Source organism: Dendrobates tinctorius, unplaced genomic scaffold (genome assembly GCF_039654945.1).
Source record: "Dendrobates tinctorius isolate UK_male_01 unplaced genomic scaffold, ASM3965494v1 ptg000151l, whole genome shotgun sequence".
Lineage (NCBI taxonomy): Eukaryota > Metazoa > Chordata > Amphibia > Anura > Dendrobatidae > Dendrobates > Dendrobates tinctorius.
In genome coordinates, this window is record NW_027361818.1 from 8,584,481 (window position 1) to 8,706,376 (window position 121,896).

Sequence of the window (121,896 nt, forward strand, 5' to 3'; positions counted from 1 at the left end):
GTTCAGGATAACAGTCCATATATTCGTCTTTGTCTCCGAGGTGCTGTGTTCACATCATCGTTCCACACAGGATCTGAGATTGTGTCTCACCTCACTGATATTTTAAAAGTCCCCTTCCTCATTCACAGGTCAGGGGGAGGTTGCAAGGGTTCATTGTTTCAACAAGCTAGGTCAATATGTCATTAGTATATTAGCAAACAATACAGTACTGTGGGGGCTGATTTCAGATGGTAACAGCCATTCATCAATTAGCAAAAATACGAAAGGTCCATATATAATCCACCACACAAAGGATAAAGATAGTCCAGAACCCAAATGCAGTTCGAGATATTGAGATATTGTTATCCCTTGCGCAACCTCTTCTGCTTCCAACTCTTTCTATGGGATATCACCTCCTCATGCAGATCATTCGGAGTGTGCTCCAGCATGTAGATGATTAGAATGGTGATACTGACGATGTCAGTAGCTATTTTAAAACTGTGCAGCAGGGTACAGAGGTCCGTCACCTGTGCCCATTCTGCAAGCATGATTTGCACTATGTCTGGACTGCGTTGGCTCTGGCTATGCAAAAGGACATACTGCACTAGGGCTCATCGCTGCTGCCACAGCCGCTGCAACATGTGCAGACTGGAATTCCACCATTTCCACCATGTCGGAACATCACTAATCAAATGTTAACCGGCAGGCCGAATGACCTCTGTAGCGATGTAAGTCGGTGACCTGCCAGGTGAGATAATCGGAAGTGAGCACACAGCGACCAGGCTTTAGGCAGCAGCACATCCAGGCCTGGATTGTGGTGGAGAAATTAGTGTACCACCACGTTGGGACGTGAGCCATGCAAGGCATGTGTGTGAGGTTGCCACCACCAGATTTGCACCATTATTGCACATGGCCTTCCCTGGCTCCAGGTTTAGTGGATACAGCAATTGCTCTAACTCAACCTTGATAGCTGTCCACAGGTCTTGAGCTGTGTGACTGAGATCTCCAAGGCATATTAATTTAAACACTGAATGATTGCAGTGAGCCCTGGCTACGCAGTACAAAGGTGTGTGGGGGGGCAGATTCTATCTACACTGTTGGAATGCGTGTCTGATTAAAGGAAAGCTTAAGAACACATGTTGAGGCCTTAAGGGGGTTTTACACTAAGCGATATCGCTAGCAATATCGCTAAAATGTCACTGGTTTTGTGACGTTATAGCGATATTGCTAGCGATATCGCTATGTGTGATACTTACCAGCGACCGGCTCCCCTGCTGTCCATCGCTGATCGCGTGAGAATGTCCGGCTCCATTTCTCGTCGGGCGCTTCCTGCTGAGACTTCCTGCTGTGACGACGAGCGACGCTGGAGGCGGGCGGGAGGACGCAGGATCGCTGTGTGTGAAAGGTAAGTATCGTCCGCTGCGTCGCTGCTGCATCGCTGAGAGATCTTTCTGTATGAAAGCTCACTAGCGATCATTTAGCGATGCACCAGCGATCCTGACCGGGTCGGATTGCTGGTGCATCGCTAAATGTAAAAGGGCCTTTAGAGGAGGTGCAAAAGCAGTGGAGAAAGTGTTATATTCAGAGGTTTGTCTCACAAGCCTTGGGGATTCCAAGACTTGTGGAGCAGCCCCTTGCCCGACTGCCCCTACAGCCACCAGTCACCCAGTGCATAGTTAGCGAGATTTAACGCCCCAGCATATGTTTGCTCATCAAGGTGTCAGTGGTGAAATTCACACTGGCAGTTATAGATTGTTTTCAGGGAATGGGTGATGTTGTCAGTGACATACTAGTGTAGCACAGGCACAGCTTTCTGGAGAAGTAATGGCGACTAGGCAAGTGGTACTGGGTGACTGCGATGGCGATGAACTTTTTGAAACCATCTGTATCCACCAGGCAGATAGACAGCATTTGCGTAGCCAAGAGATTGGAAATGGTTCAGTTAAAGATCTTAGCTTTGCCATATGAAAGAGGAAACTTTCTTTTACGTGACCACAGCTACAGGATTGAGAGCTGGCTGCTGTGCTGAGAGAGGGTGGAGTAGGGTGTACACGACAAACTGCTGGACCGTTAGGGAGGTGCAGGTGGAGATGTTTTGATGGATTGAGAAAGATGTGTTGTGCTAGGTGACACAAAAGCAGCAGTCATGTCCACTTCCATAACAGCTGACCGGCTCTCACCCACCCCAACTGCAGATGTTAAGCGTCGGGTTCCTGCCGCTGGACAGAAGGAATCCCAAGCTTTGCCTTTGGTGGTCTCCCATTCCTTTCCGGCCGCAGAGGAGGCTGCTCAGCAGGGTCGTCGGTCCCATCACCCTGCTCAGACTAGCACTGTGGGTTTGGTTGCTGCTGCCACCTCTGGTCCAGCTATAGCAACACATGCTGGTCAGCAGCGAGCTACTCCAGGGACTAAGTCCTCCATTCGGTCCACTGAGCATGCCCATGGGATGATTTCCCATTGGAGATCGGAGGTCACATGCTCAGGTCCTACTTCTGCTCTGGTTGGATCATCAGGAAGGTCCCAGAAGGTCGTGGCTATAAAAGCCTCGCATGGCTGCCCCGCCATGCGCTATGATAGAGATTAATTCTTACTGCTATAGTGGTGTGTGTGATGATGGACGAATGAGACAAGTGAATGACTCATTATGACTCCCCTTCCTCGGTTGTGTATGAGTTAGGGTCACAGAGTTAGAGTCAGCACCTAGTTCTAGCACTACAGTGCAGCTCTCTCATCCGTTAGCGCCAGTCAGCTCAGGCATCACAGTACCGCACGTGTAGCAGTGTTCGTCTGTACGGCGCCGTGCACAGATAGTGTACTTTCCAGCGTCAAGTTCAGGCTGGTTAGTGGCGACCGCAAGTACAGACGCAGTACACGCTCAGAGCGGTAGACTAATGTTTGCTGCACCCTGTGATGGATAACAGGGCACAGCGTTCCAAGGGGAAATTTCTCTGGCTCCGCAGTAGCGGTTCCGGACGCTATTGGGTCTAGAGGGGCACTGTTCTCATGTCTCGGAAGCAGTGTCCTGTGACCTCACGCTAGTGGGTCGCCCCTCACATCGGGGAGATGTGTCACAGCAGCAGTGACCCGGTCCGTGGCCCTGGGTGCCCAATATCAATGGCAGTGATGTTAATGGTGTTAAAGTTTAATTGAATAGTTTGTGACGCCACCCGTGGTGTTTGGCAAGGGAGATGGTAAGCCAACGCTGCATGCAGATCCACTGGGACTGATGGTGTGGTGCAGCAAAGATGGTGTAGCTCCCCACAGGTGGAGCTGTAGTCCCAGGGCAGTGTGGGTGCAATGGATGAGGAGTGGTGCAGAATGGTATGGATGCTGGTACCCAGATGTAGCGGTGCTGAAGGTGTTATCAGCGAATGAATGGAGGACACCAGGGCTTGCAGTTTCAAAGCTTTACTCACAGTTCGTGGTACCCACTGGTGCCTGCCTCCGTGCCGTGTCCTCCGGGGTAGAGACTCAATCAACCTCCCGGGCAAGTCATGGTTCTCCTCTCCAACACTCCGCCAACATGTGTCTTTCCTGAACGACTCCTCTATTGCGCCTTTAGTGTGAAGAACTCCAGTACCGTGGTTACTCTGAAGTTCCTCCTGTCAGATGTTCCTAGAACTATACTTGTATGACAGACAGCTGTAGCTTCTATCGGCGACTCCTCTCAGAGTCCTGGCTCACTAATCAGTTGCTGTTGTGTCCCAAGTCTTGGATGGGAGTAGTGCATTTACAGCTAACTACTCCACCGGTGTCTGTTGCAGAACCATATGTATCCACACAACCTCGGGGACCGGGCCCCGGCCTTGCACTGAGAACCTACAGGCAGGGTTCCTCTTCCGACCCACAACTCCTCTCTGTTCTCCTACTGCTTCGTTCCGCGCTGTTCCTTCTCTCTCTTATGGAAGCTTAGGTTGCAGGTCTACGTCTTTCTCCTTCTCTTCTCTTTCCCGTGCAAGCTGGCTCAGATGACTGAGGCAGCTGCAGCACCCTTTCTAAACTGAACTCAAAACTAACTTCAGAACTGAACTTCTCTGGGACTCACCCCAGACTGACCTTCTGTCAGACTGACCTACAATTCTAAGCTTTCCCTCTCTTTTATACTAACTCCACCCACCTCCCAGCACATCTCGTGATACGAAGCAGGGTTCCACGAAGGGTGCTTTGCTACCCCCAGCCTGAAGCTGCTAGGCGGACCTACTGAGCTATCCTGTGCGTGGGATGCAGGTGTTGGAGTGTGGAAAGGAGTTCCCAACTTACCTAGTTGGTGGGGCACCACACCTTAGGAGAAGGTGCAGTACCTCTGTGGTGACTGGGCCTCAGGGGCGCCACACTAGCGCTCCTCTAGCCGTGGCCTGTGAGGTTTAACAGGCCCCGACATCGCATTCTGCCGACTCTGTGCAGTAACAGAGCCCGCTTCCTATCACACCGGGTCAGTGGTTTCCAGCCGGTGTCCAGCGAGCAGTTTACTACACATGTCCTTTGTTGTATAGCAGCAGTATTCCATCTCTGCACGGTGAACCCCGAGTTGCGATCGCTCTTGCCTATATTTTATATTCAGTGCGATTCGCAACCCTAACACCGGATCCCTGTGTGAGAAAACTTGGCACGGTGACGGATGAGGAATAAGCAGCAGATGGTATTGATGGGACAGCTGGTGGTTGGCGAGACCCACTAATCGGCATTTTAGCACAGTGAGATTATCACACTAAGGCATGTTGATCGCGCATGTGCTGGTTCATTCATGTAGTTGTCAAATAATTGCAATTTTTACCTCTACTGATGTTTTTTTTGCAAATTTGACAGATAATTCTTGGGTCTCCCTTTGCGGTCTAAAAAAAAGCCACAGGCTAGGCAACCCTTGCCGCCCCTGAGAATTGCACACTAGCAACCAATGCTAGCCACAGCCCGAATTGGGGCTGAGGATGCATTGCCTTTCATGGTTGCATCACTTTGTGTCTGTGTGAGAAGCTGCAATCTAACCTCCTCATCTTCTTCCTCTTCCACCTCCTCTGCTGACCTACTCAGCTGCATACATCTGGGTTCACACCAAGTGGAATCTACAACCTCATCATCATCCTCTCTGTTCTCACACTCCTCACCCTGAGAGTTAGCCTTCTCCTCATCTTTCCCTGACACCACAGTACAGTCCGCATGTGCCTCTGGTATCTGAGTCTCATGAGGATCACCTCAACCCTTGGTGGTTAACGTCTGGTGAAGAGGGTTTGGATTCTGCTCCGACCCTATTTCATTCGGCCCCGGATCCAACATGAAAAAATTTTGGGCATCGATGCAGAGGCTTTCCTCCTCTGGAATCTGTGAATCTTCAGAGCAGACCTCTGATGCTCATGTAATAGAATGTGCAAACAGCTCTGCAGAATGGTTCATCTGTGGTTCCCCATGGTCAGTTTGGAAATTTTTGAGGTGGAGGGAAACAAGGGTGATTGGGGTGCCACCTCTTAGGGTTGTACTGTGTGTGATGTTAAGGTGGAGGAAGAGGAGGAAAGGCCACTTGATGCAGCGCTTGCCATTTAGTGAAGCAGATGCTCTTTCTGAGCCTCATCTTCAAGGCGTACTGCTGAGCAGATGCCAAAGGAAGGAAGTTGAGTAGGCCGGCCAGTAACAGATGTTGTTAGGTGTCTTTGGATAGGACAAGAGGGTGTTTGATCAGTTGAGCTTTCATTAACACATACACATTGAACACCAAGCCTATTCCCTCTTCCACAACGACCTTGTTTTTTTCCCACTCATGTTGTATGTACCCTTCCCCTTTTGTACCCTGCTGTTTCACAACCTTAGGCCGACAGCTGTCAGTCATCTGTCACTAAATGAACAATCACTCTTGATTTCCTTAGATAGTGTGCCTGAACAACACTGTTATACCTAACGATTTTAAGTGGAAATCTGGCCTTCTGATTTGTCTCTGAAACACAGTTTTAGCACAGACGATTCGGAGTAGCTAATGGGGCTTCCGGTGACTGCCACACAATTTCTGCACAATCTACTTTGATGCTGGAAGATTAATTTCACACAGGACAAGATTCTATCTATCTCACTGACAAGTTCACTTTCAGCACCAGCTCTAGCGCAGGAGCGACCTCTGTGCACTGTGACACTGAGAAAATGGCGCCAGCAAAGCAAAATGTCAGCTCTTTATATAGCCAGGGACACGTGACTTCAGCAACCAATCACAGAAGATCTTGTGTCATTAAGGTTTGGATGGTTTCTGCGCCCTGATTGGCTGCCGGAATCAACACACAAAGTTAAGGGAAAAAAGAAAAAAAAAGAGCGCGCCGCTCCTGTAAGCTTTCCGCACCTGCAAAAGTTTGTGCACCCTTACAATTCACTCACTATCATCTATTTGTTTTGTCTGCAAAATCACTCAATTGGTTCACGGAGACTCCTTTAAGTTGCAATAAAACAAAGGAGGCAGCCTGTACAAAAGTTTGTACATCCTCCTGCTGACTATTTTTCTTTTTTTTAAATCTTGACGGCTAGGACAAAATTCAGTTGATCATAAAAAATGTGTTAAGAAACGTTTATACACCCTTCTACCCACTTTTTGGGGAGAAGGGCCTTAAGCTAAAAAAAAAAATTTAAAAAACCCTCCAAAATATAAAAAGTGTTCTGTGCATAAGATTTGGCACATGTCCAGTTGCCACGTAAGGGTAGTGGACACTTTTTGTTGCTGCCGTACCCCTGAAGACACCAATCACGTGTTGTATTGGAAGGTGATAAATATCGAGGGTCTTTTGTAAATTTCGTGTACATGTGATGTTTGCCTGTGTAATGTAGAGTGTAAGATGTATAGTTGATTATAAGGAACGTTTAGAGTTAATTTTTGTGACTAGCCCATAGTGGGAGGGCATAGCGAAAAGAGAAAGAGACTGATTCCTGCCATGAAGATAGATAGGGTCTAGAGTAGAGATGGGTGGACACCTGGATGTTCGGGTCCAGCAAGTTCGGTCGAACAGTGACAAAAAGTTTGGGTTCGGGTATCAGAACAGTACCTGGACCCCATTCACTTGAATGGGGGTCCCGAACATCCAGTGTTTGCAGTGCTGTAATGTGCATGACAGTGCATGTCAAAAGACAGCCTGAGCACTCTGCTGTGATCGAGGTATCAAGTTTACCTCCGGTCACTGGTGTCAGCTGATGGGACTACTGATCCCATCATCCAACACCTGCTGCCGCTAACTTCATTGAGAGCAGGAGCTGCGAATGGGAGGATTCATCAGCGACTCCTAGTAGTATTACAGTAGATATATTCTTGTACATAGGGGGCAGTATTATAGTAGTTATATTCTTGTACATAGGGGGCAGTATTATAGTAGTTATATTCTTGTACATAGGGGGCAGTATTATAGTGGTTATATTCTTGTACATTGGGGCAGTATTATAGTAGTTATATTCTTGTACATAGGGAGCAGTATTATAGTAGTTATATTCTTGTACATAGGGGGCAGTATTATAGCAGTTATATTCTTGTACATAGGGGGCAGTATTATAGTAGTTATATTCTTGTACATTGGGGCAGTATTATAGTAGTTATATTCTTGTACATAGGGAGCAGTATTATAGTAGTTATATTCTTGTACATAGGGGGCAGTGTTATAGTAGTTATATTCTTGTACATAGGGGGCAGTATTATAGTAGTTATATTCTTGTACACTGGGGCAGTATTATAGTAGTTATATTCTTGTACATAGGGAGCAGTATTATAGTAGTTATATTCTTGTACATAGGGGGCAGCATTATAGTAGTTATATTCTTGTACATAGGGGCAGTATTATAGTAGTTATATTCTTGTACATAGGGAGCAGTATTATAGTAGTTATATTCTTGTACATAGGGGGCAGTATTATAGTAGTTATATTCTTGTACATAGGGGGCAGTATTATAGTAGCTATATTCTTGTACATAGGGGCAGTATTATAGTAGTTATATTCTTGTACATAGGGAGCAGTATTATAGTAGTTATATTCTTGTACATAGGGGACAGTATTATAGTAGTAATATTCTTGTACATAGAGGCAGTATTATAGTAGTTATATTCTTGTACATAGGGAGCAGTATTATAGTAGTTATATTCTTGTACATAGGGGGCAGTATTATAGTAGTTATTTTCTTGTACATAGGGGCAGTATTATAGTAGTTATATTCTTGTACATAGGGGCAGTGTTATAGTAGTTATATTCTTGTACATAGGAGGCAGTATTATAGTAGTTATATTCTTGTACATAGGGGGCAGTATTATAGTAGTTATATTCTTGTACATGGGGGCAGTATTATAGTAGTTATATTCTTGTACATAGGGAGCAGTATTCTAGTAGTTATATTCTTGTACATAGGGGGCAGTATTATAGTAGTTATATTCTTGTACATAGGAGGCAGTATTGTAGTAGTTATATTCTTGTACATAGGAGCAGTATTATAGTAGTTACATTCTTGTATATGGAGCAGTATTATAGTAGTTATATTCTTGTAAATAGGGGGCAGTATTATTGTAGTTATATTCTTGTACATAGGGGACAGTATTATAGTAGTTATATTCTTGTACATAGGAGCAGGATTATAGTAGTTATATTCTTGTACATAGGGGACAGTATTATAGTAGTTATATTCTTGTACATAGAGGCAGTATTATAGTAGTTATATTCTTGTACATAGGGGACAGTATTATAGTAGTTATATTCTTGTACATAGGAGCAGGATTATAGTAGTTATATTCTTGTACTTAGGAGGCAGTATTATAGTAGTTATATTCTTGTACATAGGGGGCAGTATTATAGTAGTTATATTCTTGTACATAGGGGGCAGTATTATAGTAGTTATATTCTTGTACATAGAGGCAGTATTATAGCAGTTATATTCTTGTACATAGGGGCAGTATTATAGTAGTTATATTCTTGTACATAGGGGGCAGTATTATAGTAGTTATATTCTTGTACATAGGAGGCAGTATTATAGTAGTTATATTCTTGTACATAGGGGGCAGTATTATAGTAGTTATATTCTTGTACATAGGGGACAGTATTATAGTAGTTATATTCTTGTACATAGGAGCAGTATTATAGTAGTTATATTCTTGTACTTAGGAGCAGAATTATAGTAGTTATATTCTTGTATATGGAGCAGTATTATAGTAGTTATATTCTTGTACATAGAGGCAGTATTATAGTAGTTATATTCTTGTACATAGGGGACAGTATTATAGTAGTTATATTCTTGTACATAGGAGCAGGATTATAGTAGTTATATTCTTGTACTTAGGAGCAGTATTATAGTAGTTATATTCTTGTATATGGAGCAGTATTATAGTAGTTATATTCTTGTAAATAGGGGGCAGTATTACAGTATTATAGTAGTTATATTCTTGTACATAGGGGCAGTATTATAGTAGTTATATTCCTGTACATAGGGGGCTGTATTATAGTAGTTATATTCTTGTACATAGGGGGCAGTATTATAGTAGTTATATTCTTGTACATAGGGGACAGTATTATAGTAGTTATATTCTTGTACATAGGAGCAGTATTATAGTAGTTATATTCTTGTACTTAGGAGCAGAATTATAGTAGTTATATTCTTGTATATGGAGCAGTATTATAGTAGTTATATTCTTGTACATAGAGGCAGTATTATAGTAGTTATATTCTTGTACATAGGGGACAGTATTATAGTAGTTATATTCTTGTACATAGGAGCAGGATTATAGTAGTTATATTCTTGTACTTAGGAGCAGTATTATAGTAGTTATATTCTTGTATATGGAGCAGTATTATAGTAGTTATATTCTTGTAAATAGGGGGCAGTATTACAGTATTATAGTAGTTATATTCTTGTACATAGGGGCAGTATTATAGTAGTTATATTCCTGTACATAGGGGGCTGTATTATAGTAGTTATATTCTTGTACATAGGGGGCAGTATTATAGTAGTTATATTCTTGTACATAGGAGCAGTATTATAGTAGTTATATTCTTGTACACTGGGGCAGCATTATAGTAGTTATATTCTTGTACATAGGGGGCAGTATTATAGTAGTTATATTCTTGTACATTGGGAGCAGTATTATAGTAGTTATATTCTTGTACATAGGGGACAGTATTATAGTAGTTATAGTCTTGTACATAGGGGGCAGTATTATAGTAGTTATATTCTTGTACATAGGGGGCAGTATTATAGTAGTTATATTCTTGTACATTGGGGCAGTATTATAGTAGTGATATTCTTGTACATAGGGAGCAGTATTATAGTAGTTATATTCTTGTACATAGGGGCAGTATTATAGTAGTTATATTCTTGTACACTGGGGCAGTATTATAGTAGTTATATTCTTGTACATAGGGAGCAGTATTATAGTAGTTATATTCTTGTACATAGGGGGCAGTATTATAGTAGTTATATTCTTGTACATAGGGGGCAGTATTATAGTAGCTATATTCTTGTACATAGGGGCAGTATTATAGTAGTTATATTCTTGTACATAGGGAGCAGTATTATAGTAGCTATATTCTTGTACATTTGGGCAGTATTATAGTAGTTATTTTCTTGTACATAGGGGCAGTGTTATAGTAGTTATATTCTTGTACATAGGGGCAGTGTTATAGTAGTTATATTCTTGTACACAGGGGCAGTATTATAGTAGTTATATTCTTGTACATTGGGGCAGTATTATAGTAGTTATTTTCTTGTACATAGGGGCAGTATTATAGTAGTTATATTCTTGTACATAGGGGCAGTGTTATAGTAGTTATATTCTTGTACATAGGAGGCAGTATTATAGTAGTTATATTCTTGTACAAAGGGGGTAGTATTATAGTAGTTATATTCTTTTATATAGGGGCAGTATTATAGTAGTTATATTCTTGTACATAGGGGCAGTATTATAGTAGTTATATTCTTGTACATAGGGGGCAGTATTATAGTAGTTATATTCTTGTACATAGGAGGCAGTATTGTAGTAGTTATATTCTTGTACATAGGAGCAGTATTATAGTAGTTACATTCTTGTATATGGAGCAGTATTACAGTAGTTATATTCTTGTAAATAGGGGGCAGTATTATTGTAGTTATATTCTTGTACATAGGGGCAGTATTATAGTAGTTATATTCTTGTACATAGGAGCAGGATTATAGTAGTTATATTCTTGTACATAGGGGACAGTATTATAGTAGTTATATTGTTGTACATAGAGGCAGTATTATAGTAGTTATATTCTTGTACTTAGGAGGCAGTATTATAGTAGTTATATTCTTGTACTTAGGAGGCAGTATTATAGTAGTTATATTCTTATACATAGGGGGCAGTATTATAGTAGTTATATTCTTGTACATAGGGGACAGTATTATAGTAGTTATATTCTTGTACATAGAGGCAGTATTATAGCAGTTATATTCTTGTACATAGGGGCAGTATTATAGTAGTTATATTCTTGTACATAGGGGGCAGTATTATAGTAGTTATATTCTTGTACATAGGAGGCAGTATTATAGTAGTTATATTCTTGTACATAGGGGACAGTATTATAGTAGTTATATTCTTGTACATAGAGGCAGTATTATAGTAGTTATATTCTTGTACATAGGGGACAGTATTATAGTAGTTATATTCTTGCACATAGAGGCAGTATTATAGTAGTTATATTCTTGTACATAGGGGACAGTATTATAGTAGTTATATTCTTGTACATAGGAGCAGGATTATAGTAGTTATATTCTTGTACTTAGGAGCAGTATTATAGTAGTTATATTCTTGTATATGGAGCAGTATTATAGTAGTTATATTCTTGTAAATAGGGGGCAGTATTACAGTATTATAGTAGTTATATTCTTGTACATAGGGGCAGTATTATAGTAGTTATATTCTTGTACATAGGGGGCAGTATTATAGTAGTTATATTCTTGTACATAGGGGACAGTATTATAGTAGTTATATTCTTGTACATAGGGGGCAGTATTATAGTAGTTATATTCTTGTACATAGGAGCAGTATTATAGTAGTTATATTCTTGTACACTGGGGCAGTATTATAGTAGTTATAGTCTTGTATTTAGGGGCAGTATTATAGTAGTTATATTCTTGTACATAGGGGGCAGTATTATAGTAGTTATATTCTTGTACATTGGGAGCAGTATTATAGTAGTTATATTCTTGTACATAGGGGCAGTATTATAGTAGTTATATTCTTGTACATAGGGAGCAGTATTATTGTAGTTATATTCTTGTACATAGGGGCAGTATTATAGTAGTTATATTCTTGTACATTGGGAGCAGTATTATAGTAGTTATATTCTTGTACACTGGGGCAGTATTATAGTAGTTATATTCTTGTACATAGGGAGCAGTATTATTGTAGTTATATTCTTGTACATAGGGGCAGTATTATAGTAGTTATATTCTTGCACATAGGAGCAGTATTATAGTAGTTATATTCTTGTACACTGGGGCAGTATTATAGTAGTTATATTCTTGTACATAGGGGCAGTATTATAGTAGTTATATTCTTTTACATAGGGGCAGTATTATAGTAGTTATATTCTTGTACATAGGGGCAGTATTATAGCAGTTATATTCTTGTACATAATAGCAGTATTATAGTAGTTATATTCCTGTACATAGGGGCAGTATTATAGTAGTTATATTCTTGTACATAGGGGCAGTATTATAGTAGTTATATTGTACATGGGGGCAGTATTATAGTAGTTATATTCTTGTACATAGGAGCAGTATTATAGTAGTTATATTCTTGTACAAAGGAGCAGTATTATAGTAGTTATATTCTTGTACATCGGGGCAGTATTATAGTAGTTATATTCTTGTACATAGGGGCAGAGGCGTATCAAGGCTTCCTGACACCCGGGGCAAGAATTTGGTTCGGCTCCCCCCCCACACCAAGTACATATGCGACTTGCACACTTAGCCATGTACCCACGAGCTGCTCTCCCTAATGCTCTCAATGTTCAGTAAACAACTGAAAGCAGGAAGAGAAGCTCGTTGTCAAGTATGAAAATCACACATGAGTGAGGTGTCCATGTGATGACTACTGGAACCTGCAGAGCTAAATCCTGACATTGCAGCTTCTGAATTCTCACAACGAATGCACTGCACACTTTTAGGATTCTCCCTTGCCGATGTACAGTCATGTCAGCACAAGTATGTGATTTATATACTTCTGGCCACATTCCGACTAGACGTGCCCGGCCTCGCTCCGTTCATTTTCATTGAGTGAGGCCACACATGTCTAGTCAGCATGTGACCGCATGTATGTAAATTACCGGCACGAGAGAATCCTGACAGCGTTCAGCGCGCACTATGATAATTCAGAAGTCTGCAGTCACATAGAATGACTGCAGACTCAGCACAAACCTGGACAACCCCTTTAATGTTGCTAACAAATAAAAACATGAGAATTAGTCAGTATCACAAATAATATTTACATCCAGGTACCTTATAGATGACGTCATCTCTGGAGTCGTTCTCCTTTTCTTCTTCTTGTCCAGACCCCATGATGAGTTTTCTCATCCACATCTCGTCTCTGTAGACTTCCAACTTCTCCGGTCTTCTGCAACAAATCTCCACACGATGCCCTTAAAGATAGAAGTGTCATTATAATGCTCCTAAATAAAAATATCTGCAATATACTGTCGCCTCACATTACCCCCCTCCCTCCTCTAACATCCCTCTGTTCACCATACTGTCTCATCATATATTTAACCCCTCACTCTCTATACTGTCTGCTCACACATACCCCTGACTCCCCATACTGTGTCCACATACATTAACCCATTCGCTCCCCATACTGTCTGCACCCAACCCCCATACTGTTTCCTGATACATACTATGTCCTCAAATCTCCCCACACACATTAAATCCCCCCATCCCCACTCCAAATCCCTCACACACATTAAATAACCCCCCATCCACACTCCAAATCCCTCACACACTTTAAGTAACCCCCCCATCCACACTCCAAATCCCCCACACATATTATGTACCCCCACTCCAAATCCCCCACACATTAACCCCATCCCCACTCATTAACCCCCCACACATTAACCCCCATCCCCACTCATTAACCCCCCACACATTAACCCCCCACACATTAACCCCATCCCCACTCATTAACCCCCCACACATTAACTCCCATCCCCACTCTTTAACCCCCCCACACAGTAACCCCCATCCCCACTCATTAACCCCCCAATCATTAACCCCCATCCCCACACATTAACCCCCCACACATTAACCCCCATCCCCACTCTTTAACCCCCACACATTAACCCCATCCCCTCTCTTTAACCCCCCCACATTAACCCCCATCCCCACTCATTAACCCCACTACACATTAACCCCATCCCCACTCTTTAACCCCCCACGCTTTAACCCCATCCCCATTCATTAACCCCACTACACATTAACCCCATCCCCACTCATTAACCCCCATCGCCACACATTAACACCACCCCATCTTTGGTGGTTTCTTCAGCTCCACATTGGAGCACACTTACCACCAGCGCTGAGCGTTCACTCTGGGCACCGGGGAGTGACGTCAGCAGCGTGATCACATGACATGTCACGCTGCTGACGTCGCTCTGGCCCGGCGGTCAGAGCTGCAATTGTACTGGCGTCTATACAGATGCCAGTACAATTGTTCCCTGGGAGCCGGAACACGCACCATCCCTGCGCCAGCTGTCAGCTTAACAGCTGACACAGAGAACCGTCGACTCTCAGGCCAGGGGGGCGGCAGAACGCAGCCTCCAGGGAGGACACTGCGGACCGCTGCATTAGGCGACCCGGACTGCGCCCCCTGCCGGCTGCGCCCTGGGCATCTGCCCCGGCTGCACCCCCTAGATACGCCCCTGCATAGGGGAAGTATTATAGTAGTTATATTCTTTTACATAGGGGCAGTATTATAGTAGTTATATTCTTGCACATAGGAGCAGTATTATAGTAGTTATATTCTTGTACATAGGGGAAGTATTATAGTAGTTATATTATTGTACATAGGGGCAGTATTATAGTAGTTATTTTCTTTTACATAGGGGCAGTATTATAGTAGTTATATTCTTGTACATAGGGGCAGTATTGTAGTTATATTCTTGTACATAGGGGCAGTATTATAGTGGTTATATTCTTGTACATAGGAGCAGTATTATAGTAGTTATATTCCTGTACATAGGGGGCAGTATTATAGTAGTTATATTCTTGTACATAGGGGGCAGTATTATAGTAGTTATATTCTTGTACATAGGAGCAGTATTATAGTAGTTATATTCTTGTACATAGGGAGCAGTATTATAGTAGTTATATTCTTGTACATAGGGAGCAGTATTATAGTAGTTATATTATTGTACATAGGGGCAGTATTATAGTAGTTATATTCTTGTACATAGGGGCAGTATTATAGTAGTTATATTCTTGTACATAGGGGCAGTATTATAGTAGTTATATTCTTGTACATAGGGACAGAATTATAGTAGTTATATTCTTGTATATAGGAGCAGTATTATAGTAGTTATATTCTTGTACATAGGAGCAGTATTATAGTAGTCATATTCTTGTACATAGGGACAGTATTATAGTAGTTATATTCTTGTACATAGGGGCAGTATTATAGTAGTTATATTCTTTTACATAGGGACAGTATTATAGTAGTTATATTCTTGTACATAGGAGCAGTATTATAGTAGTTATATTCTTGTACATAGGGAGCAGTATTAGAGTAGTTATATTATTGTACATAGGAGCAGTATTATAGTAGTTATATTATTGTACATAGGGGCAGTATTATAGTAGTTATATTATTGTACATAGGGGCAGTATTATAGTAGTTATATTCTTTTACATAGGGGCAGTATTATAGTAGTTATATTCTTGTACATAGGGAGCAGTATTAGAGTAGTTATATTATTGTACATAGGAGCAGTATTATAGTAGTTATATTCCTGTACATAGGGGGCAGTATTATAGTAGTTATATTCTTGTACATAGGGGCAGTATTATAGTAGTTATGTTCTTGTACATAGGAGCAGTATTATACTAGTTATATTCTTGTACATAGGAGCAGTATTATAGTAGTTATATTCTTGTACATAGGGAGCAGTATTAGAGTAGTTATATTATTGTACATAGGGGCAATATTATAGTAGTTATATTCTTGTACATAGGGGCAGTATTATAGTAGTTATATTCTTGTGCATAGGGACAGTATTATAGTAGTTATATTCTTGTATATAGGAGCAGTATTATAGTAGTTATATTCTTGTACATAGGAGCAGTATTATAGTAGTCATATTCTTGTGCATAGGGACAGTATTATAGTAGCTATATTCTTGCACATAGGGGGCAGTATTATAGTAGTTATATTCTTGTACATAGGGGGCAGTATTATAGTAGTTATATTCTTGTACATAGGGGGCAGTATTATAGTATTTATATTCTTTTACATAGGGGCAGTATTATAGTAGTTATATTCTTGTACATAGGGAGCAGTATTATAGTAGTTATATTATTGTACATAGGGGCAGTATTATAGTAGTTATATTCTTGTACACAGGAGCAGTATTATAGTAGTTATATTCTTGTACATAGGGGGCAGTATTATAGTAGTTATATTCTTGTATATAGGGGGCAGTGTTATAGTAGTTATATTCTTGTACATAGGGGGCAGTATTATAGTAGTTATATTCTTGTACATAGGAGCAGTATTATACTAGTTATATTCTTGTACATAGGAGCAGTATTATAGTAGTTATATTCTTGTACATAGGGAGCAGTATTAGAGTAGTTATATTATTGTACATAGGGGCAATATTATAGTAGTTATATTCTTGTACATAGGGGCAGTATTATAGTAGTTATATTCTTGTGCATAGGGACAGTATTATAGTAGTTATATTCTTGTATATAGGAGCAGTATTATAGTAGTTATATTCTTGTACATAGGAGCAGTATTATAGTAGTCATATTCTTGTGCATAGGGACAGTATTATAGTAGCTATATTCTTGCACATAGGGGGCAGTATTATAGTAGTTATATTCTTGTACATAGGGGGCAGTATTATAGTAGTTATATTCTTGTACATAGGGGGCAGTATTATAGTATTTATATTCTTTTACATAGGGGCAGTATTATAGTAGTTATATTCTTGTACATAGGGAGCAGTATTATAGTAGTTATATTATTGTACATAGGGGCAGTATTATAGTAGTTATATTCTTGTACACAGGAGCAGTATTATAGTAGTTATATTCTTGTACATAGGGGGCAGTATTATAGTAGTTATATTGTATATAGGGGGCAGTGTTATAGTAGTTATATTCTTGTACATAGGGGGCAGTATTATAGTAGTTATATTCTTGTACATAGGAGCAGTATTATAGTAGTTATATTCTTGTACATAGGGGCAGTATTATAGTAGTTATATCCTTGTACATAGAGGCAGTATTATAGTAGTTATATTCTTGTACGTAGGGGGCAGTATTATAGTAGTTATATTCATGTAATAGGGGGCAGTATTATAGTAGTTAAATTCTTGTACATAGGGGACAGTATTATAGTAGTTATATTCTTGTACATAGGGGCAGTATTATAGTGTGAAGGGTTAATACTAAAATCAGAGCTGAAGTTTCATTTTGTCCATTCTCTGAAGGTTTCGTTTCTTCATTTTTGTTGCTGTAAGATAAATTTTTGTAATTGGCAAGGGCTGTCATGAAACCAGACTGTTCTCATCAGGTGCAAAGATAAGGGAGGCGGGAGTTTAAAACTCTGAAGAATATGCCATTATACTACTTTCTATTTGGATACGGACATATATGTAGTTTCCGGTTTTCTTGCAATATTATTGGCTTACAAAGTGAAATGATGCTATTGGTACTTGAGAACCTTGCATAATTAAGCAAAAGATTATAAAAGATGTGACTAAAATAAAGGGGCTTAGTGATCTGCCTCGATCCTCCCGTACAGAGACCCCAGTCTCTGTGTGGTCATTTGAGTTGCTAGCAACACTGTGGAATAATTTGGAAATCACTGGATCAACCGTGAAGGGTTAATTTAGCCCTCCCAAAATAGCTACCTCGACAGTGGTGCCCAATGTGGGGCCCCCGAATAGGGTCGCCTCTTCCCCCGGAGGACAACAACACAAAGGACCCTCAGAGCGAACACAGGTGCTGGAAATTTGGGACTGATCACCCCCTCACGACAACCACGGTAAGTTGGCAGTTATACTGTTCAGACTGACCGTTGGTGTGGTTTTCCTGTGCTTGTTGCTGCAAAGAGGTTCTGAGGTTTGTCCCCTGGTGGGGTGATTCATGGGTGGAATCATATAGAGGTGTAGTCCCATTGGGGGCCCAGTGCTCGAACCGTGCCTCATAAGGGACGGACACCCCGGATTGACCAGTGATTGTGACTCTCTTTATAGTCATAACATCCTGAAATTCCCTATCATTATTAGTATTAGTATTGGGCGTGGTGATGTGATCGAAGATGGATAGGATACGCAACTCAGGTATATATACAGTAGATAGATATATATAACCAGAGGTGTCCGGAGGGATAGTCTGAGACGCCCTCCTCCTTTCACTGAGTACCGCGAATTTTGGGCAATCCCAAATTTTAAGTCAGGACGTTTGGCTCTAAAGGAGAGAATTATGTTTCTGTGGAAGAAAAAGAAAAGTTTGGAATTGTGTGAAGGATCATATACTGTTAGTCTTATGATTCAAAGACGAGGAAAGAAATTTATCAGGAATGCAGGAAAAATATTTTCGATTCTGGGATTTCCTAAGGGCGGGAGGTTGCAGCCTAAGCTATGGGATGAAGGAGTTAAAAAGAATAAAGGAAGGTTGACTGATGATGGATTACTTGAAGGCGCTGAGGAATTCCGTGGCTTGGCACATAAATTCTATAATGAAGGTTATGTGGACATTGAACAGCAAGTGAATTCTGATTGTTTCTGTTACTGCTATGTTGAAGAAGGAAAATTGTCTATTATTATGACAGGGACGGGATGTTTTGTGGTTCAAGAAAGTGACTGTGGTGTGAGAATGTGATTGGTTAAGAAGGAACTAAGATTGATCCTAATGTGTCAGGCAGTCGAATAGTTAAAAGTGATGATTTGAAAGAAGAGGTCTCCCTGCTAGATGACAATTGTACAAAGAGACCGAGAGTCGCAGCCCCCACCTCTGCTGACGGCACCTATTATCATCCTCCGCCAGCCTGAGTCCCCGTTATTGCTAGTGGTTGAGTATCCACCCCTTCCATTTACCAGCTCCAGAGGAAAAGCAAAAAAAAGTTTTCAGAAGACTTTAACCCGCTCTGTTCAGGAGAGAAAAAAAAAAAGAGCAAACAGCAGCCTCTAGCCCCCACCGCAGCTGCGAGTACAGTGTGCCCTTCAGCCCACACAGCAAACTCTCGCCCCCCCTCAGACTTCAGCTACTGGGAACCCTGCTCCTCAGCCCCTCCCTGCTAATTCTCGTTACTGCTCAGTTCGTGATCTCTCCCACATGTTCAGTAAAATTACTAGGGGCAGATTCATTATCACGGTTCCGCTCCGGAATACAATTCCAAGATGATGGTCAGATGGCTCTTACGTTATATAATCCCTATGTAGATGAAGACAGTGAGGAAATCTGTATTTTGCATGCCCTTCCCACAGTTATGATGGCCCTGATAGGCTCAGATCCACCCCCAATATTGCCTGAGGATCAATGACTCACCCCATACCTCTCAGAGATACTATCTAAACTCTGGTCAAAAGGGCCAAATGATATAGGGAAAATGCCTATAGAGCCAATAAAAGTGTTTCTCAAACCTGGTGCCTAATCCTCATACTCTTTTGTCCCAAATACCCCAGGATGCTGCTTGGTTTACAGTTATTTGATCTTAACAATGCCTTCTTTAGCATTCCGTTACACCCAGGCTGCCAGTTTCTATTTGCATTCACTTAGCAGGGAACAGTTAATATGGACTGTTATGCCACAAGGGGCCCAAAACAGTCCCAGCCAGGTTGCAAAAAAATATGAGCAGGTGTCTTTTGCCATTGCTGTCACTGTTAGCCTCCTTAAGCATCTGGCAGCACTGAACTGTCGAGTTTCGGCCTCGGGACTTCAGTTCTGCCTTGGTCAAGTGAAATTCTTGGGTCACTGTCTCCTTCAGGGTGCCAGACACCTCACAGAAAAAAGAAAAATAGCTGTCGGCTCCCTTCCTTTCCCAAAAGATGAAACTGAACCCCAGCGTTTTCTTGGACTATGCACTTATTTTTGTCAGTGGATACCGGATGCATCCCGCATAATGCAATCCCTTTACAATGCTTTGAAAGACGGTATAATGAACTAGAAGGAAAGATGGTAGTGATGAGGATTACCTCCAATATGATTGTTCCCAACTTCTGACTGAAGAAACAGCTACTCCACCAAATATCAGTGAGAATCCACTCCCAAATCCTGATCTGGTGTTATACACGGATGGTTCAAGATATGCTGACGAGTTTGGTAGATTCCACACCGGATACGCTGTTACCACAGAGGACACTGTAGTGCACGCAGCTGCGCTCCCGCCCTCACAGTCAGCACAAGAAGCAGAACTCCAGGCTCTGTCTACTGCATGTACTTTGGCCAAGAACAGACGGGCTAATATATACACGGACTCACGGTATGCATTTGGTATTGCTCACGATTTTGGGGCTCTATGGGCCAATCGAGGGTTTATTACTACTGCCGGAACCCCAGTGAAAAATACTGAAGCTGTTAAAACCCTCATGAACTCGATCAAATTACCTACTCAGGTGGCTATTATCAAAGTTAAGGCGCACGGTCCTAGGACCAGTCCATAGACTGTTGGAAACACATTTGCGGATACGCAAGCAAAAGCCGCCGCTCTCTTACCTGTTGAACCAACCATACCAGCTATGGTGACCACACGCTCTCAGCGTAAACAGTTACAAGAAGCATTGACCCTACAAGAACCTGATGATCTACAACAGACTGAAGTTTTCTGTCGAACCCTGCGAGACCGCTTAATGACAACACAGAGAATGTCTGCAAAGGAAGAGGTGAAGCAATGGAAGACTGATGGGGCACGTATGGATAATGGTCTCTAGAAAAAGGACCGACTCGTGTGTCTCCCTAAGCGGATGTACCCTGCTATTGCCACATAGGCACATGGACCTATATATCGAGGAAATAATTAGGCCCTCGCACTGGTGCAAAAATTCTACTGAGCCCCGGTTCTTCAGTTGGCCGGAAGCACTCCCTGTTACCAACATGACTGCAAAGACCACAGCGAAGAAACTGGTGATGGAAGCTATAAGCAGATATAGGGTTCCAGAAGTTGTTGAAAGTGATCAAGGTCCGGCCTTTTCTTCTTATGTGTACCAAAAAGTTCTGACAATGCTTGGATCCACTGTAGCCCTCCATACTCCGTACCACCCACAATCCAGTGGGGAGGTTGAGAGGCTGAACGGCACACTGAAGGGACAATTGACCAAAATGATGCAGGAGACTACGGCTCCATGGCCAGAGCTCCTACCCATTGTACTCTACCACATCCGTACTACCCCTATTGCAAAACATGGCCTGTCCCCATATGAGATATTGTTTGGTGCTAGATCCCCAGTTGTAAATTTCCAGCCTCAGCAGTTATCAGAAGAAACTGGCCGTGCTGTTCAATATGTTATTCAGCTTAGTAAAAATCTTGCTAACACCTATGTTCTAGTTTTCTTTTCTTTTCCAGATTCAGCAGAAACCACACCTGTTATAACCTGAAGCCTGGTGAATTGGTAGTCGTGAAGAGGCATGTCAGGAAGCATGGACTAGAACCCTTGCATGACGGTCCCTATGAAGTCCTCCTCATCACCCAACAAGTCAATAGCAAATAAAGGGGACATAATGTTTTGGTTTTTCGCATTTTCCATATTATTATTGGTAGAAGTTAAAGTTAAAGTTAGAAGATATTCAAAGACTCAGAGATCAATACGATAAAGACAATGATCGTAATAAGGACAGTTGATGGTCAGACACTTTCTCCTTTCTCAATCCAGCCAATTGATTTAAGGGAATTGGGGGCTGGATAGCTGGGGTCTTACAAAGCTTGTTGCACATTGCTGCCTGTATCCTTGTTGTATATGTGATACTAAAACTTGTTCTTTGGTGTATTTCTGTATGTATTAGGAAAGTCTGCCCTAAGACAGCTAATGATGATACCAAAGGTGTCGTTGCCCCTGCTCTTCTCTGCACCGATCTCAAAAGGCTACTTGATGAAGATGTTGAAGCCAAGCACATGGCTACCTACAAAAGTTCCCCATCACCGTCATCAAAAATTGTTATTCATGAACTGCAGTATACAGGGGGGATGGGTGCGCCGCGACAGCCATGACTGATAACACGGCATCAGCCATGTGAAGACCAGTACCCCTCAAGCTGTTAGCTTGGGATAGCACCTCTGATGTTGCATATGTGTTAAAAAAAATGTATCTAGGGGGGAATGTGAAGGGTTAATACTAAAATCAGAGCTGAAGTTTCGTTTTGTCCATTCTCTGAAGGTTTCATTTCTTCATTTTTGTTGCTGTAAGATAAATTTTTGTAATTGGCAAGGGCTGTCATGAAACCAGACTGTTCTCATCAGGTGCAAAGATAAGGGAGGCGGGAGTGTAAAACTCTGAAGAATATGCCATTATACTACTTTCTATTTGGATACGGACATATATGTAGTTTCCGGTTTTCTTGCAATATTATTGGCTTACAACGTGAAATGATGCTATTGGTACTTGAGAACCTTGCATAATTAAGCTAAAGATTATAAAAGATATGACTAAAATAAAGGGGCTTAGTGATCTGCCTCGATCCTCCCGTACAGAGACCCCAGTCTCCGTGTGGTCATTTGAGTTGCTAGCAACACTGTGGAATACTTTGGAAATCACTGGATCAACCATGAAGGGTTAATTTAACCCTCCCAAAATAGCTACCTCGACAATAGTAGTTATATTCTTGTACATAGGAGCAGTATTATAGTACTTATATTCTTATACATAGGGGCAGTTTTATAGTAGTTATATTCTTGTACATAGGAGCAGTATTATAGTAGTTACTAGCTATGAACCCGTTCTATGCCCAGCTGGCGAGCATTTTTATTGGTATTTGGTCTCCCATCCTGGTATGTGCTGCCCCCCTCCTATCCTGGTATGCATGGTCCCCACACACCCCAATCCTGGTATGCATGGTACCCCCTCATCCCTATCCTGGTATGCATGGCCCACTCACCCCTCAATCCTGGTATGCATGGTCCTCTCACCCTCCAGTCCTGGTATGCATGGTCCTCTCACCCTCCAGTCCTGGTATGCATGGTCCCCTCACCCCCTCTATCCTGGTATGCATGGTCCTCTCACTCCCGTATTCTGGTATGCAAGGTTCCCCTCACCCCCCAATCCTGGTATACATAGTTCTCTCACCTCCCTATCCTGGTATGCATGGTCCCCTCACCCCCATTCCTGGTATGCATGGTCCTCTCACCCCCCTTTTCCTGGTAAGCATGGTCCTCTCACCCCCCCAATCCTGGTATGCATGGTCCCCTCACCCCCATTCCTGGTATGCATGGTCCTCACCCCCCCTTTCGTGGTATGCATGGTCCCCTCACTCCCCTTTTGTGGTATGCATGGTCCCCTCACGCCCCTTTCGTGGTATGCATGGTCCTCTCACCCCCCTATCCTGGTATGCATGGTCCCCTCACCTCCATTCCTGGTATGCATGGTCCTCTCACCCCCCCCAATTCTGGTATGCATGGTCCCCCTCACCCCCTTTCCTGGTATGCATGGTCCCCTCACTCCCCTTTTGTGGTATGCATGGTCCCCTCACGCCCCTTTCGTGGTATGCATGGTCCTCTCACCCCCTATCCTGGTATGCATGGTCCCCTCACCCCCCTTTCATGGTATGCATGGTCCCCTCACTGACGAATCCTGGTATGCATGGTCCCCTCTCCCCCTATCCTTGTATGCATGGTCCCCTCACCCCTCAATCCTGGTATGCATGGTCCTTTCACCCCCCTATCCTGATATGTATGGTCCCCCTCACCCCTATTAAATTACACACATACAAAAAAACATTTATACTCACCTTTCTTTCCTGTGCTCCAGCGCTGTCACGTTCTGCTGGAGGCCAGGGATGGAGTGTGGCGCCGTAGTACGCGCATGCCCATAGCGCTATCCAGCTCCATATTGCTGAAGACACACTGCAAATGTGTCTTCAGTAAAATGGTGCCAGATTGCGCTATGCGTATGCGTGATTCCAGCCGAGCTCCTTCCCCAGTCTCCGACCGAAGAGAAGCGCCGCGGCAACGCTCCTTCCGGTCAGGTAAGTATGTAAGTATGGCGCCGGAAATCGCTGTATGCAGTGTGTACGCGTCCCGCCATTTCCGGCGGCATACACACTCCTCACCGCTGGATGCCTCATTCTGTCTGGAGCCACACTGCGCAGGCGTGTCACGCTTGCGCATTCTATAAAGGCTTCGGATAGAATGACGCTTAGAGCGTTATATTATAGATATTCTTGCACATAGAGGCAGTATTATAGTAGTTATATTCTTGTACATAGGGGCAGTATTATAGTAGTTATATACTTGTACATAGGGGCAGTATTATAGTAGTTATATTCTTGTACATAGGGGGCAGTATTATAGTAGTTATATTCTTGTAGATAGGGGGCAGTATTATAGTAGTTATATTCTTGTACATAGGAGCAGTATTATAGTAGTTATATTCTTGTACATAGGAGCAGTATTATAGTAGTTATATTCTTGTACATAGGGGGCAGTATTATAGTAGTTATATTCTTGTACATAGGAGCAGTATTATAGTAGTTATATTCTTGTACATAGGGGGAAGTATTATAGTAGTTATATTCTTGTACATAGGGAGCAGTATTATAGTAGTTATATTCTTGTACATAGGGGGCAGTATTATAGTAGTTATATTCTTGTACATAGGGGCAATTTTTATTGTATAAAACCCACAAATACAATTAAAATAAACAGAATTCTTCCTTAAAAGAAAACATAAATTCTCATGAATGCGTCAGAGAATAATTATAGAACTAAATTAATACATTAGGAATAAAGGTAACTTAGACTTCACTCCTGTGGAAGGAGGAATATGAAATAAACACTTTTAGTAACATGATCATGTTATTATCCCACAGACACATTCCTCCATAGTCTCTCATTACTCTGACTTTTCCTTAGCTCTATCGCTCTTATCTATCTGAGCTCGGACAGTATCTTTGTGACTGCGGTGACGGGATGGAAGGGCTCGCTGTGGAGGGACACTCGGGTTCTCATGTGCCAGTGGTAATATTTAATGGTGGTAATGTGGCACCCCCAGGGGTAAGGTCGCCACAATGGCATTGCCTTCCTCCTGGGAGGGCGATGTCATGCTTGGAAGCAAGGAAGGGTCTCTCCAGCAGTTTATCTATACATGCAACACAGTTCCCACTCCAGGCCAATAGAGGGAGCTCTGAACCAGGATTGGGGGAGGAGTGCTCTCTGAGGGCCAGGAAGGGAACAGTTAGTTAGTGTGAGGAGGGTGAAGTGTGGAGATGTGGAAAAGGAGCTGGGAGATCGAGCAGAGAGGAAAGGCTCATCTCCAGTGACAGCGTATGAACTGGAGCCTGGTCTCCATGGTTGTATGGATACTAATGGTCCTGCAGCAGACGCTAGAGGAGTAGGAAGTTGTAAATACTCGACTCCCACCTAAGACTCGGAGGCACAACAGCACGGTGTGAGCCAAGAGAGAAATAGCGGCTACAGCTGTCTGCCATACGAGGTATTCAGAAAAACGATAATAAGGAGGAACGCCAGTGTAACTCAGTACTGGATGTCCCTCAAATGAGCGCTAGGAAGGAGACTACACAACCCATCTGCTGAGAGAGAGATCCCTGAATTTCTTCCAGGCTAGCCTGCCCTTGTACCATCTGTAATCAGGACCCTGGACTACATTTGCCAAGTAAAGGTAACGAAACTGCACCCTGTTGTGTCCTTGCCTCCTTCCTGCTACATTTCCGGCACCGTTACATCCCTGTGCCTACCACTGCACCCTTCCCGCAATATTCATCCACACTGCCCTGGGACTACAGCTCCGTCTGTGGGGAGCTATAACGTCTTTGCTGCGCCATACCATCAGTCCCAGAGGATCTGCATGCAGCGTCGGCTTAATATCTCCCTTGCCGAACACCACAGGTGGCGTCACGAACTATTCATTTAATCAACTACATTCCACCATTCAATCTCCCTTTTACTTGGGCGCCCAGGGCCATGGACTGGTTCACCGCTGCTGTGACATTCCCATCTGAGAGACCGGCCCGGTACCAAGTACCCCACAGCCCTGGGAGTGCGACCCAACTTGGCATCACGAACAGGATTTCGGAGCCCAGTATCCCCAGGTCCTGTGTGCCAGAGACTGTTGTGTGTTATAGACTGTGTGCGAAATTGGCGCCATTGCCGCAATTATCCCGCTGATCGGCGCAGGTGGGAAACAAAAGAGGCGGGCCTTCATGGGTGGAGCCTGCTGGAGAGTGTGAAACAGTGAAGTCCCGCGCGGGAAGAGCAAAAGCGCGCTAGAAGTGGGAGGAGCTGAGGCCTACAGCCCGGAGCATCGGGCCTGCAAAGCGGCCGCCGGTAAGCTCACTCAACCCCCGGTCCTGGCTAATGTTAACTAAGGGGGGAAGAGGATGCCTGCGCCACGCAGCAATGCAGCAGCAGACGCCGCCGCCAACTGCTCAGCGCCGCAAGATGATGGATCCAATGTGGCTGCGGTTCCGATAGCGCCCACTGCAGCGGTTCCCATAATGCCGCTGTCCATGCCCTACATACCGGCAGTGGCCTGGCTACGGCAGTACTCTGGTGAGTCACATACCCTGAGTGAATTCAAAGAGAGACTGAGCAGTTTGTTTGAAGTAGGCAGAACACTGACAAAGAGACTGTTAAAAAGATTCTGGCCAAGCTGAGAAGCACCTTTGACACCCGCCTGCAGCTGAAATCAAGATGAGATTCTTTGGATGCAAACAAAGTGCAGGACAGTATACGGGACTATACTCTTTACCTGCAGGAGGCGCTGCGAGCAGTTAAGCAAATTGATCCTGACAGTGTGAAGGAGGAAGACAAACTGTTAAAGGAGCAGTTCATTGAAGGATTCCTATCCAGTACCCATAGAGCACACTGCGCATTATAACCCTGCAAAACTCTGATTTGGACTTTGCTGATTTCAAGGACAGGGCTATTTGGGTACTGCAGGAACCAACTGTCAACCGTCCAGTGACCCCTAGGCGCCCAGCGATCACCTACCACCAGGAAGCAACATCTTTCCTTTCCATCCGTGTGGAGGCTGATGCCCAGACTCTGGATAAAGACCCAGCTGCAGATCTACATCTTCAGGTCCAGGAGTTGACCAAAGGAATGGCTGCACTTACTAAAACTGTGCAGTCCCTGCAAATGTCCTCCAAGGAGAAGATCCAGCTCTCCTCCAGTCCAGAGGATGTCCCGTAGCTCCGGAAGAAGAGGATTCCGCCACTCCGAGGAAGGAACAACGACCGCTATGACCAGGATGGACATCCCATCTGTCGTAACTGTCACAGGACAGGCCACATCGCCAGGTTCTGTCATTTAAACGAGCAACCCCTGGGGCAGAGGGCCAACCCCCAGGAATAGGGTCCCCAGGCCCAAAGAACTGGAGAGTCAAGTATGTTGGAGGGAGACCAATCCTTCCAGTGGTGATTGACGGCATTCCCCTGAAAGCTTTGCTGGACACTGGCTCCCAGGTGACCACCACGCCGTACATTCTTTACAAGAGGCATTGAGCTGACTCTGAACTTACCCATGGCCCAACTGATGAACTGACAGTAGTTGCCAGTAATGGTCAGTCTTTACCCCAAGTAGGATGTAAAGAAATTACTGTTAAAGTGGGTAGAGTAGAGCTAAAATCTCAAGGTCTGATAGTTGTGGATATTGATCGACGTGAATGTAATCCCATGATGACTCTTGGTACAAATGTAATTGAAAATTGTCTTTCCGAGGTTATTGTCTTGTTGCAACAGGTGGCTGAGACTGCTGGTTCCGGTGAACAACGAGTCCTGCAGAAGGAGATCAGAGCCCTGATGCAAAGACAGCAGGTAGAACTGTCTGGCGGAGAAATTGGCAGCGTCAGAGTGAGTGATGCTTTCCCCATTGCAATATGCCCCAGATGTGAAATGTTGATTTGGTGTCGGGCAGCTATAGGTCTCAGAGGAAAAGACTACCAGGCATTGGTAGAACCAGTGTACTCTGATAGCCAGCCCACGGTCCTGACAGCCAGAGGGGTAGTTAATGTACGTAAAGGGAGAGTACCTGTACGCCTTTTGAATTGTGGGGAGGAGGAGGCCACAATACCTCGGTACACCACAGTTGCTAAGCTACTCACTGTTAGTAACAACGCATTGCAGGCAGCAGAGCCCTTGGTCTCATCCGATCAGAAGGAGGACAATGGCTCTGTGAAGCAGCTGGAGAAGTGGTGCCAGCAACTGCAGGTGGGGACTGACACTACACCTTCATACCAGAAAAATGGGGTTTACAGGGTGACCCAGGAGTATGAGCGGGTTGTCATGATCCAGGACGGGGTTTCGCTTTGGCCCGTCCTGGTCTGACTGGGGGTTAATTGCTCCGCCTCTCTCTGGCAGAGGGCGGCTATTTAATGCTCACTGGACCTAGGTCCGGTGTCAGTTATACTCCTGCCCTCGGCTGAGTTAGTTGACCTTGTGCGTACGTGTGCCTTGTGCCTGATATCTTGCTTGCTTGTTTGGTTTTCATACGGTTCTGTCCCTGTTACAAGTTCTGCCTGCCCCTCTTGTACTGTGCTACCTCTCGTGTATGACTCTCTGCTTGTGACCCGACTTCTCTCTGCTCGTCCCCTTGGTACCACGTCGCCCTCTTGTGTATGACCTTTGATTTTGTCTGACTACCCGTCTGTTTGTCCCTCCTGTGCCTCGTTTGCCCGTACTGTTGTGACCTCCGTTTTGCCTGACTCTGAGTTGTTGTATGGTGTCCTGTCATCGCTGAAAGCAGGACGCTAAGCCCCCTTGCAGTCACTTGACTATAGGTCCTGTGCCAGCTTGCTAACTTCAGTGTCCGCAGGTCCTGTGCATCTTTACTTTCCGGCGCTGACTGGACCCTGACACTAATAATTTGAAGCACGCATTGTCACCTCTGCTGCCCTGCTCCATAGGTATCTTTTAGCACTGTTTCTGTACTCAGGAAACGCGCACTGGCTCTGTGAGCGAGTGTAGTGCGGTGTCTCTGACATTATAACTGACCCATACCATTTTTTTCTCTGCTCCCATTCTCCTGTGTATGTGATGGATCCTATGCAAGCTCTTTCTGAGCAGGTGAGGCACCTGACTCAGATGTCTCAGAAACTCCTTGGAGAACAACGAGTCCTGGCTCAGTCTCAGCAGCTGATCGCTGACACTGTGCAGGGGGTATTCTTATCGGGGGCTCGGGATGTTACATTAGTTTCCCCTGAGTCTCCGGTTAAGATACCAGATACCTTTTCTGGAGATAAAAGGAAATTCAGAGGTTTCAAGGAGGGCTGTAAGCTTTTTTTTTCATTGAGACCACACTCTTTTGGGGATGAAGGTCAGAGAGTGTGGGTCATTATGTCTCTGTTAAGGGGAGCCCCCCAAGCTTGGGCTTTCTCCCTTCCGACCACGGCCCCTGAGCGTATGAATGTGGATGCATTTTTTGAAGCCCTGGGGCATATTTATGATGAGCCTGATCGAATGCGTATGGCTGAGGACATGGTGATGAGTGTGTGCCAGGGTAAGCACTCAGCCGAGTGGTTTTGCTCAGAGTTCAGATGCTGGGCTGCTGAGGTCTGCTGGAATGACGCCGCCCTCCGGGGTTTGTTCCATAGAGGCCTGTCTGAACATCTGAAAGATGCCTTGGCTCTCCACCTTCCGCCTGATTCCCTGGAAGAGGCTATGACACAGGCTGTCCGAATGGATCGCAGGCTACGGGCGAGGGGAGTGATGAAAATTGAGAGACCGTTATTCTCCCAAGGAAGGGGAGCCAGTCATACATTGGGAGTCACGGAGATAGGAACCATCAATGTTGTGAGTTCATTTTTCCCTTCACCATTGAGGTCTGATGAACTCCCTCCTCTGGTGAAGGAAGGTAGTGAGGCTGATTACCAAACACATGGGCAGCTAGATGATGACTGGGTGGCTGGAATTGAGGACTGGATATAAGGCTGCCGACGCCCTTCTTCCTGGCTGGTGATTTTCCTGCTGGATTCTTGGAGACCAGTCTGATTCCTGCATTTCAAAGCTAAGTTTTTCTGCTCTGCGTTGTACTCTTCAGTTTGGTTTTTGTTTTGCCTTGTTTTTTTTAGGAGTTCTGCCATCCCCGGCCGGGGGTGAGCTGAACTCCATTTTTGTCTCTGATCTGTTGATATTTTGCTCTGTCTTCAGAATATACCTGAGTGCTGATATAGTCTTTTGAAGCCTAGCGACTTCAGGGCCTGTTTTTCCTATCAGTCGGTTGGCTCATTTTGTTAGGGTTTTTGCGGATGGCAGACAGCAGCTTTCCTATCCTGTCCTATGTAGTTAGCTTGGGCCCCATCATTTGCTCAACCTATCTTTCTATCTGTGTTAGTGTTTTCATCTTGCTTCACCGTCATTATATGTTGGGGGCTGCCTATTGCTTTGGGGTCTGCTCTGGGGCAGTTTAGTTTTTCCCCTTTCTGTCTTTAGGCTATATAGTTCTCCGGCTGTGATCGAGGGGTCTAGGGCACCGTAGGAACCCCCCACGGCTACTGCTAGTTGTTGTGGATAGGTTCAGGGGTCTGCAATCTGATAGCTGCCAACCTCTCTGGTTTTTCTGGACTTAGCTGGTATTTTGTTTTTTCCTCCTTCGGTGACTCATCATAACACATCAACTTCAAAGAAAATGAAAGGAGACAACGGCGCATGGGAAAATTCTGTTTTCACTGTGGTGATTCTGGACATTGGAAAAAGGATTGCCCCTCCGTTCCACTGACCAACAAGCGACTGAGCCCGGGTGATTGTCATGGAAGTCACCCAGGCTCTCAGGTACCCTTTTCTGCCTTCTCTAAAATGTTGTTAAAAGTGGAACTTTGTTGTGGGAGTGTCTCTACATCCACTTCTGCCTTCGTGGATTGCGGTTCATCATTGAACTTTATTGACTCGGACTTGGTGGCCAGGTGTAAGTTAGGGACAGTTAGGTTGGAGACTCCTATTCAAATTGTTGCCATTGACAAAACACCACTGGTTAAGAATAACGTTATATTTCGCACTGAAGAGTTTCTCCTTAAAGTGAGTTCCTTACACCAGGAACATATTTCATGTTTTGTTATGGACAACCTGCCTGCGGGACTGGTGTTAGGGTTCCCCTGGTTACAATTGCATAATCCTGTAATTAATTGGGAATATCGGGACATTGTTAAATGGGGTCCCTATTGTTCTGAAAAATGTCTTGTTACGGTGTCTGTCGCCCGTGGGTCTGGAAGGTATTCCGGAGTGCCTGAAAGACTATACGGACGTTTTCTCTGAAAAAGAGGCTGAGGTTTTAGCACCACACTGCCCATTTGATTGTGCCGTTGACCTGGTTCCAGGTGCTAAATTGCCCAAAGCCCACTTGTATAACCTTTCGGGTCCAGAACGGGCCGCGATGAAAGAATATATTTCCGAGAGTCTCTGTAAGAGACACATTCGTCCTTCTGTTTCTCCCGTAGTGGCGGGGTTCTTTTTTGTAAAGAAAAAAGACGGTGGTTTATGCCCATGCCTCGATTTTCGTGAGTTAAATAAGATAACTGTGAGGAATACATATCCCCTTCCACTTATTCCTGATTTGTACAATCAGTTGTCCAGAGCTAAGTGGTTTTCAAAGTTAGATCTACGGGGAGCGTATAACCTTATCCAAGTCCGGGACGGAGATGAGTGGAAAACCGCTTTTCTCACTACTGAAAGGTTGTTTGAAAATTTGGTCATGCCTTTCGGTCTGAGCAATGCTCCAGCGGTTTTCCAAAATTTCATTAATCATGTGTTCTCTGATTTCATTGGACGTTTTATGGTGGTATATTTGGATGACATATTGATCTACCTCCTGATAAACAGACTCACATTGGTCATGTTCGGGCAGTTCTCCAAAGGCTTCGGGAGAACTGTCTCTTTGCTAAATTAGAAGAATGCTTATTTTTTGTCCAGGAACTGTCTTTTCTGGGGTTCATTGTGTCGGCTGAGGGGTATCGCATGGATCCTAATAAGGTGCAGGCCATTGTCGAGTGGGTTCAGCCTTGTGATTTGAAGGCTCTGCAGCGTTTCCTAGGATTCGCCAATTACTACCGTAAATTTATAAGGGGGTTCTCACAGGTGGTTAAACCCCTCACAGACATGACTCAAAAGGGGGGCCGATATCAAGAATTGGTCAAATGCAGCGGTAGCGGCGTTTCAGGTTTTTAAAAAATGTTTCATGTCTGCCCCGGTTCTTATTCAACCGGACCCGTCGGAACCATTTATTGTTGAGGTAGACGCCTCAGAGGTGGGGGTGGGGGCGGTATTGTCCCAGGGACCCGCCACTTTGACCAATTTGAGACCCTGCGCCTTTTTCTCAAAGAAGTTCTCCCCTGCGGAGAGAAACTATGATGTGGGGAATCGAGAACTTCTGGCCGTAAAGTTGGCCTTTGAAGAATGGAGGCATTTTTTGTAGGGGGCTGTCCATCCTATAACAGTAATTACGGAACACAAAAACCTAGCTTACATTGAGTCAGCAAAAAGGTTGACTCCCAGACAGGCTAGATGGTCACTTTTTTTTCCCGGTTCAATTTCTCGATCACTTTTCAGCCAGGATCTAAAAATGTCAGAGCGGATGCCTTGTCACGCAGTCTAGATCCGGTGTCCCCCCCCCGGAACCTCCGTCCTCCATTCTTCAGCCTGGGGTGGTGGTGGCAGATATTTCTAATATTTTGGAACGGGAGATTCAGGAGGCTCAGTCTCTGGCACCTCCGACTAAGCCGGTGGATAAGCTTTTTGTGCCAGCTCAGTTTCGTCTCAAGGTCCTCTGGGAGTTCCATGACTCAGTTCTGGGTGGACATCCAGGGATCTCAGCTACCCGGCAGGCCATTGCTAGAGTATTCTGGTGGTCTGCTTTAGCCTCTGATGTTGGGGAATATGTGTCTGCTTGTGATGTTTGTGCCAGTGCAAAAACCCCCCATAACCGGCCGGCCGGGGAATTGGTACCACTGCCAATTCCTGAGAGACCATGGACTCATTTGTCCATGGATTTCATCACCAACCTTCCCCCCTCCAAGGGTAATACCGTTGTTTGGGTTGTGGTGGACAGGTTTAGTAAGCAGGCACATTTTGTACTTTTGGTAGCTCTACCTAATGCGGAAACGTTGTCCAGATTGTTCGTTGAGCATGTGGTACGGTTGCATGGGGTACACTTGAATGTGGTGTCTGATAGAGGAGTGCAATTTGTTTCCAGATTTTGGAGGGCTTTTTGCAAGAGATTGGTATTGGTCTGTCCTTTTCATCCACTTATCATCCTGAGTCTAATGGGCAGACCGAGCGGACCAATCAATCTCTGGAGCAAATTTTGCATTGTTTGACCTCAGCCCGACAGGATGATTGGTGTTCTGTGTTACCGTTGGCCGAGTTTGCATTTAACAACCGCATTAACCAGTCTACGGATACATCTCCCTTTTTCTGTAATTATGGGTTTCATCCTCATTTTGGAGAATTTTCCCGTTTGAATTCTGGGTGTCCTGGGGCGGATGAGACGATCCAGCGGTTGGGGGAGGTATGGCGGGAGGTCCAGAGTAACATTACGAAGGCCCAGGACAAATTTAATTTTTTTGCGGACAAAAAATGATCCGCGGGACCGGTGTTTCAGATTGGGGATAAGGTATGGTTGTCCACCAAGAATATAAGGCTCAAGGTCCCCTCTGCGAAGCTTGGACCCAAGTTTATAGGTCCCTATGTAATTACCAAAGCAGTTAACCCGGTGGCTTTTCGGTTGCGGCTCCCGCCATCTCTGCGGATCCCAAATGTTTTCCATAAGGCCCTTTTGAAACCTGTGAGGTCCGGTAGGGAGGGATCATCAGCTTCCCCACCACCGGTTTTGGTAGACGGGCAGTCGGAGTGCGAGGTGGAACGAATCGTCGACTCTAGGTTGGTCCGTCGTGCCCTTCATTATCTGGTACATTGGAAAGACTACGGTCCTGAAGAACTGGTGTGGGTTCCTGCTCGATCGGTCCATGCGAATCGGTTGGTCCGGGCCTTTCACGCCATGTACCCTGAGAGACCTGGGGGTTCTGGTGGCTCCCCATTGAGAGGAGGGTACTGTCATGATCCAGGACGGGGTTTCGCTTTGGCCCATCCTGATCAGACTGGGGGTTAATTGTTCCGCCTCTCTCTGGCAGAGGGCGGCTATTTAATGCTCACTGGACCTAGGTCCGGTGTCAGTTATACTCCTGCCCTCGGCTGAGTTAGTTGACCTCGTGCGTACGTGTGCCTTGTGCCTGATATCTTGCTTGTTTGTTTGGTTTTGATCCGGTTCTGTCCCTGTTACGAGTTCTGCCTGCCCCTCTTGTACTGCGCTACCTCTCGTGTATGACTCTCTGCTTGTGACCCGACTTCTCTCTGCTCGTCCCCTTGGTACCACGTCGCCCTCTTGTGTATGACCTTTGACTTTGTCTGACTACCCGTCTGTTTGTCCCTCCTGTGCCTCGTTTGCCCGTACTGTTGTGACCTCCTTTTTGCCTGACTCTGAGTTGTTGTATGGTGTCCTGTCATCTCTGAAAGCAGGACGCTAAGCCCCCCTTGCAGTCACCTGACCATAGGTCCTGTCCCAGCTTGCTAACTTCAGTGTCCGCAGGTCCTGTGCATCTTTACTTTCCGGCGCTGACTGGACCCTGACACTAATAGTTTGAAGCACGCATTGTCACCTCTGCTGCCCTGCTCCACAGGTATCTTTTAGAACTGTTTCTGTACTCAGGACACGCGCACTGGCTCTGTGAGCGAGTGTAGTGCGGTGTCTCTGACATTGGTATTCAGTAAACATCCTCTAGATTTTGGGAAGGCAAAAGGAGTTCAACATCATATCCCCCCTGGAGATCATCCACCCATTAAAGAAAGGTACCGGCCTATACCCCCAACACAATACCATTGTGCTAAGGGTATGTTGAGAGAGATGAAGGAAGCTGGGGTTATCAGAGACAGTGGTAGCCCATGGGCAGCTCCCATAGTTTTTGTAAAGAAAAAGGATGGTACCATGAGAATGTGTGTTGATTACAGGAAAATTAACAGCATTACACATAAAGACGCCTACCCATTACCTAGAATTGAGGAATCATTAGCTGCACTTAAAACTGCTAACTACTTTTTCACCTTGGATCTCACTAGTGGGTATTGGCAGGTTCCCGTGGCAGAGGCAGACAAGGAGAAAACAGCATTTACCACCCCAATGGGTCTCTGTGAGTTCAACTATATGCCATTCGGGCTCTGCACCGCCCCAGGAGCATTCCAAAGGCTGATGGAGAGTTGCCTGGGACACAAGAACTTTGAGACGGTCCTGTTATACCTTGATGATGTCATTGTTTTCTCCAAGACTTATGAAGACCATCTGGAACACCTGGCTGAGGTGTTTGAAGCCTTGTCCAACTTTGGCCTGAAGGTGAAGCCTTCCAAATGCCACCTCCTGAAGCCCAAGGTACAGTACCTCGGTCATGTGGTGAGCGCAGAAGGTGTGGCACCTGATCCGGACAAAGTCACAGTCATCCGGGACTGACCGAAACCCAGCAACCTCCATGAAGTACGCCAATTCCTCGGACTGGTGGGCTACTACCGAAGATTCATCAAAGGCTTTACTGAAATAGCCACCCCTATGTAAAATCTTCTAGTGGGGCAGTCCAAGAAGACCAAACAGAAAAATTCCACTTTTGAATGGACTGAGGAGTTGGAGAGATCCTTCACTCGACTGAAGATGGCTCTCACAGGTGATGAAGTTCTGGCCTACCCAGATTATGACAAACCCTTTGTGTTGTACACTTATGCCAGTAACGTGGGACTTGGAGCAGTACTGTCACAGGTACAGAATGGCAAAGAGTGATCTCTTACGCCAGCAGGAAGCTTCGTCCTACGGAAAGGAACCCTGGCAACTACAGTTCCTTCAAGCTGGAGTTCCTTGCCATAGTCTGGGCTGTCACTGAAAGATTCAAGCATTACCTAGCTTCAGCCAAGTTTACCATCGTCACGAACTGTTGGGGTAGCTATTTAGGGAGGGCTAAATTAACCCTTCACGGTTGATCCAGTGATTTCCATATTAGTTCATAGGGCGTTGCTACCAACTGGGAATGACCACACGGAGACGGGGGTCTCTGTACGGGAGGATCCAGGCAGATCACTAGTCCCCTTTATTTTAGTCACTTCTTTTATAATCTTTTGCTTAATTATGCAAAGTTCTCAACTACCAATAACATCATTGTAATACATTCACTTTATAAGCCAATAGTATTGCAAGAAAATCGGAATATGTCCCTAGTTACGTGACGTAGAGAATAGAACAATAGCACATTCTTTTAGGGTCTCATATCTCATATCTTGTACAAGCTAGAACAGTCTAGTTTCATAACAGCTGCGACCTTTCACCTAATTACAAAATTTATCTTATAAACAACAAAATGGCGTCTCAAGCACAAAAATGGATCCTGGAGAACAAGATGTCCTGTACACCTGAATACTGTACTTCACAGGACAACAACCGTTGACTCACTTGGAAACTGCAAAACTAGGTGCACTGGAGCAGCGATGGATGGCTCGACTGTCTAACTATGAATTTACCATCAAGTACCGAGCAGGGCACAAGAATGCCAATGCTGATGTGTGGCGCCCCTGAGGCTCAGTCGCCACAGAGGTACTGCACCTTCTCCTAAGGTGTAGTGCCCCACCAACTAGGTAAGTTGGGAACTCCTTTCCACACTCCAACACCTGCATCCCACACACAGGATAGTTCAGTAGGTCCGCCTAGCAGCTTCAGGCTGGGGGTAGCAGAGCACCCTTCGTGGAACCCTGCTTCGTAACATGAGATGTGCTGGGAGGTGGGTGGAGTTAGTATAAAAGAGGGGGAAAGTGAAGAATTGTAGGTCAGTCTGACGGGAGGTCAGGCGAGAGAAGTTCAGTTCTGAAGTTAGTTTGAGTTCAGTTTGAGTTCAGTTTAGAAAGAGTGCTGCAGCTGCCTCAGTGATCTGAGCCAGCTGGCACGGGAGAGAGAAGAGAAAGAGAAAGACATAGACCTGCAACCTAAGCTTCCATAAGAGAGAGAAGGAACAGCGCGGAACAAAGGAGTAGAGAGAACAGAGAGGAGTTGTGGGTTGGAGGAGGAACCCTGCCTATAGGTTCTCGGCGCAGGGCCGGGGCCCGGTCCCCGAGGTTGTGTGGACGCTTGTGGTTCTGCAGCGGACACCGGTGGAGTAGTTGGCTGTAAATGCACTATTCCAATCAAAGACTTAGGACACAGCAGCAACCTATTCGCGAGCTGGGACTCTGAGAGGAGTCCCCGATAGAGGCTGCAGCTGTCTGTCATGCAGGTGAGGTTCTGGGAGCATCTGACGGGAGGAATTCCAGAGAGCTACGGTGCTGGAGTTCTTCACACTAAAGGGCGCGATAGGGGAGTCGGTTGGGAAGGGCACGTGTAGGCGGAGTGTTGGAGAGAAGAACCCTGACTTGCCGGGAGGTTGATTGAGTCTCTACCCCGGAGGACACGGCACGGAGGCAGGCAGCTTTGAAACTGCAGGCCCTGGTGTCCTTCATTCATTCGCCATTAGCACCTTCAGCACCGCTGCGTCTGGGTGCCAGCATTTATACCACTCTGCGCCTCTCCTCATCCATTGCACCTACACTGCCCTGGGACTACAGCTCCGCCTGAGGGGAGCTACACCATCTTTGCTGCACCACACCATCAGTTCCAGCGGATCTGCACGCAGCATTGGCTCAACATCTTACTTGCCAAACACCACGGGTGGTGTCACGAAATATTCAAATAAACTTTAACACCATTAACATCACCGCCATTGATATTGGGTGCCCAGGGCCACGGACCGGGTCACTGCTGCTGTGACACCTTCCCCCTGACACCGGCCCGGTACTGGGTACCCCACTGCCCTGGGTGTGAGGGTGACCCAGATGCGCTGTCCAGAATGCCTAATTTGCCAGATGCAGGAGAAGACCCTGTGGCTCTTGAAGAAATAGAGCTACCTCCCTTCGATCGGCCAATTGCATCCCAATGTGCTCAAGGAGTGAAAAACAGATGGTCTGGCTTGAAAGAGGTCACCCTAAATCCATTGCCTCATCATGACTGGGCAGAAACGCAGGATAGCGACCCCACAGTCCGCCTGATGAAGGAGCTACTGTCACATGCTGACTCACGCCCAGAGTCGGATGCTCCTGAAGAAACCCAGCAGTTGTGGAAGGAAAGAGGCCGGTTGTTCATCTATGAAGGAAAGCTGTGTCGGAGGAGTATCAATGCCCGCACTCATGAGCTGGTCTGGCAGGTGGTGATCCCAAAGAGAGAGGCATCAATGGTCATGGAAGCATACCACAATGGAGCTGGACACTTCGGATGGAAGAAGATGGAAGAAGTTGGAAGCATTGCTCCGGGAGAGGTTCTACTGGGCTGGTATGAGGAAAGCCATTGAAAAGTGGTGCTGGGAGTGTGGACAATTTAACCTGCGCAGAAAGGATCGAAACAGCCAGAGAGCTCCTCTGCAGCCAATAATAACCAAACAGCCACTCGAGTTGGTCGCCCTGGAACATGTTAAGCTGGTCCCAAGCCGGTCAGGCTACATCTATGATTTTACCATCGTGGACCACTACTCAAGATTCCTGGTAGTTGTGCCTGTCAAAGATCAAACAGCCAGGACAGCAGCCAGAGCATTCCAACAGCACTTCTGTAGACCACATGGATATCCTGAAAGAGTACTTACAGACCAAGATCACGCTTTTGAGGCAGAAGTGTTCCAGGAATTCTGTAACTTGTATGGTTGCAAGAAGATCCGGACAACACCCTACCATTCACAGACCAATGGCATGTGTGAGAAGATGAACCAGGCAGTGATTGACCTACTGAAGACATTGCCTTTGGAGGAGAGAAATCTGTGGCCAGAAAAGTTGCCAGATATGGTGGACCTCTACAACCATATTCCGGTGAATTCCACCAACTGTACCCCAGCCTACCTAATGAGAGCAAGACCTGGTAAGCTGCCTATTGATTTGGACATGGGAGTCCTGACACCTGAAGTAACGTCACCAGATGCTGACTGGGATACAGAAAGACAACAACAGTACTGTAGAGTACAAGAGTGTGTGGAATTGAGTCTAGCTCAGGCAAGACAAAAACAAGGAAGGCACTACAACCAACAAGCACCTGCAGTTCCCTTGTCACCAGGAGAACAAGTCTTAAAAAGGAAAAGAAGATTGCATAAATTGGATGACCAATGGGAAGCTTAACCCTATACCATTCTACCCTCAAACTTTGACAACATCAAAGTATGCCTTATTAGCAAAGATGGAGGAGAAACTTCGGCAGCAATATCAAGAGACCATCTGAAATTGTGCCCTGACCTATTGAAGGAAAGAATGGAAGAACAGAACAACATCCAACCCTTAGAGGAAGAAGAGAAGGTCAGCACTATACTTGGAGAATTCCCTGCAAATTGGACTAAAATAAATGATGCCATAGTGGTGCCAGTGTTAGCATTTCCCCAACTGGTAGTACCAGAAGAAGTGATTCCAGAGAACTCTGAAAATCAGGAAGTTCAAGCAGCAGATACCGCACCAGCAGTGGAGCCAGAGAACCCTCGCCCTGCCAGTGGTGAAACTGTGATGCCCACAGTGACTCTAAGAGCTAGCAGATGCTTACTACCCAGTTTACACGCAACACCAGTAGTTAGACCCAGACAAACAGTTCAGTCCATAACAACACCAGTATTACGCAGATCTACCCGTACCACACAAGGTGTACGACCCATCAGATTCCGTATCTAAAATAAGTTAAAGTAATGTAACTGTTAACATGTAAATACTTAACTGTTCACGTTTTGTGCCTACAGAGAGTCTGTAAGAACTTTCCTTTTTTGAACTTTTACCTTGTTTTCATGGACACTGAACCACAGGACTGTGTGTGGTCATCAATCTTGTAAATAGTTCACCATTTGCCCAGGAATGGACCATGGACGTTGATGCATGAACTTATCATTACAAGCCTATTTTTGGAGCTTTTGGTTTTTGTAAATTTTTCCCTTTTTCAAATCTTGTAACATTTATAACTGTTCATATTGTTTACATAGTTTATATGTTTTTTATCAGCCCAGGAGTGCTGACTTTCACTAGGGGGGAATGTGGTGCCCCCAGGGGTAAGGGCGCCACAATTGCATTGATTCCTCCTGGAAGGGTGATGTCATGCTTGGAAGCAGGGAAGGGTCTCTCCAGCAGTTTATCTATACATGCAACACAGTTCCCACTCCAGGCCAACAGAGGGAGCTCTGAACCAGGATTGGGGGAGGAGTGCTCTCTGAGGGCCAGGAAGGGAACAGTTAGTTAGTGGGAGGAGGATGAAGTGTGCAGATGTGGAGAAGGAGCTGGGAGTTCGAGCAGAGCGTAAAGGCTCATCTCCAGCGACAGCGCATGAACTGGAGCCTGGTCTCCATGGTTGTATGGATACTAATGGTCCTGCAGCAGACGCTAGTGGAGTAGGAAGTTGTAAATACTCGACTCCCACCTAAGACTCGGAGGCACAACAGCACGGTGTGAGCCAAGAGAGAAATAGCGGCTACAGCTGTCTGCCATACGAGGTATTCAGAGAAACGATAATAAGGAGGAACGCCAATGTAACTCAGTACTGGATGTCCCTCAAATGAGCGCTAGGAAGGAGACTACACAACCCATCTGCTGAGAGAGAGATCCCTGAATTGCTTCCAGGCTAGCCTGCCCTTGTACCATCTGTAATCAGGACCCTGGACTACATTTGCCAAGTAAAGGTAACGAAACTGCACCCTGTTGTGTCCTTGCCTCCTTCCTGCTACCTTTCCGGCACCGCTACATCCCTGTGCCTACCACTGCATCCTTCCCGCAATATTCATCCACACTGCCCTGGGACTACAGCTCTTTGCTGTGCCATACCATCAGTCCCAGAGGATTTGCATGCAGCGTCGGCTTAACATCTCCCTTGCCGAACACCACAGGTGGCGTCACGAACTATTCATTTAATCAACTACATTCCACCATTCAATCTCCCTTTTACTTGGGCGCCCAGGGCCACAGACCGGGTCACCGCTGCTGTGATATTCCCATCTGAGAGACCGCCCCGGTACCGAGTACCCCACAGCCCTGGGAGGGCGACCCAATAATGATCAGGTACATTGTCCCCCTGTCGATATTACCGTCAGTGGATGGGACACTATAGATAATGTCAGGGTAATTCAGGGACAGCAGTCTGGGGATTTTCAGCTTGGTCGATACTTCCATCCATATTTCCCTACCTCCCCAGCAATCACAAATAAAATGCTCCATAGATCCTCCTGCTGACAACCAAGGGGACAGTTCTGATCCGAAACACTTAAATAATTTAAGTTCCCCTTCACAAACAGCTTCCCATGTAGCGACAGCCAAGCAATGTCAAAAAACTTTGCTGGAAGTCGCCTCCCGTTGAACCAGAGACTGTCCTGAAGAGTCCTGGTGGCACAACCTCTTAGGGCCAGTGGAGAGTAGAAGAAAGTCCTACATATATGAGCACACAGATCTTTCCTCATATTACTCTCAATGTAGGACTTCTCCAGTCCCCACTTCCTGACACACTTCCGACCATATTCCAGATACTGAGGAAGGTGGTCACCTGTCCATCTCCTTCTCTTGAGACTGCCACCTCGCACCCAAGATTCTGCAAAAGGCAATATCCAATACCTGATACTATTTGCCCACAGGGAGCTACTGTTTGAATCCATGCTCCCAAAATTTACTTTCAGAAACAAGGAGTCAAAGAAAACCCTTGGATTTAACATATCCAGCCCGCCCTCACTCCGCTGTAGGTACGTTATACCCCTCTTTATCAGGTTCATCCAGTTCCCCCACAAGAGCTGGAAGAACAGGCTGAGGAGCCTCACCGAGAAGGATTCTGGCAAAGGAAAAATGACAGAGACATACAAGAAGACGGGGACCAGGTACGTCTTCAACATAGCAACCCTTTCTCTGTAAGTCAGCCTCCAGTTCTTCCATCCCTGAGCCTTTGCTTTTCCGGTCTCCAATTTTTCCTCCCAATTTAGGCTGGCATTATCTTCCCTCCCAAATTTAACCCCTAAGATCTTAATATGGGTGGAGGCCTTAACAAACTGCGGCAGATCAAAGTCTGGGTCAGATTGCAATGTCCACAGAGCTTGACTCTTCTCAAGGTTGACCAGAGACCCGGAAGCCCCTGAGTAACTTCTGATGGCCGCAGACAACATCCGCACCTCATGAGGATTAGATATCACCAGCGTCACATCATCCGCGTAGGCAACCACTTTCAGAGACAAGCAGTGGGGGACCGGCATCCCCCAAAAGTTACACTCCTGCAGTGACCTCAAAAACGGGTCTATGGCAAAAACATACAGGAGTGGACTGAGCGGGCAGCCCTGTCTCACCCCCGCCTCAACTCCAAATGTGCCACCCTGCCAACCATTAATCAGAGGAAAACTCACCGCCTCTCTGTACTAAGTCTTCAGCCAATCCACACATTGTCCTGGAATACCGTACTTTGACAAAGTGGCCCACAGATAATCATGATCAACTGCCAACATATCTCCCACACCGCAGAGCTTTACATCTATCTCTCAAACATCTCCCGTATCGAGATGACTGCTCCAGAGATGTTCCGCCCTTTTACCGTGCCAAACTGAGAGCCTACCAACAGTGACGGGGACAAACAGACTAACCTAGAAAACAGGATCTTTGCCAGAATCTTCCTGTCAACATTCAAGAGGGAAATTGGCCTCCAGTTCTTGATGTCGCTCGGCTCCTTACCTTTAGACAGCAGAATTAATGAGGAAACTCTCATGGATGGAGGCATCAGGTGATTTTCCAGACAGTTTTTGTAAACATCCACAAGAATTGGAGCCAGGAGGTCTCTGAATTTCTTATAAAATTCTGCTGTTATACCATTCGGACCTGGTGCCTTCTTCAGATGTAACTTATCAATGGCCTCCTTAACCTCCTCCACCGTTAATTCTGCTGTCAAAGGAGAAAAGTCCAGATCATTAGTATCAGGCGTTGGAGTTGCCTCCAACAATTGAGTCATTTTATGTTTATCCAAAGCCTTCCTCTGAAACAAGTCAGTATAATAAGATTTCACAACCCCCAGGATATCCTCCCGAGATTCCGGCAATACACCCTGGGAGTCAATGAGACCTGTGAGACTGATTTATTGGCCACCCGCTCTCGGCTATTCTCAAAGGGATCAGGTGCTCCCAAGACCCCATAATCCCATTCAAGAACTAAGGAGGTATACCTGCTGTACTGATACTGCCTTATCTCAGATTTCAGCCGGTCGATCTTCTCTTTGTTACCCCCGCCCTCCGAATAGAGTGACTCCAATTCTTTGCACAGCCTTAGGTACTGGCTATACTTACTCCTGCTTTTCTTAACTGACAGTCTCTTCAAGAGGCTTCTGATATCATCCTTGACGTCCTCCCACCAGTCGGCCATGTTGTCATAGAAGTCCACTCTCTGTAGATGACCCTGAAAAAGGGAGTAGACACAACTCTGGACAGAGACATCATGGAGGAGGCTGGAATTGAGTCTCCATAACCCCCTACCAACATCAGCTCGCTTAGCGGCCCCCAGGCAGAAATATAGGGCAAGATGGTCTGAGTATGGGATGACTCTCTCACTCATGGCACCAATGACTTCCATGGGACTTACAAAAGCCAGATCTATTCTACTGCCTCTATTGGAGCAGGAATAGGTTAATTTTGGCTTTTGACCTCCCCGTTTAAAGATGTCACCTAACCCGGCCTACAGGACTATGTTATTCAAGATCCTACCATCCCTCATCAAGGTCCTACCTGAGGAGCTGTCACCTGATGTCAGTATGGCATTAAAGTCCCCCGCCATTATCACTGGAAGAGAGGTGAACAGATAAGGCTGGACATCATTAAATAACTGTATCCTGTCAGTCACCGCCTGTGGCCCATAGATGTTAATAAGCCGGAGTCGCCTCCCATAGACAGTGACTTACAGGACCAGACACATTCCCATAACCACCTCCGTGATCCTATGTACTGTCACATCCCTGGTGTTAAACAGAATGGCGACCCCGGTGTACGGCTCCACAGCCAGTGACCAAAAGGAGGGACCAGACCGCCATTCCTTCTCAGCCTTCCTCATGAGCCCCTGAGTCGTCAGCCGTGTCTCCTGCAGAAAGATGACATCTGCGTCCAGGTATCGGAGATGGTCATAGACAGCGTTCTTCGTCCTCCTCACTTTAATGCTGTTCACATTACTGGATGTTATTTTTAATGAGAAATTCGCCATCACAATACCACAACACAGGAGCAGAGATGCAAAAGCCGCCATCATAAGTCTGGATCACAGATGTTCTGACTACCACCGGTCTCCATGTCAGACTGTATCTGAGTGTCAGCAGGTATGGGCTTCCGTTTTGTAGGGGGATGGTCCCCTACATCCCTGTCATACTCAGTCTCTATTCTTTTTATCTCTCCCTCCAAGTCCTTATCAGACTCAGACAAAACATCAAACTTATTGGACACGACCATCACACCTGCCGAACTCTGGACTTTTTTCCTGCCACCCTGGCTAGTGACATACTCCTCCTCAGGTTTACGGGAGGTCTTGTCCTTTTTTTCCTTTTTACCTGATTACAGCCACTTTCTTCAGCTAGAGATGGTGATACTGAAGTGGTGGCTACATGTGGCTGCTGGACCTGAGGGACGACCTCCATGCTCCCCTCTGTACCCTCTGTGCAAAGCTGCTCTGATGTTACCTGAGCGGACCCCTGGTGGACCTCTGACCTGGTCAGTATTGTCCCTGACATTAAAGCCTCCTCCTCCTGAGCCTCTGTCCCTGTCACTAACTCCTCATCAGGAAGGAGCTTGCATATATTGTGCCAGGCATCTGGACAGTCCCTGTGAGGGTGGCCAATCTCCCCACAGAGGTTGCACTTGATGTTCTGGCAATCTGCCGCTAAGAGGCCGACTTCCCACACAGGCTGCACTTTACCACGGTACAGGTGTTTGCCAGGTGACCCACTTTACCACACTTAAAACACTTTCGTGGCTGCCCACGGTAGAAGCAACCCCCCTTCTCCCTCCCGACAAAGAAGGAGTTGGGTAAGTGAGCCGTGATATTGTTGTGCTGGCGCAGTTTCACCAGCACCTTCCACCCACCGGTCCATATACCGTCCTCATCCCTGTTTTTGGTGAGGTCGGAGACAAGGTCACAATGCCTCCGGAGCCACACCACAATGTCCTGCGGGGGAACAGCCTCATTCCAAAAGATGATATTAACCGTGGCTGTATCTGGCTTAGATATTGGAATGAAGCTGAACTTATTCCAGCCATCAGCATCCATGAACTTGGGGAAATTGGCCCAGAATCTGTCCAGATCAGACATGAGCTTAAAACTGATGTTATAGCCCTGTCTGTCTAGCAGATTGATGACCGCCAAGATATTAACCGGCGCAAACCCCATCTGGCGGCACAGGAGCTCCCTGACCACCAGCCTCCTGTCCGGCAGGTCCTTCTTGGCACCTCTGTGCCTGAACCGCACCACATTCCTCCTTTTGAATGCCTGCCCGGTGTAATTGGTGCTGGAGGTAAAGAATGGAGCGCCGCGGCTCCAAACATTACTGGGAGGGACCTGTGGGGCCACACTGGGCTGACTGACAGGGCGAGGGTCTGCAGCGGAGGGGCCTGTTGCACCTTGTGTGCTGGAAACCAAAGGGGGAAATCACAGACATTTTGCACATTATTATCATCATCATCAATCTCAATAGCGTCATCAGGATGCGCAATGTCCACCACAGACTCTGTACCCCCTTCAGCCCCCAACCCCACATGAACAGTATCAATATCCCCAGAATTAGTGCTCTCCCGGACACCAATAGTCCATTGTCTTGCTGGGTATGCTGGGACTTGTGGTACCACTGGGATCTGAGCCTCTTGCTCCTGCTTGGGTCTGCCGCAGGTAGTTGCAGCTGCTGGTGCAGTATCTGACCCTCCTTGAAACAGAAGCTAGCGGGCTGCAGCACCGGTCGTACCTGCTGCCGGGTCCCACCTGGGACAATGTCTGTGCGGGAGTCAGCAGAGTCCTGCGTGTAGGACCTAAACCGCTCCTGGTTCCTATATGTCTCTGCCAGGGGCCCCATCTTCGCCAGCACACAGTCCATCTCCCGCACCACAGTCGCCAGCTCTACCCCCTTTGCGTTCAGTCTCTGGTCATATACAGAGTGATCCCCAGGATTAGCAGCCTTCACCTTGTAAATGCAGTCAATTACCATTTGCAGAAGATTCCTCTGCTGCTGCAACTCACCCATCCTCCTGACCAGTCCTGGTATCTCCTCTGCCAGCTGTAGCTCTGGGGCACGCGGCGGCTCCTTCTGGGGTCTTGCTTTAGGGGTTGACACCTTAGTTTTTAATGTCGCTGGTTTTGTGGCTCCCGCCTCCGCAACACTTTTACCGCTGCCACCAGCCTGCAATCTCGTGCGTCCAGAGCTCGCCATGCTGGTCACCACATGTCTCAGCTGAAGGTTCTCCTGGAGTGCTTGCTTCTCCAGAGATGTCCGTCTCTGTCTGCCTGGAGTGAGCTGCACACCTGAAGCTGGTGATGGACTCTGCCTCAGCTTCTGTGCAGCCACCTGCCCTCCAGCACTCAGGTTCTCAGCAGAAAATGCCTTCTGGGATTTCCTTCCAGGCTCTGGACACTGTTTGCCTTGACCGGCCGACTGTTTAACTGCAACATCCTTGCACACAAACAAAGCTTTCTCCTGTTTCTTTCCTGTACTGAGCTTCAACACAGGATCTTTCTCCATGCTGCTGGGACTTCCATTCTGAGGTTTATTTTCCCCAGAGGCAACTCTAGGATTTCCATCCACATGGGAAGGTTGGGAGTTTCCTCCCAGTATAGGCCTGGAAGCCTGGACCTTGCTTGGGGAGCTTCCCCGCCCAGGGTGGCCCCTCCCTGGGCTTGCTCCAGACATGAGGAGAACCACAGACACACAACCTCACAGCTAGGAGGCAGTATTATAGTAGTTATATTCTTGTACATAGGGGGCAGTATTATAGTAGTTATATTCTTGTACATAGAGGCAGTATTATAGTAGTTATATTCTTGTACATAGGAGCAGTATTATAGTAATGATACTCTGCAATGAAATTGTAGTAGAAGCTACTGTATCAAAAAACTCAGAAGTTGAATGCTTGTAAGAATTGTGAAGGTGATATCTAAGAGGGCTCCTGTGTTACATGTGATTGGCTTGTGCATATGGTTTTGATTGAAAAAGCTTTGGATCACAGCTAATGCTGCAAAATCAACAAGTGACCATTTTCAGCTCTTTATAACCTATAAAATGTTTGGACTCTTTTGTGCAGAATCATTTGTTGCATTATGGCTCATTTGCTTCCACCATGTAGGAAAATCAGAGTAAAATAACATTTGCTTAATAATTAGGATTGCGGTGTATTCCTACACACAGAGGCCAGTATTACAGGTCATAACACGATTGGGTCACCTTGTCGCTGTATGACGGCTTTTACACTCTTTTGATCAAACTAGTTGTAGCTTACCCTGTACTATATATACAGGTGTTATTGTGACTTCTCTACTTACTGCAGAGAATCTGTCCATAGTTTTTATTGTTATTTTTTCCATTAGTGTGAGCAGGACAGGCATGCTGCCCATCGGTTTTGATTCGGCAGTTGTTATATTCTGTATAATGAAAGTTAGTCATTTTTTAAGAAATCATTTATTTCTCCCTTTATAGATCACATTATGCCAGGGTCAGTTGTTGGTTGACCATCCTCTGCTGCTACAGCTTCTTCTACTTCTCCTTTTGTTTTATCGCTTCCTCCATTGACTTTCCGACTGACTTGGCGATCTTTTCCATCAGTTTGGAGGCCATCAAGGTGTCCGATATGATATTGTTAATAATGTATCCCTGAAAGAAGAAGTCATAAAGTGAGACGATTGTAGGGGTGAGCATCATAGTAATAGTCATACTGGAGAACACATATTCCTGTCTGACCACTAGGGGCACCCTAATACATCACTGGGACGCCATGATCCCCCTGCAGCTCAGGTTACATTGGCAGTGAAGGGGTTACAGTGCTATTTTCAAAGAAAATACCATTACAACAATCTATACAATCATGGTGAAAGTGTTGGCACCCTTGAAATTCATCCAGAAAATTAAGTACTGTATTTCTCCCAGAAAATGATCACAATTCCCCATGTTTTGTTTTACGCATATTTATTTCCTTAGTGTGTTTTGAAGCAGCACAAAAAAAAGAAAAAAAAAATGTAAATTGGACATAATTTCACAAAACACCCTCAAAATGGGCTGGACAAAACTGTTGGCATCTTTCTAAAATTGTGGGTAAACAACTTTGTTTCCTGCATGTGATGCTCGTTCACACTCACCTGTAGCAAGTAACAGGTGTGGGCAATATGGAAATCACACCTGAATCCAGATAAAAAGGGCAGAAGTTGTCTCAATCTTTGCATTGTGTGCGCCACACTAAGCATGGAGAACACAAAGAGGAGAAGAGAACTGTCTGAGGACTTAAGAACCACAGTTGTTGACCAATACCAACAAGCTCAAGGTTACAAGTCTATCTCCAGAGATCTTGATGTTCCTTTTTCCACAGTGAGCAACATAAGCAAGAGTTTACACTCCATGGCACTGTAGACAATCTCTCTGGATGAGGTCGGCAGAGAAAAATTGATAAATGTTTGCAACACAGTATAGTCTGGATGGTGAATAAGCAGCCCCAATCAAGGTCCAAAGAATTTCAACCTGTCCTGCAGGCGTATGGTGCATCAGTGTCAGCGCAAACTGTCCGTCCACATTTCAATGAAATTAAACGCTATTGGAGGAGACTCCGGAGGATCCAATACTGACACAGAGACATAAGAAAAGTAGACTGCACTTTGCTAAAATCCTTCTGGGAAAGCCTCCTGTGGACAGATAAGACCAGATAGAGCTTTTTTAGTAAAGCATTGTTCTACTGTTTACTGAAAATGGGATAAAGCCTACAATGTAAATAACACAATACCTACAGTCATATATGGTGGAGGGTCAAAGATGTTTTGGAGTTGTTTTGCTGCTTCTGGCACTGGGTGCTTTGACTGTGTGCAAGGCATCATGAAATCTGAAGGTGACCGAAAGGATTTTAGGTCCCATTGTAGTGTCCAGTGTCAGAAAGCTGGGTTTGCATCCTAGGACATGGGTCTTCCAGCAGGACAATAACTCAAACATAATTCAAGAAGCACCCGGAAATGGATGGAAACAAAGTGCTGGGACATACTGAACAGCAATTAGTCCGAATCTTAGTCACCTGTTGAGTGATCTTAAAATTGCTGTTGGGAGAAGGCGCCACCACATAGGAGAGACCGGGAGCAGCTTGTAAGAAGAAGAGTGAGAGGAGTATGGAGAGGGTTGATGGTTATAGGAAGCAACTGATGGCTGATATTTACTCCAAACGGTGCAACCAGATATTTAGCCGAGGGGGGACATTTTGTATGTGAAATTATATGTAATTTGCTTTTCTTCTCTGTTTTGATTATTGTTTTGTTTCAATACACACAAAGGAAATAATCATGTGTGTAACAAAACCTGAGGAATTGTAATAATTTTCTATGAAAAATATTTCATTTTCTGGAACTATTTTAAGGGTGCCAACACTTTTGGCCATGACTGTACGGGATGTTAGTTACATTTGTTACTTTATTACTGTACATCATGTATTCTACGTCACCTCCAGAGCTGCATTCATAATTCATTACCTGGATGGAGTGGGAGAGGCAGCCGTTGGTGCGGTGCGTGTACCCCACCGTGTTAAGAGCCTCCCGGACAAAGTCAGGGGCCGTTTTTATTAGAAGATTGCTGGGCAAATTCTGGGTCATGTTTGTAGAAACAAACATGGGCAGCACCGACTGTGGGAAAAGGGAGAGACATTATATCTGGTGTATCTAATCCTATCCTGTGTGATACTGACTGCTGAGCCGTGTATCTATTCCTATCCTGTGTGATACTGACTGCTGAGCCGTGTATATAATCCTATCCTGTGTGATACTGACTGCTGAGCCATGTATCTAATCCTATCCTGTGTGATACTGACTGCTGAGCCGTGTATCTAATCCTATCCTGTGTGATACTGACTGCTGAGCCGTGTATCTAATCCTATCCTGTGTGATACTGACTGCTGAGCCATGTATCTAATCCTCTCCTGTGTTATACTGACTGCTGACCCGTGTATCTAATCCTCTACTGTGTGATACTGACTGCTGAGCCGTGTAACTAATCCTATCCTGTGTGATACTGACTGCTGAGCTGTGTATCTAATCCTATCCTGTGTGATACTGTCTGCTGAGCCGTGTATCTAATCCTCTCCTGTGTGATACTGTCTGCTGAGCCGTGTATCTAATCCTATTCTGTGTGATACTGACTGCTGAGCTGTGTATCTAATCCTATCCCGTGTGATACTGTCTGCTGAGCCGTGTATCTAATCCTATCCTGTGTGATACTGTCTGCTGAGCCGTGTATCTAATCCTCTCCTGTGTGATACTGACTGCTGAGCCGTGTATCTAATCCTCTCCTGTGTGATACTGTCTGCTGAGCCGTGTATCTAATCCTATCATGTGTGACACTGACTGCTGAGCCGTGTATCTAATCCTATCCCGTGTGATACTGTCTGCTGAGCCGTGTATCTAATCCTATCCTGTGTGATACTGTCTGCTGAGCCGTGTATCTAATCCTCTCCTGTGTGATACTGACTGCTGAGCCGTGTATCTAATCCTATTCTGTGTGATACTGACTGCTGAGCTGTGTATCTAATCCTCTCCTGTGTGATACTGTCTGCTGAGCCGTGTATCTAATCCTCTCCTGTGTGATACTGACTGCTGAGCCGTGTATCTAATCCTCTCCTGTGTGATACTGACTGCTGAGCCATGTATCTAATCCTCTCCTGTGTTATACTGACTGCTGAGCCGTGTATCTAATCCTCTCCTGTGTGATACTGTCTGCTGAGCCGTGTATCTAATCCTATCCTGTGTGATACTGTCTGCTGAGCCGTGTATCTAATCCTCTACTGTGTGATACTGACTGCTGAGCCGTGTATCTAATCCTATCCTGTGTGATACTGACTGCTGAGCTGTGTATCTAATCCTATCCTGTGTGATACTGTCTGCTGAGCCGTGTATCTAATCCTATCCTGTGTGATACTGTCTGATGAGCCGTGTATCTAATCCTCTCCTGTGTGATATTGACTGCTGAGCCGTGTATCTAATCCTATTCTGTGTGATACTGACTGCTGAGCTGTGTATCTAATCCTCTCCTGTGTGATACTGTCTGCTGAGCCGTGTATCTAATCCTCTCCTGTGTGATACTGACTGCTGAGCCGTGTATCTAATCCTCTCCTGTGTGATACTGACTGCTGATCCGTGTATATAATCCTATCCTGTGTGATACTGACTGCTGAGCCGTGTATCTAATCCTATCCTGTGTGATACTGACTGCTGAGCCGTGTATCTAATCCTCTGCTGTGTGATAGACTGCTGAGCCGTGTATCTAATCCTATCCTGTGTGATACTGACTGTTGAGCTGTGTATCTAATCCCATCCTATGTGATACTGACTGCTGAGCTGTGTATCTAATCCTATCCTGTGTGATACTGACTGCTGAGTAGTGTATCCAATCCTATCCTGTGTGATACTGACTACTGAGCCGTGTATCCAATCCTATCCTCTGTGATACTGACTGCTGAGCCGTGTATCCAATCCTTTCCTGTGTGATACTGTCTGCTGAGCCGTGTATGTAATCCTATCCTGTGTGATACCGTCTCAGCACTGCTCCCCCTCTTGTACGGTCGGTTTTCTCGGGGTCAGACATTACCTGAACCATTATCCCTTTTGATTTATATTCTATGTAAAGAGAACGGGAAAAATAATCCAGAAACGCCTGGAAGAGAAGAGAACATGGTCAGAGCCGCCGGTGGCTGATACCAGAGAGTAAATGCTCATTCTTTTGTGTAATCAAGGAGACATTTTCCCCAAGTCTTTGATCCGTGCAGATTGTGTAGAGAAACGACAGCTTCTACCATAGAAATATCTACAGCCACGCCCCATTATATGCAAATGAGTATAATTCAGCCCCGCCTCTCAGCCAAAAAAATGTGGACAATTAGAGGGCAGCTCTACCTTGGTGGCACTGTATATGTTGGTCAGTGGGCACGGGTGGGCACCAACTTGTGACGACACATTTATTATCAGTCCTTTCCTCCTGTGAAGAAGACAAAAAGAGGATGAAATTCGCAGGGCAATAACCAACCAACCACGGTCCTAGCATTGTCCATCCACACCGCCATCTACATATTCCAACCATCATCCAACCACACCGCCATCTACACAATCCCCACAGTCATCCAACCACACCGCCATCTCCACATTCCGACCATCATCCAACCACAGCTCCATTTAAAAAAGTCCCCACAGCCATCATCCAACCACACTGCCATCTCCATATTCCAACCATCATCCAACCACACTGTCATCTATACAGTCTTCACAGTCATCCAATCACATCGCCATATCCACATTCCAACCATCACCCAACCACACCGCTATCTACACAGTCCCCACTGTCATCCAACCACACTGCCATCTCCACATTTTAAAGATTATCCAACCACACCACCATGTCCACATTTCGACCATCATCCAACCACACCGCTATCTACAAAGTCCCCACAGTCTTCCAACCACACCACTATCTCCACATTCCGACCATTATCCAACCACACCACCATCTACATAGTCCCCACAGCCATCCAACCATACTACCAGCAACACAATCTCCATCATCATCCAACCACACTGCCATCTCCACAGTCCAACTGTCATCCAACCACACCGCCATCTACAAAGTCTGCCTGGTATCTCCACAGTGCTACCCTAATCCCTCCACACTGCCATCTCCACAGTCCGACTGTCATACAACCACACCGTCATTGACACAGTCCAGTCCTCTTACAACCAAGCCAACTTCATCTTAAGCCTCATCCAACCACACCGCTATCTCCACAATCTGACACTCATCCAACTACACTGCAATCTCCACAGTCCGTCCGTCATCCAACCACGCTCCTATCTACATAGTTTGACCGTGAACCAAACAATCCACCATCTCCACAGTCCCACCACTATCTAACCATACTGCCATCTACAGTCAGATCCTTTGCCAACCACACCGCCATACACACAGTCCAACCCTCATTCAGCCACACTGCCATCTCCACAGTCCAACCGTCATCCAACCATGCTGCCGTCTCCACAGTCCAACCGTGATCATAGAATGTTAGAGTTGGAAGGGACCTCCAGGGTCCTCGTGTCCAACCCTTTACTCAATGCAGGAGTCATTAAACCATCTCAGACAGATGTCTGTCCAGCCTCTGATTGAAGACTTCCATTGAAGAACTCACCACTTCTCATGGCCGCCTGTTCCATTTATTGGTCACCCTCAGTGTCAAAAAGTTTTTATCTAATATCTAATCTGTATCTTCTCCCTTTCAGAATCATTCCATTGCTTCTCGTGTGCGGATGAGAATAGTGATGATCCCTCTACACTGTGACAGCCCTTCAGATATTTGTAGACAGCTGTTAAGTCTCCTCTTAGCCTTATTTTTTGCAAGTTAAACATTCTGAGATCCCTTAACTATTCCTCGTAGGACATACTTTGCAGTCCGCTCATCATCCTGGTAGCTCTTCTCTGAACTATATCCTGTTTTTCAATGCTTTTTTTGTTAAAATGCATTGCCCAGAACTGTACACAGTATTCCAGATGCGGCCTGACCAAGGAGGAGTAGAGGGGGAGAATTACTTCATGTGATCTAAACTCTATGCTATGCTTCTTTTAATACATCCTAGACAGGTAAGTTCACACAGGACTTTTTTGCTATGTTTTTTTCATGTTTTTCTATGCTAATTTTCAGCTGCTTTTTCCATTACCAGCAAAGCCTATGAGGTTTCAGAAATCTCATGCACAGACATTGTTTTTTTGTGTGATCAGGATTTTGTGCTTTGCTGCATTTTTTGGACATAGAGCATGTCACTTCTTTCACAGTTTTTGTTGCGTTTTCTCACCCATTGACTTGCATGGGTGTTGAAAAAACGCTGCAGAAACGCACCAAAAACGCAGGTGTCATTATTTGCAGCGTTTTTGCTGCAGAAAAGTCATGGACATTAGCATGGACAAAGAGACAAAAAAATGCACCAAAAACGCATAAAAAAACACACCTAAACCTTTGTTTTTGCCACAGCTTCTTTCCTGCCAAGATGATCAGGTTTTGCTGCAGAAAAAAGAAGCAGCAAAAAAGTCCTGTGTGAACTTACCCGAACTGTGTTTTCCTTTTTTACTGCTGTATCACACTGTTGACTCATGCAGTCTGTGATCTATTAGTATACCAAGCCTTCTTCACACGTGCTGTTGCTTAGTTCTATTTCTCCCATTCTGTAGATGTGATTTTTCTTTTTCTTGCCCAGATGTAGAATCTTGCATTTCGCTCTGTTAAATACCATTCTATTAGTTGCTGCTCATTGTTCAAGCTTATCTAGATCCATATGAATCCTTTCTCTGTCTTTCCTAGTGTTAGCTATCCCTCCTAGCTTTGCATCGTCTGCAATTTTGATTAGATTACCTTCAGTTCCCTTATTTAGATAATTTATAAAAATGTTGAACAGCACTGGGGCCAGAACAGAGCCTTCTGGTACCCCACTTGAAACACTTTTCCAACTGGATGTGCAACCATTTATTAAAACTATGAGTACGATCACTGAGCCAGTTATGAATCCACCTAACTGTAACCTTGTCAATCCAATACTTGGTCATTTTTTCAATAAGGATAGAATGGGCTATTTTATCAAATGCTTTGCTGAAGTCTAGATATACTATATCTACCGCATTTCCATGATCCACCCAGTCAGTTATTCCATCATAGAAGGAAATTAGATTAGTCTGGCATGACTTGTTGGCTAAAAAACCAAGCTGACTCTGGTTAATTACTGTATTATTATCCAAGTACTTACATACATGCTGTTTAATCATTTGTTCACTGATCTTTCCTGCTACAGAAGTAAGGCTCACTGGCCTGTAATTTATTTTCTCTGTCTTCATTCCTTTTTTGAAAATAGGGACAACATTTTCCCTTCTCCAAATCTTCTGGAACTTCTCCTGTTTTCCAGGATTTTTCAAAGATTCTGGCTAGTGGTTCTGCAATTTCCTGTAACTCTTTCAGTACCCTAGGATGTAATTCATCTGGATGAGGAGATGTGAATTCATGTAAATTAGCTAAGTGTTCCCTCACCATCTCTCTCTTTATAGATAGTGTGGATTCTTTTATTTCTTCGATGGCACCGTGAAAATAAGTTGATGTTACATTTGCTTTCTTAGAGAACACAGATGCAAAATATAAACTTAAAAGATTGGCCTTCTCATAAAAATCCTATAGCAGTAGATACTTTTTCTTTTGCTTTTGGCATACCCCCAAAATCCTTTTTTGCTGCTTTTGGTCTCCCCTGCAAGCCTCACTTCATTACTGGCTTTAGCTGTTCTAACTCTTGCCCTCCATTCCCTACAGACAGCATTTTATTCTTTTTTTAGATATGCCTCCCCCCTTTCCTTGTGATATACATTTCTTTTTTCCTTTTTAACAAGTGATTAAGTTCTATGTTCATCCACACTGGTCTCTTTAAATGATTCCAATTCTTCCTTCTTTTCAGGATTGTTGCAGATTGTGCAGTGAAGAATTTCATTTAGCAAAATCTCCCATCCTTCTTGGACATTTCTATCCTTTAGAACATCCAGATAACTCGGAGTCCATTAAAATCTGCCTTTCTGAAGTCCAACCTTAAAGTCTGAGTCCTTGTTGGTCTTTCTCCTCTCATAATCCAAAAATCTTGTGATCCAACCACTCCGCTATTTCCACAGTCTGTATTGCCAAGTTTTAACACTAAGGTTCGGATACAGCTTTAATAAAGGCTACTGCTTGCAATATAGCGCAATTTTATTTTAAAGTACAAAATTAAAGGAATGGTATGGTTGAATAGTATGACTGCGTACACTTTTGTATATTTTAACATACAAAGGTTAAGTACATATAAAGATTAAACACATTTAATGATTAAGTACATATACTCACATCTCCATCACCAAGAAGCTTTTAAACATCACCCGTCTGGAACAAGAAGCAACACCAAGACAGAGAACCCCTGGGAGATTCACAACACTGCACGGGCGTCCCCAATTATGCAGGTATCACATCACTGTGCACATACAGGTACCCAAGTTTATGCTTCTGTCTTAGTCATGTTTCTCTGGCCTTATATAGTGATTTGCACTATGTGTAACTCTGGTTTCATCTTCCCCGTCCAGTGGCCAGCTTTCAAGATAAGATGACTCAGATATACCAGGCAACATCAGAGGATGGGCAATAAACCCTAAGGGTCCCGTTACACTAAACGATGCACCAGCGATCCCGACAACGATACCACCTGGTCAGGATCACTGGTGCGTCGCTACATGATCGCTGGTGAGCTGCCAAACAGGCAGACTCACCAGCTATCAGGACCAGCGAGGACGCGGGTAGCTAAGCACCCGCATCACTTAGTTACTCGCTGTTTACCTTGGATACCAGCTCCCACCGTGAGCACGCTGGTATCCAGGGAACACAGCAGTTAACTAAGCGACGCGCATGCTTAGTTACCCGCTGTTTACCTTGGATACCAGCTCCCAGCGCGAGCACGCTGGTATCCAGGGTACACAGCGGGTAACTAAGCGCCGCGCATGCTTAGTTACCCACTGTTTACCTTGGATACCAGCTCCCACCGCGAGCACGCTGGTATCCAGGGAACACAGCAGGTAACTAAGCGACGCGCATGCTTAGTTACCCGCTGTTTACCTTGGATACCAGCTCCCAGCGCAAGCACGCTGGTATCCAGGGTACACAGCGGGTAACAAAGCGCCGCGTATGCTTAGTTACCCACTGTTTACCTTGGATACCAGCTCCCACCGCGAGCACGCTGGTATCCAGGGAACACAGCAGGTAACTAAGCGACGTGCATGCTTAGTTACCCGCTGTTTACCTTGGATACCAGCTCCCAGCGGGAGCACGCTGGTATCCAGGGTACACAGCGGGTAACTAAGCACCGCGCATGCTTAGTTACCCGCTGTTTACCTTGGATACCAGCTCCCAGCGCGAGCATGCTTGTATCCAGGGTACACAGCGGGTAACTAAGCGCCGCGCATGCTTAGTTACCCGCTGTTTACCTTGGATACCAGCTCCCAGCGCGAGCACGCTGGTATCCAGGGTACACAGCGGGTAACTAAGCGCCGCGCATGCTTAGTTACCCGCTGTTTACCTTGGATACCAGCTCCCAGCGCGAGCATGCTTGTATCCAGGGTACACAGCGGGTAACTAAGCGACGCACGCGCTTAGTTACCCGCTGTTTACCTTGGATACCAGCTCCCAGCATCTGCTTACAGCGCTGGGAGCTTGCTGATCGTTGGTCTCCCGCTGCCACACGATGCGTGCTGGCGAGCAGGAGACCAACGATCAAAAAATGGCCCAGGACACTCCTGCACGATCAGCGATACCCGGCGGGGGGGCCAGTTGCTGATGCGTGCCACACACTGCGAGATCGCTGGCAAGATCGCTGTTGCGTCACAAAATCGGTAACTCATCAGCGATCTCGCTGTGTGTGAAGTACGCTTTAGAATATATAAATCCCACAAGAGTTAGATAAAACCACCACAGACAGAGGTTAAATAAACTTTCATGTTTTACAATAACAAACAGAAACATAGAATTGTTTGTGAGGTGAAAAAGCTGCAGACAGTAAGTAAACAGTTCTCACAATTGTGTCACTATGAGCATTGTCTGCCTGTAAATGTATGACCAGTATTGCTGCTCTGTCATGGTCTAAATGCATTCTGTAATTTTCAATATGGACTCAAAATAGCCATTTTATATTCACACTGCACAGTCCGACCCTCATCTAGCCATGCTGCCATTTCTAGTCTGGCCCGCAACCAACCACGCCGTCATCTCCACAATCCGACCGTGATTCAACCACTCCACCATCTCCACAGTCCAACCAGCCACGTTGCCATCTGCATAGTCCAACCCTCATCCAACCTCACCAACATCTCCACAGTCCAACCATCATCAAACCACACACCATCTATACAGTCCAACCCTCGTCCAATGACACCATCATTTCCACAGTCATACCATCAACCAACCACACCGCCATCTCCACAGTTCATTAACCAACCACTTAGTGGGTTCAGCCAACTTCTCCCTAATATGTAAGGAGTTTATAGGACAGAGCACAATGTAGAAAATAATAGTTTACACTCTGACACAGACCTCTGCACCATTTTTGGTAGGACAATCGCAGTCATCTAGAAAACAAGAATAATGTCATTAACCTGAGATACCTCCAAGTGCACATACAGCTTCTCCTTGTCATGGTCACGTGTGTCAGGACGCAGATGTTTCCGCAAGGCGGACCCATAACACACGTGACCCTGGATACACCGCCTCCAGTGGGGCGCATTTAAATAATAAAACGTGCAGGTGGATACGTGCAGGTGGATACGCCGCCTCCACCTGGCGAATTTAGGTATTACACGTTATACATACAATATCTGGAAACACCGCCTCCAGTAAGGCGCATTTAAATAATAAAGGGGGGAACCTGGGTAACTTTAACAATGGTGGACCCTGCAATAGGGAAAAGGGAATTGGAGACCTCCTGAGCTCCCCTGAGCCAGTGTCCCTGCACTCCTAACGTTCCCTATGCCAGTTTCGCACCGGGCGCCGCACGCGTACCTCAACGCCCTAGCTCGCCCTGACCCTAAACCCTCACTAGGGAATAGGTCGGTGCGGAAACTAATCCCACCACTGCACTAATAACACACATGAGGAAAGAGACAATACAGGGGGACACCACTTAGCTTTGCTCTGTTGCGTGCGCTCCTAGCAACAGAGCCCACCACCTGTGTGCATCTTCTCCTCCACCCTGATCCATCACATAACTGGATCCATCACCATCGTGCAGCCTGGGAGCAGAGTCCATCACCACTTGCAGCAGTCCAGTACACAGAGTCCCAAGATGAGTCCAGCCTCTGCCAAGAATCCAAGCATGCTCGAGTCCAGTTCTCAGCAACCAAGTCGAACATGCTGAGTGCAACTCTCTTCCTAGTCGCCACTCCTCTAAGCCATGCCCGCACTTCCCGCCGACACCATAAACTGCGACTCCACCAAGCCATGCCAGTCCTTCCTGCAGACACCATTAGCTGGCACTCATCCTCTCTGGCTGACTGCGCAGGACTCCTATCCCGCTCCATCCTTCCACCAGGCTCTCCAACAACTCAGAGTGAACACACTCTCACAATATCACAGACAGTGATTGCACACCTCTAGCACACCTTTATAGGGTGTCACACCTGATACCTAATTAAGTGCAACCTAACCTAAACCTAAGGTGCGATACCGCTAACCACCACCGGGGACAGTCAAAACACCTTTGAACTTAACCAAAGTAAAAAAAGTTCACTTTGTGCTTTTAATACCGCCAGATCCAACACTGGATCATGACACTCCTATCTGTATCACCCTGCAGGGGGATGAGGCTCACAGCTTCTCCTATCTGTATCACCCTGCAGGGGAACGAGGCTCACAGCTTCTCCTATCTGTATCACCCTGCAGGGGAACGAGGCTCACAGCTTCTCCTATCTGTAACACCCTGCAGGGGGACGAGGCTCACAGCTTCTCCTATCTGTATCACCCTGCAGGAGGAGGAGACTCGTAGGTCCTCCGGTGTTTATCACCCGGCAGTAAGTGGAGCTTCAACTCCCCATCTCCCGCTGTGGACTCACTGTGCTCTTCGGCTGATGCCTTTTTTTTGTTTAGTCATTTTTACCCACAGGTGGACGAGACTCATGGCTCCTTCCATCTCTATCAAAGTATAGGGAAGGAGATTCGTAGCTCCTCCTATCTGTATCACCCTGTAGGAGGAGGAGACTCATAGAAGGAGCTATCTGTATCACGATCCAGGAGGTGGAGACTCATAGCTCCGTCTATCCGTCTATTTGCATCATCCTTCAGGGGCAGGAGCACATGTACATATTTTTATTTCTTACCTGTACAGCAGACGTCATGTTGCAGTTCATTACGTCAGTTACTTTCTGTTGGAAAAAATATACAAAGAACAATCTATTACATTTGGATTTGTCTCAGGTTATGACAGAATGTCACAACTCACACTTAAAACCTGTGCCACTGACCCCCCCCCCACCTGCTTCCTCTCTCTGGAGCAATTTGGAATGCCCGCTCCATCTGCAACAAGCTCCATGTGATCCACAATCTCTTTACTTCCCGCAACCTTTCCTTCCTGGCCCTCACTGAGACCTGGCTGACACCCTCTGACACGGCCTTCCCTGCTGCACTGAGATATGGAGGCCTCCACTTTACCCACACTCCTCGCTCTGGCAACAGACACAGTGGAGGAGTGAGTTTCCTTCTTTCTATAAACTGCTCCTTCAACCCTATCCAACCCCCACCCTCCCTTACCATCCCTTCTTTCGATGCCCACTCTGTCCATATCTACTCTCCCTATAATCTCCAAATGGCTGTCATATATCGACCACCGGACTCAGCCACTGCCTTCATCGACCTAGCTTCTTCACTTTCTCTCTGCTGACATCTCCGCCATCATCATGGTTGACTTTTTATTTTTTTTAAATTCATTTATTAAACAAGAAAAAAAAGTAATGTACAACATATAGATTTGCTTGTGGCTATAAACATTGTACAGAGCATACACATTACCATCTGTCTGTTAAATACTAAGCAAAAAAAAAGGAGAAAATTGAATACTCTTACTAATATACTGATAAGGTGTGCATAATCCCCCAAGCATATACAGAGAGCAACAGGCTATGCATTATAAGCATGTACATCAGTCCTATCTCACCAGCCTTCACCTTATCACTCAAATAATATAGATTGATTATAGATTCCTAAAGTAACCTACGCCTACATCAACTATTTACTAATTCGCAGCCTACTATCTTGCACTATATTATCTCAAATGCAATGTCTTCATTCTACAAAGTGAGATGAGAAGAATTCCACCTCCCCCAGATCTTTTCAAATTTATCCAAGCATCCCCTATTCTGATATAATGTGCGCTCGTATGGAACAATCGTATTTACCAAATCAATCCAGGTTTTAAGAGAAGGACAGGAATTACCCATCCACTATAACGCCAATACTTTCCATGCCATAAACAGCGTCTCACGTAGAAAAATCCCAGCATGGTGACCCCAAACCGCCTCCTCCCATACCGCAAGCATGCAGACCAGTGGTTCAAGAGGGACAGGAGTTTGCACCAGTGATGACAAGAACAACGTCACCTGTGGCGCCCCTGAGGCTCAGTCGCCACAGAGGTACTGTAGCTTCTCCTAAGGTGTAGTGCCCCACCATCCAGGTAAGGTGGAGACTCCTTTCCACACTCCAACACTCGCACCCCACACAACAGAGTAGTTCTGCACAACCACATTGCGGCTCCATGCTCAGAGGGTAGCAGAGCACCTCTGGTGGTTCCCTGCTTGGAACACTGGATGTGCTGGGAGGTGGGTGGAGTTAAGACATATAAAAGATTGGGAAAGTGTAGGATTAGGGGGCAGTCCGTCTGGAGTCAGATAGAAGGTCGGCGGAGTAGTAGGACACTCCGGGAGGAGTGAGGATCCCTGGAAGAAGGGATGAAGGAAGGAGTGCTGCAGCTGCCTCAGTGACCTGGGCCAGCTGGCACGGGAAAGGAGAGAAAGGAGAAAGACGTAGAACTGTAACCTAAGTTTCCATAAGAAAGAGAGTCAAGTACGGAACGAAGGAGTAGAGAACAGAGAGGAGACGTGGGTTGGAAGAGGAACCCTGCCTATAGGTTCTCAGCGCAAGGCCGGGGCCCGGTCCCCGAGGTTGTATGGACACTTATGGTTCTGCAGCAGACACCGGTGGAGTAGTTGGCTGTAAATTCACTACTCCCATCCAAGACTTGGGGCACAACAGCATCTGTATGGAGAGCTGGGACTCTGGAGAAGGGAGTCCCCGAAGCAGGTTACAGCTGTCTGCCATACGAGCAGAGAGCACAGGAACATCTGTCAGGAGGCACTCCAGTGTAACTCAGTACTAGGAGATCTTCACACTTAAAGGCGCAATAGAGGAGACGTTCAGAAAAGCACATGTGGGCAGAGTGTTGGAGAGGAGCCTTTCATCTTGCCTGGGGGTTGACTGAGTCCCTGACCCGGAGGACACAGCACGGAGGCAGGCACCTGTGTGCCCTACTGACTGTGAGTAAAGCGTTGGAACTACAGACCCTGGTGTCTTCCATTCATTGTCGCGCCTACACCCTCAGCACCACTACATCTGGGTACGCTCCTACACTGCCTGAGCCTCTCCTCATCTAGTAATACTACACTGCCCTGGGGCTACAGCTTCACCTGTGGGGAGCTACACCATCTATGCTGCAACACACCACCAGCCACAGAGGATCTGCATGCAGCGTCGGCCTAACATCCCACTTGCCGAACACCACAGGTGGCGTCACGAACTATTACACTACAAACCGCAACCGCCATTGATTTGGGCTCCCAGGGCCGCTGCTGTGACACCTCCCGCTGACACCGGCCCGGTACCGAGTTCCCCACAGCCCTGGGAGGGCGACTCACACCTCTTTCCAGTACTGTAGGGTAGTGGGACACTGCCATATCATGTGAAAAAAGTCTGCATCTGGGGAATGACAACGCAAGCATTCCGACGACTGGAATCGGCCCATCCTAAAAAGTCGTATCGGAGTTAAATATGATTGGTTTATTATATACAACTGTATCATTCTATTATTAATAGATGGTGATACTCCGATCGTAGACTCCAGGATCTCTTCCCACTCCTCCCCTGCTTCTCAGGGATGAGTCTTTCCCACTTCCCCTTATCAGAGCTTATGGCAGATTCTGCTCCCACTGACAGCATGTACGTATATAAAGAGGAGATGAGACCCTGGGGACCCTGTAAGTTAAGAATTCCTATCAAAGGTAGGGACGAAATGGCACGGCCCACACCCACACACCTTATGTGCGACTGGAGAGCTGATCTTAGCTGTAAATAGCGGAAAAACTGAGATCTCGGAACATCATGTTTAGCCTGTATCTGCTCAAAAGACATTAAGGCCCCATAATCATACAAGACTCCTATCAGGGAGACATTATGTTGGATCCAAAAATCAGCAGATGGGTGACTTAGTAATACCGGGAAATAGACATTCTCCCATAGGGGCATTTCAGCTATGATATCTTGGAATCCAATCACCCTCTTAACTTACCTCCATACTAAACATGCCAGACGGAGCAAGGGCAGTAAGCGAGGGACACCAGGCCCCTCCAACTCCAGGAAACCCAGTGGGCAATCAGTTCTTGCCGTGTGAAGCAAGTGACTTTCAGAATTAGGGAGATAGTTACCCGGCATCCATATACCTAGGGCTCTAGCCTGTCCAGCCAAATAATATAGGAAGAAATCTGGCAGCGCCGCCCCACCTCCCTTTTTAGGCCTCTGCAGAGTGGACAATTTAAGTTTAGGTCTGGTTTTCCCCCCATATAAAAGATGTAACCTGGGAATTAAGGTTCACAAAAAGGACTTGGGTATCATTACAGCACTATGGTGAAGGGAATAGCTAAGTTTGGGAAGTAATATCATTTTAATCAGATTAATGCGTCCGGCCACAGACAGCGGTAATTTTCTCCAGGCTGCAAATTTAACTCTAACCAGTTCCAGCAGTGGGCAGATATTAAGTTGTAAGTCGAGCGTACTGTTATGGGATATATGAACCCCCAGGTATTTAAAGCTAGATACAATAGACAACGAGGAGAGAGCCTCCAGCTGGGGCATCAGGGCATGGGAGAGGGGTAACAGGGCAGACTTTTCCCAATTTATATATAAACCCGAATATTTACTGAATCCGTCTATGGTGGCAATCACTTGAGGCAAAGTTTATTCCGCCTCGTCCATAAATATCACCATATCATCTGCATATAGACCTATGGTATTTACCCGATCTGCTATATCTATACCCCTAATGCCAGGGGAAGACCTTATACGTATTGCCAATGCCTCAATCGCAAGGGCGAAGAGGGCCGGGTAAAGGGGGCACCCCTGACGGGTCCCCCTGTGTAATGAAAAGGGCTCAGATATGGAATTATTCACAATAATACGGGCCTTAGGCTTCATATACAATGTTTTGACCCATTTTATGAACTTATCACCAAAGCCATATCTCTGTAGACATGCGGAGAGGAAAGGCCACTCAAGGGAGTCAAAAGCCTTGGCGGCATCTAACAATGCCAGTACCCACTTGTTGTCAGGCATTAGGGAGCTATATTGGACTATTGACTGGACTCGTCTGATGTTAATTGAAGTGCTCTTACCAGGCATGAAACCCGTCTGGTCAGGATGTATAAGGTTCAGTATAATCAAATTTAATCTGGTGGCGAGAATCTTAGTAAAAATTTTATAGTCCACATTTACTAACGATATGGGACGATAGGATCCACATTCCAAAGGGTCCTTCCCCTCCTTCCTAAGCACTATGATGTTAGCCTCGTAAAAGGAATCAGGCATAGACTCCCGCTCCCATATTCCCTGAAATACATTTATCAGAAGTGGCGTTAATATGTCTCGGTATTTCCTATACAATTCAATAGGGAACCCGTCCGGTCCAGGGGCCTTCCCAGGGGCCATGTCCGCTATAGCATTCTCCATCTCCTCCACAGTAATTTCAGCATCCATAAAGGCTCGCTGATCAGGATCTAAGGTAGGGAATGTTACATCCGACAAGTAATCCAAACACCCCAAATCATCAGAGCCACTTTTAGACTCATATAATGACTTATAGTAATCGTAAAAGCAACCGAGAATCTCCTCAGTTGAAGACACCAACGAGCCATCCGACTTACGGATCTGTAATATTGTATTAGAGGTATTATGCTGGCGCACCAGATAGGCCAAAAATTTACTTGCTTGGTTTCCCAGCTCAAAATAAGACTGGCAGGCAAAGAATAATTTGCGCTTAGACTTAGTGTCCATATGCTGGGTGTATAATCGCTGGGCAGCCAACCACTCAATCCTATTGCTGTTAGTTTGATTAGATATGTATGCAGCCTCCGAATCCTTCAAACGCCATTCTACCACATCATCTTCCCTTGAGGCTACCCGCTTAATGTAAGAAATTGTGGAGGACAAGCAGCCCCTCACATATGCCTTAAGGGTATCCCAAAATAAATTAATATCCTGAGGTTCCTGGTGGGACTGTCAGGAACACCACACTGCACTTGCTCACTGAGCCAGTGCGCGTGTCCTGAGTACAAAAACAGTGCTCAAAGATACCTGTGGAGCGGGCAGCAGCGGTGACGATGCATGCTCCAGGCTCACAGGACCTGAAGCACGTGACTGCTGGGGGCGCGACCTAAGCTCCACAGAGCTAGGAGCTGAAGGAAAACTCCTAGAAAGGTAACTGCGGGACAAGTTACCAAGGGGCATAGGCAGAGACGTAAACCAGATTAAGCCGGGGTCAAAGCACGAGATAGCAGGACAGTACCAAAGGGTTAGACAGAATGGATAGTCGGGACGTAGCAATAGATCAGAAAACCAGAACGGGCAATAGACGGTACAATAGGAACAAACTGTAATGGAGTAACAATAGCCAAGCCAGGAGGTCAGAACCAGAGAAGACAATAATACCAAAATGTGAGACAGAGAACTGAGTGAGTGGACAGACCGGGTCATACACGGGAATCAAACAAGCAATGCAGTATCCACGCACACCAGGGGGGTCAGACACACAGCCAGAATAACAGTAAAGCTGACAGGGAATCCTAGTCTGGAGTGAGTATAAATACCCCTCCCAGAACCAAAGAGAGGCCGGCAAAAGTTAACCCTGGGAGAACTGGACATTAACCATGTCCTAACCATGACAGTACCCCCCTCTTAATGGGGGGCCACTGGACCCCCAGGTTTCTCAGGGTATCTGGCATGAAAAGCCAGCACCAGTCGATCAGCGTGCACCAAACTGGCCGGAACCGATGACCGATCCTCAACGGAATATCCCTTCCAATGAATAAGGTACTGAAGTCTCCGGCGCACCCACCGTGAATCAATGATGCTCCCTACCTCGTACTCCAGTTGACCCTCTACCAACACTGGTGGAGCCACAGATGAGGGATCTTCTCTAACTGTCCCACAGGTTTTAATAGGGACCTGTGGAAGACTTTAGATATTTTGAAGGAGGTCGGCAACTGTAATCTGTATGCCACCAGGTTGATCACCTCTGCAATCTTGTATGGGCCAATAAATTTGGGGCCCATCTTCATAGAGGGTATTTTAAATTTGATGTTACGGGTGGACATCCAGACTTTTTCCCCCACTGTTAACGCAGGACCCAACCCCCTCCTCCTGTCCGCAAAATGTTTGTACTTCTTCTGGGCTTTGGAGATGTTCCCCTGCACCTCCCTCCAGAGGGTTTTTAACTGTTGTACCATCCCCTCGGCACCAGGGCAATCTGAATCCATACGGGAAAATTCCCCAAACTGTGGAACAAACCCATAATTGACCTGAAAGGGAGACTTTCCGGTAGACTGATTAATACGACAGTTGAATGCAAATTCTGCCATGGGCAATACCTCACACCAGTCTTCCTGTCTGGAGGAGGCCAGGCATCTCAGAATCTGCTCCAACGACTGATTGGTGCGTTCAGTCTGTCCATTGGATTCCGGGTGATAGGCAGAGGAGAATGATAACGTGACCCCCAACTTCATACAAAACGCTCTCCAAAACCTGGCCACAAATTGCACACCCCTGTCCGACACCACGTTCACGGGCACTCCATGCAATCGAACAATGTGCTGTATAAACAAGCGGGCCAAGGTTTCAGCAGATGGTAACGCAGGTAATGGCACAAAGTGGGCTTGCTTAGAAAATCTATCAACCACTACCCATACCACTGAGTTGCCCTTGGAAGATGGAAGATTAGTGATAAAGTCCATAGACAGGTGTGTCCATGGTTTATCCGGAATTGGCAAAGGCACCAATTCCCCGGCCGGACCTGAGAGCTTTTAGAGCGCGCACACACCCCACAAGTATTTACAAACCTTTTTATATCAGTACCCATAGATGGCCACCAAAAACCCCTAGCTACTGCCCCCCTGGGTAGCTGCAATACCAGGGTGTGCACTAGGGTGACCGGATCTCATATGGGGGGGAAAAAATGTCAGAATCTTGTTCGTCTGGACCCCAAAAAACGATTCCCCTTTCCAGATATTGAGATAGCCAAAATTTGAGCTCGATCAAACGACGTTAACCCGTGCCGCTCGTCGCTCAAAGTTTGAAAAAATCCAAATTGAGGTATGTTAAGATTTAGGTATTTTGCATAGTCTGTTAGACTATAAAGAATGTGACAACAACATTGCAGAAATAGCCCTGACCAAATTTTCGAACCATTTGTGGTATTTGAATGCAGAGTTGGTGGGATTATCGTTTTTTGATCCCACCATTACAGACAATGAAAAGTTGTTAATGGCTAATAAATTGCTCAGTAGCACAGATGAACCATCAGGGAACGCTAACCTACATGAGTTTATAATTTTACATAGTTATCTAATCTATTCTAGAGCTTTTGTTAAAGTAGTTTTTGAAACGTCAGAATATAATGCTCGGCATTTGCTTACAACTTGCAGGACATATTGCTTTTGTTCTTCATCTTTTGTCAGAAGGTCGTTAAAGTCGGTTACTTCCTACCTCTTTTAATTTTTCTTTCCTAACTTTTGGATTTACAACCCTAGCGTGCTCTGATGGTTCATCTGTGCTACTGAGCAATTTATTAGCCATTAACAACTTTTCATTGTCTATCCACGGTACACGGCGTGCGCTCCCGGACCCATTCCCGTACCTCTGCAGGGCACTTGGCAAGAAATTGTTCTATAAGGAACGCCTGTATAACATCTTCCACAGTAAATGCGTTTTCTGCTTCCAGCCAACTCCAACATGCCTCGGACATCTTATGTGCATACATCCTAAACGATCCCCCCGTGGTGCATGGGAGGTCTCGGAACTTGGCCCTATATGAGTCTGGGGTGATAGCATGGTAATCCAGGATAGTCCGCTTTACAATGTTATAATCCCGATTCCGCAGTGCATCAATGGTTCAGTAAGCCTTCGCCATGCGTCCGTTCAGGAGTCCCACTAACAAACGAATCCAGCTAGAGTGGGGCACCTCCATCACAGCACACTGCTGCTCAAAGTCTTTGAAGAACCCCTCCACATCTCCAGAAGCCTCATCAAATGGCTTAAACTCTGTTCGGGTGATCCGTACAGGCTCCCGGATTGTTGGGGTTACACTCCACATTGCGCTACTCCCTTTTTCAAGCTCCATTGCTTCCTGTCTCCACTGTGCCCGGCGGACAGCCTCCTCCTTGTACTCCTGAGAGACGCCGGGGCCCAGAACCGCCATCTCTTCTTCGTACCACACCAACCACTGGCTTTTCTGAAAGGGGATCCCTGTCTCCAGTGCTCGTCCTTCAGACATCTGGGAGGAGGTGGCCTGGCTAGCGCCCACCAGTAGATCGATTAAGGCCTCTTTAGTCAGTCCCTGGTAGTTCAGGCCCAGGTCTCTGGCTCTCTCCTGTAAACTGCATACAGTCCAATTTCTGTACTCACTCTGTGGCTGGTTCTCCATTGGGTTACGCTCTGTTGATCCCTCCGCTGCCACCAGTAGTGAGAGCCCCCCCGATTCCCTTCTGGCCAGGCCCCAGTGGTGAGAGCCCCCCAATTCCCTTCTGGCTATGGCCCCAGTAGTGAGAGTCCCCCGATTCCCTTCTGGCCAGCCCCCAGTAGGTCGGGGAAAAAATATATCCTGACCGTGGAGGACTATGCCACTAGGTATTCTGAAGCTGTGGCCCTGTCCAGTATTACAGCAGTAAAGGTAGCCGAGGCCCTTGTTACCATCTTTACCCGGGTAGGGTTTCCTAGTGAAATATTGTTGGATCAAGGCACTCAGTTCATGTCAGATCTGGTCCAGTCCCTATGGCATACCTGTGGTGTTCGAGCCATTCGCACCACCCCATACCACCCGCAGACCAACGGACTATGTGAACGCTTTAATGGAACCCTAAAAAATATGCTGAGGGCTTTTGTTGACATTGAAAAAGACTGGGAAAAGTACCTGCCACATCTCCTCTTCGCCTATCGGGAGATTCCCCAAGAGTCCACAGGGTTCTCTCCCTTCGAACTACTGTTTAGCCGGAAGGTCCGTGGGGCTCTCACTCTTCTGAAAGAACATTTGGAGGGAGACATCTCAGATACCGGAATGCCCATCGTTCCCTATGTTCTAGAGCTCAGAGACCGTCTCGCCCAGCTAGCTACCTTCGCTAAAGAACATCAACAAATGGCCCAGTCAAGACAAAAAACCTGGTATGACCGTAATGCCAGGAATCGGGAATTTATGGAAGGACAGCAAGTGCTCATGATTACTGCTTCCCCTGCCAACGAGTTTCAAGCAGTGTGGGAAGGCCCTTATCAGGTTGTCAAGAAAATTAATGACACTAACTATGTTATTGCCCTGGACTCTAGCGGTCGACAACAGAAAACCGTACACATTAACATGCTGAAAGACTACCACGAACGATCTCTGCCTGTTCTAGCTGTCTGCCACCCCCCTAGTGATACCGCCGACGACGAGTATCTCCCAGATCTCCTCCAGGTTGCCCAAGCGGGAGGATCACTGGAACAAGTGCCCCTGGGCTCCCATTTATCGGATATACAAAAGGACGGTATTGTCGCCGTACTAGGGCCGAGGGCTGCTGCTTTCTCCTCAAAGCCGGGGAAGACTACTCTCACCAGCCACCATGTGGAAAGCCCTGGACGACGCCCCATCCAGCAGGCTGCCTACCGGGTTCCAGACGCTGTTCAAGGCATGATAAAGAACGAACTGGAGGAGATGAAACAACTGGGAGTTATTCAGCCATCTCACACTTCTTGGGCCTCTCCTGTCGTCCTGGTCCCCAAGAAGGATGGTACAACACGATTCTGCGTTGATTACAGACAACTAAATGATGCCACCAAGAGTGATGCTTATCCCATGCCCAGGACTGATGATCTATTGGATCGTTTGGACAGTGCCCAATTTGTGACCACGTTAGACTTGAGCAAGGGGTACTGGAGATACCCCTAACGGAGGACGCTCGGGAGCGCTCAGCCTTCATTACTCCATTTGGGCTTTATGAGTTCCTGGGAATGCCCTTTGGGATGAAAACTGCCCCCGCTACTTTCCAGAGACTGGTGGATCGACTGTTACAACAATGTCAGGACTTTGCCTGTGCTTACTTAGACGACATCGCCATTTTTAGCACAACCTGGGAGGAACATCTTAAACACTTGGGCATAGTGCTGGACTGTATCCTTACTGCAGGACTGACCATTCGCCCTGATAAGTGCCAAATAGGGATGGCTGAGGTGCAGTACCTCGGGCATAGAGTAGGGGGTGGGACACTAAGGCCTGAGCCTGCCAAGGTGGAAGCCATTAGCAACTGCTGTAGACCCCAGACTAAAAAGCAGGTACTTGCATTTTTAGGAACTGCTGGTTACTATTGCAAATTTGTGTCTAACTTCAGCACCTTGGCCAAGCCCCTAACCGACCTGACCCGCAAGAACATGCCTACGAATGTGACGTGGACGACGGCATGCGAGGATGCCTTTTCAGCGTTAAAGACTGCCCTCGTCACTGCTCCTGTCTTGGCTGCCCCGGATGATAAATGCAGGTTCCTCGTGCAGACAGATGCATCCACCTTTGGGATTGGGGCAGTACTTAGCCAAGTGAACGCCGCCGGAGAAGAACATCCTGTTGCTTTTGCCAGTCAGAAACTACTGGATCGGGAAGTTGCCTATGCAACTATTGAAAAGGAGTGCCTTGCCATCGTATGGGCGCTAAAAAAATTGCAGCCCTACTTGTATGGTAGAGACTTTACAATTGTTACAGACAACAACCCCCTCAAATGGCTGAATCGCGTATCAGGGGACAATGGAAGATTGCTGCGGTGGAGCTTGTCCTTACAACCCTACAGCTTCTCCATCCAATATAAGCGGGGAAGCCAACACCAGAATGCTGATGGACTGTCTCGACAAGAAGAACCGTAGGCTCCCCAGGCCGACCTACCCCTGCCACTGTACAAGGAACTATAAATAACTGAGCAATGTGGACTAAAGTGAGCAGGCCATAGGTCTGTGTAGACCTCATGGCATGCTCACTTATTATGGGGGTGGAGAGGTTGTGATGGTGTGATATGTTATGTGGATATCATTTTTTTTTTTTCGAGGGGGGGTATTCATATCCGCACCTGTGACTATTCGGTCACACCGCCCCGTTCTCCTGCCGTGGCTTGTGGACGGCGGACTGGGAAGCACTAAGCGATGGAGCCAAAGTGCAGAGAAATCCGTAGAGAAGATTGAGTCCCAGCCCACCCCAGGCACAGAACATCGACCAGCCGTACCCGTGACTGATGTCTTTTGGTAAACCATACACGGAGCGTGGATAGCAGGACAGCTCTGTAATCAGCGCAGAATCGTGTTGTACCATCCTTCTTGGGGACCAGGACGACAGGAGAGGCCCAAGAACTGTGAGATGGCTGAATAACTCCCAGTTGTTTCATCTCCTTCAGTTCGCTCTTTATCATGCCTTGAACAGCCTCTGGACAAGTCAGTTCCAGTGTGGACAGGATGGTGTACAGACAGCACTTCAGAGAGAAGGACCCATTTTATCCTCTGGTGCTAGAGTTTTGGAATCTCGTTTCCCTGGACATTTTATCCTGATACTGGACTGCATTCTTATTCTGGACTATCTTATCCTTTGTGTGGTGGACTGAATATGGACCTTTTCGTATTTTTGCCTGAATAAAGGTCTTGGAATTGTTCACTCTTCGCTTGCTCTGTTGATTGTGTGATACCAGAGAAGGACCCCGTGACAGAGTGTGAGACAGAATTCTTCGGGTACAAACAATTTACCTGGGGGTTTATTCCTGGGAGCTTGTGCTTGTTCTTCCAGAATCTCTCTCTGTAACTCAGAGGAGATTTCAGCTACAACCACTCCCGGTTGAAGAATAGAGGAAGGAGGTTCTGGAGGGGACACAGAATCAAAATTTCAGGATAAGGCATCCACCTTTACATTTTTAGACCCTGGTCGAAACGTGATGGTAAAATGAAATCGAGAAAAAAAAAGTGCCCACTGAGCCTGTCTGGGGGTCAATCTCTTAGCAGACTCGATATAGGCCAGGTTTTTATGATCAGTGATGACCGTAATGGGATGAGCGGAACCCTCCAAAAAATGCCTCCATTCTTCTAAGGCCAATTTAACCGCTAACAATTCCCTGTTACCGACATCATAGTTTCTCTCGGCTGAAGAGAACTTCTTAGAGAAAAAGGCACAGGGTTTGAGGTTAGTCAGGGTAGAGGGGCCCTGTGACAATACTGCCCCCACCCCCACCTCCGAAGCATCGACCTCGACGATAAAAGGTCTTGACGAATCGGGTAGTACCAACACAGGGGCTGTGGTAAAACACTTTTTTAAAGTAAGGAAGGAATTTTTTGCGGCCATGGACCAATTTTTTACATCTGCCCCTTTAAGAGTGAGGTCCGTCAAGGGTTTCACCACCTGCAAGAACCCTTTAATGAACTTCCTATAATAATTAGCGAAGCCCAGTAATCGATGCAACCCCTTCAGGTCATGAGGCTGCACCCAATCGGTAATGGCCTGAACCTTCCCTGGATCCATGCGGAATCCCTCCCCGGATACAATTACACCCAGAAAAGACAGTTCTTGCATAAAAAATGAGCACTTCTCCAGCTTAGCATACAAATGATTCTCCCGGACTCTCATAAGAACTGTACGTAAATGGTGTAAGTGTGACCTACTGTCCTCAGAGTATATTAAGATGTCATCCAAGTAGATGACTACATAACGCCCAATCAAGTCAGAACAAACAACATTAATGAAGTTCTGAAAAACAGCAGGAGCGTTAGTGAGGCCGAAGGGCATAACCAGGTTTTCAAACAGCCCCTCAGTTGTCAGGAACGCTGTTTTCCATTCGTCCCCCTCCCGGATCCTTATAAGGTTATAAGCCCCTTGTAGATTGAGCTTAGAAAACCATTTGGCTCCCGTGAGTTGGTTCTTAACAGTAATTTTGTTCAGTTCCCGAAAGTCGAAGCACGGTCGCAACCCACCATCTTTTTTCTTTACAAAGAAAAACCCCGCTGCCACGGGTGAGACCGAGGGCCGAATATGCCCCTTGCGAAGCTCTCTTTGATGTACTCTTTCATAGCTTGGCGCTCAGGCCCGGACAAATTAAACAAATGAGCCTTGGGTAATTTGGCTCCAGGTACTAAATCAATAGCACAATCAAATGGTCTATGTGGTGGGAGCGCCTCAGCCTCGTTTTCGGAAAACACATCTTCAAAGTCTCTCAGGTACTCCGGAATACCCTCCAGACCGACAGACGACACAGATACAGATCTTATCGGATTGACAAAAGGAACCGGGTTACAACACAGACTATTATCATTACATCCCCATCAGATGATCTCCCCCTTCACCCAATCAATGAGAGGATTGTGTCATTGCAACCAAGGCATCCCCAATACCAGTCCTGCAGGCAGATATTCATAACGAAGCAACTTAACTTTTCCACATGAGTGGAACCCATTTTCATAGAAAAAACTTCAGACATAAAGCAAATTCCATCCCGGGTAAGAGGGGATGAATCCACAGCCACAATTTTAACAGGGTCTTTTAACCTGACTCTCCCTATCTTATTAAGAGTCACAACTTGGGCATCAATGAGATTAATGGAGGAACCACAGTCAACAAAGGTGGTGGTCATAACAGGACCGCCAGCAAGTTCCATTTCAACCTGCAGCACCATCTTTGCACATGAGAAAAAATGTACCTGGGAGTCTGGACAATCTCCTCGATTGTTGCCCAGACTCAGTCGTTATTTTGATGGTTTCTCTGAAGAAGGGCAGGAGGGGCAATTCCTTTTCCATTGTCCAGAGGCTCCACAGTAAAAGCATAGTAGGTTGTCTCTACGGTGCCTTCTCTCTTTTTCCTTAACCGAGACTGACCCAACCTCCATGGGCTCAGATACAGGTGCAGTGTCACACAATTTGGGGTACAAGGGAGACTCTTGTTGCATCATTCCTCTAGCACGGAGTCTCCGGTCCACACGGACCGCCTGCATCATGGCACCCTCCAGGGTATCAGGGGGAGGATGTAATGCCAGAGTGTCCTGCAAACGGTCAGACAGGCCCCTGTGCAACAACCCCCTCAGGGTGGCATTGTTCCAGGATACTTCGGCGGTCCAATGTCTAAACTCTGAGCAGAACCATTCAGCAGAGTTCCTTCCCTGTGTCACACTCATCACCATATCCCCTGCCAGATGCACTCTATCAGGCTCATCATAAATGTGCCCCAGAGCCTCAAAGAACAAATTCACAGACATACATTCAGGAGCAGAGGAAGAGAGAGAGAAAGCCCATGCCTGTGGAGCCCCCCGAAGTAGGGAAATGACGACCCCCACCCTCTGGAACTCATCCCTGGAGGAGCGGGGCCTCAGAGAAAAAAAAAGCTTGCATCCTTCTCTGAATGACCTGAACTCCCTTTTATCCCCTGAGAAAGGGTCTGGCAATTTGACCGGAGATTCGGGGGATGCCAATGACACATCTCTATCCCCAGCACTAGAAGCCCCTGCAGCGACAGCCCCCTGCACAGTATCCACCAGCTGTTGCTGGGTATGGGCCATCGTGCGCTGTTCCACATTAAGTTTGTGGAACATTTGGGTCAGGTGCTTGACCTGATCAGCCAAAGCTTGTATGGGATCCATGAGGATAACACACTTTTATTTTTTTCCTTCAGAGGAAATAAAAACTGAAAGGGTCAGCTTTAATGTCAGGAACACCGCACTTCACTTGCTCACTGAGCCAGTGCGCATGTCCTGAGTACAAAAACAGTGCTCAAAGATACCTCTGGAGCGGGGCAGCAGCGGTTACGATGCGTGCTTCAGACTATCAGGACCTGAAGCACGTGACTTCTGGGGGCGTGACCTAAGCTCCACAGAGCTAGGAGCTGAAGGAAAACTCCTAGAAAGGTAACTGCGGGACAAGTTACCAAGGGGCATAGGCAGATAGGTCGCCCTCCCAGGCCTGTGGGGTACTCGGTACCGGGCCGGTATCAGTGGGATGTGTCACAGCAGCGGTGACCCGGACCGTGGCCCTGGGCGCCCAAGTAATAGGGAGAGGTGAATGGTGGAATGTAGTTAGATGAATAGTTCGTGACGCCACCTGTGGTGTTCGGCAAGGGACGTGTTAAGCCAACGCTGCATGCAGATCCTCCGGGACAGATGGTGTGGTGCAGCAATGATGGTATAGCCCTCCACAGGCAGGGCTGTTGTCCCAGGGCAGTGTAGATGTGGAGACACTTAGGTGATGTAGTGTCTGGCGCAGGGGATGTAGCAGTGTCAGGCGGATGGACGCAGGAAGGAATGGAGGACATCAGGCATGTAGTTCCAAAGCTTTACTCACAGTCTGTAGTGCCCACTTCTGTGCCGTGTCCTCCGGGTCAGGGACTCAGCCAACCTCCAGGCAAGATGGAAAGCTCCCTTCCACACTCCGCCAACTTATGTGCCTTTCCTGAACGTCACCTCTATAGCGCCTTTAGGTGTGAAGATCTCCAGTACCGTGTTACACTGGAGTTCCTTCTGACAGATGTTCCCAAGAACTCTACTTGCACGGCAGACAGCTGTAGCCTGCTTCGGGGACTCTCTACTCCTAAGTCCCGGCTCTCTATCCGTATTGCTGTTGTGCCCTCAAGTCTTAGATGGGAGTAGTGCATTTACAGCCCACTACTCCACCGGTGTCTGCTGCAGAACCATTAGTGTTCATACAACCTCGGGCACCGGGCCCCGGCCTTGCGCTTAGAACTTCTAGGCAGGGTTCTTCCTCTAACCCACGTTCTCTGTGTTCACTTTTACTCCTACGTTCCATACTTGTCCTTTCCCTTCTATGGAAGCTCAGGCTTCAGGTCAACGTCCTTCTCCTTCCTTTTTTTCCTGTGCCAGCTGGCTCAGGTCACTGAGGCAGCTGCAGCACTCCTTCCTCCATCCCTTCTTCCAGGGATCCCCACTCCTTCCGAGTGGCTTCCTTCCTCACTGACCTGCTGTCAGGCTGACCTTTCATCCTAAACCATCCTGCTCATATATATATATATATTCTGAACTCCACCCACCTCCCAGCACGTCTAGTGTTCCAAGCAGGGAACCACCAAAGGTGCTCTGCTTCTCTCTAAGCAAGGAGCCGCAATGTGGTTATGCTGAACTACTCTATTGTGTGGGGTGTGAGTGTTGGAGCGTGGTCAGGAGCCTCTAACTTACCTGGATGGTGGGGCACCACACCTTAGGAGAGAGGAAGGTGCAGTACCTCTTGTCATGATCTCAGTGCGGGTTTGACTCGCACACGTGGGGTTAATGTTTGGAACCAGTGCTGATGACTGGCATTTCTGGGGTTAAAGGTTGTAATCACGATGCAGGCTTACCTGCACACCTGGGGCTATGATTTTGGCCTCTCCCTGGTTCTGGGGGAGGCTTCTTATAGCCTCAGGACGCTCCCATCCCTGTCAGTTATACTTTCGCCCTTGGCATTGTGTGGTGACCCCTGAGTGTGTTAGTGCTGTGTTCTGGTTACTTGATTCTCTGTGTATGACTCGGTCTGTTCTCTGGATATCGCTTTGGATTCTGCCTGGTACCTTCTATGTCTGTTTGGTTTTGATCTCTGCTTGGCCCTGACTATCCGTTCTGTCTCATCCCTGGTACTGTACTGTGATCCTGTGTATGACCTTTGGCTCTGTCTGACCGTTAAACACAGCACGTCCGCGGGCTGCAAGGTAAACAAAGTTGACAGTACAGGAACATACAAATTTTACAATGCTGAATAAACATTTCTTATACTAAACTTCCCAATGTGAGAGGCACTCGTTCTTAAATGTTGCAAACAGTTATTAATTAACTACCTAAAATTCTAAGTCAAAAAGTGCAATTTTTCCATACTATACTTATTTCAAATTGCTATTATCTGTTACTATCACTTCAGTATTCTTCATCTTTCCATCTCTAGTACACATTTTCTTTTCTCTCTCTAGTGCACATTTTCTACTTTCTTTCAAGTGATAACCGTGATGCCTGGTTCACCATATACATTTTCAATTCTTTATTCAAATCTCTCATCTCTGTATCAAAAACATTCCTAATTCTAGATAAAAGCTATCATAAGACACATTATCAAATACTTCACATTAAAACTTTCAACAATAATTCTTGTAAGTGCTGGACACCGCTCCCAGCCGGGATCTCTTGCAGTGTCCTTTGATTGGAGTCATGCTCCAAATGAGGTAGACGTAGTCTTCGCAAAGTGTCCATATGTAAAACCAAGCGAGGGCACCTAAAGAGGTGCAACTATTTACAAGTAAAAGTTTTTGCATCACTCCAAGTTCATGATCGCTAGTTCAATAGGAAGGCTGCCAACTGAAACAGGGCAACACTGGGAAAACAAAACTGAACCATTATGGTAAAAAAAAATAAAACAAAAGGCACAACGGTGCAAATAAACCCTCCTGGGTCACGAGAGTTAGTGCAAATTTTTAGTGTTGGTCCCCTCCTGGGGTTCTGGAAGCTGCTGATGGGGTACTGCTACCAGATGAAAGGAACACATGGGCAGTCCACAAGTACTCCTCTTCCTGTGGGGTGAAACCGGTGGTTTTCTGTAGCTTGGGCACATCTTGACACATAGGGGCAGTAGGTGGTCTCTGCCTGCAGGTCTGGATGAGATCCTCTGGGACTCGCCTGATATTCATGGCATACCAGCCTCTGAGACCTTCATGTCTGGTAAAGGTCACCTTGTCTCCCGGGCTCAGGTTCCTGGCAGGGTGTCCCTTCCTCAAGTAAGGCTCCACATCCCTCCGGTTGAAAAACAGATCGGAGATTCGGCTAGGGTCATGAATAAAGCCGAACCCCCTCTCATGGTTCACATTTAGGACGTGGCCCCAACCTGCCGCATCTCGGGGACCAAAATGACCGGCACGGACCCGCTCCTTCCGGTCCAAATCTGGGCCTAGTACCGCTTGCCGGCGCTGCTCCCTCTCCCGATGTTCAGCTGCCAGTTGCCGGATGGTGGCTTGACAACTAGCCCAGTGCTCATCATACTCCTGCTCCTCCCGGGACCGATCCAGGCTGGTCTGGTACTGCGGCGCCACTTTCAGGGGTTCCGGTGTTCCCCCCGGGGACTGGTATCCCGGTCCCAGACCAGATCTAGCACGACCTGGCTAGCCGCTGCGACCGTGGTGCACCCCAGGGCCTCCCCAGATGTCGAGGCATCGGACATACCTGGGGCCTCCTGGCAACGTGGTCTCTGCTCCGGTGCCGGTGGCAGCGGGTGGTGGCTCCGGGTCCGCGGGAGCCTCTGGTGGGACCTGCGCAGCCACGTCAGGTACAGGCGGGAGCTTCTCTTCCATCTCAGCTCCCGGGGCTTCATATAAGTCTTCTTGTGGCAGCAGCAAAGGGGCTTCGGATGCTGCCGGTGATGCGACGGTGGCGGCAGGCTCCACTGAATCTGCCTGGGGAAACTCCGGTGCAGCGGCGGCTGTCACCGCAGATGTAGGCCCCTCCTGGGCGCGCTGCCAGTTCAGCCTCCACAAAGCCTCCTGCCTCAGCCGCAAACATTGGGTCAGCCGTGCGATTTCGTCCTCCAGCTGCTGACGGTTCATCTCTGCTACGGGGTTGGAGCCTTAGGCATGGCACCGGGGAGATCCACTTCCCTGCACTCCGCAGGCCTCCTTCCCTCTCTCTCCAAGATGGCGTTCTGGCGTTCTTCTCCCTCCTCTCTAGGCCTCTTTCCAACACTGGCTTCTGCCCCTCCTTCCGGGGGCGGCATCTTCTTCCAGCGCCTCCATACCAAGCCAGTATATGAACCCCTCGGGGGGTGGGCCATGTTGCTGTTACATAATAACTCAGGCAGGGGAGGCCCAAGACTCTTCGCGGTCTTTTCCTAGGACCTCCCATCTCTTCACGCCCTTCTTCTCCACGCCAGCGGCCATTTTTAAGGTTCATTTCACAGTCTATTAAACTGGGTCTTCTGCACATTCTCAAAAGTTTGAAGTCCAACGAATCTTAGGCACACATAACCCGATGGCATCTGGTCTCGTCATCCTGTTCGTGACGCCAAAGTTGGGTCACCCTCCCAGGGCTGTGGGGTACTCGGTACCGGGCCGGTATCAGTGGGATGTGTCACAGCAGCGGTGACCCGGACCGTGGCCCTGGGCGCCCAAGTAATAGGGAGAGGTGAATGGTGGAATGTAGTTAGATGAAAATTTTGTGATGCCACCTGTGGTGTTCGGCAAGGGAGGTGTTAAGCCGATGCTGCATGCAGATCCTCCGGGACAGATGGTGTGGTGCAGCAATGATGGTATAGCCCTCCACAGGCAGGGCTGTTGTCCCAGGGCAGTGTAGATGTGGAGACACTTAGGTGATGTAGTGTCTGGCGCAGGGGATGTAGCAGTGTCACGCGGATGGACGCAAGAAGGAATGGAGGACACCAGGGCATGTAGTTCCAAAGCTTTACTCACAGTCTGCAGTGCCCGCTTCTGTGCCGTGTCCTCCGGGTCAGGGACTCAGCCAACCTCCAGGCAAGATGGAAAGCTCCCTTCCACACTCCGCCAACTTATGTGCCTTTCCTGAACGTCACCTCTATAGCGCCTTTAGGTGTGAAGATCTCCAGTACCGTGTTACACTGGAGTTCCTTCTGACAGATGTTCCCAAGAACTCTACTTGCACGGCAGACAGCTGTAGCCTGCTTCGGGGACTCTCTACTCCTAAGTCCCGGCTCTCTATCCGTATTGCTGTTGTGCCCTCAAGTCTTAGATGGGAGTAGTGCATTTACAGCCCACTACTCCACCGGTGTCTGCTGCAGAACCATTAGTGTTCATACAACCTCGGGGACCGGGCCCCGGCCTTGCGCTTAGAACTTCTAGGCAGGGTTCTTCCTCTAACCCACGTCCTCTGTGTTCCCTTTTACTCCTACGTTCCGTACTTGTCCTTTCCCTTCTATGGAAGCTCAGGCTTCAGGTCAACGTCCTTCTCCTTCCTTCCTTTCCCGTGCCAGCTGGCTCAGGTCACTGAGGCAGCTGCAGCACTCCTTCCTCCATCCCTTCTTCCAGGGATCCCCACTCCTCCCGAGTGGCTTCCTTCCTCACTGACCTCCTGTCAGACTGACCTCTCATCCTAAACCATCCCGCTCATACATATATATATATATATATATATATTCTGAACTCCACCCACCTCCCAGCACGTCTAGTGTTCCAAGCAGGGAACCACCAAAGGTGCTCTGCTTCTCTCTAAGCAAGGAGCCGCAATGTGGTTATGTTGAACTACTCTATTGGGTGGGGTGCGAGTGTTGGAGCGTGGTCAGGAGCCTCCAACTTACCTGGATGGTGGGGCACCACACCTTAGGAGAGAGGAAGGTGCAGTACCTCTGTGGCAACTGAGCCTCAGGGGCGCCACATAGAGACGTAAACCAGAATAAGCCGGGGTCAAAGCAAGAGATAGGAGGACAGTACCAAAGGGTTAGACAGAGTGAATAGTCAGGATGTAGCAATAGATCAGAAAACCAGAACGTGCAATGGACGGTACAATAGGGACAAACTGTAACGGAGTAACAATAGCCAAGCCAGGAGGTCAGAACCGGAGAAGAAAATAATACCAAAACGTGAGACAGAGAACAGAGTGAGGGGACAGACCGGGTCATATACGGGAATCAAACAAGCAATGCAGTATCCACACACACCAGGGGTGTAAGACACACAGCCAGAATAACAGTATAGCTGACAGGGAATCCTAGTCTGGAGTGGGTATAAATACCCCTCCCAGATCCAAAGAGAGGCCGGCAAAAGTTAACCCTGGGAGAACAGGACATTAACCATGTCCTAACCATGACAGGGACGAATTGAAGCAATGCAATTGATCGATTGTTCTATCGGGGGTTACGATCAGTTTCAACCAGAAAGGGTTCAACTTCCAAACCATCCAACTATTTAATTGCCCATACTTAAGTTTGAGGATGACCGGGCTGTGATCTGAGATCCCTCTGCTGCCGTGCTCTATTATCTACCCACATCGCCAGACCACTGGATCCGAATATGTAATCTATGCATGATAGGGAACGCTTAGTAGATGAGTGTCAGGTATACTCCCTCAACTCAGGGTGCCGCACTCTCCACAAATCCAACCACCCACTACCCTCCATAAATAGCGACAGCTGGGTTGTTGTCGGTGAAGGAACCCCTCCACATACTCCATTATCCAATCTCAATTTATCAAAATGGTTATTCATGACTATATTGAAGTCCCCCATACAGATAACATCTGCATCCGGATAATTTAGGGCAAAGCTCATCGCCTTCTGAAGAATGGACATATTAGCAGGGGGTGGATTATAAACACACATGATCACATATTCCCTGGTATTTAGTGATGCATATACGAAGACAAAACGACCCTCAGGATCCCTGGCTTCCCATCTAACATCTCTGTGCACCAACAGTGAGACCCCCCTCAAGTAACTAGTATGGAATGCATTAACTGACCATTGTACCCAAGGCTTCTGCATGCACCGAGCTGTATCCCTAGTCAGATGCGTCTCCACCAAGGCCACAATGTGAGGGCGGTAATGTCTAATCTGCGAGAAAACTTTGATCTTTTTCCGGGGGGGTGTTTTATACCTCTCACATTCCATGTCATGCATATCATCTCAGACCCCATATTCATTCCACTGGATATGGCATACATCAGTACTCGAGCAAAATTTAAAGACACCACACATAGATTGAAATTGCTGTTGGCTGCGAATTCTACCTAAAAACCAAATAAAACCACTATAAAGAAACATCAAAGTGGAGAAACAAACAATACGGGAGCAAAGTCCTGCTCTCCTGTCATGAAATAGACAAGAGGATACCATCACTGAGCGCAGTGTCCGGTATTGTTGGTAATCCGGACGCCTGTGGAAAAAAAGAGCTCCAATCAAACCATCACTGAAAAAGGAAAATTCTGATTAACAGTAGAAACATTAGGATTCCTTCGCAGCAGACCCTTTGTGGGACTGCAACCACTCAGCCGCCTCCGCCGGATCTGTAAAAAATATGGAAGAACCCCCATGGACCACCCGGAGCTTGGCCGGATAGACCATAGAATACACAACGTTCCTCTCCCGGAGCCGCTTCTTGATGACCATGAATTGTGCCCATTGTTTCTGGAGTTCCATAGAAAAATCCGGAAAGATTGAGATCGTAGCATTGTTGAACTTGATGGGACTTTTCTGTCGAGCTAGACGTAGAATCACATCCCTGTCCCTGCAATTGAGGAGATGCGCCAGAAAAGGTCTAGGTGGGGCTCCAGGAGGAAGAGGTCTTGTAGAGACCCTATGAGCCCTTTCCACAGCAAATGTTGGGGAAAATTCATCTTCCAGAGAAGTTTTGAGCCAGTCTTCTAAAAATTGTTCCGGACGTTGACCTTCCGAGCGTTCCGGCAGACCAATAACTCGGATGTTGTTCGACACATTCTATTCTTGACCTATTCTCGACCATTCTATTCTCGACCTCGACTTCTTGACCTATCTGCAGCTTTCGATACTGTTGACAACCATCTCCTACTCTCTAGGCTCCAGTCACTAGGCATTAAGGACACTGCACTCTCCTGGTTCTCTTCCTATCTCTCTGACCGCTCCTTCAGTGTTTTGTTCTCTGGCTCCACGTCGTCTCCTCTTCCTCTTGCTGTCGGGGTACCTCAGGGCTCAGTCCTTGGCCCCCTTCTTTTCTCTCTCTACACGGCCCCAATTGGACAGACCATCAGCAGATTTGGCTTTCAGTACCATCTTTATGCTGATGACACACAACTATACACATCTTCCCCCGACCTTACCCCCGCGGTACTACAGAACGCCAGTGACTGTCTGTCCGCAGTCTCCAATATCATGTCCGCTCTCTATCTGAAACTCAACCTCTCCAAAACTGAACTTCTTCTGCTCCCGCCGTCTACTAACCTCCCGAAATCTGACATTTCCCTCTCCGTGGGTGGTACCACAATAACTCCCCGGCAGCAGGTGCGCTGTCTGGGTGTTATGTTTGACACCAATCTCTCCTTCACATCCCATATACAATCCCTTGCCCGCTCTTGCCGCTTACACCTAAAGAACATCTCTAGAATCCGCCCTTTTCTCACTATGGAAACAACAAAAACCCTCACTGTTGCATTGATCCACTCTCTCCTGGATTACTGCAACGCTCTATTAATTGGCCTCCCTGTCACTCGACTATCCCCTCTCCAGTCCATACTTAATGCAGCGGCCAGGACCGTCCATCTGGGTAATCGGTACTCAGACGCGTCCGCTCTTCGCCAGTCCTTACATTGGCTGCCCATTCATTATAGGATCCAATTCAAAGTACTTGTTCTCACCCACAAAGCTCTCCACAGTGCGGCACCCCCTTACATCTCTTCTCTCATTTCTGTCTATCGGCCTAGCCGATCGCTGCGCTCTGCAAACGACTTTCGACTAACCTCTGCACTAATCCGTACCTCCCACTCCCGACTCCAAGACTTCTCCCGTGCTGCTCCTATCCTCTGGAATGCTCTACCCCAAGAAATCAGGACTATCCACAATTTGCATAGTTTCAGGCGCTCCCTCAAAACACACCTGTTCAGAGCGGCCTATCACATTCACTAATCAAAGTCATTCTCTGTGTAAGTGTGCGTGTGTAGCCCATTCACTATCTCCATCCATCCTTCACTCCCGCAAGATGGCTGGACCTTCATTGTAAATACACCATTGTATATACACCCCTGTACTCTGTACTCTGTATCTCCCTCACCTCATTGTAGATTGTAAGCTCTCACGAGCAGGGTCGTCTTATTTCGTCTTATTTTGCTTTAATTATTGTATTGTTAACGTTGTTACTTATGACTTGTGTTTTGAAACTGTTAAACTGTAAAGCGCTGCGGAATATGTTGGCGCTATATAAATAAAGATTATTATTATTATTATTATTATTATTCTCCAGGTCGTCTGCTTTTTGCCTCCATGCGTTCACCGAGCCCATCGCTTTCGTAAGCTTGGCTTCCATGGGTGCGATGGTGTCCTCTACCTTGGACACCCTTGTCTCCACCTTCGTAATACGCCCTCCCATGGCCTGCATATCTTGTCGAAGATGCTCCACCTCGGTATACACGTCCTCTATTTTCCCCGTCAACGATGTCCTAGTTAAGGAGATGGCCTGCATCCATTGCTCAGATGCTTGCTTGAGGGTTAATTCCTCCTGCTCAGTCCCCTCTTCACCCTCAGACGGACGGTTTTTACGCTGAGACTGTGAGGGGGTGTTTCTGAGGGACCGTACGGTGTCAGAATGGTCAGGTCTAGCAAACTCTTTCAATTTTTCGGCTGCTCCTGCCCCCTTGGAGTGGTTCATTTTCAATAGCAATATGGCACAGCCGGATACCAGAAACGGTGCACTCAGGGGACTCCCAGATCCAAGCTATGAGCACAGCAGTGCTATAATATAACGGTGACAGGTGTCCTAAGGGCAACACAAAGCAGCAGCACAGGAGGATAAGATCCGGTTCTAACAGGCAAACGAGAGGCCTTACAGCTAGGGAGGGATCCGCAGTGCCCACAGAGATATCAGCCATGTGGGGGTCCAAAGGCCCCTAGAGTAATGCAAGCCAGATGGCTTAGCAGAGGGGAGTGTGCGACCCAATCTTCCAGAGCACTCACCACTTCTCCCCTTCAGTTCCTCAGGATGTGTGTGCACCGACCCGTCAGCGCTGAGAGGAGGGAACCAGCGCCACGTCTCTCATTGCCAAAGCGCGCGCTTCTGAAGATGGCCGCCATCCCTGCAGGCCCTGCCGTCTGCCCTGACCCGTGCAGATATCAACCCACCGAGATTCGGCCTCCCAAGGGGTCCAGAGGTGCTCCGCGGTCCAGAAGGATCGATACCGGCAGGTATATCGCGGTGACCCAAGTCCACTGACCGGATGAATATCAGGATATGAGGAGCTCTCCCCAAGTGCGTCCTCTCTCTGCCGCTACATAGCCACGCCCCCATCATGGGTGACTTTAATATCCCTACTAACACCTGCCAGCCAGCAACCTCCAAACTCCTGTCACTTACTTCATCCTTTGGATTTACTCAGTGGTCCTCCACAGCCACCCACACAGATGGACATACATTAGACCTCATCTTCACCCGCCTCTGTTCCCTATCTAATCTCACAACCTCTCACCTCCCCTTATCTGATCACCACCTACTCACCTTCTCATCCCTGTCTTACTCACCTGCCCCCCATGTCCAGCCACTAGCACATCCTCACAGAAACCTCATACACTTAGACTTTAACAGACTCTCAGACTCTCTTCTACCTCAGTCCTCCATATCTTCACTCCATGACATGGGCAGTGCCACCTCTTTCTATAACACCACCCTCACATCAGCGATAGACTCAGTTGCCCCTCTCACGCATGGCAAAGTGCGACAAATCAATAAGCAACTGTTATGAATGAGTCACCGAAGGAGGAAAAACAAAATACAAGCTAAGTCCAGAAAACCGGAGAGGTTGGTAGCTATCGGATTGCAGACCCCTGATCCCATCCACAACAACTAAAAGTAGCCGTGGGGGGTTCCTACGATGCCCCAGACCCCTCGATCACAGCCGGAGAACTAAATAGGCCTAAAGAAAGAAAGGGGAAATCTAAACTGCCCCAGAGCAGACCCCAAAGCAATAGGCAGCCCCCAACATATAATGAAGGTGAAGCAAGATGAAAACACCAACACAGATAGAAAGACAGGCCGAGCAAACGATGGGGCCCAAGCCAACTAAAAAGGACAGGATAGAAAAGCTGCTGTCTGCAATCCGTAAAAAACCCTACCAAAAAATGTCCCAACTGTTATGAATGAGTCACCGTAGGAGGCAAAAAACAGAAATACTAGCTAAGTCCAGAAAACCAGAGAAGTTGGCAGCTATCGGATTGCAGACCCCTGAACCTAACAACAACAACTAGCAGTAGCCGTGGGGGGTTCCAACGGTGCCCTAGACCCCTCGATCACAGCCGGAGAACTACATAGCCTAAAGACAGAAAGGGAAATCTAAACTGCCCCAGAGCAGACCCCAAAGCAATAGGCAGCCCCCAACATATAATGACGGTGAAGCAAGATGAAAAAACACACACACAGATAGAAAGATAGGCTGAGCAAATGATGGGGCCCAAGCTAACTAAATAGGACAGAATAGAAAAGCTGCTGTCTGCAATCCGCCAAAACTCTCTCAAAAACAAGAGCCAACAGACTGATAGTGAAAAAAGCCCTGAAGACGCTAGGCTTCAAAAAGACTAACAAAACCAAAACACAAATGCAAAAAGTAGAGCAGAAAACTTAGCTTTTGAGGAGCAGGAATCAGACTGGTCTCCAAGAATCCCTCAGAGTAATCACCCGCAAGGCAGAAGGGCGTCGGCTGCCTTATATCCAGTCAGCAATCCCAGTCACCCAGTCATCATCATTCTGCTCAGGTGCTTTGTAATCAGCCTCACTACCTTCCTTCACCAGAAGAGGGAGTTCATCAGACCTCAATGGTGAAGGGGAAAATGAACTCACAACAGTACCTCCCCCTTGAGGAGGGGTCACCGAACCCTCATCCACACCACCAGGGCGATTAGGGTGAGCCCGATGAAAGGCACGCACCAATCTTTTGGCATGCATATCAGAGGCAGAGACCCAGGAATTATCCTCCTGACCATAACCCTTCCACTTAACCAAATACTGGAGTCTTCGTCTAGCCAGACGGGAATCCAGTATCTTCTCTACCTCATATTCCATGTTACCTTCAACTAATACAGGGTCCGGAGGTGCCACCCCAGGAACAACTGGTTCAACAAACCTCTTCAACAAGGACTTATGAAACACATTATGAATTTTAAATGTGACAGGAAGAGCCAAACGAAAAGAGACCGGATTAATAATCTCCAAAATCTTGTAAGGTCCAATAAATCTAGGCTTAAACTTAGGAGAAGCCACCTTCATAGCAATATTTTTTGATGATAACCAAACCATATCACCAACCTTAAACTGGGGACCAATGGTCCTATGTTGGTTGGAAAACCGCTGGGCCTTTTCCTGGGAGAGAGATAACTTATCCACCACTTGGTCCCAGATCTGGTGCATTCTCTCCACCACAGTGTCAACACCTGGGCAGGCAGAAGGCTCCACCTGCCCTGAAGAAAATCGAGGATGAAACCCAAAGTTACAAAAAAAAGGTGACATCAAAGTGGCAGAACTAGCTCTATTATTTAAAGCAAATTCGGCCAAGGGCAAAAATGAAACCCAATCATCCTGATCGGCGGAAATAAAACATCTCAAATACGACTCCAAGGTCTGGTTTGTTCTCTCCGTCTGCCCATTGGTCTGAGGGTGAAAAGCAGAGGAGAAGGACAACTGAATTCCCAGCTTGGAACAGAAAGTACTCCAAAATCTAGACACAAATTGAACTCCTCTGTCAGATACAATGTTCTCAGGAATCCCGTGCAAGCGAACCACCTGTTGCAAAAACAGGGGCACCAACTCAGAGGAAGATGGCAACTTAGGGAGTGGTACAAGATGAACCATCTTAGAGATCCTATCACAAATCACCCAAATAACAGTCATTCTCTGAGAGACAGGCATATCAGAGATGAAATCCATTGAAATATGGGTCCATGGCCTCCTGGGGACCGGCAAAGGCATCAACAACCCACTAGAGCGAGAACAAGGTTTAGACCGGGAGCAAGTCCCACAGGACTGCACAAAATTCCTGACATCACGAGACAAGACGGGCCACCAAAAAGACCGACTCACCAGATCTCTAGTACCAAAAATACCTGGATGACCAGCTAATGCAGAGCAATGAACTTCAGACATCACTCTCTTCTTCCACTGGTCAGGAACATACAACTTTCCACTGGAACAACGCTCAGGTCTGTCCTCCTGGAACTCTTCCAGAGCACGTCTCAAATCGGGCGAGATGGCAGAAAGAACTACCCCTTCTCCTAAGATGGTAGCAGGCTTGGTCACCACAGGAGAATCAGCAAAGAAGCTCCTAGAGAGGGCGTCTGCCTTGACATTCTTAGTGCCAGGAAGAAAAGAGACCACAAAATCAAAACGTGTAAAAAACAAGGCCCACCTAGCCTGTCTAGGGTTCAAGCGTTTGGCCGACTCCAGGTAAATCAAACTCTTGTGGTCAGTGAGGACCACGACTTGGTGTTTAGCTCCCTCCAACCAATGTCTCCACTCCTCAAATGCACATTTCATGGCTAACAGTTCCCGATTCCCCACATCATAGTTACGTTCAGATGGAGAGAACTTTCGGGAAAAGAAAGCACAGGGATTCATTTTAGATGTTACAGGATCCTTTTGGGACAAAACAGCTCCTACACCAATCTCAGAAGCGTCCACCTCTACCTGGAACGGGAGTGAGACATCAGGTTGCCGCAAAACCAGGGCAGAAGTGAATCTTCGCTTCAGCTCCTGAAAGGAAGAAACAGCCTCCGGAGACCAATTCAACACATCAGCACCCTTTTTAGTCAGATCAGTCAATGGCTTGGCAATACTAGAAAATTTTGCTATAAATTTCCGATAAAAAATAGCAAAACCCAAAAACTTCTGGAAGGCCTTCAAAGAAGTGGGCTGAACCCAATCATAAATGGCCTGTGCCTTGGCCGGGTCCATTTCAATAGTTGACGGAGACAAAATAAATCCCAAAAATGAAATCCTCTGTACCCCAAAAAGGCATTTTGATCCTTTGACATACAGGGAATTCTCCCTCAAGATCCGGAACACAGTCCGAACATGTTCCATATGAGAATCCCAATCCTTGGAGAAGATCAAAATATTATCCAGATAGATAATCAAAAATTTATCCACAAAGTCTCGGAAAATGTCGTTCATGAAGCACTGGAAGACAGAAGGGGAATTAGTGAGCCCAAAAGGCATCACCAGGTACTCAAAATGTCCCTCCGGAGTATTAAACGCCATCTTCCATTCATCCCCATGCTTAATGCGGATAAGATTATATGCCCCCCTGAGGTCAAGCTTGGTAAACCAGCAAGCACCTTTAACTCTGGAGAATAGATCCGAAATCAGGGGTAACGGATACTGATATTTAATAGTAATTTTGTTGAGGGCACGATAATCAATACAAGGCCTTAATGAACCATCCTTTTTGGCCACGAAAAAAACCCGGCACCTAAGGGTGAAGAGGATGGTCTAATATGACCCTTCTCCAACGCCTCCTTAATATAGGATCGCATAGCCTCGTGCTCGGGTACAGATAAATTGAAGAGCCGACCCTTAGGAAATTTACACCCCGGGCTCAGTTCAATTGCACAGTCATAACTCCTATGAGGAGGCAAAGACGCAGACTCATTCTCACTAAATACATCATAAAAGTCCGCCAAATAGTCAGGAACATCATGCGACTGAGGAGAGGTGGAAAAAACCGGAGCCTCACTAAGGGCACACCGACAACCCCAACTCACCACAGACACAGATTTCCAATCCAAAACTGGATTATGAATTTGCAACCAGGGAAACTCCAGAACAATGGTATCATGCAAATTATGCAACACCAAAAATCTGCAATTTTCTTGATGGTCTGGGGCGACCCGCATTACCACCTGGGTCCAAAACTGAGGTTTATTTTTCGCCAAAGGAGTAGCATCAATCCCCCTCAAAGGGATAGGCGTCCGCAGAGGTGTCATCGGAAATCCACAACGTTTAGCAAAATCCAAGTCCATCAGGTTCAGGGCTGCTCCCGAATCCACAAAAGCCTTGGCGGAAAAAGTGGACAGGGAGCAGATCAGAGTAATTGCCAGAAGAAACTTAGGTTGAACACCACCCACAGAAAACGAGTGTGCAAAACGTTTCTCTCGTTTAGGACAGACAGAAATAATATGCGAGGCATCTCCACAAAAAAACACAGCTTATTACGCCTTCTGAACTCCTGACGTTGCTCCCTGGACAAAACTCTATCACATTGCATAGGTTCAGACACTTGTTCAACAGGTGGCAACACCTCTCGTGCAGTCCTGCGTTCACGTTAACGCCGATCAACCTGAATGGCTAATGACATAGAATCGTCAAGACCAGAGGGAACAGGAAATATCTTTTATGGCTTCTGACAAACCCTTCCGAAAGAGAGCTGCCAAGGCATTATCATTCCAGGTATTAAGGACCGCCCACTTTCGGAATTTTTGACAGTACAATTCTGCAGAATCTCGACCCTGGCTCAATGCCAACAGGGTCTTTTCACCCTGATCAATAGCATTAGGTTCGTCATACAATAACCCCAAGGCTTGAAAAAATGCGTTCACATTAGTCAGAATAGGATCATCTGGTTTCAAATTAAACGCCCAATCCTGGGGATCGCCACACAGCAAAGAGATGACAATTTTAACCTGCTGCGCGGAGCTCCCTGACGAGTTAGGCTTCAAGGCAAAAAATAATTTACAATTATTTTTGAAATTCAAAAATTTAGACCGATCCCCAAAAAACACATCAGGAGTAGGGATCTTTGGTTCAGCAGCATGTGAATGAGCAAGGTAGGCGGAAATTCCCCGCACTTCCGCAGCGAGCTGCTCCACACGATCAGACAATTGCTTTATCTCCATTGAGAGAAAAAAAAATTCCCCCTACGGCCTCAGAGATATAGAGGAAAAAATATACACACTTTTTTTTTTTTTTTTTTACAATTCTTTTCTGCTATTGAGTACCCTAGGATCTGCGGTATGGCAGGTGATTCTGTTATGAATGAGTCACCGTAGGAGGCAAAAAACAGAAATACTAGCTAAGTCCAGAAAGCCAGAGAAGTTGGCAGCTATCGGATTGCAGACCCCTGAACCTAACAACAACAACTAGCAGTAGCCGTGGGGGGTTCCTACGGTGCCCTAGACCCCTCGATCACAGCCGGAGAACTACATAGCCTAAAGACAGAAAGGGAAATCTAAACTGCCCCAGAGCAGACCCCAAAGCAATAGGCAGCCCCCAACATATAATGACCATGAAGCAAGATGAAAAAACACTCACACAGATAGAAAGATAGGCTGAGCAAATGATGGGGCCCAAGCTAACTAAATAGGACAGAATAGAAAAGCTGCTGTCTGCAATCCGCCAAAACCCTCTCAAAAACAAGAGCCAACAGACTGATAGGGAAAAAAGCCCTGAAGACGTTAGGCTTCAAAAATACTATATCAGTACTCAGGTATTATCTGAAGACAGAGCAAAAAGAAATTCAGCACACCCAGCAGAGAAAGGCAGAAATCCAGAAAAACAAGGCAAAACAAAACCAAAACACAAATGCAAAAAGTAGAGCAGAAAACTTAGCTTTTGAGGAACAGGAATCAGACTGGTCTCCAAGAATCCCTCAGAGTAATCACCCGCAAGACAGAAGGGCGTCGGCTGCCTTATATCCAGTCAGCAATCCCAGTCACCCAGTCATCATCATTCTGCTCAGGTGCTTTGTAATCAGCCTCACTACCTTCCTTCACCAGAAGAGGGAGTTCATCAGACCTCAATGGTGAAGGGGAAAATGAACTCACAACACCCAACCGTCTGATAGGAAAAACAGGCTCTGAAGTCGCTAGGACTTCAAAATGACTATATCAGCACTCAGGTAAATTCTGAAGACAGAGCAAAGAGACAAACTGATCAGAGACAAAAATGGAACTCAGCACACCCCCGACCGGGGATGGCTGAACTCCAAAAAACCAGGTAAACAAAACAAAACTAATAAGTTCAATAGCAGAGCAAAAACTTATCTTTGGGAAGCAGGAATCAGACTGGTCTCCAAGAATCCAGCAGAGAAATCACCAGCGACTCAGAAGGGCGTCGGCTGCCTTATATCCAGTCAGCAGTTCTTGTTACCCAGTCAGTGAATATGAGCAAATGGTATGAGGTTGAGAATTAGATATGATCTCCCGTTCCATATGGGGAATTCGGCAGAAGAAGTGTTAGGAAGTCCGACACTGGCATTAAGGCCCCGTCACACTAAGCAATCTCGGTAGCGAGATCGCTGCTGAGTCACAACTTTTGTGACGTAACAGCGATCTCACCAGCGAGATCGCTATGTGTGACAGCGATCAGCGAGCGGCCCCCCTGCCGGTATCGCTGATCGCTGCAAGAAATCTCTGGACATTTCTTTGGTCGCTGGTCTCCCGCTGACCAGCACGCATCGCTGTGTGTGACAGGCGGGAGACCAGCGATCAGGTGTAAAAAATAATAAAAAAAATAAAAAATCTAGTTATTCTCACCTTCCGACGTCCCGTTCAGCCATCCGGCCTCTCTCCACGCTCCGGTCCCAGTGATCCATTGCACGAATGACCGCGAGACTTTGTTATCCCTCGAGACCGTGACATCTCGCGGTCATTCGTGCAAAGGATCACTGGGACCGGAGCGTGGAGAGAGGCAGGATGGCTGAACGCGACGTCAGAAGGTGAGAATAACTATATTTTTTATTTTGATTCTATTTTTTACAGCGATAGCCAGCGATGCCGGGAGCTCGGCATCGCTGTGCTGATCGCTGGTGAAGCTGTCTGTGTGACAGCTCACCAGCGATCACATAGCGACTTACTAGCGATCCTGACACCTTGATATCGGTGTCGGGATCGCTGGTATGTCGCTTAGTGTGACGGGGCCTTTAGGCCTTTGAATGTACCTATATGTGAATGGTAGAGTCATATCTGTTCTCAAAAGGGGGGACTGATAGGGAATTCTATATGTCCTTCTAGTATTAATGTATTTCTGGGGTCTCACATGCATACTCTGTATATGAAAATGCTGTCTCACGATGATAATCACCTATAACCTTATTCTTCATAAGAAATTGTACATGATGGATAAACAGCTTACTGCAGCCAGTTGGACATTGAAACTACACGTCCACATGCTAGGGATGTAGCACTTAGTAACCCTTAATAATACAGATAACGGAGCTATAACCGTCACGAGGATAGATTAATGAGATTGATATTGGGGTCTTGTGTAACTTACACAAGACCTACTAAAGTTTCCATCACGTCCGCACAAATACTAAAATAATTAACAGCCGAGTACAATCTGATTGGTTAGAGAATATGAATATGATTGGTTGAAACCATTTATGCTTACTGTTGAATAATCAATTGTCCAATGAAATACGATGATGTAATGTAACCGCCTACTCAAATGAGCATATAAGCTACCTAATTAAATTAGGAAATTGTGACATCCTGCAGATACATACCCTGTCTCTGTGTGTGTTTGTTCACCGCTACTCGAGTAGGCCTCAAACCAAAATCTGGCAACCCTCCAGCATATCGATCTCCCATTGAGAGATAAAGATCAAATCACAGACTCTTCACTCTCCCTTGAGGAGGGGTCACCGAACCCTCATCCACGCCACCAGGGCGATCAGGATGGGCCCGATGAAAGGCACGAACCATTCTTTCGGCATGAATATCGGATGCAGGGACCCAAGAATTATCCTCCTGGCCATAACCCTTCCATTTAACCAAATACTGGAGTCTCCGTCTAGCCAGGCGAGAATCCAGTATCTTCTCAACCTCATATTCCACATTACCTTCAACCAATACCGGGTCAGGAGGTGCCAACACAGGAACTACTGGCTCAACAAACCTCTTTAACAGAGACTTATGAAACACGTTATGGATCTTAAATGTAACAGGAAGAGCCAATCGAAAAGAGACTGGATTAAGAATCTCCAAAATCTTGTAAGGTCCAATAAATCTAGGTTTAAACTTTGGAGAAGCCACCTTCATAGTCAAATCAGTCAATGGTTTGGCAATACCAGAAAAATTAGCTATAAATTTACGATAAAAATTAGCAAAACCCAAAAACTTCTGGAGGGCCTTCAAAGAAGTGGACTGAACCCAATCATAAATGGCCTGTACCTTGACCGGGTCCATTTCAATAGTTGACGGAGACAAAAAAAATCCCAAAAATGAAATCCTCTGTACACCAAAAAGGCATTTCGATCCCTTGACATACAGGGAATTCTCCCTCAAAATCCGGAACACAGTCCGAACATGTTCCACATGAGAGTCCCAATCCTTGGAAAAGATCAAAATATCATCCAGATAGATGATCAAAAATTTATCCACCAAGTCTCGGAAAATATCATTCATGAAGCACTGGAAGACAGAAGGGGCATTAGTGAGCCCAAAAGGCATCACCAGGTACTCAAAATGTCCCTCCGGAGTATTAAACGCCGTCTTCCATTCATCCCCATGCTTAATGCGAATAAGATTATACGCCCCCCTGAGGTCAAGCTTTGTAAACCAGCAAGCACCTTTAACTCTGGAGAATAGATCAGAAATCAGGGGTAACGGATACTGATATTTAACAGTAATTTTGTTGAGGGAACGATAGTCAATACAAGGCCTTAATGACCCATCTTTCTTAGCCACGAAAAAACCCCCAGCACCTAAGGGTGAAGAGGATGGTCTAATATGACCCTTCTCCAACGACTCCTTAATATAGGATCGCATAGCCTCGTGCTTGGGTACAGATAAATTGAAAAGTCGACCCATGGGAAATTTACACCCAGGGCTCAGCTCAATTGCACAGTCATAACTCCTATGAGGAGGCAAAGACGCAGACTCATTCTCACTAAATACATCATAAAAATCAGCCAAATAGTCAGGAACATCATGCGACTGGGGAGAGGTGGAGAAAACAGGAGCATCACTAAGCGCACTCCGACAACCCCAACTCACCACAGACACAGATTTCCAATCCAAAACTGGATTATGGATTTGCAACCAGGGAAACCCCAGAACAATAGTATCATGCAAATTATGCAACACCAAAAATATGTAATTCTATTGAAGGTCTGGGGCGACCCGCATTACCACCTGGGTCCAAAACTGAGGTTTATTCTTCGCCAAAGGAGTAGCATCAATACCCCTCAAAGGGATAGGCGTCCGCAGAGGTGTCATAGGAAATCCACAACGTTTAGCAAAATCCAAGTCCATCAGGTTCAGAGCTGCTCCCGAATCCACAAAAGCCTTAGCGGAAAATGTGGACAGGGAGCAGATCAGAGTAATTTCCAGAAGAAACTTAGGTTGAACACCACCCACAGCAAATGTGTGTGCAAAACGTTTCTCTCGTTTAGGGCAGACAGAAATGATATGCGAGGCATCTCTACAGAAGAAACACAGCTTATTACACCTTCTGAACTCCTGACGCTGCGCCCCAGACAAAACTCTATCACATTGCATAGGTTCAGACATTTGTTCAACAGGTGGCAACACCTCTCGTGCGGTTTTGCGTTCACGCAAACGCCGATCAACCTGAATGGCTAATGACATAGAATCGTCAAGACCAGAGGGGACAGGAAATCCCACCATAGTATCTTTTACGGTTTCTGACAAACACTTTCGGAATTTTTGACAGTACAACTCTGCAGAATCCTGACCCTGGCTCAATGCCAACAGGGCCTTTTCAGCCTGATCATTAGCATTAGGTTCATCATACAACAACCCCAAGGCTTGAAAAAATGCGTTCACATTAGTAAGAATAGGATCATCAGGTTTCAAAGAAAACGCCCAATCCTGGGGATCGCCGCGCAGCAAAGAGATGACAATTTTAACCTGCTGCGCGGAGCTCCCCGACGAGTTAGGCTTCAAGGCAAAAAATAATTTACAATTATTCTTAAAATTCAAATATTTAGACCGATCCCCAAAAAACACATCCGGAGTAGGGATCTTTGGTTCAGCAGCATGTGAATGAGCAAGATAGGCGGAAATTCCCCGCACTTCAGCAGTGAGCTGCTCCACACGATCAGACAATTGCTTCATCTCCATTGAGAAAGAAAAATAAATTCCCCCTGCGGCCTCAGAGACATAGAGGAAAAAATATACACAAAAAAAAAATATTCTGACAAACCCTTTTTTTTTTTTTTTTTAACAATTCTTTCCTGCTATTGAGTACCCTAGGATCTGTGGTATGGCTGGTGATTCTGTTATGAATGAGTCACCGTAGGAGGAAAAAACAAAAATACAAGCTAAGTCCAGAAAACCGGAGAGGTTGGTAGCTATCGGATTGCAGACCCCTGATCCCATCCACAACAACTAACAGCAGCCGTGGGGGGTTCCTACGATGCCCCAGACCCCTCGATCACAGCCGGAGAACTAAATAGGCCTAAAGAAAGAAAGGGGAAATCTAAACTGCCCCAGAGCAGACCCCAAAGCAATAGGCAGCCCCCAACATATAATGAAGGTGAAGCAAGATGAAAACACCAACACAGAGAGAAAGACAGGCCGAGCAAACGATGGGGCCCAAGCCAACTAAAAAGGACAGAATAGAAAAGCTGCTGTCTGCAATCCGCCAAAACCCTCTCAAAAACAAGAGCCAACAGACTGATAGGGAAAAAAGCCCTGAAGACGCTAGGCTTCAAAAATACTATATCAGTACTCAGGTATTATCTGAAGACAGAGCAAAAAGGAATTCAGCTCACCCACAAGAGAAAGGCAGAAATCCAGAAAAACAAGGCAAAACAAAACCAAAACACAAATGCATAAAGTAGAGCAGAAAACTTAGCTTTTGAGGAGCAGGAATCAGACTGGTCTCCAAGAATCCCTCAGAGTAATCACCCGCAAGACAGAAGGGCGTCGGCTGCCTTATATCCAGTCAGCAATCCCAGTCACCCAGTCATCATCATTCTGCTCAGGTGCTTTGTAATCAGCCTCACTACCTTCCTTCACCAGAAGAGGGAGTTCATCAGACCTCAATGGTGAAGGGGAAAATGAACTCACAACACCCAACCGTCTGATAGGAAAAACAGGCCCTGAAGTCACTAGGACTTCAAAATGACTATATCAGCACTCAGGTAAATTCTGAAGACAGAGCAAAGAGACAAACTGATCAGAGACAAAAATGGAACTCAGCACACCCCCGACCGGGGATGGCTGAACTCCAAAAAGCAAGGTAAACAAAACAAAACTAATAAGTTCAATAGCAGAGCAAAAACTTATCTTTGGGAAGCAGGAATCAGACTGGTCTCCAAGAATCCAGCAGAGAAATCACCAGCGACTCAGAAGGGCGTCGGCTGCCTTATATCCAGTCAGCAGTTCCTGTTACCCAGTCATCATCTACCAGATCAGGTGTTTGGTAATCAGCCTCACTACCTTCCTTCACCAGAAGAGGGAGTTCATCAGACATCGACGGTGAAGGGGAAAATGAACTCACAACAGGCAACCCTGGCACAACAGTGTCACCAAAAAACTTCAACAATCATCCAGGGTCGTGGAGCGGCGTTGGAAGAAAACACGCCTACCAAACGACTTCACTGCTTTCAAACAAGCTACACTTGCCTTCAAATTAGCCCTCACCTCTGATAAACAGTCCTATTTCACAAATCTTGTATCTTCATTATCCTACAACCCAAAACAACTGTTCAGCACATTCAACTCTCTCCTCCGCCCACCACTACCACCTCCAACTCCCCTCATCTCTGCCGAGGACTTTGCCACCTACTTCAAAAACAAGATCGACCAAACAAGGCAAATCTTTACTGTTCCACCACCCCAACCACTCCATATACCAGACATCTGCCCTTCCCTAATAACCTCCCTCTCCAACATCACTGAATGAGAGCTTACTCATCTCCTTTCCAAATCAAACCTCACCACCTGTGCACTTGACCCCATCCCTTCCCACCTGCTCCTCAACCTCACTAACATGCTCATGCCATCCCTAACCCATTTCTTCAACCTATTGTTATCTTCTGGTACCTTCCTCCTCTGCCTTCAAACATGCCACCATCACACCCATCCTCAAAAAAACAAACTTTGACCCAACTGCAATCCCCAGCTATCATCCCATATCACTGCTCCTGTTTGCTTCCAAAATCTTTGAGCAGCATGTCCATGTGCATCTTTTCTCCCACCTCTCATCTAACTCTCTCCTTGACAACCTCCAATCTGGCTTCCGCCCCCACCACTCCACCGAAACTGCCCTGACCAAAAGTACTAATGACTTACTCACAGCCAAAGCTAACAGACAGTTCTCCATCCTCCTCCTTTTCGACCTGTCATCTGCCTTCGACACAGTTGACCACTGCCTACTGCTACAGATTCCTTCTTCCCTTGGCACCAAAGACCTTGCCCTGTCCTGGAACGCCCCTTACCATTCCAACCGCTCATTTAGCGTTTCCTACTCCCACACTACCTCCTCATCCCACCCTCTCTCTGTTGGAGTCCCTCAAGGCTCTGCCCCTACTTATTTCTATCTATACCCTTGGCCTAGGACAACTCATAAAATCCCATGGCTTCCAGTACCACCTGTATGCGGACGACACTCAGATCTTCCTCTCTGGCCCAGATGTCACCTCTCTGCTGTCCAGAATCCCGGAGTGTCTATCAGCCATAGCCTCTTTCACCTCTCGCTTCCTAAAACCTAATGTAGACAAAACCGAACTCTTCATCTTTCCTCCATCTCACGCATCTTCCCTACCCAATCTATCTATTATGGTAAACGGCATCACGCTCTCTCCTGCACCTCAAATCCACTGCCTTGGAGTAACTCTCGACTCTGCCCTGTCCTTCAAACCACGCGTCCAAACTCTTGTCACCTCCAACTCCAAAATATTTCCAGAACCTGTCACTTCCTCAGCCCTCAATCTACTAAAACTCTTGTGCATGCCCTCATCATCTCCCGCCTTGAATACTGCAACACCCTCCTCTGTTGCCTCCCCGCCAATTCTCTTGCACCACTCCAGTCTGTCCTCAACTCTGCTGCCCGACTAATCCACCTGTCTCCTCGCTAATCCCCTGTTTCTCCCCTCTGCAAATCCCTTCACTTGCTCCCAATTCCCCGACAAATCCAGTTAAAACTAACACTGACCTACAAAACCATCCACAACCTGTCCCCTCCCTATATCTCTGAACTAATCTCCCAAAATCTTCCCCTCACCTAATCTTCGATCCTTCCAAGACCTCCTACTCTCCTCCACACTTATTCGTTCCTCACACAACCGCCTCCAAGATTTCTTCCGAATATCCACCATCATCTGGAATTCCACGCCTCAACACGTCCAATTATCCACCACCCACAGATCCTTCAGATGGAACCTGAAAACCCATCTCGTTAGGAAAGCTTACAGCCTGCAATAACCATTCTGCAGCCTCACCACCACCCGAGCTGCTGCACCCCCGACCTTCTGTCTCTTCCCCACTATCCCATAGAATGTAAGCCTGCAAGGACAGGGTCCTCTCCCCTCTATACCAGTCCATCATTGTAAATGTGTTTACTGTTAACGATATCTATAACTTTGTATGTAACCCCCCTTCTCATGTACAGCACCATGGAATTAATGGCGCTATATAAATAAATAATAATAATGTGCATTGTTTTGCCATAGATACACGGGTGTTCTAAGACTGACTATGTGTGAAGGCAGGAGATCTATCCAACATCACACTCACCTGGCTGAGGTCAGGAACATCGAGAAACACGGTGGCCTGTGGACCGATGGTCATCCCCACATTATTGACTGTAACAGAAGAGCCAAACATTCTCACCTTGTCTTGAAGCAAACTGCAATTCAACAGAAGAAGAACGAAGCCAAACATGGAGACATCACAGATGAAGAATCGAAAGGAGGGTACTGGAATATCTAGAAGTAAGGGGGCCCCTAAAACCAAACTGGTCCCACACGGTGATTGTAGCAAGAAAAGACCCCAGCCCTGCACAGACCACACCTTTCTAATATATCTCTAGGTTAGGTTTACTTTACACACAACAATTTTATAAAAATCCAATGATGACATTGGGTACAGTTACATTTTATTGTTTTCCAATAACATTGATTGGCCAATAATTCCCTTTGGAGAAGACTCATGAGGTGGTCCAAATTTTGACTCCATCACACAATTGGAGTTTTTGGCCACAACGCAGACTACAAACTGAAATGGATCCTGGCCAGACAAGGTCTAGATATGACATCGGAGAATGGTATTACCAAGGATGCCAATGTCCAGATCCTTCAACTCCTTCTCAACCCTGGGATAAATTTCTGGTCCACCTGTGAAGTCCAGCTGGATTACTTTGGTTTTCCTTCTAGTTTTTTCCTCTGTAAAAGATTAAAAACTTTTGCACGTTTCAAGGTTTTTTTTTAATTTCAAGAAGAAATATTCCCGCCTTCCCACCTTACAAGAAAATCAGCAGTCCTCCAGAATCAAGATACTTTATTGACCCCCTGCCCAGCCAACCTCAACCTAAATTCATTCTGAATCTAGAAACTTCATGTATCACACTATATAGTACATTATCTAGAGTTTCTGTATTTGGAGTCTTTGTAAACCTTTCATTTAAAGATGATTCCTATCCTGACTAGATCCTTTATTTCTTCTGCAGGCATCTGGAGACATCATATTTTATCTGGAGACCTAATTGATCTTATGATGGGATTAATGAAATCTCTAATGAAATCTCTAGATACCTAAAAGTCCTCGTTTGTGCGTCTATTACATGGAAACCTTGTTCAATTAATTTGTATCTGGAGACCTTCTTCATCTCCTCTCTATATTAATGAAGAAGAGGAGGAGAACTCTAGATATTGACAGCATATATGATTGATTGGTATGTCGTCCTTCTCAATGTCTTAATTTATAGAGATCTTGTTTACAGTATCTAGACAAGTCCTAATTAATGCTGATAATATCTAGGGTTCCTCTTCCACCAGTCTGCGAAGGCTTATATTTATCTTTTCGGGACTTAGATAAGCATGAGGTCTTCAGATAAATTCAAGATGAATGTTTTGGTAGTGACAGGTTTATTGAGATTTCCAAGTACAAAGAGACTGAAAATGGACTACAGAATGAATGCGGAGTCCAGAATTGTCCTTCTACCGGTCTGTGTCATGAAATCTTATTTATGTTATAAGGATACCAGATGTCTCCAGAAACAGACTATGTATCTAAGATTAGTATTTGGAGATACGGACAAGACAGCTAGAGACAGGATGAATAAGAAATCTAGAAACTGGAAGGATAAATTAACTTTTTTCTTCTTTATCTGGAGACTTTTACCCATCTTTATCTGGAGAGCTCATACACTTTATTAGCATGAGGAAACCTCCTCCTTAGCTCAGTTTTAATAGTTATGAGATAAACAATAGATACAGATACAGATAGGACGAAGAAGAAATCTGTAAAATACCAGCATAATGAGTCCGGCTTCAAGCCCTCTTATTATTTCAAGCCCTCGTTATTATTTGGAGATCTTTTTGACCCTATCAACAATGTCTTGAAATAAAGAAAGGATTAAGAATTGTGGATATTGCATATATATACAGTAATCTTTAATTGTGGTTTATTGATAATTTAGTGACAAATATGTATAATTGGTGGAGAAAGGTTGAACTTGATGGACCTAGATGTTTTTCAACCTATGTAATCATCTCCAGAACCCTCCTTGATCCTGTCTATATACTGATTATATACACTCCAAATTAAGACAGGGTGAAAAAAGATATTGGTTGTACAAATAAGGACCCTAAATTCAACCTGACCACGTCTGGTGACCTCTTTAACCTTTTCTAGATATGGACGTGATACACAAGACCTTCAGACTGAGATGTTGAAGAAAGACTCTTGAAACTGTCAGAAAGGTAGGAGTTCTCCCTCATCTCTTCTATAGTTGAGACCTAATTGACTTGACGTAGACACAGACAAGATAAATAGATTCTGGAAGCATGAATGAGCCCTCCTGAAATCTCTCAATATCAAGAGAGGTCACCCTATCTACATCTGGAGCCCTCCTTGACTTGGTCTAAATACAGACAAGACAACATTTCTAGATCTTGTCTGGGTTAAAAAAAAAAGGTACTGGTAGGATGAACAAGACTAAAACTGCCCATATATCAGGATTTCATTCACCTCATCTAACCTTATCCTTCAGTTTCCTGTCCAGAATAATCTCTTACCGATCCCTTTCGCAACGTTTTTCAGCTTCTCTAGAGTCCTGCTGATAAGGACCACATCGAAACCCCTTTTGGCCAACTATGGAGAAGACAGAGGAATGAGGACATAGAAGTGGCAGATATATAGATGGACAGGTGTTCACTCACCTCCTCAGCGTAGGACTTCCCAATTCCATCTGTTGCTCCCGTTACCACTGACAAAATCAGAAAATAATACAGTATAAAAATATGATGTTGGGGGTCAGTGGTTACACAGCTCTAAAAAATTGGCCCTTAATTTGCCCCACCATTAGCAGCAAATTTTCCAAAATGGAAAACCCCAAAGAACGGCCCACAATAATGCCTGTGACTATAGACCATGGTCAACTGAATATCAAGCTTTCTCACAAAGTGGTTTGTGCAAAAGTTTGTGCACCCCTACAAGAATATTTCTAGCTCTTGTGAAGTTTGGGAGCTCAGCATGATAAATCTTAATTTGATGAAGAAACTATTTATGTGCAACCATGGCTAAGAAAACAGAGCTAAAATAGTGCCATGTGCAAAAGTTTGTGCTCCCCTCCCAGTATGTATATTTTTATCTTTTGTAACGTGTGAAAACTTTGTGAACTGTTTTCAGTGTCACAATATGGAGCCTCCACAACAAATCGGCCATCATGGCCATGAGCCTAGAGAGCAGGAGGCCACCCCCAGGTAGCCGTCATCCTCTCATCCAGGTGATATTGAACCTGGTGACAATGACCTCTGAGGACTGTCAAACCGTGAGCCTGACACAGATCTTGCCTCTCTGGATTTGGCTGTAGCAATAAACTTTACTACGTTGGCTAATTATTACTTTACTGTGGACTTTACCCTCCAGAAAAGGTCTCAATCTCGACTGTACAGTGCGGAGATGACGGAGCAGCTGATAACAGTGCAAGAATTATAGGGAAGAGGTAACCGAAAACATTCATGAAGAATCGGGCGGATCCAGAGAGCAATGATGAAACTCCACATAAGTCTATACAGAGCCCATAAAAGTAATGTATTTTTATGGCATAACATCACAACAGATAGGCGACAGATATTACTTCTCTAATCTACATAATGCAATAATTATTCACACCCCTTAGGATTTTAGTTAAAAAAAATTAAATCTAAAACTACAGAAATGTGGCGGCCATTTCTCACACGTTTGATTTACGGTCGGAGTTCTCATATTGTCTGCAAGAGATTTGGATTTCTATGCAATCAGACCCCAAGGGTCCTGCATCCCCACAGAAAAAGGGAAGGGCCCATGCCGTTACTCAACTTGTATCTAGAGCTACTCTGTACTTTCTAAGGTCTGTCCTCCAACCCCTAGAACTTCGAGGTTGTGGTTTTCTTGCAGTCTGTAGCAGGTTTCCATTCAGGATTTCTATGCATTCTGCTGCAGTGAAGCCTCCACACCACAAGGGCCACGTCCCACATGACTACCCAAAACCTGTGACAAAATGGAAACAAAGGGCCCACGCATGTGCTGGATATGTCACACCCTAGAAGTGATGCTTTGGGTTTGTAGGTTCATTGAAGCCTGCATGTGATGCTCGTTCACACTCACCTGTGGCAAGTAACAGGTGTGGGCAGTATGAAAATCACACCTGACTCCAGATAAAAAGGTGAGAAGTTGACTCAGTCTTTGCATTGTGGGTCTGTGTGCCACACTAAGCATGGAGAACAGAAAGAGGAGAAGAGGACTGTGAGAACCAGCCTTGCTGAACAATATAAACAGACTAACATCAACAATCTCAAGGTTACAAGTCCATCTCCAGAGATGTTGCTTTGTCATAGAATTATAGAAAGTTAAGAGTTGGAAGGGACCTCAAAGATCATTGTGCCCAACACCCTGCTCAATGCAGGATTTACGAAAACATCTCAGGCAGATGTCTGTCCACGGGCACAACATAATCAAGACGTTTACAACCCATGGCATTGTAGCTAATCTCCCTGGACATGGACGGCAAAGAAAAATTGATGAAAGGTTGCAACAAAGGATAGTCTGGATGGTGGATAAGAAGCCCCAATCAAGTTTCAAAGAAATTCAAGCTGTCCAACAGGCTCAGAGGGCTTCAGCGGCTGTGCAACATTTGAATGAAATGGTGCGGCAGGAGACCCAAGAGGATCCCACTCTTGACACAGAGACATAAAAAAGCTAGACTGTACTTTAACAAAAATTTTTTGGGGGAAAGCGTCTTGTGAAAAGATGAGACCAAGATACAAGTGCATCTCACAAAATTAGAATAACTTTTTGATGATAATGTATTTCAGTTCTTCAGTACAGAAAGTGAATCTCCTATATTCTATAGAGTCATTACACACAGTGATCTATTTCATGTGTTTATTTCTGTTAGTGTTGATGATTGTGGCTTACAGCCAATGAAAACCCAAAAGTCATTATCTCAGTATATTAGAATACTTTATAACACCAGCTTGTAAAAATAATTATAAAATCTGAAATGTTGTCCTACTGAAATGTATGATCAGTAAATGCACTCAATACTTGGTCGGGGCTCCTTTTGCATCAATTACTGCATCAATACGTCGTGGCATGGAGGCGATCAGCCTGTGGCACTGCTGAGGGGTTATGGAAGCCCAGGTTACTTTGATAGCAGCCTTCAGCTCGTCTGCATTGTTGGGTCTGATGTCTCTCATCTTTCTCTTGACAAAACTCCATACATTCTCTAAGGGGTTAAGGTCAGGCGAGTTTGCTGCCAATCAAGCACAGTGATACTGTTGTTTTTACACAAGGTATTGGTACTTTTGGCAGTGTGGACAGGGGCCAAGTCCTGCTGGAGACTGAAATTTCCATCTCCAAAAAGCTTGTGGGCAGAGGGAAGCATGAAGTGCTCTAAAATTTCCTGGTAGACGGCTGCGCTGACTTTGGTCTTGATAAAACACAGTGGATCTACACCAGCAGATGATATGGCCCCCAAACCATCACTGATTGTGGATACTTCATACTAGGCCTTGGAAATAAAGGTCCCAGAGTCTGGAGGAAGAGTGGAGAGACCTCAATCCAAGCTGCTTGAGGTCTACATTTCAGGAGGCCAACATTTCAAATTTTAAAATCATTTTTTCAAGCTGGTGTTATAAAGTATTCTAATTTACTGAGATAATGACTTTTGGGTTTTCATTGGCTGTAAGCCATAATCATCAACACTAACAGAAATAGATCACTCTATTTGTAATGACTATCTAATACAGGGGTCTCAAACTCGGCAGAGTAAATGGGCCGCACATAAAAAAAAAATTTGAGCTGGGGGCCGCATTCCTTTCAAACTTAATACACCCCGTACATGTGTGGCTCCGCTTCGTACACCTCGTACACACGCAGCTCCCCTCCATACACCTCGTACACACAGGGCTCCGCACACCTTGAACACACAGGGCTCCGTACATCTTGAACACACAGGGCTCCGTACACCTCGTACACACAGGGCTCTGCTCCGTACACCTACACACACGCTCTGCTCCATACACCTCGTACACACAGGGCTCTGCTCCGTACACCTCGTACACACAGGGCTCTGCTCCGTACACCTCGTACACACAGGGCTCTGCTCCGTACACCTCGTACACACAGGGCTCTGCTCCGTACACCTCGTACACACAGGGCTCTGCTCCGTACACCTCGTAAACACAGGGCTCCGCTCTGTACACCTCAAACACACACGGCTCTGCTCCATACACCTCGTACACACACAGCTCCGCTCCGTACACCTCGTACACACACGGCTCTGCTCCATACACCTCGTACACACACAGCTCCGCTCCGTACACATCGTACACACAGGGCTCCGCTCCATACACCTCAAACACACACGGCTCTGCTCCATACACCTCGTACACACACGGCTCCGCTCCGTACACCTCGTACACACACGGCTCCGTTCCGCACACCTCGAACACACAGGGCTCTGCTCCATACACCTCACACACACAGGGCTCCGCTCCATACACCTCGAACACACGGCTCCGCTCCGTACACATCGTATACACAGGGCTCCATTCTGCACACCTCATACACACAGGGCTCCGCTCCGTCCACCTCGTACATGATATAGAAGAGTTAATGGTTTGCTTTTATATCCCTTTAAATGCCTTTAAGACTTCAATTGCCTTTTGCCTTATTATTGCTAGAATTATTCTTATGTAGACTAGTAGTCTCTGTCTTCAAGGAAACTATACTTGTTATCATATTTGTTCTCAACAACGTGTTCTGGGTATATTGTAAACAAGGTACGACCCTGAGGTGATGGTGGGGGCCAAATGAGCTCCAGAGTCACATATTGTTGTAAATGGTATAAAAACATGTCTTATATTTCATTACGTCAGATAAAGTGATTTAGCCTCGACCAGTGTGTGTGTCACTTTGTCTCCAAGCGCTTGTGAACAGAAAGGGCGAAAAACCTCACGATTCGGACTCACTGGTGATCTGGACATCTGACGCTTGGTCAGAACAAAAGCAGCTACGACAGTTTTGGCACCCGACGGGGACCGTGGAAACCAGTCTATTCAGAATCCATATGTGAGAGCTTCCTGGGAGGTTGAAAATGCAGAATCCAGGCTGCAGCAGGTGAGAACATTTATTCTTACATTGATTCTGCATCTGCAACCTTTCTAAGGATGTCTACATATCTCTGGCTAAGACTGTAACAGCACGGTTCAAAAGAACCCACATCACCAGTGAGTGGTGAGTATGTCTGTATGAGAGTTGAATAATAGAGCAATAAGATAATAATTGTCATCTGTATTATCTGTTAAACTGTTCTGGCAATATACTAATATAATAACTGGTTGTGTACTGGTGTACTGTGTCGCACAAAGTCTGGGATAGACTCTGTGCAGTGGTTATTTTGGATTGCCAGTAAATTTGTATAAGGCTGTGGTTTTTGGTTGCTCTGGTTTTCAATGTTTCTTGTGTAAGAAGTGGGCTTTGGTGTTCTCGGAGTGTCAGTGGACACTGCTGTAGTGTCAATCAAATCCAAAGTGCAAGATAGTCAGGCTGTGTGAATCCTTGTATGGATGTCTATGAGAATCTCTGAATAAGATGAGTAATTGAGTATAAAAAAATCCCTGAATGAGCACGTATGAATGAATCATCACACATCATTTTTGTGTCAAGAGATTTGTTACTTTTCTAGTTGTGGTGGAATCCCGGACAGATGCGTTATAGATATTTCAAATCTCCATCTGAGACTGAATGAATTGAGTAATGATATAGCTCGTGTTATATGTGGCATTACATTGCAAAGTTTCCTGAATGCATTTGGCCAGAAAAAGGGCAAGACTCAGTTAATCTCATTATACAGTTATCTGCTCCTACAGTGAAATCCCGTGATTTTGAGTTTTCTTTGTAGAAATTGATTTTGATAAGTCATAGAATCATAGAATCATAGAATCATAGAATCGTAGAGTTGGAAGGGACCTCCTGGGCCATCTGGTCCAACCCCCTGCTCAAAGCAGGATTCGCTAAATCATCCCAGTCAGATGTCTGTCCAGCCTCTGTTTGAAGACTTCCATTGAAGGAGAACTCACCACTTCTCGTGGCAGCCTGTTCCACTCATTGATCACTCTAACTGTCAAAAAGTTTTTTCTAATATCTAATCTGTGTCTCCTCCCATTCAGTTTCATCCCATTGCTTCTAGTCTTTCCTTGTGCAAATGAGAATAAAGTTGATCCTTCTACAATGTGACAGCCCTTTAGATATTTGTAGACAGCAATTAAGTCTCCTCTCAGTCTTCTCTTTTGCAAACTAAACATTCCCAAATCCTGCAACCTTTCCTCATAAGACAGGGTTTGCAGACCGGTCACCATTCTGGTCGCTCTTTTCTGAACTTGCTCCAGTTTGTTGATGTCTTTTTTAAAATGTGGTGCCCAAAACTGGACACAATATTCCAGATGAGGTCTGACCAAAGAGGAGTAGAGGGAAATAATGACTTCACGTGATCTAGACTGTATGCTTCTGTTAATACATCCTAGAATTGCATTTGCCTTTTTTGCTGCTGCATCACACTGTTGACTCATATTCAGTCTGTGATCTATTAGTATACCCAAGTCTTTTTCACATGTGCTGTTGCTTAGACCTATTCCTCCCATTCTGTATATGCTTTTTTCATTTTTATTGCCCAGATGTAGTACTTTGCATTTCTCCCTGTTAAAAACCATTCTGTTAGTTACTGCCCACTTCTCCAGTTTATTTAAATCTTTTTGAATCCTCTCTCTCTCTTCTCTAGTATTAGCTATCCCTCCTAGCTTTGTGTCATCAGCAAATTTAATCAGTTTACCCTCAATTCCTTCATCTAAATCGTTGATAAAGATGTTGAACAATACAGGGCCCAGGACAGAGCCCTGTGGTACCCCACTTGAGACATTCTTCCAACTGGATGTGCAGCCATTTACGACCACTCTTTGGGTCCGATCACTAAGCCAGCTATGAATCCACCTAACAGTTGCCTTGTCCATTCCATACTTAGTCATTTTTTCAATAAGGATTGTATGAGAGACTTTGTCAAATGCTTTGCTGAAGTCAAGATATACTATATCTACAGCATTTCCTTGATCCACCCAATCAGTGATACCGTCATAGAAGGAAATTAAGTTAGTCTGACATGACTTATTAGTTACAAACCCATGCTGACTCTGTTTGATCACTTCATTCTTATCCAGGTATTGACTTACATGTTGTTTAATAATTTGTTCAAAGATCTTTCCTGGTATAGAAGTCAGACTCACCGGCCTATAGTTGCCTGGGTCCACCTTCTTCCCCTTTTTGAAGATAGGAACAACATTTGCTCTTCTCCAGTCTTCTGGCACTTCTCCTGTTCTCCAAGAATTTTCAAAGATTATGGAGAGTGGTTCAGAAATTTCTTCTGCTATCTCCTTCAGTACTCTGGGGTGTAATTCATCTGGACCTGGAGACTTGAATTCATTTAGGTTAGCTAAGTGTTTCCTCACTATCTTTCTGTTTATAGATATCCTGGATTCTTCTATTCCCTTAATAGGACAGTGAATAACAGTTGGTGTTACATTTCCTTTCTGAGAGAAAACAGATGCAAAATAGGAATTTAAAAGTTCAGCCTTCTCAACATCCTGTCTTACCATTTCATCATTTTCATCCTGTAAAAATCCTATAGCATCTTTGACTTTTCTTTTACTTTTGACATATCCCCAAAATCCTTTATTATTGCTTTTGACATCTCTTGCAAGCCTCAATTCATTTTCAGCTTTAGCTAATCTGATTTGTGCCCTGCAGATTCTGCAGACAGCATTATATTCTTCTTTAGATATGCCTCCCTCTTTCCATTTTATAAACATTTTTTTCTTCCTTTTTAGCATGTGCTTAAGTTCTGTGTTCACCCATCCTGGTTTCCTTAAATGCTTCCTATTCTTCCCTCTTTTCGGAATTGTTAACAACTGTGCTTTGAGAATTTCATTTTTCAAGATTTCCCATCCTTCCTGGACATTTTTGTCTTTAAGGATATCCAGCCATTGGATCCCTCCAATTATCTTTCTGAATCCCTTAAAATCTGCCTTTCTGAAATCTAACCTTGACGTCTGAGTCTTCACAGGTCTTCCGCCTCTAGTTATCCAAAATTCTAAAATAGCATGGTCGCTACCTCCTAGGGTTCCAGCCACTTTTACCTCCTCAACCATTTCCTCCCTGTTTATAAGGATTAGATCCAAGGTAGCAGTTCCCCTTGTTTTCTCCCCTACCTTTTGGAAGATAAAGTTGTCAGCAAGAGAGGATAAGAATTTCCTTGACCTGTTAGTTTTGCCTGAGAGAGATTCCCAACAAATGTCTGGATAGTTGAAATCTCCCATGACAACTATGTCATATTCTTTGGAGAACTTGGCCATTTGATGCATAAAGAGTTCATCCATATCTTCAGCTTGCACAGGCGGCCTGTAGTAAATGCCTACAATGGTGTCCTTTCCATTGTTCTGTCCTTGTATTCTTACCCAAACAGTTTCCACAGAACTCCCAGTCTCTGAAGCTTCAATCTCTGTGCAGATATACGCGTTTCTAACATACAATGCAACACCCCCTCCTCGTTTATCAAGTCTGTTTCTTGCAAATAAGTTGTATCCTTCTAGTCTTGTATTCCAATAATGTGTATCGTCCCACCAAGTTTCAGTGATTCCAATGACATCATATTTCTTTTCCTGTGTTAGTAGTTCCAATTCTCCTTGTTTGTTGCCCATGCTTTGTGCATTAGTATAGAAACATTTTAGTTTGTGAATGGTTTCTCTTTCTCCAATATTTTTATTAATTAGATTCTTTCGTCTTTGTTCTTCCTTTCCACTTCTATTAGCAGAGTTCTCAATAGCATTTGTCAGGTGTATGGCTTTTTCTGGTCTTTTGCTTCCCTTCCCATGTTGTTCTAGTTTAAAGCTCTCCTTACAAGTGTAGCAAGGCTACTTCCAAATACATGCTTTCCAGTCTTCGTAAGGTGCACCCCATCTCTAGCAAGTAGTCCATCGTATAAGTAGTTCACTCCGTGATCCAGAAATCCAAATCGTTGCTGACGGCACCATCGACGTAGCCAGTTGTTCACCTGCAGAATCTTATTCCACCTCCTTGTTCCATGGCCATCCACTGGGAGGATGGAAGAGAAGACCACCTGCGCTCCCAGTTCTTTCACTTTCTTGCCTAAGTCTTCAAAGTCTCTGCAGATGGTTTCCAGGTCGTTTCTTGCGGTGTCATTTGTCCCCACATGTAGTAGCAGGAATGGGTAGTCATCTGTAGGTCTGAAGAGTCCTGATATCCTGTCAGACACATCTTTAATTTTTGCACCTGGAAGACAGCACATTTCTCTTGAAGTTATATCCGGTCTGCAGATAGCGGCCTCTGTTCCTCTCAACAGGGAATCCCCCATGACCACCACTCTCCGTTTCTTCTTCACAACATTTTTCTTTCTCCATCCAGGAGGACTCTGAAGCCGTACAAGGTTGCTGTTTGTTGGCAAAGTCTTATCCTGATGTATTTCTTCATCATTTTCCTGCGTGAGAGCCTGGTACTGGTTCCTGAGCAGTATGGGTGCTGACTGCCTCCTGATCCTCCTGCTTCTCTGGGTCACATGTCTCCATTCCTCTGTTTCTTCAGGTGCACTTCGAATTTCTTCTCTTTCTGTAACATGAAGAGATAATTCTGCTCTGTCCAAGAACTCTTCACCTTCCTTAATGATCTTCAACGTAGCCAACCTCTCTTCGAGATTTTGCAACTTTTCCTCCAACAGGGACACAAGCTTGCATTTGTGGCATGTGAAGTTTGGCTTTTCCACTGGTAAGTCTGTGAACATGTAGCAAGAAATGCAGCTCACCAAATTGCTCCTGGCCTCTTCCATCTTGAGATTTCTTAAAAACGATGAAAGATGAGCCAAAATTCGGCGCGCGGTTTTTCCGATTTCCTCTTTTCAGCTGCAACGGCCAAAACCCAGTGATCGTAGAGCTCGCGGAGACTCTTCACTTATCCCAGAAGGCACTGGGAATATGCAAATGATCTCCTCAAGACTCTTCCCCTGGTTTTCCGATTTCCTCTTTTCAGCTGCAACGGCCAAAACCCAGTGATCGTAGAGCTCGCGGAGACTCTTCACTTATCCCAGAAGGCACTGGGAATATGCAAATGATCTCCTCAAGACTCTTCCCCTGGTTTTTATAGTCTATAGGGCATGTCACACTAAGAGATATCGCTAGCAATATCGCTATAACTAGTGACGTTATAGCGATATTGCTAGCGATATCTTTGTGTCTGATACTTACCTACGACCGGCTCCCCCACTGGTTATCGCTGATCGCGCGAGAACGTTCAGGACTGTTTCTCGTCGTCAGCTTCCTGCTGTGAGGATGTGCGACGCGTGGAGCCGGGCGGGAGGACGTCAGGATCGCCTAGTGTGACTGGTAAGTAGCGATCCCCGTCCCCAGCGATGTCGCTAGTGAGATCTGCCTATGTGGCAGCTCACTAGCGACCACTTAGCGATGTACCAGTGATCCTGACCGCGTCATATCGCTGGTCGGGATCGCTGGTACATCGCTAAGTGTGACAGTACCTTAAAGAACTACGGAACTCTGTGAAGGACACTCTGATGGGAGGGGGCAATGATGCCACTGCACAGTTTTTCTTCTCCCTTCGCTCTTATCTCTGCTGAGTGTGAGCTGTGCTCAAAATTCTCTGTAATTCTATCCGTAAGGTATGCACTGAAAGATTTGTGCATTTTAAAGCAACAGTACTTAATTGAAGTTGGAAGTTGAAGTTGGAAGTTAAAAGTAAAATATGGTGCCTAATTTAGAAGGGAATTGTAAGTGATTGTTTGGTCATTAATGTGTTTGAACCTGCTTCTAGTTGTGTGATTGATTTGTATAGCAAATTGTGTATCAACAGAGGAGGTAGCCGACTGTACGGCTGATGAAGTAGGTCAGAGGCCTATCACACCTGGGCCTTCTTACTTTAGTCAGCGGGTTTTTTGTTGTGGGTGAGAGGCGAGGGCGAGGAGCCCTCTGGATACACCTTGGCAGGCTCACTCTGACTTGCTATGTGTGGGCTGTAAGACAGAGGTCCAGACACAGAAGGGCATTTCAGAAGAAAGGTGAGCTGTCTAAAGTTGAAATAGCCTTCCCACAACAATCCATGGAGCTGGGCTGGAAGGATTCAGGCCTGATCCTATTCTAGCCAGCTGATCTAGCGGGTGAGAGGCAGAGAGCCTTCCCGTTACATCCTGTAGGTCTACCGGGTGAGAGGCAAGGAGCCTTCCCACTACACCTTGGCAGGCTCTCTCTGACTTGCTAAGTGTGGCCTGTAAGACAGAGGTCCAGGCACACTGGGAGGGCATTTCAGAAGAAAGGTGAGCTGTCGGCAGAAAAAGGTTGAAGCCATGGCAACTTTTTCTGTGTACAGTCGGTGCCCCCAATGAGATCCAAGACAGCTATGCAAATTGTAAAAGACAGAGAAGAAAGGAAGCAGTGAAACTGGTTGGACAAATATTGAAAAAGGCAAAAATACCAGAGTGTGAATGTTTGGATGTACAAAAAGGCACAGATAAGGGAAGAAAATAGCAAGTGAATAAATGATGCTTTAGAATGTGCAGCAGCATGGAAGGTGTATTATGAATGTTTGATTGACAAAGTGTAATCAGAGACCCAGACAAAACAGATGGACTTGTAAACACTGTGATCAGACTCAGACAAACCCAGACTCAGTAGCTACTTGTGTGACCTGTGCTACTAACCTAAACGAATTGCACTAAATCCTGTCCAGACAAGATTATAAGAAGCTGACATAATAGTGTGGATAGTGGGTAGTGGGGACATTGACCTTTGAGGAGTAAGCTGACAGTAGACATCAGACGACCAACCACATCAGGACCTAGAAGGGCGACTAGAATAAGAAAGATGCAGGTGTATTATCCCTGGAGCCCCTCTGACCAGCTAGCTTTGCTGAAGCAGCTGCCTGACCCTGAAGACCAACCATTCCCGTTTTACAGACTCATAAAGGGAGTACAGCAGACATATAAGTGTACCTGGGCAGACCTAGAGAGGTTGGTGAGTTTAAAGGCAGGTGACGCACTAGATCATATAATTAAGACACATACAGATGTGACAAAGAATCCGGCTTGGGGCATGGATGATAAATCTGCACGGTCTGGGGAGACGTACTATGAGTCACTAAGACAATGGGCTACAGTGGAACAATCAGAGCAGTCCGTACTCCTGACTAATGTGACACAGCAAAAAGGAGAGAGTGTAGAGATGTACTTTGGACGGTTACAGCTGAAATGGGCAGACATGGGGTACATTTGCATAAACCCACATGATGTTAGAATACTGGTGAATGCATTCATTGACGGTATGAACAAAGAATTACGAGACGCAGTACAGACGCCAGACCTGAATGGAGACATGTAGATCCGAAAGACCTCCTTAAGGTAGCTAAAGAAGTTGAGCAAACAAGGACGATAAGACGACCTGTCATGTATGCTGGAGCACAAGGAAAAAAGTGGAGACGTAATAAGGGACCTAAGGACCTAGAAACAGTGAGGTGCTGGAATTGTGGTACTTACAAAACTTATTGTTAGTGACAATACCCCTATGAATTTACTGGGAGCAGATGTGCTGAGTGCGATCCCGGCCATCATACAGTACTCTCCTGAGGGTATTACAGTCACAAGTCCCCTCTCAGATAAACATTTGTGTAAGATTGCGGCAATGGTGTATATGACAAAAGCGGTGAAACCAACACCTGACACCAAAATGCCTGAGGATGAAGAAATGGGACAGGGGCCAGACACTGTTTGGGCAAGGGGGGAAAAATGATGTGGGTCGGTTGCCCATTCCCCCTGTCATGATTGAATTGTTTTAAGCAATACCCCTTGAGCCTAGCCAAATCAATTACCCCGAGCAGAGATATTAGAGAGTATGTTAAGGCAGGGGGTTCTGGTGCAAAGAAACCCCCCCTGGACTGCAAAGATCTTCCCCCTGCGACACCTCTTTGTATCCCATTAGGAAAAAAAGGACTCAAGGGTTTGCTGACACTTACAGAAAGGTTCATGACTTAAGGGCTATTAATGATGATACAGTGAGTGTGACCTCAATTGTCCCTAACACACACAATACTGTCACAGATCCCAGTAATGTCAGAATGTTTCACAGTCATTGATTTAGCAGGTGCATTCTTGTCTGTACCCCTGCACCCAGACTGTCAGTATCTTTCTCCTTTACTCATAAAGGTAAACAATATTGTTGGACAGTCCTCCCACAAAGGGGGAAAGAAATCCCCTGCCATCTATTCAGCAGCGATGGCAGGGATCCTTGAGTAGTGGCAATCACCTCATCCGCTGATTGTACTATTACAGTACGTGGACGACCCTAAGGGTTGCAAGGTCTCACGTGACAAATTACAGTATTACAAACAAAAGGTGACATTTGTTGGGACATTGTATTGCCGAAGGTACCAGACACCTGACAGGAAACAGGCAATTCAAGATCTCCCTCTACCCAGGTCACATCAGCATCTATGCACTTTCCTAGGTTTAGTGACCTACAGTAGGCCTTGGATAAGGTCCGCTTCACAAATATTCCAACCACTTTATGACTGCTTGTCATCAGACCCGGGACCTCACACAAAATACAATTGATTGTGTGGGGAGGATGCGGTAGGAGCAGCTGCACTACTACTAGGAAAGGCATGTGAGAGCACACTGACGTTTCTTTTGACAATCTATTCCCCACATGACATCCATGCCATACTCGTACAAGTTCAACCAAAACATCTGTCTATGGCCAGACAATTCCGACTTGAATGCGCTCTACTAATTCCTGAGTATGTCACCCTCAAAAGATGTAACGTTCTGAATCCAGCCACCCTCCTGCCTGTAGATTCAGAAAAGGGGGAATTGGTGACCGTATTAGTGAGTGAGGAAGGATACTTTGACATGACGCATGAACATGTCTGCATAGAACTGATGAGTCAGGAGACAGTGGGGTTTGCACACGTTCATGAAAAACCTGTTCCTAATGCAGACTTTGAGTTTCTTTTTTGTAGATGGCCCCAGATACCACCAGGATGGACGATTCTACACTGGATATGCAGTAGTATCCTCACATGAGGTAATCCGAGCGGAACCACTCTCTCCTCACATGTCGGCGCAGGAGGCAGAGTTGAAGGCACTCACTGAGGCGTGTAGAGCCGCTGCAGGTAAAGTCGATAATATTTTCACAAATTCGAAGCCCATTAAAAATGCAGAGCTGGTGAAACAATTGATGGAGGCATTGATGTTACCAGTCCAGGTTGGCATTGTCAAGGTAAAAGCACACACAAAGGTGACTCCGTGGAGGTAGAGGGCAATAGAAGGGCGAACGAGGCTGCTAAAATAGCACAAGGCGGCCTAGAGAGAGCAGTGGACGGTGGTGGGGAGTCAGCGTATTCCAGCCACATTGGGTCTAGATGTCCTGAAATCCCTCCAGCAAAAGGCTGCCCAAACAGAGAAGGTACACCGGGGGAGACTGGGAGCTGAGCTGAACTCAAATGGAGTATGGGAGAATAAGGATAAAATGTGCCCACCAAAGTCCCTGTTCCCAATCATGGCGCAAGCAGCACATGGCCCCACTCACACCTCAAAAAGTCACATGTGTGCCATGGTAGATGCCTTCTGGATCGCTCCTGGATTCAGTTACGCAGCCGCGAAACTTGTACAATCACGCCTCATCTGTGCACAGCACAACCCAGGTAAAACAGTAAAAGTCCCTAAGAAAGCGACATCTAGGCCTCTCTACCCATTTCAGAGACGGCAGATTGACGACATACAGCTACCAAGGTAGGAGTGTATGCAAATATCCTAGTATGTGTAGATCTCTTCTCTGGTTGGCCGGAAGCCTATCCGGTAAAACGTGCAAATGCTAAAATGACTACAGACAAACTGATGAAAGAACTGATCTGCAGGTATGGTGTCCCAGAAACCACAGAAACAGATAGGGGTGCACACTTCACGGGAGAAATAATGAGGGAAGTCATGCAGGCCCCGGGTGTACAGCAAACATTTCATACACCATATAGGCCACAAAGTAGTGGGAAAGTGGTAAGACTAAATGGGACACTTAAACTGAAAATTCTAAAGGCCATGGCAGACACAGGAAAGAGCTGGGTGGAGTGCTTGCCTCTTGCACTCTTTTCAGTCAGACACACTCCAAATAGAAACACAGGCTTGTCTCCTTCTGAAGTCCTGTTGGTAGTGCACCAAAGACTGGTCTGTACTTCCCACAGGTGCTACAAATGCAACACGGTGCTATGACAGCCTACGTCCAGGCCTTGCAGGAAAGACTTAATGTGGTGCATAAACATGTGTTCTCATACATTCCAGATCCTAATGCCAGTGCAGATGTGCATCAGCTGAATCCAGGTGATTGGGTGGTTATACGCAGACACAGGAGAAGGATCCGGGACCCACGATGTGACGGCCCCTTCCAAGTCCAGCTGACCACATCCACTTCAGTAAAACTTGAGGGAAAGTCCACCTGGATCCACGCCAGTCACTGCAAGAAGGTCCTGTCAACAGCAGAATGACTGTACTCCTCACCTCACTGGCAGTGACAGGGTTACTGCACTCTACAGAGACACAGGACAACCTCTTAAATGCTGATTGGGACAACAAACTTATTCGGCATGATGCTCTTCTTATAAAGGACATGGAAGGACAGAAACCGAAGGACTGTTGGATCTGTACACACAGCCCTGTATCTGCGAGGACTATGCCGTTCTTAGCCTTACCTCTGGAGCCATGGGAGGCATTAACCCCACACTGCATACACAATGAGACTTGGACTCAATCTAGGTGTGCCCCGTGATATATCTGCCTCATTGGCTATAGTGGAATGGTCCGCTAATCCCTGGTTTCAGTTTAATAAAGGTACAAATGTGGTGGTGGGAATATGACTCAGATGTCGGTAATATGGTCGCCAGGAGGAGGACTGAGATCCCTCACTCAGACCCTATTCCCAATGATGGACTGTGGTTCAGTCTTCAACACACTGGAGCAGACACCTGTGGTGAGGACAATAATTGCTTCCGCATATACACTCGCGATCAAACACAGGTTAATGATACGGTGTACCAGGATGGTGTTGAAGGCTGTAGAGCATCTACGGGTAAAATAATAAGGAAAGAAAGGGGTAAATGTACATCTGGTGTAAGTGGAAAACCAATGAATAATACTTGGTGCGCCCATAAGCCTATGTCAGGACTTTTGAGTTTATACCAATGTATACAGACCCCTGGTCACGTTTGTGTTCTCCCTGACTGAGTATTCTTGAATTGCGGCCATCGTGCCTACAGGTGGGTGAGCCCGGACATAAGAGGGGTCTGCGCTCTTGCTAAACTGACACCGGACACTTTCATAGTTCCTCCTAGTAAAATAGACACAGCAGCAGTTCCAATTCACACCTCATATAGAAGGGCTGCAGACAATAAGCCAAATGGTAGGCCGCATCTAGAAGAAATGGGGATAACAAAATATTCAGTAGTATGCTAATATACCCCTTCATAACACAGCTGTGGGATAAATTAGTGGAAGGTACCGACTACCTGGACGATCAGATTTTCCAGATTCTTGAAGTTCTTAATGAAACTAATACAATACAGAGACAATTAATCGTAGTTACTAACCAGCATACTATAGTACTAGATTACCTGACAGCAAAAGAAGGAGGAATGTGTCAGATAATTGGTCCCACCTGTTGTAATTATATCGACCCTGCTGGCAATCTCCAGATCAGGGCCGGTATAGACAAAATAGGTGAACTTAGAGACCAATGGTTAAAGCAGCACAGTGCAACCAGAGACTCCTGGTGGGGTAACACATTCTCTTTCCTAAATCCAGCAAATTGGTTTAATGGCCTTGCAGGATGGATTTTTGGCATTATATAGACTTGTATGAAAATTTTGTTGTTTTGCTTATTGTTTTATGTAGCCGTAAAAGCGCCAATATATGTATTACTTAAGCTACTGAATAATGTATGTGTGAAAAAAAGAATCTAAGGCTGAACCTTCTGTAGTGTATCATAGACCCCAGGTGGCCATTGCTGATGGGGAAGGTGAGTGTCCACACTGAGGGTGGATGGGCGAAGCAGGTAGGAAGCCCCCTTATGGGTACTAGACCCATGAGACATCAGCTGACCCTGTGGCAAAGGTTATACCATTTACAATAGGGGGAAATTGATATAGAAGAGTTAATGGTTTGCTTTTATATCCCTTTAAATGCCTTTAAGACTTCAATTGCCTTTTGCCTTATTATTGCTAGAATTATTCTTATGTAGACTAGTAGTCTCTGTCTTCAAGGAAACTATACTTGTTATCATATTTGTTCTCAACAACATGTTCTGGGTACATTTTAAACAAGGTACGACCCTGAGGTGATGGTGGGGGCCAAATGAGCTCCATAGAATTACATATTGTTGTAAATGGTATAAAAACATGTCTTATATTTCATTACGTCAGATAAAGTGATTTAGCCACGACCAGTGTGTGTGTCACTTTGTCTCCAAGCGCTTGTGAACAGAAAGGGCGAAAAACCTCACGATTCGGACTCACTGGTGATATGGACAGCTGACGCTTGGTCAGAACAAAAGCAGCTACGACATACACACAGGGCTCCGCTCCATACACCTCAAACACACAGGGCTCCGCTCCATACACCTCAAACACACACGGCTCTGCTCCGTACACCTCGTACACATGCGGCCGCCACGCTCTGTACACCTTGAACACTCACGGCTCCGCTCCATACACCTCATACACACAGGGCTCCGCTCCGTACACCTCGTACACACAGGGCTCTGATCCATACACCTCGAACATACAGGGCTCCGCTCCGTACACCTCATGCACACAGGGCTCCGCGCCGTACACCTCGAACACACAGGGCTCTGCTCCATACACCCTGTAAACCTCTCCTGACCCCAAGCATAAATTTACCTTCATCCAGTACCATGACAACGGGCACAGCAGAGTCCTGCATGCATGGAGGCCCCTGATCATGTGACCCCTGACTCCTCCCCCTCATGTGACCTCATCACAGGTCCTGTGCAGTGTGTGCACACAGAACGGCCAATGCCATCACCGCTCCTGAATGCGTGCCTTCCCCCTGCCTCAGGGAGTGAGACATGTTGTGCACCGCGGGCCACAGATGCCTGCCTCAGGGGCCGCATGCCGCGTGTTTGAGACCTCTGATCTAATACATGAGTTTAATTTTTTGGATTGAAGAACTGAAATCAATTAACTTTTTGATGATATTCTAATTTTGTGAGATGCACCTGTATGTGCTTTATCGAAAATCTTTCATTCTACTGTTTACCTAAAACAGATTGAGGCCTACAAAGAACACAGTACCTACAGTCAAATATGGTGGAGGTTCAAAGATGTTTTACGGTTGTTTTGCTGCCTCTGGCACAGGGTGCCTTGACTGGCAAGGCATCATGAAATCGGAAGATTACCAAAGGATTTTGGGTCACAATGTAGTGCCCAGTTGTGTCCTAAGTCATGGATCTTCCAGTAGGACAATGACACAAAACAAACTTCAAAAATCCCCCAGAAATGTATGGAAACAAAGTACTGGAGAACTCTGAAATGGCAGCAATGAGTCTGGATATAAATCTCATTGATCACATGTGGAGAGATCTTAAAATTGTTGGGAGAAGACGCTTTCAGATCTTAGACTTGGAGCAGTTTGTAAGAAGAGTGCTCCAAAATTCAGCTGAAAGGTGTAAGAAGCTTGTTAGCTATAGGAAGTGATTTTTTTGCATTTATTTATTCCAAAGAGTGTGCAACCAAATATTAAGTGGAGAGTGCCAACAATTTTATATGGCCTGTTTTGGGGGTTTTCTGTGAAATTATGTCCTATTTGCCTATTCTTCCCCTGCAGTTCCAATACACACAAATTAAATACACTTGTGTATATCAAAACATGAGGAATTGCAAAAATTGTCTGGAACAATTCCAAGGGTATGACTGCCTCTTTACTACTGTAATATTCGCCCCACCCACCACTAGGGCTCCATTTCCCGCATTTCTGTCCCGTGAGAAGGGAAGGGACCAAGGTATGAGTTGGAAATGCCACTTTCTTGCCCCTGGCTCCATATTTTTTCAGGTCCATCCTCCATGCCCAGTACTTTAGGCTTGCAGTCTTCTTGTGGCCGGCAGCAAGTTTTTACCTCGTTCTCCCATGTGTCCCACATTACCCATGGCAAATGGAGAAGTAGAGTGCCCATGCATGCCACTTACCTGCCCAGCCTCCATACTTTTTTAGGTCTGTCCTCCATACCCTGGAGAGGAAATGAACTCTGAATCCTTTTAGGACAATCCATAACTGTTTGGTGACCAAGTAGCATAGTGCCAGCTGTCCCAGCAGGTTGAGTCCTTGAGACAGAAGACAATCCATCTCTTCCCTTGAGTAGTTGCTCTATGGAAGCCACCTGGTAATATTGGCATGTAAACTTTCATAGTCCCACCTCCAGCTGTTAGCTGGAGATCTAAGTCAGCAGCACTACGTCGTCCCTGACTGCTAGTGGAGCACGTGCCGGCGACCAGGATGGAGTTAGACTCAATGTAAGGTAAATAATTAAATGTGGCTCTGATAAGGTCCACACAGAGGACAATGTCCCTTACTGGTGGAAGGTACCAAGATAAACGACAGAACATCTACCAGCATAATAATAATCCTTATTTATATAGCACCAACATATTCCGCAGCTCTTTACAATTTAACAGTTTCAAACAACAATCAAAAGTAACAACTTTAACAATAATACAGTGATTAAAGTAAAATAAGACGGCCCTGCTCGTGAGAGCTTACAATCTACAATGAGGTGGGGGAGATACAGAGTAC

General features: G+C 46.0%; 1 protein-coding gene across 1 annotated transcript; it reads right to left on the bottom strand.

Annotated features, from left to right (window-relative positions):
• Nucleotides 1-48,000: 48,000 nt before the first annotated feature.
• On the bottom strand, nt 48,001-121,599 carry LOC141050224 (very-long-chain 3-oxoacyl-CoA reductase-B-like). The gene is made up of 11 exons (XM_073547078.1): nt 121,293-121,599; nt 102,659-102,705; nt 102,515-102,590; nt 100,550-100,660; nt 100,014-100,081; nt 60,473-60,517; nt 58,695-58,729; nt 52,471-52,552; nt 52,166-52,231; nt 50,059-50,208; nt 48,001-48,211 (listed from the first exon to the last, which is right to left on the bottom strand). Exons 1-11 carry the CDS (start codon nt 121,447-121,449, stop codon nt 48,095-48,097), a joined length of 954 nt encoding a protein of 317 aa, XP_073403179.1. The 5' UTR covers nt 121,450-121,599; the 3' UTR covers nt 48,001-48,094.
• Nucleotides 121,600-121,896: the final 297 nt, after the last annotated feature.

Excerpts from the sequence above, each read along its gene's own strand:
- LOC141050224 (XM_073547078.1), bottom strand. The coding sequence starts at position 121,449 with ATGGATTGTCTTCTGTCTCAAGGACTCAACCTGCTGGGACAGCTGGCA. Across the intron at positions 100,661-102,514 it reads AAACGTTGCGAAAGGGATCG|AGGAAAAAACTAGAAGGAAA; the intron begins GTAAGAGATTAT and ends AATCTTTTACAG. Across the intron at positions 52,232-52,470 it reads ACATATACAGTGCCACCAAG|GCGTTTCTGGATTATTTTTC; the intron begins GTAGAGCTGCCC and ends CTTCTCTTCCAG.